We start from the raw sequence: 144,179 nt of genomic DNA, 5'->3' as shown, positions 1-144,179 counted from the left end.
GAAATGGCTTTACCTTGGGAACTTGAAGCATAAGAAACAAACAATTGTTCTGATTTTTTGATGTCCTTGGTTCTGTCCAGGTAAAAATGTAGTTGTCTGTGTACATCCAAGGAATGTAAGATCCTTTCCCCTTTATTTTGAGGAGAGGGGAAAAAGGTTGGCAAGTGGATAGTTTGATTTAAAGCCACTTTGGAAACCAACTTAGGCATGAAGGTAGGATTAGTCCTCAAAGATACCCTGTCTTGATGAAAAATAATATAAGGTTCCACAGCCATTGCCCTGAAAATGGGCTCCCCAAGCATAATCCGAGGCGTCCGTGGTTAGAATCTGAGTGGCAGGAGGCAGACGGAAGGGTTTCCCTTTGTTTAGAGCACATGCCTTGGACCACCAAAGAAATTCCTTTTGAAGGCAAGGAAGGACGGAGATCAGTATGTCTAAACTATGGCAATGCTGAGACCATACACTTTTTAGGTACCACTGTATTTTCCTCATGTGTAGTCTTGCATATGGAATGAGAAGGATGCAAGAGGCCATGTAACCCAAAGCCTGCAGGAATTCCCTTGCAGATAGTTGAGTTAAAGTTGCCAAGGTTTTGAAAGTTGAAGCCAGCTGTAATTGTTTTTCGGATGTCAGAAATGCCATCTGGGTTGTGGTGTTTAGAAGAGCACCCAGAAAAGTTATCTGTTGTGATGGTGTCAATTTTGACTTTTTTATGTTTACAGAGAATCCCAGGAACTTGAGGAGGTTCTGTACAAATTCTAGATGCTGGAGTAAGACATCCTTGCTGTCTGCCTGAATTAGACAATCGTCCAGATAAGGGTAAATTTGAATTCCCTTGAGTCTGCAGTAAGCTACTACTGGAGCCAGGCATTTGGTGAAGATCCTGGGCACAGTAGACAATCCAAAGGGCAGAGCAGAGAATTGAAAGTGCCTCGATCCGGCCTTGAACCTGAGGTATTTTCTGCGATCCTGCCTGATGGGAATGTGTAAATATGCCTCTTTTAAATCCAAAGTTACCATCCATGCATCTTTGGACAGCATTGGAAGTAGCTGCTGTAGAGTAAGCATCTTGAATTTTGGAATCTCTAGAAAGGTGTTCAAGACCGCCAGATCCAGAATGGGTCTCCATGAGTTTTGCTTCCTGGGGACTAGAAAGAGCCTTGAGTAAAAACCTTTTCCCATCTCTGAAAGTGGAACCTGTTCTATGGCATTCATAGCCAAAAGAGCTTCCACCTGGTTTAAGGCCTCTGTCCATTGATGTTTTGGAAGGTCTGGCCATCCGCTTGGCCTTGGCAAGGAATGAAAATGGAATTTGTAACCTCTTAAAACCACATCCAAAACCCACTTGTCTTGGGTTATTTGAGTCCAATTTTGATAAAAAAAGAGAGAGTTTTCCTCCGAGGGAGGATTCCAGGCAAGACATTCCTGTAGCCCAACAGAGGGAGTCATTGAGTTTGTTTCCTTTGAGTTTGTGACCTGTCCTCTCCTCCCCTAGGGGTGGAAGCAGTCCACTGTCTTGGTCTATAAGAAGCTTGTGTTTGAGGCCTTCCTCTGGAGCGTCTATATCTACCCCTCTGAGGCCTGTCTGAAGTGGGAAAGGACCAATTTTTTGAATGCCAGTTCCTATTAAATCTAGGTGGCTATACTTGTAAGAAATCTTTAACTGTTTGCATGGATTTCGCCTTATCCTCCATCTTCTTAATCACCTCTTCAGCTTTTGATCCAAACAAAACATTATGCTGAACAGGAGCATCCAATAATTTAGCCTTAATTTGTTCAGGCAAATTTTGTTCCTTTAGCCATGCATGCCTTCTAATGACTGTGCCGGAGGCAGCAGCCCTACAAGAAGCCTCCAAGGCATCAAATCCACAGTGTAAACCATGCTTTCCAACTTGTTCAGTGGCATGCAATAAGTCATGTAATTCCTTATCATCTGCACAAGCAGAAATGGAAGTAAGCTTTTGTTTTAAAACAGACAAGATAAATTTCTGGTATTTCACCATATGAAACTGACAGTTTAAAGCCCTAATGGACAAAGTAGCAGAAGTGTACACTTTTTTGCCCCATCTATCTAAGGCTCGAGAATCCTTTTCAGTAGGAATGGGATTTTTGGCAGAAGCGGCCTTAACTCCTTTAGGACCCTGAGAAATGGTTTCAGGGTCAGCAGAAGGGTTCTTGTATAAAAACTGGTGGGAATCAGGAACCCTGTAATATCTATCAGGCTTAACAGGAGCAGGAGGAAAAGAGTCAGGGGTTAAGTTAGCCTCCGAAAAGGCATCATCCACAATATACAAAACAGGAGGAATAGCCAGAGGTCTATGTTGGGGAAGAAGAAGAAAATCCCTCAGTCTTTTCTTAGATTTTGAATACTCCTGTCCTTCCCAGTGGACATGTTCCCTCATTTCATGCAAAGTTTCCCCAAAAGAGAAATCCTCAGGGGGAGAAGCTGAAGGAATGGATTCCTCAGCATCAGAATCCTCATAAGGAGGGAAAGAATATTCCTGGTCAGAAGAAGAAACTGAGGAAACAGATGCCTGATCAGAGGAATCATAATAAACATCCTGCCTTGGCCTTTTATCTGGAGGGGGGTGTGAACCCCTAATCATAGTAAGTAAATCCTCCGCCATCTTGAGTAACTGTTTCTGTGACTTGGAAGCCGGTTCAGAAGAGGCCTGTGTTACAGTCTTTGATTTAGAAGGAGTCTTTGCCTTTGTCTTTGGCTTTGCCTTTATTAGAAGCTGAATAGGCCTGAAAACCCCTTCGGAAGCTGGTACCTGCACAGCGGCTCCGGACCCATCTGAAGGAGTATTGTCCGAAGGTCCTGCAATAGAAATATTTAAAGGCCTGGTTGGCTCCTCATGAGAGTCCGTTTTAGCCATCGGTTCTGAAATGGCCGATGACAGGGGCTGCAAAAGCGCCTCACTGACGACGGCCGAACCTGAAGCTGGCTCCGCTTGTGCGTTATCATCAGATTTGGACCTCGGAGGCCTGTCTTTATCCTTGTGACGTTTGTGAACTCCGGTAGCCGGAACCGTATCCGACTACATTTTGTAGTTAAAGCGCCTACCGAAGTAATGAAAAGCAAAATTGTACCTTCGCTTAATTGTACGTTGATTGAATCTAGCACAAAACCGACAACTAGCTATGTCGTGGTCAGGGCCTAAGCAAGGAATACAGTAAGAATGAAAATCCTTATGAGGTATTTGCTTCCCACATGAAATACAATTATTAACTTTTTCTGACATCGGAGTGGAGCAAGAAAAAAGTTTCCCCAACGGGGTACTTAGCTTTGAGTGGAGAAGAAAATCTTCGGACTGAAGTTTATCAGAAAAAATCATCAGGAGTCAGCCGACCGGCACTTGCGAACTGCTATCACCGCACAGCAAGAAAGACTGGAGAAGATGGCGTCAGCTGTCAGCTTTGTACTCCTGGCGCTCTGACGTCAGGGAGCATGGTTGAACAGCCGACACCGGACCCAGACTTTGGGATTCTGGCCGACCGAGGGCTGCCTGCCAGCAGGGGAGAACCCTACAGTCATGACTGCAACAGTGAAACACGATGAACATCAGTTCATGCAGTAGCATGGGTTCCCTAAAGTGTATGGAGTTGGTAACCCAAATGTCTGTCAGCAGTTCCTCACATCAATCTATAATGATCTGCAACTGATGTACCAAGAAATCACAGTGCTATGTAAAATGTACCAGACATATTATGCAAAACTCTGTTCAGTCCAATACACTTTGTACACACCCTAGATATGGGTCAGATATTACAGACAGCACACAGCCAGGAAATCCCTCAGGCATTATATTAGGGAGGTGATGAACTTTTTAATCAGGTTCAGCAAACAATTGGCTGTAGCCCACAAAATCCTGGACTGGATTACAGGTAGGTCTGGCATGGAGTCCCATTCTAAGTATTGATGGTCATACTGGGCATGCTCCTAAACTTAGCTAATTTCAGCCAATGTCTGAACCCACATCTGACTATAGAACTGTTTTTTTTCTGGTGATATACTACTAAATGGAGCCCACTGAATTGTTGCAAGTTCTGACACAGTTAAGTGATGGCCTTTACATCCTGCTGCTAATCTGACCTGTTGCAACCTGATGTAATACTAGCCACCTACTAGGTGACCCACAGCATGTATAATGTCTGTAGGTTTGTCCCTCTGTCTCTCACTGTCTCTGGCTTTGTCCAGCTTTCTTGCAGTAACAGATTGTGGCATGTTGACAGTCTGTGGGACTCCTACAATAACAGTACCTCACCTCCAAAAGTTGTAGGTGTGGCCAGCTTCGAACCTTCAACACCATCAACCATGCTAATATACTTAGCCCAGTGAGCCACAATAGCCACCAGAAAGTGAGGTTTAATTCCTAACACTATCAACGTAGACAGACTTACACTGTGACCCCTGCATTTTGGGGAAAATAGAACATGTGGCCAGGTTCTTTGTGACAGCCCTGGGATTGTGTGATCTGCTGATACATCCTTGCAAACATACTGTTACTGCAGCTGTATGGGAACACTAATGTGTTGAGGTAGGGGAGTCTGGCACTGACAGTCGTGCATCTGTCCTATGACCTCGCTGTTTGGCATTTCCCTTGCATACTGCAGTGGGTTTTTCAGCCATGTGGCCTAATGCTTATTATGGGGCACTCAATATTGGACAGAGTACCTGTTGTCCCACGTAGCTGTTACTTCTCTACAAGTAGTCCAGCAGCCCACTCTATTTCTTGCATACAAGTAGCAGGTCCGTATATATGCTACCATAGTTTAATACACCGTACATTTGTTGTAAAGGAGAGTGACTTACCTTGTGAATACAGTGGTTGAGAGACCTGTATTTCATGGCTGACTCTGTCTGATGCATGTAGTACATAGCCAATACATGGTAAGGTACAGGTTGTATGGTGTGGCTAACATCCTTTTCACTACGTATGCATGTCAGAGTAAGGTTTCAGTCCCTAGGACCCTAGGTTGTCAGTGCATGTGCTATGTGTTGCCTCTTTGCCAAGGCCAGGGCATAATGGGCATGCCTACATCTGCCTACAGGGACAGCTTCAGGGGTTCCTCATTCTAGTGTCCCTGTGGGTGTGGCTGTGGGTCATAGGAACTGGTGGGGGGCTGTGTGTCCCTTCCCAGTGATGATCTTGTGCAGCTATTTCCGCAGGATCATATTGTGCAACATGGTGCATACTGTGAACATCTGTGCACATGTGGCTGGAGAGTGCTGCAGGGCTCTACCAGATATATTGAGGCACCAGAACTGTGACTTGAGCAGCCCAAACACACACTCTATGATGTCCCCAGTTTGTGTGTATCCCTCATTATGGCATTCTTCTGTGGGTGTGTGTGCATTTCTGATGGGTGTCATCATCCACAGTTCCAGTGCATAGCTAGCATCCCCAGTAGATGGCCATATGGGGTGACCCCCTAGCAAACATCTGGTACAGCTGTGATACATGCCAGATATGGGAGTCATGATAAATGCCAGAGCTGCCAGCACACACATTCATGATAACGCCCTGGGCATTGCACACGACCTGGCAGTTGATGGAGTGATACCCCTTGTGGTTGACATAGACTCTATCATCCTCACCGGGTGGTGCTTTGATTTGTATTTGAGTGCAGTCTATGGCACCCAGCACCTCAGGGTAGTATGCTACATGGTAGAAGAGATGCATACAGCTGGCCCTCTCCTCAGGGGGTATGGGTAAATAAATGTGCTCACTGGCATGTGGTAGCATGGCATCCAGGAACCTAGATGCTGATGCCTGTGAGACCCCCATCATGTCCCCTGTTGGTCTTTTGAAAATACCTGTAGCTAGTATCCTAAGGGCTACACATACATTTGTTTCCACTGGGATGGGTTCCCCTCTCTTTGCTCTGGGTCTGAGTTGAGGGTGGCAGATCTTGGTGAGCTCTTGTAATATGTCCCTGTCCACCCTGTAGCACTCTACAATCTCCAGCTCATGTAGCTCCTCAAAGGTTACCCTTGGCCTGAACTCTCTTCTTCTTCTTCTCAGTCTAGGCCTATTGTCAGCAGCAGCATCAGCACTGACCTCAGCATCTAGCACATACAGATGTAGCAGAGCTGCAGCAGCCCCTAACATTTTCTCAGTTAAAATTCCCATGTCTGTACTCCAATGGTTCAGAATATGGCAGAAAAATTAGATTGCAAGGTATATGCATACTTTATAGTGCTCTGCTACCAATGCAGCCTGTGTGATTGGCTAACTATGATTCATTCCACTTGCCAATTACATCACTGAGGGGGTTTTAATGGCCCATTTTAAGTGGAACAGGGGTCATCAGTAATTTATACATGATTGGCTTTCCCAGGCAATTTTCTTTTTTTTTTTAACTGCTTTCCCTGCTAAGCACTGCATCATGGTATAAACAATGCTCAGCAGTCTGGACACACCCCCATCAACAGACACATTCAGCACAGCGGTGGACCATGCAAACACGCTCAAAACGGCTAAAACAAATGCAGTGAAGCTAAACAAAACTTAGCAGCACTGGACTCCTCCCCCCACATAGCTGAGAGGTGTGCTGTGCAAACAGGAGCCACTGAGCTTCAATGTGATTAAACAGATAGTGACACACCACCTTTTGATGTCAGCTAGCTCCCCTGTGGACACCACTATGGTTCTGGAGCTACATGGATTTTATCTGCGTACACGGTGACCCATTTTTGCTATTTATTAACCCCAACTCACTTGCATACAGATCTGTGCACACAACCTGGATATTACACTATTCCAGGGCCTGCCTCTTTAGCAACCATAGAAATCTACCATTGTACATACTCCATGCAAGGCCCTATAATGCATTATTGTCACATATTTATTATTTTCCATTTTTACACTTTTCAATATTTTTTTGCATAACGACATGTTTGCGCACTGCTGTGTGCTGCACAAACGTAATATGAGAATTAAAAAATTTATATTAAATTATTTTTCATTACATTTTGGACACACATGGTATAGTTTTGCACATATCTGTGTATACTATGCTATTTCTGACCTTCTAACTGGGCTTTTACAGCTCCTATTCATTTTTTAAGTTCTTGTACATGGAAATTTTCCTTGTACAGTTTGGACATCAACACAAGGTCTGCAGGACTGCCTATCTGCTTGCCGTATCACTCCAGCACCCTCATTTGCATGCGATTCACCTGCTTATGAGGTGATTTGCATGCCACATACACTTCCATATTCGCACACTCGTGCACACCCCTCTGTTCTGTTTAATGGATCACACGGCTGCTTACTTCGATGTAAGCTCTGTGACACTATGCCTACACAGAAAATCACTCCATTGAATTCCCTCTCAGGTCTTGCCAAAAAAACAAACCACCCTGGTGGACTCCTAGTATAAACAGGCCATATAAAAAGAGAAAGACTCTAATGTCCAAAAACAAGAGGGAACTGGCTCAGCAGGGGAAGAAATACCTCTGTAACTTAAACAAACAAATTAGTGATCTTGTCAAGTCCTCCAAACCTAATTACAAAGCAAAAATAACCTCCCTAGCTAAGGATAATCACAAGGCATTCTTTAGCTACATCTGAAATCTAAAAGAGAATAAGCAGCTATGCACTCAACTGGTTGTGGATGGCAACACACATACTCAACCAGAGGTAATAGCTAATCTAGCTGACAGATATGGAGCAAACTTCACCCCCCCCCGTCACCTCCAGTCATCCCCCAAAGTATACCTGCCACCATTCCTCAGCCTATTATTTCAAGAGAGCAGGTCATCTCAGCACTCTCCAAGGCCGAAAACATGCATCAATGGGACCAGACAGCATCCCAGTTTGCCTTTTAAACAACTTAAAGCATCACCTAGCAGACCTACTTGGATCCCAGTTTAACCACGGCCTGCGAACTGGCTATGTTCAATCAGAATGAAGAACAGCAACAGTAATCCCTCTGCACAAAGGGAGACAATCAACCGACCCTGGGAATTATAGGTCCATAAGCTTGACTAGCCTCATCTGCAACTCCATGGAAAGAATCATTAGGGACCTTATTAACAAGGACCTAGGCAAGGTCCAAAATCTGAACACAACCCAGACTGACTTCATTAAAGGTAGATCATGCCTGTTAAACATGGTTGATTTCTTCGAGAAAGTCACCAAGGCCCTGGATGAGGGAAAGACAGTACATACCACCTATCTTGATCTAGCCAAGGCATTTGACACAATCCTCCACTCGGGTATTATAGAGACTCTCCCAGTTGGGAATTAACCCTTACATTACCAGATGGGTAGCCAACTGGCTCATCGACAGGACACATACTGTCAAACTGGATGACTTCACCTCAAGCAAAAGAACAGTCACCAGTGGCACACTAGAGGGTTCTGTGCTGGACACTTTACTGTTCAGAATTTATTTCTCAGAAGTCCGGGCAAACTTGGACAGCCCGTGGCTGACCAAGTTCACTAACTATTGAAAATTGAGAGCAATCATTGTGCCCCCCAATGATGTTACTATGATTAAAGCTAAATGCAAAAAAATAGCTGACATTCCTGCTAATTACATCACAGACAGTGCCCCACTAGGTGTAGGCCCAGTGGTACATGAGCTGGGTACTCAGGTTGATAACAACCTGAATGTTTATCACCACGTATCCACAGTAGTAAGGAAATCCTTCTGTGTGGCACATCGTATAAGTAAAGGCATCGGATCTAGAGTTAAGGATGCTATAATTCCATTATACTTGGCCCTTATCAGACTGATAATTGAGTACAATGCTCCCTTTTGCATGTACTTCACCAGAAACCTGCAACAACTGGAGAAACTACAGAGGTTTCTCACCAAGAAAGTACATGGTACACCAAACATGTCTGATGCAGAAAGACTGAAAGCCCTGTCACTGTATTTTGTCTCCTACAGGTTGCTAAGGGGTAACCTGTACCTGGCTTATAAGGCAGTTTCTGACCTAGCTTTGATGGAATTGCTACACATTCATAAATCAGTCTGCACGAGGCTCCCTCACGCCACATATCTTAACCTAGCCTCTGACATGCACAGGTCATGCTGGAGAGATAGATACATCTCCCAGAGCCTACCTCTTCTCTAAAATAAGCTTCCAATTTACATGAAACAGACCCCTTCCATGACCCTCTTCAAGTGTAACCTAGATCAATGGATGGGTGACAGCAAATTCACTTTTGGGGTGGCGCCCATGTTCCTGCTGGACAGAGGAAGTCACTATTAACTACCATAGACCCTTACCTCTTTGAATTTCACTCACCTAACCACTGATAAGTGGGGCAACTTGGGATAAATGTGGCTAGGCTTGTAAGGGCTCTAGGGAAGTTAGCCTAGTAACCTTCTATGAAGCTATATTCAAGTATAAAAACATATGAAGATTTCATTTTATTTCACATGCTTGCAGATATAATTTGTTGTATTTATTGGGGAAGAAAAAGACATAATCATTTAGATTGTTTACCAACCACTATTTTGTGATACCCAATTGTGATAAGAAAAATAGGATCATAAATAGACAAGGCAGTTTGACAAAAGGCCATGTGTGCCTTGTCAGTAACAGCACTTTGTTTTTATCACCCTTTCTAAGGAGAACAAGGCTTCTAAGTTTTAAAGTAAATTTAAGGGTATCCATCCAGTTGACTGTGCTATTTTTGAAGGACAACAGCATATTGTATTACTTGACTCACAGGGGAGCCTGTTCCAGAACAGAGGGAGGCACTGGGTAATGAACATATTCCTGCAGCTAGTTTTAATTATTTCCTAGTGTAAGTTGAGATTTCTTGTTCTAGTGCTGGCTGCACTATTTGACTTATGAAAAAGGACATCAAAGATAGAAGGATCTTGGAGGGCACAGTAAATGAGACACAGGTCCCCCTCTCAGTAATCTATATGATACTGAGAACAGAGACAGGGATTCCAGTCTCTTCTGGTAGCTAAGTGAGGGCAATCATTTTTTTGTTAAAAATCTCTCCTTTTTTGTTATGTTTGTTGATGTGTCTAGTAATAGTGCATTATTTATAATGGGTGTGACCAGGGCAGAGTATAAGGGAACAATGACTTCCTTAGCTTTAAAAGAGATGTATTTGAGAATTACTTGTGAGATACAGAAGGATTTCATAATCTCAGTTTCCACATGGTGATCAAAGGAAAGGGAGCTATCAATCCAGGTGTCCAGATCCCTGTTCACTGATTTGTTTGGCAGCATGGTGTTATCACTGCAGTAGGATGAAGTAATTTGCTATTTTCCAAAAGAGATGATATTGTATTTCTTGGTGACTAAGCCCTTGTTGGTGTACCAGGAGTTAAATCACATTTATTTATTTTAGAGGCTATAAGTACCTTGGATTGATTCGACAGTTACACCCAGCTTGCATCAACAACCCCATTTTCCCCATTTTCTACATGGGGTCAGGTGTTGCATCAGCTTTCACCACCTCTCTTGATTCAATGTCACTCTTCTACCTTCTTTGACAGTCATACCTGACTATTGCATGTCTTCCCTCATGTAATTCATCTATCGCTTTGTTGGACATTCTTATTTCCTCTTTCCTTATTTCAGTCTGTCCCATATCTTCTTCACCAACTCATCAAATTTCCTGTGCATGTGCCCAAACCACTGTAATCTGTTCTCTTTGTCCTTCTCTGCAACTGGGGCTACTTTGGCTTCTGCTCTGATGTCATCATTTCTTTGCCTGTCCCTATCAGCAATATTGGTTAACTAGAGATCAATGCTATCTGTTTTGAGGTCACGGAAATAAATACCAAACAGGAAGGTGCCCAAAAGAGATACCTGGAGGGCACCACAGGTCATCTTCTTTCTTTATTACTTTATTTTACATGCGTGCATATATCATTTGGCACCCTGTTTAGAAGCAACATCCATCAGTACAATTTTGATCTTTGATGACTGCTATTCTGTGACGCCGGCAGTGACAAATTATAGTCAGCTGTAAGCAGCAGTAAAATTTCACCTTATTTTACTGGCCTTCAGATATCATTTGGTTGACTGTTTAGGAGCACACAGTAGCAATATCGTCTTGATTTTTTGAGCTCTATTCCATGATTTACAATTTGGGGAAGGAGGCTGCAAATTACAGCATTTTCAGATTATACTAATTGCACCATGCAAATGCTCCTACCGCGATGAAATAAATAAATAAATAAATAAAACAAAAAGCTGTTTATGAAGAAGCCACTGATTGCAACATAATCTTGATTGTGCTAGCTTGTGATACTCAGTATAGCCAAATACAAGCAAAATGAATTCTAGCTAAAGTGTAACTCTAATTGTGACTGGAGGTGGCTAGGATGAATATTCTGTAAAGGTTTGCTACTGCTGAGGAAAAGGGATACATTGTAAATGTAGACCACCACTTTACAGTTTACTTGCCAAGCATGCACTGTGTCTGTGGCATAGCTCTCAACCTTCTATCTCCAAAATGAGGAACACTAACCCTCATAATGTGGAACAAATGGGCAAAATCCAAAATGTGGAACACGTACTACTGGCTTACTAACAACTTCAGTTAGGAAGGTCATAGGATGGTTAAAATATGCTGGTTTTACTTATAAAGAAGATATTTTAATGAATTAATATGATTTATTCCTATTTACCATGGATTTCACTTAAAAAATTCCCAAAACTGAATGTGTTACAGACCCTTTCAATGTAGAACTTATTGGAACTTCGAGGAACATGAACTTTTAAGACCCCAAATGAGGTACGTTTCTCGTAATGAGGTACACTTGACAGGCATGGTCTGTGGTGCACTTCAACTGGTTTATCCAGAACTATTTAATGTTTCACAGAACGGCTCCTTCCATTCAAGTTTTGCATGCATCTCCCTGCTGTGAGATGAAGTTGCCAAGCGTCTGTCCTATTCATACCTCTCAACCTGCAGACATTGAAAATGTATACAAAGGCTCTTAAAAATGTATGTATTTCGGAACAAACAGACAAACTGTATACTTAATTAACATAGAATCAGGGTTGCCACCTTTTCAAATGCCCAAAGTGGGACAGATGTGGTATAAACATCAGATTTTGCAGGCCAAAACATACCCATGGCCAGTACAAAGGACAGAACTTCACCTTTTTCCCTAAATAAAAGCTTATTCTTGTAGCATTTCAGTTGCTTATTCTGTTTCTTATAACATTTAGGTGTTTAAGATACAGAATTCACGTTGAATACCCAACTTTTTAATACCCACGTTGAATACACAATTTCCTAATTGTGTGTTTCTAAACAGTGTGCTGTTTGTCTCTCTGCAGTTAATTTGCTATAGAGGGGGTGTTGGTATCACTTCTTTGTTATCTGATATTGAATAGCCTAGAGGGATTCCTCTGTACTTTAAGTGCTAGCCAAAAAGTTTGAGAAATCATTTAATGCTCAGCTCCTGAGAGATTTGCTTAGCTACAAACATCTGCATTACCAACTGAAGCTAAATGAAACTTGCAGTAGTGAATTTTAGTATTTTGTTAAGTACAAACTTGCAGTTTTAAAAGTACTGTATTTTCATTTTTTTCTGTTTCCTAATTGTGTGTTTCTGAACAGTGTGCTATGTGTCTCTCTGCAGTTAGTTCCCCACCCACCCTCGCTGTTCTTGTGTTGGTATTAGTGTTCGTGGCTCTGGAATTTCCCACCCCTCCTGTAAGTCTGTATTAGAACACTCCTCCTGCGTCCATCTCATTTGCTCACTTAACTGAGTACAGTGAGATCATATTCTGAGTCTAGTGTTCACTCTACTTAATACAGAGAGAAGATTTGAGAAGGCCAGCCCACTTAGGTTCTTCCTTCCTCTCTTGTTGCACTTAAAAAAAAAAAATTTTTTGCACTTTATTCGTTTGCTTTTGTAGCGTTCGAAAGACATGTGTGCGTAAATGGGTGTGCCTTCGTTGAAGGTTGGGCGTCGAGCTGGCACCTTGACGTTTCGTAAAAATCTACTGCCAATCATTAGTGGACCGGAGTTCCACTGTGGCGACCCCTTACCGGGAAAAAGCCGAAAGACAAACAAACATTTGTTTGCTTTTGCTGTAGTTGTGTTTCCTCCTACTCTATTTTGCTTTTCTTAAAAGTGCTCAATTTTATTTATTCTGCTGCATTTATTACTGCTTGGTCGTAGCCTGATTAAATTGTAACTGTTATTTTAAGTATTTTGGTTTAAGCACTTGGGCTTCATACAGGCTGTTTTACATTAAGAAGGTTTGTGGTCTGCACTGTTGTGGCAGGACAGGTAACTTACATCCTTCTAAGCTGGGAATTGCTGATTGAAGGCCCAGTGTCTGCTATTCTAAAAGTGTATTACTTCTGGCTTAAGCACTTGGGCTTCAGGCCAGTTATTCTACATTAAGAAGGTTTGTGGTCTGCACTCTTGTGGGAGGAGAGGCTGGATTCTGCCCTTCTGAACTGGGAATTTCTGGTCACAGGCTTATTGTGACTGCTTATTTGACCTGTTTCTTTCTGAAATTGGTGTGTCTTGTTGCTGTAGCATAGACCAGATTCAGGCCTGCTGAATCTAGCTTTGTTAGTATAACGTGAGGCACTGATCCAGGCCATCTTTTTTTGGAGAAGGCTCCCCTGCACCCTAGAAAGCATAATCTGCTTTTACTGTATTTGTGTTTCTTCCTACTTTATTACTGGGGGCATTGACTACAACTCTGATCTGTGATATATAACTATAATTATCCCTTTTCTCTGCTTTTAAACTGTTTTTTGAGTGTATCTGCTTTATTTTCGGAAAAAATATATATATATACTTGTTTCCCGCCTCTCTAAGCTAGTATAGTCCAGTTTTCAGGTTAGTGCTGAATTCAGGGCTGTGTTACAAATCTCTGTGTTTGCCCATAGCTTACTTGGACAGAAGGAAGTTTCTCTGTTCACCTGTGAGAGAGGGGAGCTTTGAGGAGCCTATCTGTCCCTGGAGGAGTGTTTTCAGCCCAGAAATTAGTAGTTTATTGGCTATTTTGGACTAATTTCTATCTCTTTCATTTCCCTGCTATAAATACCATATTTGCCCAGTTTTGCTTGCTTTGCTAGGGTAAAATTATTCCTGGCTCCACAAAATCTCCTCTTCAATTTTTCCCTTGGAACTAGACAAACTTTCAACTTAAGCACTCAAGCCATTCATTTCTCAGCCCGGCACTTGCTCAAAACTTATAGCAAGCACTTATAAACCCTAGCACTAGACTCTCCTGTACTGTACAGAAGGACAAGGCTCTCTATTCGACCTTACCAGCCATCCAGTAAAACAGTTCCCTGTATCTATCCAGGCATGTCCAAAGGGCAGATGTTCATCATGTTTCACTGCTGCAGTCATTACACTTGGGTTATCCTGCCGTCCGGCGGTCCCGCAGTTGGCCAGATTTCCAAAGTCTTGGTCCGGCGTCGGTTGCTGTCGCCTCTTCCCTGACGTCAGTGCGTCAGGGGTATATAAGCTGCAGCCGACGCCATTTTCTTCAGTCTTTCTTGCCGTGTGGTGCCCGAAGCAAAAGCAGTTTCCAAGTGCCGGTCGGCCGACTCCTGAAGTACCCCGTTGGGGAAACTTTTTCTTGCCTCAGACTGATGTCAGTAAATGTTAATAATTGTATTTCTTGCGGGAAGCAAATACCTCATAAGGATTTTCATTCTTACTGTATTCCATGCCTAGGCCCAGATCATGACATCACTAGTTGTCGGTTTTGTGCTAGATTTAACAAACGCACTCTTAAATGTCGGTTTGATTTTGCTCGCCATTTCTTTGGACGAAGATTTAATTATACCATGCCGTTGGAACAACCAATGACCGCAATGCACAAAAAACGCAGAGACAAGGATAAGTACAGGCATCCGAGGTCCAAAACTAACGACGATGCCTCTTCTAGGCCAGTCGCTGGTTTGCCAGTTCTCAGTGAGGTGCTTTTGCAGCCCCTGACACCCGCTTCCTCAGAGCCACAGGCTGCTACCGACTCCCATGTGGAGGTGCCTAGGCCTCTGGATACTCAAGGTGTTGGGCCTATGGAGACTAACCCTTCAGATGGGTCCTGAGCTGCTGAGCAGGCATCGGCTTCTGAGGGTGTTTTCAGACCTTCACAACTTACCATTAAAACTACAGCCAAGTCTAAAACTCCACTAAAGACAAAGAAGCAAGTACAGCATTCACCTGGACAAGCCTCCATGCCTTAAAAACAGATGCTCAAAATGGCGGAAGACTTAATTACTCTGATCAGGGGTTCCCATCCCCCTCCTGATAAAAGGCCTAGGCAGGATACAGACTATGATTCCTCTGACCAGGTTTCCATATATTCTGATTCCTCTTCAGACTAGGGATACTCTTTACCCCCCTATGAGGACTCTGATGCTGAAGAATCAATTCCTTCAGCCTCTCCTTCTGAGGATTATTCTTTTGGGGGAAACTTTACATACCATGAGGGAGCATTTCCATTGGGAGGGCCAGGATTACTCATAATCCAAGGAAAGCCTCAGAGACTTTCTTTTATTGCCTCAGCACAGGCCCCTTGCTATTCCGCCAGTGTTGGATATTGTGGATGATGTGTTCTCTGAATCCAGTTTAAGTCCTGATTCTTTACCCCCTGCTCCAGTTAAGCCAGACAAGTACTACAGAGTCCTTGACTCTCACAAATTTCTTTATAAAAATCCTGCTGCTGACCCAGAAACTATTTCCCAGGGTACCAAAGGGGTAAAGGCTTCCACGGATAAAAATCCAGTTCCCTCTGACAGGGATTCTAGAGCATTAGACAGATGGGGGAAGAAAGTTTACACTTCTGCAACTTTAGCAGTGAGCGCTTTAAATTGCCCGTTTCACATGCTTAAATACCAACAATATTTAATGTCTCAGTTAAAACAGAAAATGAGTACATATGCAGAACATCCTGACTACAAGGAAATGCAGGATTTATTGCATGCAACTGAACAAGTGGGAAAACATACTTTACAATGTGGTTTTGATTCATTAGAGGCTTCTTGTAGAGCAGCAGTTACAGGATCTGTGATTTGAAGGCATGCTTGGTTAAAAGAACAAAGTTTACCAGATCATGTTAAGGTAAAATTATTGGATGCTCCTTTACAGCAAGATATTTTACTTGGTGTTAAGGCAGAGGAGGTATTAAGAAAATGGAAAATAAGTCAAAATCTATGCAAACAGTGAAGGATTTCTTACAGGTACAGCCACCTCGATTTAGCAGAAATTGGCCTACAAAAAATTGGTCCTTTCCAGTGTCAGACAGGCCACAAAGAGGCAGATACAGACGCCCAAGAGGCAGATCTCAGCCCCAAGGCTCTTACAGACCAAGACAGCGGGGTGCTTCAACCACAAAAGGAGGTGAAGATAAGTCACAGCCTTACAGGAAACAGTCCCAATGACTTCCCCCTTCCAATGCCAAGCTCTTCCCTTTTGTCAGCTCCCTTAGGGGGAAAACTAGCACTTTTTTCACAAAACTGGCAAACAATCATCCAAGACAAATGGGTTCTGAATATTGTGTCTCAAGGTTACAGGTTCCACTTTCGTACATTACCAAGGCTAAAAGGAATGCCAGACCTGCCACAAAATCAATAGGCAGAGGCACAAAAGCAAATTACAGCCCTCATGGATATGAGAGCTATTCAAAAAGTGCCACAGCAGGAACAAGGACAAGAATTTTACTCAATACGTTTCCTGGTCCCCAGAAAGGACAAAGCCTGGAGATCCATATTAGTCCTTTCTACTCTAAATACTTATCTGGATGTTCTGAAATTCAAAATGTTGACACTACAGCAGCTACTTCCCATGTTGGGCAAGAAGGCTTGGCTTGTTACTTTGGACCTCAAAGAAGCATACCTGCATGTCCCTATCAGACAAAATTGCAGAAGACACCTCAGATTCATAGCTAGTTCAATGCACTACCAATTCTCTGCACTGCCCTTTGGCTTATCTACTGCGCCCAGGGTCTTCACAAAGTGCCTGGCACCAGTAATTGCATTTTGCAGACAAAAAGGAATTCAAATATATCCATACCTGGACGACTGCCTGATTCAAGCGGAGAGCAAGAACATTCTTCTACAGCATCTAGCATTTGTAAAAAGGGTGCTAATTTGCCTAGGGTACACAGTAAACAAAAATAAGTCAAAACTAGTGCCCTCACAAGAGATAATATTCCTGGGTGCCAGCTTAAATACAATGGCCCAGATGGCTTATCTCACGCCAGACAAACAAGGACAACTGGCTCAGTATTTTCAATTGATGGCAACAAAGTCCCAACTCCCTGCAAGAAAAATTCTGCAGGCCTTGGAATTCATGGCATCCTGCATACTACTAATTCCATATGCCAGACTGCATATGAGGAAATTACAATGCTACCTAAAAAGTGTTTGGACTCAACACTCTCACAGCTTGGAAACAGTAATACCACTAATTCTCTGCCTACAACAGGAGTTTCAATGATGGGCACAGGCTTGTCACCTCATCAAGGGTCAGCCTTTCACTCTACCCATAGCCAGGCAGACTTTAACAACAGATGCTTCTGATTACGCCTGGGGAGCACACATGGCAGGAAAATGTATTCAGGGCAGGTGGACCACAGACCAAATGCATCTCCACATCAATCAAAAAGAGATGTTGGCTGTACAAAATGCCCTAACAGCTTTCAAGGACCTTCTGCATCCAGAACAATTATTATTAAAGACAGACAACACCACAGTAATGTGTTACATAAACAAGCAAGGGGGCACTCATTCTTACTCCCTATGTAGACAAGCCATGACCTTGTGGAACACAGCTCTAACTTATTAAGTTCATCTGCAAGCACAATTCCTGCCAGGAAAGAAAAATATTTTGGCAGACGACTTAAGCAGAAACATCATGGATCCTCAAGAGTGGAAATTAAATCCACAAGTCTTCAGGATGATAACACAAAAATGGGGGTGCCCGGACATAGATCTTTTTGCCTCCCCACTGAATTGTCAACTACAAAAATTCTGCACAAGGGCTTATCACACACAAGCATGGAAAGTGGATGCTCTTTCATTCAGCTGGAAAAGCCTAAACGTTTATGCCTTCCCACCACTGCCTCTCCTTTCAAAGGTACTCCTAAAAGCCAGACAAGAAAAACGACAGATGATCCTGATTGCTCCAGACTGGCCACGCCAACACTGGTACCCAATCTTAAAGAACTTAGCTCAAGGCCCACCTTGGATTTTGCCTCAAATTCCACACCTACTGACTCAACAAAACAATCAGATTCTGCACAGTCAGCTCAAAACCTTAAACCTGGCTGCATGGCAGATTCATTAGCCAAACAGACAACACATCTCTCTAAAGCTGTTACAGATGTCATTTTGGAGGCCAGGAGGCCTAGCACCAGGAAATCTTATTCAGAAAAGTGGAAGAGATTCTGTGCCTGGAACCAGGCTGAAAGCCTTGACCCTCTTGTCCCAAACATTCCTCAGATACTACAATACTTAACTGAGATGCTGAACAAAGGACTATCCTTCTCATCCATTAAGATCCACGCCTCTGCCATCTGGGCTCATTACAACACAGATCCTCCTATTTTCTCTCATCCATCGCTAAAGCAGTACCTCAGAGGGGCTAAAAACATAAGACTGCCCCGGAGAGCACCAACACCTACTTGGGACCTCAATTTTGTCTTAGAAAAACTCACTTTACCTCCTTTCGAGCCAGCCAATTCAGCAGAATTAAAATATGTATCATGGAAAACTGCTCTGCTTCTGGCAATAACCTCAGCACGAAGAGTCTCAGAACTACAGGCACTAATGGCAGTGGAGCCTTTCACCAAGACAGGGTTTCTTTAAGAACAAACCCTTCTTTTATGCCTAAGGTGGTATCCAGTGTGGCTCTTAACCAAACAATTCACTTGCCAACCTTTTATCCAAATCCCCAGAATAAAGGGGAGAGACTTCTACACTCCTTGGACATACACAGACAATTACGTTTCTACTTGGACAAAACAAAAACTTTCAGAAAAACTGAACAACTGTTTGTTTCATACACTGCAGGATCACAGGGAAAGGTTATTTCAAAGCAGACCATTTCAAAGTGGATAGGACAATGTATCCGGTCCTGCTACACACAGCATGGGAAACCTGTACCTAGTAACATAAGACCACATTCCACCAGGGCAACTGCCACTTCTACCGCCTACCTTAGAGGAGTACCTACCAAGGACATTTTGGAAGCTGCAACTTGGAGTTCAGTGCACACCTTTACCAAGCATTACCACTTGCCTCTTTATTCTAGATCCACAGCTGGTTTTGCCACTGCAGTGCTGCAGGGCCTCATAGCCACACCAAACCCTTTATAGAACCAGCCACCCAGACTCAGCTTTGGGATTCAACCCAAGTGTAATGACTGCAGCAGTGAAACACGATGAACATAGTACAGTTTTGTACCTACCACAAATGTAGATGTTCGAGTGTCTTCACTGCTGCAGTCCTGGTTACCCACCCGCCATCCCCTCTTTTTTACCTGGGTCATATCTATACCTTTCTACACTATACTACCTATTTGGTGTATTTGCTGGTTACTGAAGGTTTTGTTTTTACATTATTGTATGTTTTATTAGCAATATGTATTGCCTACCTTTTTGGGGGCACCTGACATCTGGGCCAAGAAAAACTGAAGAAAATGGCGTCGGCTGCATCTTATATACCCCTGACGCACTGACGTCAGGGAAGAGGCGATAGCAACCGACACCGGACCAAGACTTTGGAACTCTGGCCAACTGCGGGACCGCCTGATGGCAGGATAACCCAAGTGTAATGACTGCAGCAGTGAAGACACTCGAACATCTACATTTATGGTAGGTACAAAAATGTACTTTTCAGGTGTACTTTCCAATCCAACTGGTGAATCTGGGCATTTTGAGGCAATGTTACAACTGCCTCATGTACACAGACAACCCCATCCTCCTACCATCAAACACTAATACATGCGAGAGATGCAGTTATACAGCCAAACTAGAGGCTAAGCTCTCTCAACCCAAGACTGGATCAGACAATCAAGAGGAGAAGGGAAATACTTGCATCACACCACCAGTCTTACACAGACTCATTAAACAAGCACCAGCAAAAAACACACATAAATATAAGAAAACGTACTCGGAGGTTCTAAATAAAAATCTGCAAAACCAACAGAGACCTCCAAAGCAAACATCCAAGCAACCTCCACCCCCCAACACAAACCATAAAAGACATACTTCACAAAACCAGTGTGCCATGCAATCACAGCCCTTAAGGCAAAATAACATACCCAACATACTAGTAATAGGTGACTCTATAGTCAGACACACTGACGTCCCACTCACTAGGCTGAAAAAGGAGACGGTTACTGTTAGCTGCCTGTCAGGGTCCAGGATCTGCCACATAACACAAGCACTCAGGTCACTCCAGAACAAGTAAAAATATAACTCTGTCATTGTCCATGTTGGTGTGTATGACCTGAGCCATACCTCCCTGGACTACATGAAAAGAGACAAGGAAGAGCTCTCTGATCATGTAGCCCAGGCCGGTATGACAATGACCCTGAGCAGCATCCCGCCCTCACCAAAAATGATACCACGGTATAAAGAAAAAAATTCTTGATTTCAACAATTGGCTAAGTTTCTGGTGTCATTCAAAGGGGATCCAGTGTCTGTCCGCATGGGATGACATGCTCGGCAAGCCACTCTGCTTCGCAAGAGATGGCTTGCCCCTGTCACCCTTAGGCTTTCGAATACTTGCCATGGCTCTTGCCACCCCCCATGATGCCTTTTTTAGGCAAGGCTCAAAAGACAAACCCACCGCCGTAAATAGCACAAGTAACAAAATACTGAGGGTAATGCTACTCAATGCCAGAAGTCTAAACCTCAAAATGCATGCACGAGAGGCACTCCTCAGTATGGAGAAAATCGATATATGTGCAGTAACAGAAACCTGGTTTAAGGCTCCAGAGAGCACCCCAGAACTACAAGGCTACAACACATAACATATATTTCGGCCACAGAACCCAAACCGAAATACAAAAGGCGGGGGAGTATCCATATTCATCAAGGATACCCATACCGCCAGGTTAGTGGCACAGCACGATGCTTCAGAGATCATCCATGTGCAACTAACAATGAGCAAAACTGCAATTCAAATTGCAGCTTGCTACAGATCACACACCGTGTCCCAGGACCCCCATTCTGCATTTCTGAAAACACTGGGAAACATAAAGGTCCTACCAAACACTCTAATATTGGGTGATTTCAATTACCCAAACATTAACTGGGAAAACTACTGAAGTACTAACTCCCTTGCCCAACTTTTCCTAGAGTTTATAAACTCAAACGCCCTGGCTAAACTGGTCAACACTCCCACCAGAGGTGACAACATATTGGACCTGCTCATCACCAATATGGGCGACCGGTGTTCCACACCAGAGGTCAACCCCTCGCTGGTTAGATCTGACCATAAACAAATCACTTTGGATATCCATATTCCGCCCCCACCCCTGGACAAGAAAGCCACTATGAAAAACTTTTCAAAAGCAAACTTCACGTTACTTAAGACTGAGGTGGAAAGTTTCAAAACCCCATGCTGAAAGATAACACTGTCCAAGCTGCAAAATCCTTTACTAACGCATTCTAAGGGCAGCTAACAAAAATGCATGGATTGTGCCATCCCAAGCAAAACCAAGTCTCACTCCTCCAAGAAAAGGAAACCGGTCTGGTGGACTTCTGCCATAAACAAGCTATACAATAGAAGGAGGAAACTAGTACAGAGAAGAGTAAAATCCCAAGAAGGGAAGACATCCCTGATCAGTATCAGCAAGAAACTACGATCCCTCATAAAATCATCCAAGGTGAGTTTTGAAAGAAAAATTGCCAAGGACTCCAAAGATAACCACAAGGCATGTTTTAGCTATGTCGAGAATCTGCTCAGAGTTAGTGCAGAATGGCACAACATACACTGAACCGATATCGCCAACATCCTGGCAGACAGGTTCAGTGCAAACTTCACCCCCTCTCACCTCCAAAAGGGCCCATAACCATACCAAAAGAATGTAGAGTCCCTGAAATCACAGACACTCAGGTTAAAACAGCCCTCTCCAAAGCCAAAAACTCAGCATCAATGGGACCGGACAGTGTCCCAGGCACCATCCTACATGAGTTCAAAGACGAACTAACCCCTCACCTAAACACACTGTTCAAACTCAGCCTCTTCACAGGCTACATACCCATAGAGTGGTGCACAGCAACGGTTATTCCGCTCCACAAAGGTGGAGCCACAATAAAGCCTGGGAACGATTGCCCTATAAGCCTGACTAGCTTGGTCTGCAAGGTTATGGAGTGCATCATAATGGAACTCATTAACAGAGACATTGGGAACCTCCAAACACTGGGCCCTACCCAGTTTAGCTTTGTTAAGGGCAGATCATGCCTCCTAAACCTGGTGGACTTCTTTGAGACAGTTACCAAGGCTATAGACAAGGGAAAGGTGGTACACACAGCCTACCTAGACCTCGCTAAGGCCTTCAACACCATTCCCCATTCTGGTATTATAGACAAGCTCACCAGCCTGAACATAAACCCCTACATCACAAGATGGGTTGCCAACTGGCTCACAGACAGAACCCACATGGTGACAGTTGTGGGAGCTAGGTCCGTCTCTAAACCGGTTACAAGTGGTGTTCCCCAGGGCTCAGTCCCAGGACCCGGGCTATAACTGACTCTCCGGTTGACACAGACATCCTCCAAAAGGGTCTCACTGAGGCGGATACCTGGTGTCAAAATCATGGCCTCAAGCTAAATGCCAAAACGTTCATAGTCATCCCCTATGGAAAAAAACAAAGTACCCACAAATTTACCACATAGGTGGCAGTCCCCTACATATGGAAGACATAATAAGGGATCTGGGGACCCAAGTAGATAGTAATCTCTCCTTTGATAATCACATTGCCAAAGTGGTTAGAAAATCCTTCCAAGTGGCCCACCTAATCACAAAAGGGTTTGCATCCAAATCAAAAGAGGTCATTGTGCCCCTCTACTCATCACCATCTTAGAGTACAATGCCCCATTTGGGATGTACCTTACAACTTCAGTTGTACTCGGTTACATACCGCCTACTCAGAGGTGATGTCTGCCTGACATACAAGGTCATGTCCAACCCAGAATTGATGGACATGCTCCACCTAAAGAAAACCTTATCCCCTCGAGCCACACATTCTTGGGATCTAAACCTCACCACAACAATAAATAGGACGTGCTGGAGGGATAAATTCCTGTCCCAGAGACTTCCCATGCTTTGGAACAAGATCCCAATCTACATTAGGCAGAGCTCTTTGCTAACACTCTTCAAAAGAAACCTTGACGAGTGTATGGGAAACAGAAAGTTTACCTCAGGGATCACTTCAGTGGCTCTGCTGGACAGAGGCACAAGAAACTAATCTAAGGGGACAGCGAAAGCCAACACATTCTGGCTAGGCTTATAAATGTCTTCGGGCAGATAGCCTAGTACCCACCTATGAATAATTGTTTTATGCAATTATTACATAAAATATAGGAAATAATTATGCCCTAAAATCTCAGGACATTTGCCATTTTTACAATTGTTTTTGCAGGACACAACTGCACAAAGAGGGGCTGTCCCTGGCAAAGTGGGACAGGTGGCAACCCTACATACAATCTGAATAGAAACTAGCATATAACTCTTCCTACTTCACGCATAATTATGGAGTGGGAGTTACTAAAATATAAGCATATTACGAATAAAGGTGTAAAATCTGAAGATTTTATTAAAATATACTTTATAAATCTGCCTCACAAAGTTTTTGCTTCTGCAAAAAAAAAAAAGGATATGTAATATGCGGGTCCGGCTTTCTCTAAATTATTGGCACCATCATTAAGTGGTTAGTGTACTCTGTTTTCATGTGTATTAAATAGTTCTAAAATCGTATGTGATGGGTGGCAAGGTTAAAATTATGTGAAGGGCAAAATTAAGGCTGAAAATTGGTGCATACTTTTAAAAATAGGTACATCACGAATCACGCAAGGTGGGTAAGGTAACTCAAGCTCGTAAGGTAACTCAAGCTCGATAATAAGTACATACCTCCAAAAAAGTACTGCTTAGAGGTCTGATCCCATTGTCACCACTGTGTAAAACAGGAAAAACATTTGTAGCTTATTAGTGCGCTAATTTCAGTTCTATACCATTTCCCTTTAAAGTGAAACGTGATTTTTGGAGTCTAAGTACACAAGCTTTTAAAATTATTATTTTTTAATAACTGCCACTGTTACGTCATTGTTGCGGGTGTACGGCAAGTTCCAACGATAAGGAAGGCTGAGAAGTGTAACTGCCCCGTTCAGTTAGTAACTTAACTGTGTGTGGGGGGCATAACTTCATTGCTAGAATTAAGTTGTTCATTATTTCTCAATGTTGTAACTACTTAGTGGCACAAAAGTATTACGCGAACAAGCTAATACTAACTTAAAGCTGCAAAAAAACACCTTCTTATTTCACCACTGTTGGACTTTACGTCCTTCAGGACGTTTTTCAACAGGTCGGAATAACGAATATGGCGGCAAGAAGGCGTTGCCGGCTCAATAGACCAAGCTCTTATTGGCTGCTTTTTGTCTGTGCTTGCGTTGCGTCAAACAATAGTCTAGCGATCAGTTGGGTATTCAACGTACAGTGGTACAGTACAATGGCAGCTTTATTACATTACAGTATTTTTATGCCCGGGCGTTTGCTGAAGTATGCCCCATTGGGGTTTTTAGTAGTATCGCTGGTGGGGTCTGTAACTAAAGAACTAGTTACTCTACCTCCATTCTATTTCACCTCTAAACGCAACTTTTTAAACATGTAAGTAAATGAATGAAGTTATGTGGGTACTGTCATTGAGCATGTTTATTTATTTGCTGTCACTTCATTTTTATTTCTTTTACGTATAAACCAACTATAAGAGTGGTTTCCTTGTGGGGAAACATGTTTCATGAATTGTATAGTGTTGGTTGATTTTCAGAAGGTTAGACTGTAGCACTGTCAGTGTCACTATCACTCTCCATTTGCTTCTAGTGAGAACTTGAGTCAGTTTGAACTTTGCACTAGTGACTTATACAGTGGCTCAGTAAGAAAGTGATTGTGCTACATTTGACAGCAGTGTATAGTGTGTTGATTTTCATGCCTGTATCTCTTGTGACAGACGTGAGTACAGCCTGTTTTCAGAACATTGTACACTTCTGTAACAATTCGTTATCTCTGGATGCTAATTAAAAGAGTATAGCTTGGTGAGCTTGTCTCAGGTTAGTGGTGCTGCGGTAGCGTTGTCGCGTTTGATTCTCAACTAGAGTGTCTTCTGTGTGGAGGCATGCCTTCATTGAAGGTTGTGCGTCAGGGCTGGTAACTCGGCACGTAAAAATGCACTACCAAACATTAGCGGACCGGAGTTCCGCTGTGGCGACCCCTAACCGGATAAGCCGAAAGACACAACAACATTATAGGTTCATAGGTAGGCACTAGGCTCTCTGCCCGAGGGCATTTATAAGCCTAGCTAGAGTGTGTGGCTTTCTTCGCCCCATTGATTAATTGACTGATCCTCTGTCAAGCAGAGCCAATGAAGTGATCCCAGGGGTGTATTTTCTGTTACCCATCCACTCGTCAAGGTTCTTCTTGAAGAGTGTTAGTGAGGGGCTCTGCCTGATGTGATTTAGAATTTTGTTCCAAAGCATGGGGAGTCTCTGTGACAGGAATCTATCCTTCCAGCATGTTCTATTTATTGTGGCGCTACAGCACGTGGCTCGCAGTGACTTGGATTTCTTTAGGTGGAGCATGTCTATCAATTCTGAGTTGGGCATGGCTTTGTAAGTCAGGCAGAGATCACCTCTGAGTAAGCGATACGCCACTGAGTACAGCCAGAGTTTTTTCAGTCGGGCTGCATAGGACATATGTTTGAGGCCAGAAATCCTCTTGGTGAGGTACTTTTGTGGTCTTTCCAGCTGTTGGAAGTGTCTTGTGAGGTTCATCCCAAATGGGGCATTGTACTCTATGATGGGTCTAAATGAGTGACAAGTAGAGGGGCACTATAATCTCTTTATTTCTAGATGCGAACCCTAGTAATTAGATGGGCCACATAGGATTTCCTAGCTACTTTGGCAATATGATTGTCAAAGGAGAGATTACTATCTACCTGGGTCCCCAGATCTCTTATTACCTCTTCTGTATTAAGGGGGCTGCCACCTATGTGGTAATTCAAGGGTGTTTTGTTTTCCCCAAATGGGATGACTGTGCATTTTTTGGCATTTTGCTTGAGGCCATGACTTCGACACCAGGTGTCCATCTCAGTAAGGCCCTTTTGGATGATGTCCATGTCAGCCAGAGAGTCAATTATGGCTCCCAGTTTGCAGTCAGAGACGAACTTGGTTAGCCATAGGCCTCCTGTGTTTGCTTGTACTTCTGAGAAGTATATGCCGAACAGTAGGGGTCCCAGGACCGAGCCTTGCGGGACACCACTTGTGACTGGTTTAGAGTCGGACCTAGAGCCTGCTGTTCTTACCATGCAAGTTCCGTCTGTAAGCCAGTTGGCAACCCATCTTGTGACATAGGGGTTTATGTTCAGGCTGGTGAGTTTTTCTGTAATACCCGAGTGGTGAATGGTGTCGAAAGCCTTGGTGAGGTCAAGGTAGGCTGTGTGAACCACCTTTCCCTCATCTATGGCCTTGGTGACTGTCTCGAAGAAGTCAACCAGGTTTAGTAGGCATGATCTGCCCTTAAAGCCGAACTGGGTTGGGTCAAGTATTTGGAGGTTCCCAATGTCTTTGTTAAAGTTTCATGATGATGTACTCCATAGCCTTGCAGACCAGGCTAGTCAGGCTTATGAGGCGGTAGTTACCAGGGTCAGTTGTGACCCCTCCTTTGTGGAGAGGAATAACCATTGCTGTGCGCCATTCTATGGGCATGTAGCCTTTGGAAAGGCTGAGGTTGAACAGCGTGTTCAGGTGGGGGGTTAGTTCGTTCTGTAGTTTGTGCAAGACGCAGCCTGGGAACACCATCTGGTCCCATTGATACTGTGTTTTTGGCTTTTGAAAAGGCTATTTTCACCTGTGCGTCTGTGATTTCTGGGACACTACACTTTTCCGGTATTGTTGTGGGCCCTTTTGGAGGTGAGAGGGGAGTGAAGTTTGCACTGAATCTATCCGCCAGGAGGTTGGTGATATCAGAAGGTTCAGTATATTTTGTGCTATTTTGCACTAGTTAAGTGCATATCTGCGAGTTGCCACTTAGATTCTTAACAAAGCTAAAGAAGGCTTTGTGGTTATCTTTTGAATCCTTGGTATTTTTCTTTCAAAGTTGGCCTTGGATGATTTCATGAGAGACCTTAGTTTCTTACTGATACTGATCAGGGATGTCTTTCCTTCTTGGGATTCTGAACTAGTTTCCTCCTCCTATTGTATAGCCTGTTTATTGCAGAAGTCCACCAAACTGGTTTCCTTCTCTTAAAGGAGTGAGTCTTGATTTTGCTAGGGATGGCACGATTCATGCATCCTTGTAGGTGCTCATAGAGTGCATTTGTAAAGGTTTCTGCATCTTGGGCAGCGTTATCCTTTAGCGTGGGGACTGTGAAACGTACCACCTCTGTCTTAAGTAAGGCGAAGTTTGCTTTAGAAAAGCTTTTTACTGTGGTTTCCTTAGTTGGGGGTGGTGGTGGGGTGTGGACATCCAGAGTGATTAGTTTATGGTCTGATCTAACCAGTGACGGGTTGACCTCCGGTGTGGAACACCTGTCGCCCATGTTGGTGATGACCAGGTCCAATATGTTTTCACCTCTGGTAGGGGAGTTTACCAGCTGATCTAGGGCATTTGAGTTGATGAATTCCAGGAAGTGCTGGGCCTGGGAATTTGTACTCGAGTAGTTTTCCCATTGAATGGTAGGGTAATTGAAATTGCCCAATATCAGCGTGTTCGGTAGGACCTTCATGTTTTCCAATGTCTCCAGAAAGGTGGAGTGGTCCTGGGTCATGGAGGGTGATCTGTAGCAGGCCACAATTTGCATTGCAGATTTGTCCTATGTTAGTTGCACATGGATGATCTCAGAGGTATCATGCTACGCCACTAACCTGGAGGTGCATGTCTCCTCGATGAATATGGATACACCACCTCCTTTTGTGTTTCGGTCTATGTTCTATGGCCGAAACGTGTGGTATGAGTTGTAGCCCGGTAATGCTGGGGTGCTGTCTGCAGTCTTGAACCAGGTTTCAGTTACTGCACAGATGTCGACGTTCTCCATACTGAGGAGTGCTTCGAGCTCGTGCATTTTGAGATTTAAACTCCTGATATTGAGTAGCATAACCCTCAGTTTTTTGTTAATTGTGCTGTTTACGGAGGTTGGTTTGACTTTTGAGCCTTTCCTAAAAAAGGCACTATGGGGGCAGAAAGAGCCTTGGCCAGTATTCATAAGCCTAGGGATGACAGGTGCAAGCCATCTCTTGCGAAGCAACTCGGCTTGTCGAGCATGTCGGCCCAGGCTGAGACACTGGATCCCCTTTGAATGACACCAGAAGTTTAGCCAATTGTTGAAATTGATAATTTTTTTCTTTATACTGAGGTATCATTCTTGTTGAGGGCAGGATGCTACTCAGGGTCACGGTCATACCAGCCTGGGCTGCATAATCAGAGAGCTCTTCCATATCTCTTTTCATGTAGTCCAGGGAGGTACGTCTCAGGTCATTCACACCAACATGAACAATGACAGTCATATTTGTACTTGTTCTGGAGTGACCGGAGTGCTTGTGTTATGTGGCGGATTCGGCCTCCCGACAGACAGCTAACAGTAATCTTCTGCTTGTCCAGCCTAGTGAGTGGGACATCAGTGTGCCTGACTAGCAATAGGTGACTCTATAGTGTGTTAGGTATGTTATTTCGCCTTAAGGGCTGTGATTGTGCGGCGCACTGATTTTGTGTTTTTTGTGTTGTCTGGTTTGTGATGAAGTGTAGGTTGTTTGGAGGTCTCTGATGCTTTTGCAGGTTTTTATTTAGAGCCTCTTTGTGTATTTATGTGTATTTTTTGCCAGTGCTGTTTTAGTAGGTCTGTGTGCGGCTGGAGGTGTGGTGCAAGTGTTAACCTTCTCTTCTTGACTGTCTGTTCCAGTCTTGGGTGGAGACAGCTTAGCTTCCAGTTTGGCTGTATAATTGCATCTCTCGCATATGTTAGTGTTTTGGGGTAGGAGGTGAGGGTTGTCTGTGTACATGAGGCCGTTGTAACATTGCCTCAGGTTACCCAGATTCACCAGCTGGACTGGAGAGTGCACCTGAAGTTGCCCTTTGGTCATGCCTGAATAGTAGGGTGAGCTGCTTAGTCACTTGGTTGGTGAGGGATGAATAAAGAGCCTTGCCCTGCTGGGCAATCAGTGTCAGGGTATATTAGTGCTTGCTATTAGGTCTGAGCAAGCTGCTTAGTCACGTGTCAGGGTATATTAGTGCTTGCTATTGGGTCTGAGCAAGTGCTAGGCTGTATTTCAAATTATTAATTTGGATCATCAGAAAAACCTTAGTACAATCTTAACACTCTTAGTCCCACCTTTTTAATTTTCTGTATAAACTGGGCAGTAATAACCAGCCAGTGACCTATTTGCTCATTAAATTTATGTTATTTGAAGAATACAAATTTCATAACTTTTAGCAAGTGGTTCCTATAATTTTATTTTAGATGACGTGGTCTGACAGAAGTAATTATTGGCTGTCACAGGAACCTTTATAGCATATGACATAAAGGTAGTACTTTAAGTAGGTGCACATGTTCAGATACATCCATGATCTGTTACATTGTCATCAACTGTGTACAGTTCAGTATTCTTTGCAAACATCACTTTGTTTCAGTACAGCATTTTTGATCAAAACACACCCCGGGATACATGAAGCTTGCGCCAGGCGCAGGTGGTATAATGCCAAATATGGCCGCCGAGCGATTGAGGTACGATCCAATTTCATGTCCACTACCAGTGTACGCCAGATCTGCGCAGCCCTCTGCTCAGGTATGCTAATCACCCCATGCGCAGTACTGCACCATGCAAATGAAGGTACGTAGCGATTCATTAAGTGGTGCAGGCGTCGCGTAAGCCCACAGAAATGTAAACAAAAAAATGGTTTACATTTTTCCAAACAGAACATCGGAGCTATGAAAGCAGACCAGACTCATGTATTACAAAGTTAACATATGCCAATGGCTAAATATACAGCCAATGGCATAAGAAAAGATACACAACACCTAAAAAAACAACATTTAATGTCATGTCCACAGTAACGCAAAGTACAACCGCAGGGCATGTGTGCGCAAACGGGAACACAAGGAAAATATATGCAAATGTCATAAAATGGCAATGTAATACAAATCATGATTTCACCATAATACTCAATGGTATGCATGGTACACCACAACCAAGCTGCAAGGGTTGCTAAGAGTCTGTGACAGTGTTCGGCGCGGTAACTATGAATTAGTAGTCAGTGCTATGCAAATGAGGCAAGTAATAGTGAATCGCAAATGTCCCGCCAGACTAAGGATGTACCATACGGCACAGCGCTACAACACCAAGGAGTGATTTGGAGGTATACATGACAGCAGTGGGGTGTGCCACTGTAGCTGTAAGCACATTGGAGCAATGCAAATCCGGCCTGCCCATTGCTAAGCAAAGCCACAGGATAGGGGTGGGGATGTAGGTATAACATCGTTTAGCTGAGAGCACATATGGTGCTCGAAAGTGCATGTGTACGTGGATGAAAACGTGCCCGAAACCCGGTAAGCGGACGCACGCGCCACGCACTATAGCTCAAACAGGAAGGTTAGGGGAAGAAAATAAGGAAATGTTGCAGTAGGATAATTGGAGTACAACTGAGCAATTAACACCTATTAATTCACAGTGGGCAAACGACGGCAGCTAACAAGTCTGTGCTCGCAGCAACCTGCAGAACAGGATAGGGGAGGTGTTGGATTGCAAAGAAAAGAGAACTGTCATAGCAGAGCAAAGCAAACCTGCAGTAGATCGGCCATAGAACACATTTCGCAAGATAAGTAAGGTTTTGGAAAGTACAAATGAAAGCAGGCTGCTGGATGCATGCCAGAAAATGGGAGGGGAAATGTTAAGAAATGTTAAGGGAAGGGCAAGAGGTAATCCATGGCAGCTAAATGTAATTCAACACCAAAGGCACCACAATAGCAGTACCTGTGGTAAAACACATAAGATACCCTGTAGCTCCGATTGTACATACACACCCTATGACATCATCAGTGTTCACAGCACAATAGTATAAAGTGTGAAGGCACCTCACACACACCTGTGTATTCCCAAACACTGCACCATCGGTGTAAACAGACGGGGAACTTTTACAATGTACATGTTGGGAGCTGCCATAGCTGTGATTCATCACCATGTGTTCGAGACTGAAGGTGTTGTGGAGGATGATGCTGACAACCACCGCAGGCCCCGGAGGAGGAGAAGAGTGTTCTGACCAAGGGTAACCTACCCGGGGCTACATGATCTGGAGATAGTAGAGCATTACAGGGTGGACAGGGACATCTTACAGCAAATACTTGAGCTGTGCCGGCCACGCCTGAGATTCAGAAACAACAGTGGGGAACCCATCCCAGTGGACACGAAGGTATGTGTAAGCTTGCGAATACTAGCCACAGGTACCTTTCAAAGGCCAACTGGAGATATAATGGGGATCTCACAGGCATCAGCATCCAGGGTACTACACCTGTTCCTGGATGCCATGTTACCACACGCCAATGAGCATATATACTTCCCCTGAACACAGGAGGAGTTGGCCAGCAATATGCGTCTCTTCCACCATGTGGCACACTACCCGGAAGTACTGGGTGCGATAGACTGCACGCACATACATATCAAGTCACCACCCGGTGAGCATGGTAGGCGCTGCATAAACCGCAAGGGATACCACTCCATCAACTGCCAGGTCGTGTGCAGTGCCCAGGGCATTATCATGGATGTGTGTACTGGCAGCCCTGGAAACTACCATGACTCCCACATCTGGCGTGCCTCACAGCTGTATCACGTATTTGTCAGGGGGGACATCTCATATGGCCACCTTGTGGGGGATGCTGGCTATGCACTGGAGCTGTGGATGATGACTCCCATCAGAAATGCACACACACCAATGCAAGAACGCCATAATGAGGCACACGCACAAACCAGAATCATCATAGAGCATGTGTTTGGGATGCTGAAATCACGGTTCCGTTGCGTGGACATATCTGGTGGAACCTTGCAGTACTCTCCAGGCACGTGTGCCCACATCTTCATAGTATGTGCCATGCTACATAATATGATCCTGCGGAAACAGCTGCAGCAGGCACATAATGGTGAAGGCCCTCACAGCCCACCGCAATTGCCAAGGCCATCACAGGCACAGAGGGATTCAGACCACGAATACCCTTTGCCAGCCCCAGTAGGCAGACGGAGGTCTGCCCAATATGCCCACGCCTTGGCAAAGAGGGAACATATAGCACATACACTGACAGTGTAGGCCCCTACGGACTGACACACCTCTCCACCTGCACACACAGTAACCTGGATGGCACACGCACACGACCACCTGTAAATTGTAATGTATAGGTGGCCTACTGTGTGAATTCTACATAGGCAGCCCTCAACCATTGCACACACAACAGCTATTGGAACAAGGAATGTCAACACCTGAACAGTACATGCACCTAACATCATATGTTCATATGTTGATACTGTATGTATAGGTTCCTAGGTACATCGGTAGGTACATGCCCAATTGTCAGAGGCCATTTATCAACCGAGGCAAACAGTGTCTGCTGTCACCACCACATCGATTAACCAACTGTCCCTTAGTGGAGCAGAGCCAATTGCGGGATCCATGTGTGTAATCACTGTTTCCCACACCCTCTGCATGGATTCCCTGGTGTGTTAATGAGGAGCTCCATATAATGTAATCAGGGATGTAGTGGCAAAGCATGGGCAGGTATCTGTCACCCTAGCATGCTCCACCTATGGTTGTGAGAAGATGTAGCAATTATAGTGTGTGGCTCACTGTGACATATGCTGTTGCACATCCATTAAACCTCACTTGGACATACCATTAATAGGTCTCATCCATATGTAAACTAACTGAGTTACAAATTTGATTGCAGTATGGAGTAACAGCCGTAGTACAGTCCACATACAAAACACCATAACACGTGTACAAATCCCAGATGCCCAAGTGGTAAATGCACTGACTGTCGTGCATGTTCCTGGTTCCACGTCCTGCAAGGGACGTAATCCCGAAGGCACGAATAATGGATGTTGGATGCAGTTCATCAGATCAGGTTTAGCACATGTTAGCAGGATTATGGTTGGCAAGTGCTGGTAAGCGTTATTTAAGCATGACTATACGGATATGCGCAAAACAGGGCTAAGCTTTGCTAAATATCGTGCAGATCATGGTCAACGATGTCCAGAACAGGTGAAACTAGCATTATTCACCCCTGTACTAATAGTGCCTGCTCTGAAGGATAAAACGACCACTGCCAGGAGTAGAACACGCAATCATGTACACAATCACCTAACACTAAGCTACCCGAGATGTACCAACGGCAGGTGTGTATTGTGACAGGTTAAAACACAAACGTGCGGAGTCCAGGAAACAGTATACACCGCCGTGATATATGTTGATATATACGGATTCACCTATATCTGTAAATATATAGATAAGTCAACGACATGTACACAACCATGGAGGTACGAATAAATAGGATACTGCCAACTATCGAATGTGTCACATACTGACACACGTAATCACGAGGCTTAAAGACTGAAAGACCACAGTACCAGAACACTAGAAATGCGTGTTATATTATCACAATGTTAAGGGACATTTAGTTATCGCTGCCGGTGCTGTGGTCCAGGTAGATACTGTGTTCAACTGTGTTTGTGATTGCTGTAGTCTGTGTATGTGTGTGTTGAGGGTGCCGTGTGCATTTCCATGGGACTGTAATGTGTGTGTGTGTGTGTGTGTGTTTGCATCGTTTGTCTGTTAGTGCTAACTCGGAGGTAGATCATTACGGTAGGTGTGGTCATAGCTGGCCGTAGGCATACGGTTACCACCTGCCCCACTTTGAGGGACAGCCTCTCCCTGGCAGTTGTGTCGGGCAAATGTCTGAGATTGCAGGACATAATTATGTCCCATGTATTATGTAATAGTTGCATTAGTTATTCCTGTATCTAAAATACATAAATGTTGCATGAAACATAAGTAGCTAAAGTGCTACAAGAATAAGTATATATTTAGGATAAAAGTATGTTCTATCCTGTGTACTGACCGTGGATATGTGTCGGCCTGTAAACACTGATGTGTGTCCTGCAAATGTCCCACTATGGCCATTTGAAAAGGTGGCAACCCATGCCAAAGAGGTTCATTCACCAACACAACTGCAATGAGTGCAAATATCTGTGACAGAAATACACGAGACAGCTGTCATTTAGTAACATTCCCTTACATATCAATGTATTTCCAGCGGTATCGAAGTATCAGCCTCACCTGCATGCTATATAGGAACCAATTAACAATGGCTCAATGTATAAGCCCGTAACGACCATAGTTTCAGTCTACTAAATGATAGGTCTTCAATTAGAGAAGGAGCCCACACACATATATGAAATATGTAGAAATGCAGTCCCCACAAACCTGTATATGCTATGTACGCCCACCTACATCTCTCCCACACCCGAAACAATTGCAATACAGACTGTAATAACATCACAAACATCCACTCACTCAATTACATCTGCAGAAGCGTTAACATACCTTGTGAGAGACGCATTTGTAATGGCGCCATGTGAAATCGTAGCTGTTGTATAATGGAACAGACGGCGATGTTACAAGTTTTGTTTGCAATAGTCCCTTATCAGACGGTTGAGATGACAGGTACACTCACATGTGGAACCACATACTCTAGCTGTCACACACAATCCACGGGGGAGATGAATTCAAAATATCCATGTCTCTCCAAATAGCAGTTGCAGTTCCTCACAACAAAACACATACAGGCCATCTCCCCAAAGGTAGGGCAAAAGGGCAACGCCTAAGTGGAGAATTCAGTTATACCCCACTGTTGCCACGTAATTGGTGAATGGAGTAGCTGCACAGCTGATGTGCATGTAATAATTTATTCAGCAACACCAATTGGCGGCAGGATACCACATTACATGTATCAACGTATATAAGGATGCCTTGCCATACATTCAAACCGTATGCTCATACCATAGAACTGTTTAAACAGTAAAGGTGTAAGAGAGATATTTACGAAGACTCTGAACGCTAACAAGGTATGTAGAACACTCAGTATGTTAGTGTATGTAGAGCCTGTTTTGTATTAATTAAAGTGTACGCAATGCATAAAGTGGGAAAAGGTATTATGTAGTGGTGTCTTGTTGAGCATAGTAATGCTTGTAGAAATTGTGTGTCCTGCTGTGGGCCACAAGGTAAACATCTCATACACCACAAGGGATGCTACATGAGGGCTTTAAACACAACAATTCCACACCCCCCGCCGTCAGTGGTAAGGTTTGTCCAACAAGTACGTGCCATAGCAGGGGATAGTATATGTTGATTTACTGTCACAGTAGGCATGTGTATGGGCATATAACGAGAATAACATGCCTAAGGTGGTCCTGCTGTGCAAGTATGCTTTGCAGTATGGGATAATGTTTAAAATATGTGTAATGTACAGTATTGTAGGTAGATATGCCAGATATTTTACACAGCATAACTGTTATATCATGCAAACAAAAGGTATCGTCTATTGGCATGTACAATACACAATAACAGGATACATATGGCTTGTAGTCATGAGACACTTCGCATGATAGCTAATTGAAATGAAAGAGCTACTTAATTATCCATGCACAAAGGACATGTAATAGCTTCACAGGTTCATAGTGAGGTACTATGCTGTCTGGCCAAGTCCATGTGTAAGCCCAACTACAGTGTTTTCACCAGTGGCACCTCCCTAGGGTAGTGTCCTGTCTGTGAACAGCAGAGTCATGTGTTACCTGCACCTGTGTACAGTACAGCCACTGCAGTGATCCCTGGCGTACATGTGTGTCTCCCATCCACCCATCGAGGTATCTCATGAAGAGTGCTAGTGAGTGTCCCTGCTTGATGTACATAGGAATCATGTTCCAAAGCATGGTGAGTTTCTGGTTCAGGAATGTATCCCTCAAGCACGTCCCACTCATCGTTGCTTTTGTGCATATATCCATGAGCATGTTGCTCTCAGTGGCTTTTGCTTATGTTGCTTATGTAGAGTATATCCATAAATATTCTTGTGGACATGGGCCCTGTATGTTCAGCAGAGGTCACCCCTGAGTATGCAGTATGCAAATGTGTACAGTCGTGGTGTCCGTAGTTGTGCCGCATACGTCATCCTTGTCAATAATTCTCATGGTGTGTTAATGTTGTGGTGTGTAAAGCCATTGCTGTTCTGTAAGTTACACCCCAAAAGGGGTGTTGTACCCTTGAACGTGTGTCATACGTCAGGGAGTATAGAGGTACAATGAGTGCCTTTGTTCCAGCTACAAACCCATTACAGGTAAGGATGACCACGTAGAAGGATATCCACGCCACATTGGCAATATGGTTATCAAAGGAGTGGGTGCTATATACGTGTGTACTAAGATCCCGTATAATGTCACATGTATGTAGGGGACTACCACCTATGTGATAGTCAGTGGGTGATTGGTGTAATCCAAAGGAGATGTCTATGCACCTTGTGTCATGCAGCTTGAGGCCATGTTATCGACATCAGGTATCCGTCACAGTGACACCCTTATGGAGGGTGTCTGTATCAGCTGGTGGATCAATCATGGTTCCTTGTTTGCAGTCGTCTGGAAACCTATTCAGGGAAAGTCCATCTGTGCTAGCCTGTACCTCAGTGAAGCATATACCGAACATGAGGGGCCCTATGACCGAGGACTCTGGTACGCCAAATGTAACTGAATTACAGTAGGTTCTACGGTATGCTACCCTCATTGTGTGGGTCCTGTCCGTAAGCCACTTTGCATAACATCCCGAGACGTAGGGGTCGATGTGCAGGTGGATGTGTATGATGTCAATACCAGAATGGAGAATGGTGCTGAAAGCCAATGAGAGGACAATGTAGGCTGTGTGGACCCCCTTACCGTCATCAACTACCCTGGTAACTGTATCAAAGGAGTCCACCAGGTGTAGGAGCCATGGTCTGGCCCTAACAAATCCAACCTGGGTGGCAACAAAGGTCTGGAGGCCCCAATGTCTCTGTGAATGACTTCCATGATGATGTGCCCCATAGCCTTGCAAAACAGTCCAGTCAGGCGTATAGGGCAATAGTCCCTCTGGTTCATTGTGGCGCCACCTGTGTGGAGTTTGATAACTGTTGCTGTGCGCCATTCAGGGGCCACAATGTCTGATACAAGGCTATTAGTGAATCTGGTGGCCAAGTGGGGAGCCATGTCATTCTGAGGTTTGTGTAAATCGCAGCCTGGGTTGTTGGATGGTCACATGGAGTCTGTGTTCCAGGCCTTAGAGAGTGCAGGTTGGAACTGCATAGTTGTTACCGCAGGGACTCTGCATTGTTCCTGTATGGATTTTGGCCCTGTAGGGAGTAAGAGGGTGTAAAGTTAGCATTGAACCTATCTGCCAGGATGTTGCCAATATCAGTCAGTTCTGTAATGTTCCTGCCTAACCTTCATATGTCAGAGCAGATGTGGGTATTGCCATCGAGTACTGACATACCTCCATAATGCTTTGTGGTAGTCCTTGGAATGTGTCGCAGTAATGTTTACGTGGCTAGCTTTGGAGGATGTGATAAGGGATCCCGGATTCCTGCTGAGGCTGACCAGTGAGCTACCCCACCCATGGGATTGTACTCCACTTTGCAACAGCCTCCACCTTTTGTTGTACATTATGTCCATGGAACTGGACCCCCAGAGTGGCGTCCATTATCTGGTGGGTACCATCATGGCTCTGTTTGGGATAGCATGATCCATGCAGTCGTGTAAGTGCTAATGAAGTGCACTGGTGTATGTTTCAGCGTTTGTAAGTACATTGTCCATCTGCATGGGTGTCATGACGTTTACTACCACTGTCATAAGACGTCTGAAGTAGGCGTTGTAGAAATGTTGTACTGTGTATTCCGTGAAGGGTGTGGTGCCGGGATGTGGATAACAAGGGTGATTAGCATATGTTCAGAAACTACCAACGAGGGGATAACCCCAGGTGTGGAACACCAGTCACATGTTGGTAATGTCCATGTCTAGGATATTGTTGGTCTTGGTGGTGGTGTGTATGGGTTGATCCAGCCGAGTGGAGGTTATGAATCCCAGAAAGCGTTGGCCTAATGTGTCGGTACATGAGTAGGTATCCCAGTTAAGTGTAGGGTAGTGTCAGTCTCACATCAGTAGTACCTGTCTGAACCCTACTGTCCAGTACACCAAGAAATGAGGGTCGGTAACCGTGGGGTATGTTGTAGAATCCGTAGCAAGTTACAATGTGTATAGCAGTTCTGGCCACAGTTAGTTGCACATGGATCACCTCTGATGCATTGTGCTAAGTAACCAGCCTGGAGGTGTGTACATCCTTGTGAAATATGGACACACCTCCGCCATGGGTGTTCCGGTCCTGGTTACATGACTGAAAGGTGTGGTCTGGTTACATGACTGAAAGGTGTGGTCTGCGTATAACTGGTTACATGACTGAAAGGTGTGGTCTGCGTATAACCTATCAGTGCAGGTGTGCTCTCCAGAGCATAGAGGCAGGTCCCAGTCACTGCAGAGATATTGAAGTGGTCCATTATAAGGAGTGCCTCGCCTGAGTGCGTTAGAGATGAAGATGTCAAGCATTGAGTAACATTACCCCAGGTTTTATTTGCCTGTTCCTGTTCTGGTGGTGAATGTTATTGGAAACTGTCCAAGACAGGCAGTATAGGAGCAGCAAGAGCCTTACATGTTATCTGTAATGCCATGGATGACAGGTGCAGGTCATCTGTGCCAAAGCATCGTGTTTTGTTGACCATGTCATTCAAAGCAGACAGATACTGGATGCCTGTGGAATGACAGCAGAAGCATAGGCAACTGTTGAAGTGAAAAATTCAGTCGTTGTACAGTGGTATCAGTCTGGGTGAATGCAGAATTCTTCTCAGGGCTTGGGCGATACATTCTGGGCTACAAGACCGGAGAGCTATTGCATGTCCCTGTACATGTAGTCCAGGAAGTTACATCTCAGGGCAGACACACAAACATGGAGATTGACAGTCAAATTGTACCTGGTGAGGTGTGGCATGGGTGCATAGGTTATGTTGCGGATCCTGTTACCCGACAGCCAGATGTAAGCGACTATCGCCTTGTGTAGCCTGCTGAGTGGGACATCAGTGTGACCGCCTACAGAGTCACCTATGACTGGTGTGGTGGGTATGTTATAACACCCTATTGACTGTAGTTGATAGGCACACATGAGTCTGTGGGCTATAAGTAATTGGTGTTTTGTTTGGTGATGGGGGCTGCTTCTGTTGCCTACACAGAGAGTATGGATGCTTCTGTTGCCTACACAGAGAGTATGGAGAGGTTCTGCAAATGTCATAGTCATACTATGTGTGGCCTGTGGTGGTGGAGATCTAGTGAGACTGTGATGAGTGGGGTGTGTTGCAAATAGCGTCCCCACATGAATGTCAGGTTCAGTATGGGTTGGTGAGAGCATTACCCCCAGCATGGCTACATATGTGCATCTCCCACAAGCTGTAGTGTCATATGTTGGGAGGTGAGCATTGACTGTGTACATGAGACAATTGCTCTATTGCCTCATGTTTGCCATATTCATCATATAGACAGGCAATAACACTGGTAAATGACACTTGGACATGCCTGTATATTCAACCATATCTCACAAGATCTGTGAGGTACGTGTGTACAACAGCTGTTGTACTGTAAGCAAGCTGGAAATGTAAGGACAGACAGTGTACTTGTAAGAAATTAGTTGGAATGGGTGCTATAGTAATTAGTTGCTCATGAAGTGCTTACATGTTCCGAACAAGTGCTGAGCATGAATATGCAATACAGATAGGGTGTTGGATAATATAAACCCACTGCAACTCACAAGTGGAGACGCCAGTCCTAATTGGAGGCTCTGCACTATTACCCTGCTGAGTATGGTCTGCAAGTCTATGTCAACATAGATGTTAGCAGTACAGATGTAGATGACAGTACGGATGATTTCACACTGCATAGCATACCTGTGACAGGTCATAAGACATCATCACCCATACTGTGTTCCAGCTACACTGAGTATACTAGATGTACCTTTGTATGTCACAGGAGGTTTCTTCTAGTGGCCTGTTGTCAGAAGCAACACTACAAAAGGTGTCTGAGTGACATGTGCATATCCCACCAGTGGCAGCTACAGTAAAACAGGGTTAATGTTTTGTACCCCCCCTCATTGTAGCCCATACCACGCAGACAAATGGGAGGCATCTGCATATGTAAGGATGTGAATGGCCATGACCTAGGAGCAATAGCTGTCTCAGTGTTGTGGACAACGTACAAAATGGGCTTTGTGGGTGAGGTGCATGACAGATGTGCACAATCTGACAGCTGCTAATTGCATTGTCACCGCTAGGTGAATAACCCTGTACCCATTAACTACCACCTAGGCAGTGGTCAACATTATGGACACTGTGTGTAAGGGATGGTGCTGTGCATTTCACCTCCCTGAGCTGGTGACGTCTCCAGGCCTATTAGGTAGTCATACGAGGCACAGTGCCATCCATGAGCAATGGAGATCATTGGACAAGCATACTCAGCACTCAGGTGACCAATATCGGATCACATATCACCTTTAAGGGGTATTGGCCATGCGTGGATGGGCGATACCAGCCTTCACAATCCTCACCTTCACTATGCAGCATGCTGGCTACCTTGCATAAAGACGTGCTACACTGTGATGTTGGACATGCTACACGTACATATCCTGAACTGAAAGACATACTTCATGGACAGCCATCATCTGCACATATCATCTGTCATACATGGTGCGATGACAGCATGGTAGATGTATCATTAACTGTCTGGATCAGTAATGTGGCACTAATGCACCTGGCGGTGGCAAAATGGCTGTCGGATACAGCTAGAAAACCTTGCCTGTACATGCTATAGTTAGTAACAATCCCTGCGAATAACGTCCGGCTAGCCATTGTCCCATGTGTATCACATGTGCAACACAGGCGATACGTGGCAGGATGTTGAACTGCTGTGCCGTGTAGATGTATATGACAAAACACATGCATGTAAAGGTTTCCATGCGCACATGTCCGTTAAGTCAGTGTATGTGTTGATATGTGACATATACACAGCATCAAGGTCAACAGCATTACTGTGGACACATCCAGGCATGTGCTGATGGGTAAGAACACCAGTACAGGCAAACAGATATGCCCACATCAAGACAGCATTCACATGGAGTATGAGCAATGTAATGAGGTGACACACATATATGGTGATGATATCCAATGCACAACGGGTGTTACATGTGTGACAACATGTCAGTCGTGTCAGTGTCATGACAATTTGCAAATATAACTGCTCATATGTACTAGATTTAATACAAATGTATGTGCAGCTGTATCTCTGTACATCTCTGTGATACTGTGATCTGTCTCCATCATTATGTCTTCCAGATAATGCCTTGTTCACGCATGCCAGCATATAGCCGCCTGGAGGATGATACCCTCATACCGTACCTCCATGATAACTATGAGGTGTTGTTCAGCCATGTGCCACAGCATGCCCAGCAGCATGACGACCTGTGGCAGGAACTACGCAGGAAGGTTAATGATGTGGGTGGCCATAACCGCACCTACCAGCAGGTGCGCAGACACTGCACGGACTTGATACAACATGCGAAACAGCGTGCCAACGCAGTCGCCAGGGAACAAGGTGGAACAGGTGGTGGGCCACCTACCCAGCCCCCACTCACACCCACCAAGGAGCTACTGGCCAGCATGGGGACACCCTCAGAACAGCATCCACAAACACTAGTTGCCATCGTGGATGTCTCCCAACCACCGAGCCTGGAGTTGCCTGGTAAGTCACTACTCCACATATAACTATTATATCCCATTTAGTTGCATGTGTCACTGTACACTATGTAATGTAACATCATATGCAAGGTATGTTTACACACATGCTGCATACTATAGTATGCTACCCTGTGTATGCACACATGTGCATACTATATGCTATTGTACAGGCAAATGTGTTAACATGCACAGTGCACCCTGTAGCTGTCATACAGTCATGGATAATGTTCAGACTGCTGTGTCACCCCTATAAAGGTACCTCTGGCGTGCCACACAGACATCAGTCCATTGCAGGTGAGACAGTTATCAGTATCAGGCATGTTAATGCATAGATCTATTTGCCATGTGGTCAGTTAACACATGTACACATAATGTGTGGTCCAGTCACGATATACAGGTCGCATCTGTCATCATTCACATTGGCTACCCATGTGCAATATATACAAACTAAATGAAACACCGGCATGAAACCACAGTATCTGTCATTGCTAGATGTGTGGACAGCTGTGCATACAACAGTGGAGGTGTTGCTCAATGCAGGCATATGTACTATACATTGGAACAACACATGTGTGGTACGCAAACAGTACCACACAGTGAGCTGGGATATGGGCAGCCCACAGGTTTCATCATTGTGTAATATGCCCCTGCAATGGGTGCACACATTGTGATGTGCCATCTGACATGTCCGAGGCATGTAGTGTTCCGGCTGCAATATTGTCTCACTATCCCATAATACATACCCCACATACCAAACGTACATTGGACAGTGACGTATCTGACATTTATAGGTGTATGTCATATGGGACAACACAGACGTGAGATAGACAGCCATCACAAACATTTGGCCAACACATGTTCACACATGGCCATGGAGGATGGCCAGAGACATGTAGCAACACACAGTAGATGTGATGTGTATACACCCTGTTGCACATTGTCCACACATGGTCCAACTATAGCCTTTGTTGAATGGTTTATATAGTTGACGTGGAACACTGGACATCCTAAAAGCCTGTGCACAGCTTGTGGAGGTGTCATTTCATTCGACCATATAAGATGTGTTGAACATTATGACTGTGTCATAGGATGACAGTAGTCACCTGTACAGCTTCCACAGACATAAGACACCACATCAGGCCACAGATACTGTACATTTCCCTTGCTGCTGTTAGACATCACTGTCAGCCATGCACCTTGTGTGTGTGGTACATAAATGTCATGTGGGACATGGTATATTGACAAGTCTGCCATGTGTGGACACGGTTGCCAGGCAGCCAAGACATTTTAGTAGTTGTGCAGGGATGTCCTCCGTAGGTCTTCCAGTGACCTGTCACATAACACAGCATGGTTTAGTGTGTATACACCTCTGTGATGTGGGTCACAATTCACAGTAGTTATGTAATGTGTATGCACGCAGTCATGGCTATGCAGTGTGTGTATTCCACACTGTATAGCAATATAGACGCCTCGTGATGCCATGCAATGGCACAGTGTCTGTACCTCACACTGTATAGCAATGTAGACGCCTCATACTCCCCTTCAATGCTCATGCACATCTGCAAAAAGTGCATTCTATCTGTAGGGCATACAGACAACACTGCAATGTGATACCCATTACACCACTGTACATGTGTCAGGGCACCATTTTGTCAGACATGTATGCATGTCAGTGCACACGTCAGCAGATTACATGTCATACTACATGTTAATGTCAAGGTCACATCAGCCATGTGTACTGTTAACCTGTGCTGGTCCATATGGTGTATCACAGGGATGCATGCTTACTACCATGATTGTTTGAACTGCATGGCTTCTGATATGACACCTGCTTGCTGTTGTGTGCAACCCAGGGATGTATGCTAACTACCACTATTAATGTCTTTGCTGTATGCCATCTGCTGTATCACATGCATGCTGCATGCCGTCTGTCAAATCACATGCATGGTCTGTCTGTGTCTCTGTGTCTGTTGTAATGTAGAGTCTTTCTTTGCATTCACAGGTAGTGTAGGTGCGTTACCCTCCTGCGGTCCATCTGATGTTAGTATCCCCACAGATTCTAGCAGTGATGATCATATCCATGAGGTACAGGCAGGGTTGTCAGGGGCTGAATCTGTGCCAGTGGTTGCCATCACAGCTATGTTCCCCTCTTCCCCGCACACAGTTCTCATGCCAACACATACTCCATCACCAGTGGCCATAGAGGAAGGACAGTCAGCGTGTGTTAGCTTGGAACAGGAATGTGTGGTGGCTACAGAAGGTGTGTCTTCACACCATGGTGTCAGTGAAATGACTGCAGATGTGCCACACAGGCATGTGGCCTGTGCTGCTCGTAGGAGGACCTCTGGCAGACATGCACCTGCAGGACAGAGCACAGCAGCTGGTGTCACCAGACGCATGTTTCAGACTGTAATGGCGTCACAGGCACATGCTGAATGGCAGAGGCTTCAGAGGGCTGCTATCCATTCTTTAAATGACAACATCCAGGCATTGGCAAATGCTCAACAGCAGATTGCTGATGTTCTGGACAGGCGATTGGGTGACATGGTTGGAATCCTTGTCCGTGGCATGGCAATCCACGAGCGTGAGCTGTCTGTGCTGGAACATCTGGTAGGAGTGAGGCGTAGGCCACGTGGACGTAGGCAAGTTACACCACCTAGTGCAGGTCAACGTGAATGAGCTACCTAACATGCCCGGTCCCACAGTGCCGGTAGCAGTAGCAGTGCAGTTGGTGCTGCACTGTCCACACCAGGACACAGCAGGCCACATGGACATGGCCCTGGACGTTCCCAGCAGGGACACGGTTCCAGTGGACATGTCATCGGACATTAGCCAATCTGTCCTCTGCCTGGTAGTGCCTGTGCAAACCCTGGCAGACACAGGTCATGTGGCTGGACACAGTGAGCTGTACATCCTGGTCGTTCCCAGCAGGGACACGGTTCCAGTGGACATGTGTCATTGGACATTAGCCAATCTGTCCTCTGCCTGGTAGTGCCCGTGCAAACCCTGGCAGGCACAGGTCATGTGGCTGGACACAGTGAGCTGTACATCTTGGTCTGTACAATCTGGAGCTGTCAATAATACCCCTGTGTAGGCCAGACACATGGCAGAACTGTGTGCACACATACACGGCAGAAACATCTGTAGGGCACCGCAACACCCACATGCATAACAACCACACATGTCCAATCAGATCACCAGCCCTAACCCACACACACATGATGTCATCCACTGGTGTAGCCTACGCCCCTGGCAAACATTATCACCCTGTGCATATGATGATGCCTGTGTCACATCCCTGTCATCCACACCATCGGTGCAGGGACATGCTCATATGGTCTGATGCACAGGGTGAACAGAATAGTGAGATAAGTGTATATTACATTTGTTGTGTACTGTTGACACGCACCAGACATGCCATGTAGTACAGGTTTAGAATGCATTGTTATATGTTCACAGTGTGTGTCTTGGTAACAACAGTAACAGCATGTTGGTAATGATGCCCTGCTTCCCTCCTTAAGGTCTAATTGCATGTGCCAATAAGTAGCACTGTTTGCAGTTTCCCATGTGTAAATGTGGAGTACTCACAGGCATGTATGGCAATACCAGCATGCTATACGTAGCCTCAACGTCACTGTTAGACTACCATTTCACAGATGTCCACACTTCTACTGATCCAGAAGCATGTGAGCTGTTTAATAGGCTACATTGGCTAGAGACGTGACATCCATACCGGGTCACATCACAGGTGTAGTGACATGGTGGGGGGGGTTTACACAGCGGTCTGGCTGATGTCAACGTTAGAGGCCAGTTGATAGCATGAGGCCTCACTGTGTAGCAGTAATACACTGTCACATTACAGGATGAGAACACTCACAGAAATACACTGAAACACACAGTAACATGCCCACACTGACGGGGTCAACAACACTGTAACACACACTCGATATTGTTGAGGTGAGGACCCCTGCCTATGTGGTAATCACTTTCACAGTACTGTGCAGCCACATGATGCAACACAGAGAATGAACATGTACAGGTAGCCAGTAAGGCTGAGACCGATGGCATCAACAGGGTAGTAGACTGCATCACCATGAGGGGTTAGGGATCCTGTCTGTTCTGTATGGTAGCATACACCCTCACTCCATGCACCAGACAGCCATACATACACACACACACACACACACACACACTGTGGAGTCCACAAATGTCATTCACATACAGATAGCTGACGTGTGTGATACACACACCACCCCTGCCTACATCTTGCTTTCTACACTGCAGTATGTACAGATCTCTACAACAGTGTACAGGGGTGTGTAACAATTGGGATGCATTCCCCACCATACATGGCATATATGGTCACACAAGTAAACACACATGGCAGTACTGTGAATCATACACCTGCTATATGATACATCTGACAGACATGCAGCAGTATTGGCCGCATTATGTGTACCAATGCTACCTTCGGCAATTGTGCTGCTATATGCACATGGGAGGACGTAAGTGTTACAGGTGTCAAGTGATTTACAGTCATTAACACCCTGACTGCTGTGTAGGTTGTATGTCTTCACCTTCAAGTAACATAGCATACTGTTTGCACTTGTCATGGTAGGATGGCTTGTGACACACCTGTGAGCTGTCTTCAGCAAACATCCATCTGCAAAGGTAGACCACCCCTTTATGTACACACATCCATCCATACCTGATGTACATCCTACCGTACTGTCTGTATTTCACCATATACAGGTGTCAATGATGGGGCTGCATTGCAATTGCATGTTGTAGTTAGACACAGATGAACGACATACATCAGCTACTGCACATGCATGGTAGCTGAATGCACACCACTACATGTACATGTGTGTTGGTCCTACATTCCTGTCATGTAGCCATGTTTGTATGCATTGCAGTTGGACATGTGTGATGGCATACATGACACATGGACTGTTGTATGATATGATGGTTGTCATGGGTAACTAGTACAGAGGGAATGTTACCTCAGTCAACATTGCTACCTTATGTACTGTTAGCATTCAATAGCCGTAGACCTACCTTCCATGTGTGTGATTGTTGTAGCCACTTGTCTGCACGGAGCACAGCAAAAGCTATGCTATGTACATATGTGTTGTGCGTGTGTGTAGGCCATGTACATATCCACAACAATTACATGCATGTCATATCCAAACATGAGAGGTTTTTGGTGTACAGTGACGGTCATCTGTTACAGCTGTGTAAGACCCAGTGCCCCTGTTATGTGTAGAGCCGACCTGGTTATGAACAGTGGTATCATTGCATTGCATACCACATGATGGAACTCTGTCAGTACATGTGTAGTCTGGACAGTTGCTGTAGACCTATGTACAGTCCACTGGTCATGAGTAACATGGTGTTGTAGTAATGTATGGATGTGTGTTGCTGGTCCAAGACATGGTGATGTCTGAGGGCTACATAGTAGAATGCGGCATTTACCACTGTGATCTGCACCTGAGACATCTGTGATGGCTCTTGAGTGTGCACTGGTCAGTACATGTGAGTGGCCTTCATGTACGTGGGGACAGTAACACCTGGAGCGATCCGTCACGGTCTTATGGCCCATATGTCTGTATCTGAGGTATACGGTGGTAGTGCTATTGTGCACAACTGTGCCATATGCCAGGTGTTCCTCACTGCAGAGATGTCCATATTCCCCATTGTTGGATCTGGATTGTCAGCTGTGATTACGAACGCTACACATCTAGCACTGACGACCGGTGTCAGATATACATAGTGCAGAGTTCGTGCTAACAATGTCCACTATCGACACACTGTGCCCTTCCGTGTTTAGAATCCGTGTGCATACAAGACAGCCCTTCGCTACTACTAAGTGTGTGAGCATGCCTAGTGCGCCGTTGTGTAGATGGACACACAGTACATTCCAAACGGACATGTGCTACTAAGTGTGTGAGCATGCCCAGTGACACCTTGTGTCGGTTATGTGCCTCTGTGTATGGGCATGACGATTGAAATCCTGTATAACGATAGTGGTCATCTAGGCAACAGATGTCCATACCCCACTTCAGGATGGATTCCTACATTGAACACACTGGTTGACTGTCTTGAAGGGTGTACTGTCTGTGGCACATCTCATATCTTATGTAGTGTTGTAATAGTGTTCCGTAGATAGGCAGTTGCCCCGCTCACACCACTGCCGTGTGTTTGTCTGTCTACCTTGGGACAGTAATATGCTTTTAGACTGCTCACTGTCCATACATTCCCTATCGACTTCTTTGCCTTTGCTGATGATGTCATCCACCTAGAAGTATGCCTCTGGGAGTGCTGTGTTCCAGTAATCTTGGTAGTGCGTTCTGTAACTGCGTAATGCTGTAGTGTGATAAGGTAGTTAGGTGTATGTTAGAATCCCAGCCCTGCCAAGTGTGTGTGTGTGTGTGTGTGTGTGTGTGTCTGTGTGTTTCCAGCTGCCTGGGGACAGAGTAATGCTTTTAGACTACTTACTCTCCATACATTCCCTATCGGCGTCTTTGCTGATGATGTCATCCACCTAGAAGTATGCCTCTGGGAGTGTTGTGTTCCAGTAATCTCGGTGGCACGTTCTGTAACTGCGAAATGCTGTAGTGTGATAAGGTAGGTGTATGTTCGACTCCCAGCCCTGCCACGTGCGCGTGTGTGTTTCCAGCTGCCTGGGAACAGAATGATGTTTTTAGACAGCTCACTCTCTGTACACTCCCTATTGGTGTCTTTGCCTTTGCTAATGATGTCACCCACCCAGAAGTATGCCTCTGGGCGTGCAGTGATGCTGAAACTCGGTAGCGCGTTCTGTTACTGCGTATTGGTGTAGTATGGTAGATTAGACAGGTAGGTGTTCGATTCCAAGGCATGGCAGGTGTGTGTGTTTGACAGTTATATCCTATGTGTTGGTATCTGTGGGTGGCTAGCTGCGGGATGTGTTCAGTGTGTTTTGTTGCTGACCTATATAGTGTCCACAGCCCGCATATTCTGCCAAGACACTGGGTTGACAACACATACATTCGCCAATAGGTCTGGTGAGTAAATGTCAACAGCCCTACTCTTACCCTTAATACAGTCTGACCCATGTGACGCAACAAAACACACATGCCTTGATAGTAACAACACTACATGATGCAGGTGGCACATGTAGTTTCCTTTTCATTCCTGTCTAATACTTTGCTGTCATGTGGTCCGCTGTTGTGATGTAAATGCAATATCTACATATGTGTGTACATGTATATGTGTGAATGTATGTGTGTGTGTGTGTGTGTGTGTGTGTGTGTGTGTGTGTGTGTGTATATATATATATATATATATATATGTATATATATATATGTATATATATATACATATACATATATATATATATATATGTATACGTATAATCTATATGATATATGTAGATATAGAGAGATAGACATAGATATAAACATATATGTCTGGGGACATCAGCACTATTGAATATTTGTGCCGGATGATCTGTATGTGATAACCTGGGATGTATGTATATCTTCCATGGCGTAGTAATGCACATCATCTGTTGTGTGCAGGGTCCCGGGTTGTAGTCATGTAGACACCGGTTATTTTGTTGCTGGGAAGACCATGGGACATCGAATATGGTGATAATAAGGCACCTGTTACTAGTTGTGTACGGATCTGAGCGACACTAAGCAGTGGTTATTAATTTGGAGGTTCGGTATGGGTCATATAACTATTCATTAGAAGACTATACTATGCATATGAGGTTGACAATAGTGTATCCCATTTATCCCCAGGGTGTGATGCAGATCCCTGGAGTGTATGTGTGTAGTTAGCCGGGTGCAGGGCTCGAATATAGTTGACAGCATGGGAGGGGGGTCAGGCATACTGTACGTATATTGCAGAACTGTGCCTCGGGAGTGCTTCTGCCTTAGCGTGCTTAAGCTAGGGGTGTGTCTATACCTGCCTGGTGACATTGGGAGGGACAAAAGCAGTGGTGGGGTAGTCAGGGTGTACAGGCTGCATAAACTTGTGATGATCAGCACAATCAGCAGATGACATGGCCAGCCTGCACCTGAACAGTATGGTAATGTGAGCAAGAAGCATACACACAGGTTTCTTCCGCACTCTACACCACCGGTGTATACCTACGGGGACACTTCACAACACAGTCCAACCAAATGAGAAGGGCTGCAGCAGGCAACCTAGACCAACATGTGCAGGAGGCTGAGGGCAGTGAGGATGTGTATGTTGCCGAACAACCCTTACTGGGGTGACATAAGACTTTATAGACCCAGGGTGACTTACCAGGGGCTACATGAGCTGGGGATGGTGGAGCACTATGGGGTGGACAGAGACCTCCTACATCGGCTTGTTGACCTGTGCCTGCCACACCTGACACATCAAACAGGCCAAGGGAAACCCATCACAGTGGATACCATGGTATGTGTTGGCCTAGGTATACTAGCCACAGGTACCTCACACAGCACAACTGGGGATATCATGGGGATCTCACAGGCATCTGCATCCAGAGTATTGCACCAGTTCACAGACGCCATGTCAACACATGATAGTGAGCACGTACATGTCCTCAACACACGTGATTAGTAGACCAGCAATATGCATCTCTTCAACCACATGGATGACTACCCTGGGGTGCTGGGTGCTATAGCCTGCACACACATACACATCAAAGCACCACCCGGTGAGCGGGGTAGGGCCTACAGTCACTGCTGGGGCATACCCTCCAACAGCTAGGCCATATGTGATGGCCAGGGCATTAGATTGAATGTGTGTGCTGTCTGCCCTGGAAGCTATGATGATTCCGATATATGGCTTCTGACACAGCTGTACCACACCTTTGCCAATATGGACATCCCCTACAGTCTCCTAGTGGGGGATGCTGGGTAACCACTGGTGTCGTGGCTGATGACACCCATCAGCAATGCACACACACCTGAACACTACACCATAATAAGGCAGATGCACAGGCAAGACATATAATTGAGCATGTGTTTGGGATGCTCAGTTCACAGTTCTGGTATCTGGACACATCCGGTGGAGCCCTGCAGTATTCACTAGCTACATGCACACAATTTGTTATGCTATTTGCTATGCTACACAATCTGATCCTGCAGTAACAGTTGCAGTGGGAGCAGCATGGGGCAGGGCCACACGGCCCAGTACCACTGCCAAGGCCTGTACAGGCACAGTGTGACTTGGCAAAGGAACTACCTGAGCAGGGCCCAGTCGGCGAAAGGCCGTGCACAGCATGACCTGCCCTTGGCAAAGAGGCAACACAAGGCATATGCACTGACACAGTAGGTACCCACGGATTTCCCCTCTCTGACCCGCACACAGTACAATGGATGCCAAACATGACACTACCTGTGCTCGGCCCTGTATAGGAGGTGCACTGTGCATCTGACATAAGCAGCCCTCCAGCACCATCCTCAGGTTCAGAACACCCCCAGGGTATGTCTATCGACCTAACAATTGGCAGTTGTATTAGAATGTGTATTTACCCATTGCTATGGTATGTATGTGAGCATACAAGAGACTTTGGTGTCCAAATGTTAGGGCAGCAGACAGTACACGTCCATAGTGGCACCATGACATCTGTAGCACATATGGGGGTCACAATGGTAGCCAGTAGTACACAGGGTGTCCTAACCCACTGCAGATTATGGGCTGAACATCGTGTATGTCCATACAGCCCACACACGTTCCATGCAGCTGGACAGGTGTGGACCAGTACAGGCAGATGATATACAATGGCTTATGGATATGCCCAGTGAATGACCCCAACCCCCAAAGACACACACAGACTACAGCAGGCCAGGCAGTTTGTAGGTTGTGAAAGCTAGGACGTCCAACACCACTATGCTGGCATTTAAAGCTGGGATCTGACGTACACTGGTATCCCTCCAACCAGCAATTTAGGTAGGTCCACACACTGACATGGAGTACCTGGCATACCAGTACAGTAGCGGCAGATGTGTACAACTGTCAGCTGTGCCCCCCGTCCAACCTACACACGTGAGAGTCATGTGCGCCACCCACGGTGCTTTGTAGGACTGTGGATGCAGTTGAATGTCCCCCCACGCTGTGCAGACATGTAGCAACTGTCAATGCCACATGACCATTAGCTACCCTGCAGACACAGCATGACACCTGTCTGTGTAGAACGGAGGGGTCGGCAACACAGTACTGACTGTCTGGACATGTGACACATGCGATACAGTTGACCATACTTGGTATGCTCACACACATGATGGTATGACGGTAATGTCGGTCGATAACATGCGTAACAGTCATACTGGGCATGCTCACACACTGAAACACAGGACGGCCAGGCATGCATACACCAGTGGTCCGGACATATCTGCCAGTACATTGTTATACTGTTTGTTGACTGAGCTGTATGGTGTGTGTGTGATCTATTGTCTGTACATATGCCATGGTCTATTGTTAATTCACATGAGCTATGTGCGCAGGGTACTGCTACCAACACGTGAATAGGACGGTTCTTTGTTTGCGGATAGACCGACGCCTTTGGATACGGACTGGGTAAGGCACATTCCAGCAGGTAGGAGCAGTTGTGCGTGGGTTTGCACAGTGTTAAGCACTGCTGACCTCTGGTTACAGCGCCTTATACCCGTTTAGACCCCACATTTCTTTGACAGTGCACTACTGGCATACTGGTAGACAAACACGCTTACAGCTGCTCACTCACCGACATTTCTGCTTACATTTGTCACTCACGCTGGGTGTGTGCGATCCCTTGTGAGGCGTATTACATCGGACTACATGACTACAGTATCGGGTATGTCTAACCATTTGTCGACGGCAGGCGTTCAACTGTACGGACTCGGCGGCCTGTCCAGTGACTTAATCATATTATATGCGTGTTCCTCATACGATCTGCTCCCATCTGATCCCCTGATACATGGGAGCCGATACTCTGCAATGCTGACATGTGAATATGATTTTAACGCAGCTGTCTGCTGAGTCATGCTACCGCATACCTACTGTACGTTTTCCACCTTTCAGATTGCACGACAGGAGACTGTAGGAGTAGCACCTTTCCCAGTTTGCATGGGACAGTCCCTCATTAGGCATATGTCATGTAACAGTACTCTAGCCATTGCAATTGTCCTGATTAGGGGACATTCTCATATTCTATGTGTCTGTAGTGGTTGCTTGTTACAGGTTTTGTATACCTGACACGTTGATATGTTATATGTAGTAGCATAAGCAACTTTACTGCTGCTGGACTACGCTTTGATTTGTGCTGATATGTTTATTTCTGTACTATGCATGGTTGTAGATATGTTCTGCCCTGGTACGTCTGACATTTCTACAGAGCAGGTCCCACTTTGGCCATTCAGAAAGGTGGCGGCCCTATAGATCCTATATGTAGAGCTATCACATGTGTCAAGGCAACATACCCACAGCCAGTAGTAAACGGACTACTTCAACGGTTTGCATACATTAAGGTTATTCTTGTAGCATTATAATTGCTAATACGTTTTTTTATTACATGTAGCTGTTTCTGATATAACAAATTAATTTCTGACACCACTACACACAATATATGGCCTCCTTTCCCGAACTCACAGGCCATGTGTCATAACATTCATTTTGCAGGACACAACTGCCTAGACGGGTGTGTCCCTCAAAGGCGTATGGGTGGTGAACCTCATCTATTATGCTATCATCTACCTAAGGTGGTCAGCAAATTATGCACTTTCCGTCACTAGCAGACCTCACATACCAATGGGGGAGAATGAACACTGTATCAGGAACACTGCATAACACCCTGTGGGACACATTTAGACGATTGGTTCTATTAACCAGACACATTCACAGTCACAGAGCATATGTATTCATTCACGTTTGTCGAGGTACATGCTGTTTATGACTCATATATGTTATCATCTGTCATTACCTGTATTCTGCCACCTGTCCACCTAATATCACTAGTTCTGGAAGTGTTTAGTTGGACATTGTCACATTCTGATTCATAACTATGGACGTCCATGCTAATCAGGTACACAGCACTGATTTGGTCCCTATGTATTCCCCCAGTGGTTTACAGACTATCCGGTAGATGTGCTCTTCAGGTTTGGGAGGTATAGGCGTCTGCTATGCCCACATAGGAATATTAATGACTTCCACTGGGTGGGCCTACTACATCTCTGCCAACCAGCACCTGCACACTTAAGCCCATTATTGCATACCCATGGTTCACATACCTGGCACCCCTCTACAGCACTCATGACAAATACTTACTGTGAGCGCAGCTGGGGTATGAGCACACCCCTACACATTGCCCATTCTCCCCGTCTCGGGACACATGTCGTACGTTTTGTCAACCCATGTATTGTCACACGTGCACAGCCTACTGTTCCATGTACACCTACATCCTGCTCACATCGATGACAACGGGTTCACACGTACACTGAATTTTTGGGGTCCCGCAAGGGACACCGTTATCCATGTTTAAAGTGTATACCTTGCAGATCTCTCCCACTGGTACTTTCCTGCCGGTGTTTTGGACAGCAGCAGTGTATTAATCTTTATTGCCTGTCTGTATGTCTGACTGGCCTAGCTGGGCAGTGTGGGGGGTACAATGTTTATTTATTGGACCTCCCAGTCACATATGCCCGGGCTGTAAATATGTTACCCCTAATTGCTGTAAAGTAACCTAGTTATGTACATGTGTATATCTACAATGACATATATATTTGTTTTGTGTGTATGTGTATATATCAATATCTGTTGTATATGTGTGTATATATGTATATATATATATATATATATATATATATATATATTTATGTATGTAGTATATCTTTGTGTGTGTATATAGGTATATATATATATATATATATATATATATATATATATATATATATGTGTGTGTGTGCATATATATATATATATATATATATATATATATATATATATTTATATATATATATATATATATACGTTTTTATCTGTATATACATCTGTGTGTCCATTAACCTATACATTTCCCGGACATAGACACTTACACATGCGTATTGGGTTTTATCTCTGCTTCAACAGCATACTATTGCCTTAGTCATTATGACACCAACACTTCACTCCGGTGAACTTGTGATCAGTATACTGCACGTTATACAGCGGACAGATGTCGCACGTTTTTCATGTCTGGGGTGCCGCTGATAAGTGTGATGTGATACAGTGTCATTCGACCTATTACTCGTATGTGCAGCCTATTATTCCTGCTACTGTTTGTTTCTGTGCACATTCATATTATTAATGTTAATAGAATGAGTGATGTCCTTCATGGATGCATCTGCAGTCATAACAACTGGGTTGTCCTGTCGTCAGGCAGCCCTTCAGTCGGCCGGATTCCAAAGTCCGGGTCCGGCTTGACTGATGTCGCTTCACGCCGGCGTCATCTCTGTTGGTCTTCGGGTAAGGCATCAGCCGACGCCATTTTCCCAGTCTTTCTTGCCGCGTGGGCGCCGAAGCAGAGTTCGCCTGCCAGAAGTGCCGGTCGGTCGGATCCAGAGATTACTTCACCGAATATACTAGACTTCTAAAGCTCCCGTTGGGGACTCTTTTTGCCTCAGCCGATGTCAGAAAAGTTAATAATTGTTTAACCTGTGAAACAAATACCTCATAAGATTTCCACTCTTACTGTCTGCCTTGTTTAGGCCCAGCCCGTATGAGCAGCCTGTTCGGTCTGTGCTTCTTTCAACCGACGATGCGGCAGGCGCCGGTCGGAGTTTGCTGAACAGTTTTAGGTCTGTTTTTTTTTTATGATTATGCCGTCGGATCCTCCGACTACCCAAACTGCTAAAAACGCAAAGATAAAGACCGACACTTTTCTTCAGCGGTTTTTGCCAAACCACATGGTTAAAACAAGTTAAGCAAACAGTGTCTCGGTTTCGGCGAAACCGAGAAAGCTGATCAAAATACAGCAGAATCTATCACTACCACTGAGGCCCTGCTACTTTTCTTGAATCGGCCTCAGAATTTTATCCACTACGGTGGTTGCCCTGACTTATCAGACACCATTCCCTTGGATGTCTCTACCCCAGCACGTGGTTGCTGAGCCCTCCAGCAGCCATGTCCATTAAGGCCTTTGCCAGGGCCAAAGCAGCCAAAACTACTAAAACAGTGCCTGCTAAACCCCTACAACCAGGCCCTCTTCTAGTTCACAAATGCTTACTCTGGCAGAAGATTTAATTTCATTGATTAGGGGATCTCAATCTCACCCAGACAGGGCCTCTCAGCCCCAGAGAAGAGACCTAGGGCAGAGCCCCGAGCCTGTGTCCTCTGATGATTCTGCCGATGAATCAGACATAACAGACCAGCCAGAGGCTCCTTTCTCAAATTTTGAAGACTCAGATGCTGAAGAATCCATCCCAGCTGCCTCCCCACCAGAAGAATTCTCCTTTGGGAAACCTTACATGCCATCGCAGTTCCAATGGCAGCAGCAGGATTTCTCAGACTCCAGAAAAAGACTTAGAACCTTTCTGCACCTTCCACAGCACAGGCCCTTAGCTATACCTCCTGTGCTCTCTGTGGTGGATGATGCCTTCAATGATGTCTGCTCTGCACCAGACTCTTTACCTCCAGCCCCTGCCAAACCAGACAGATTTTACAGGGTTCCAGACACCCATCACTACCTTTACAAAGCCCCACTTGCAGACCCCGAAACTATATCCCAGGGCCCCAAGGCAGTAGCCGCGACCACTTCTGAAAGGGAAGCCAGGTCATTAGACAGATGGGGCAAAAAGGTCTACACTTCAGCTTCTCTCTCAGCTAGAGCTTTAAACTGTCAGTTTCACATGATACAATACCAAGAGTTTATGCTTGATCAGTTAACAAAAAAGCTATCCTCTGATGAATCAATTGATAAGAAATATGTATTAGAAATGGTAAATAACATACAACAGGTTAGTAACCATTCCTTAAAATGTGGCTATGATGCACTGGAGGCTTCATTTAGATCAGCCATGACTGGCACAGTGATAAGAAGGCATGCATGGCTAAAGGAACAAGCTTTACCGGATCATGTTAAAGCTAAGTTATTAGATGCTCCTATGGATAAGACCAGCTTGTTTGGTACACCTGCCCAGCAGGTAATGAAGAAAATGGAAGAAAAGGCAAAATCTGTTCAAACGGTTAAAGATTTCTTGCAGGTCCAACCCCAAGGTTTAGCAGGAACTGGCCTGCCAAAAATGGTCCTTTCCTGACTCCACAAGATCCCAAAGGGCAGGAATAGACGTTCCAGGGCAGAAACCAATCCAGAGGAGATGCCTACAGAGGACGACAGTGGCAAGGTAACAACAGAGGCACAGACGCAACCACGGCCACTACAACAACACAACCACAGTGACTTAACTCTAAAGCCTACCAGGGAACAAATAGCAGCTCCATTAGGCGGCAAATTAACCTTATTTTCAAAGAACTGGCACTATATCACAAAAGACAAGTGGATTTTACAAACCATAGATCAAGGTTACCGGTTCCACTTCCATACTCTACCAGTCAAAAGAGGAATGCCAAATCTACCTCCAAATCAAAAAACAGAGGCTCTACTACAGATAATGCAGTTAGCAAACATGAGAGCTGTGGAAAGAGTGCCAACAACAGAAGAAGGAAAGGGATTCTACTCCAGACTATTCCTAGTTCCAAGAAAGGAAAAAAGTTGGAGACCTATACTCGACCTGTCCACCTTAAATACATACATCATTGTCCCAAAATTCAAAATGCTGACCCTACAGCAACTTCTTCCCATGCTGGGCAAGGAGTGTTGGCTGGTAACTCTAGATCTCAAGAAGGCATACCTGCACGTCCCCATTCGACCAATCTGCAGAAGATACCTCAGATTTCTTGCAGGATCAGAGCATTATCAATTCTCAGCATTGCCCTTTGGCTTATCTACTGCACCCAGAGTATTCACAAAATGCCTGGCATCAGTAATCACTGCAGACTACAGGAATTCAAATTTACCCATACCTGGACGACTGCCTGCTACAAGGGACAACAAAAGCAAGCTGACAACAGATTTACAAAGGGTCATTTACTTGCTACAAGCACTGGGATACACAGTCAATTTACAAAATCAAGGCTGATACCATCCCAAACAAGGACATTCTTGGTAGCGGAGGACACAGTAAAACAAATGGCATTCCTAACTGCAGAAAAACAAAAGAACTCCTCTTTACTTCTTGGCACTAACAAAACAGAACAAGTTAACAGCAAGAAAAGTACTGCAGGCCTTGGGCTTCATGGCATCATGCATAATCTTGGTCCCACTTGCCAGACTACATATGAGAAAACTACAGTGGTACCTAAAGAATTTATGGTCCCAACACAGGCACAGCCTAGAAACAGAAATTCCACTAATTCCATGCTTAAAACAGGAGTTCCTATGGTGGGCTCACATGCCAGTCAAAACTATAGCTTTTCGCAGATGTCAAGCAAGCCAGACCATCACAACAGACGCTTCAGACCTAGGATGGGGGCCCACATGCTGGACAAATGCGTGCAAGGATTGTGGAATCAACTTCACCTGCACATCAACCTAAAAGAAATGCTGGCAGTAAAACTGGCAATCCAAAACTTCAGACCATTTCTCAAAGAGGGCCAGTTGATGATAAGGACAGACAACACCACAGTCATGTGGTACATCAACAAACAGGGAGGCACTCATTCATACCCCTATGCAGAATGTCTTTGGAACTGTGGAACCTGGCACTCAGCTACAACATCCAGTTACAGGCAATATTTGTACGAAAAGAAAATACTCTAGCAGACATATTAAGCAGAACCACATCGGATGCCCACGAATGGATGCTACACCACATCTTCAAGACCATCTCAAAGAAATGGGGAATGCCTCAGATAGATCTATTTGCTTCCCTCTCAATCACCAACTCAAAAGTTCTGCACAAGGACATTCCACCCACTAGCATGGAAAGTGGATTCGCTCTCCTTCAGCTGGAAAGGCTAACAGCATATGCATTCCCATCCCTTGATACACAAGGTATTACTAAAAATCAAGGAAGAACGTCCAAGGATAATCCTAATAGCTCCAAACTGGCCAAGACAACACTGGTACCCACTGCTGAGGAGCATGTCTCAGAACAATATGTGGCCAATACCCCTGATGCCTTTGATGTTAACTCAGAACAACTACAGCATCATGCATCCAAACCTAAAAAACGTTGCAACTGACTGCATGGAACATCACATAGCAGCAGCTAATCCAGAACTTTCCCAAAGAGTTAAAGACATTATTCTTGAAGCCAGACCTTCAACAAGAAGGAACTATGCAGGAAAATGGAAAAGGTTTGTCATTTGGAGTACTGAAAGAGGAAAAGATGTGTCAAACATAGATATGCCTAACATTCTGGAGTATCTGGCAGAACTTCTACATTCAGGCCTGTCCTACTCCTCCATCAAGATACATGCATCAGCTATATCAGCAGAATACAGCTTTGATCCACCTGTTTTTTCACACCCATTACTCAGGCAGTTCCTCAGAGGAATCAAGAATGTAAAACCTCCAAGGAAACCACCCTTGCCAGCTTGGGACTTGAACTTTGTGCTAGAAAAGTTGACACTATCACCTTGAACCAGCAGCAACAGCAGACCTACAGCATCTATCGTGGAAAACCGCCTTTCTACTGGCAATAACCTCAGCCAGGAGGGTTTCTGAACTCCAGGCCCTAATGGCAGTACAACCCTTCCTGATCTTCCATCAAGATAGAGTGTCCATGAGGACTAATCCTACATTTATGCCTAGGGTGGTATCCAGTGTCTTTAAACCAGGCAATCCACCTACCTACCTTCTTTCCCAACCCACAAAACGGAGGAAAGAATACCTTACTACTTGGACAGAACAAAAGTAGCAGAAAAACTGACCAGCTCTTTGTAGCCTATGCAACAGGAAGGGAAGGAAAAGCTATTTCCAAACAGACAATCTCTAAATGGATAGGAAATTGCATACTTTCTGTTACTCCTTCCATGGAAAACCAATTCCACAGAACATAAGACCTCATTCTACAAGGCCAGCAGCCACTACCAGACTTCTTCTTTACGCAGGAGGAGTATGGCTACTTGGACCCATAATTTGCCTCTATATTCCTAATGGTTTCTATATTCCACTCTACAAGGGCAAGCAGCTACCACCAGCCTTCTTTGGCGAGGAGTGGAAAGAAAGACATTTGAACGATACCCGGACCCGGCCTTTACTCTTATCTATCATCCGGAGGGTTTTGCCACTGCTGGCTGCAAGGGATCCTATCTAAACAACACATTTTCCTCTCCCCCTAGTTGGCTATGGTATTCTACCTTATGACTGCAGATGCATCCATGAAGGACATAGTACAGTTTGTACCTACCATAAATAATGTAGATGTCCGAACTGGATAGCATCTGCAGTCAGGATTACCCTCCCTTCCCCTCTGTGGTACTCCTAGGGTGTTTACCCTCCTATAGCTAGCTGGTGGGGGGGAGTCTCTTATGGTGTTGTTTGTATATATGTACATACATACATTTTTTTTTTGTGTTTACCTTCTTTTTTTTGAACATTGGCATTTATCCAAATTTTAGCCTTCCAAGAGGGCAACTGGCATCTGGGGCAACACTGAGGAAATGGCGCCGGCTGATGCGCTTTATACAAGACCAACAGAGAGATTCGGGTGAAGTACGACATCAGCCGAAGCGGACCCGGACTTTTGGACTGCCGACTGAAGGCTGCCTGCCTGCAGCAGCAACCCAGTTATTAATGTTCCAGATGCTATCCAGTTCGGACATCTACATTTATGGTAGGTACAAAACTGTACTTTTGTGTTACTGAGATTGTACATCAACATATTGATGTCTGCATGTAGTTATGTCTTTCTGCTTTTCCCGGTTTGGGGTTGTCACAGCAGAACTCCGTTCCGCTCATGGTTGGCAGATAGGTTTTACGTGCCGGGCTGCCAGCCCTGACGCACAACGTCCGACAACGATACGCCCATTCACGCATGTCTCCACGCAGACAACGCTCTATCTGGGAATCGCACCTACGTACTAGCTGACCTCCACGGGCCACTCCATTGCAACCGGCGCAACATACCCTAGCACTCCTGTGTCCATAATCGCATATCCATAGTTTCTCCAGCACACCCGTGTTGAGTTTCCACGCATAACAGCCATTATCCACCTGATAGCAAAGCCATAACACACCTTTACACATTGCCCTCTCCAGAGCATTGGGGCCCTACACACATTTTGTACCACCTCATGTATTCACAGGGTCCCCATCCATTCATATTTGCACATACGTGCCTTTCCTGGTGTTATGGATTACGAACGATTTGCGGGTTACAAGTGTAGGTGGTAGCAACATGTCCTACATTCCATCTGTGTTTAATGTTGACGTAGCACTTCAACGATGTTATGGCCACTGGTATACCCCTGCCTCTGGTGTGAAATAGCGGTAATCTACTCACTCTTGTGCAGCTTTATCTGCGAGCACTTTATAATACCTTACTTGCTCTAGATTCCCTTCACAACCCTTATGTTTGCTTTCGTCTTTCGGCGTTCATTATATATATGTATGTATGTATGTATATATATATATATATATATATATATATATATATATATATATATATATATATATATATATATATATTGCATATTTCTGTTATGTCTGTGGATATTTATCTATACGCACATCTATATATATATATATATATATATATATATATATATATATATATATATATATCTGTATATATAAAAGTTACAGCTGTACAAGAACAACATACATTTGCTATGCTACAAGCTGTGTACACCCGCGCAGGCGCACTTGCATCTACTTATTCTGAGTTACATATGTTTACTGCCACTTCTTTGTGATTACATGTGCCTTATTCCTTATGAAAGTACCACTTTGATTGATGGAATCCGGTTAACGGCCACATGTGAGACACGCGGTCACCTTTACATGTATAAATGTTAGCTTTACAGACCAGAGGCATTCATTACACAATAAATTAATATGTGCTATAGTCGTACTTGAACCGGGAATGCCTTTACGTTAGGCGGATGCTCTAACCACTACACTATTGTTGTTCTGCCTCATTTATATGTATACCCATGGTTCATAGCTACTCTGACATACGCCTCACCGCTTCATGTACACAGCAGGCATCCATTCTCCTGCTGGGAAAACCACAGTACTACACTTCTGACATTCCTTGTTTCCTACTGCTCTGGACCCATGCTGCATGTCTACTTACTTCAAGGGTATTCAGAACTCCTACGCTTATAGTCCTCGCACATACGTGTGTTTGATTGTCAGGGTGTTCTTGTGCTGGTCTGGGTTTAGGCTTGTCCGACTGGTGACTAGTACTGCCCTGTAGCTGTTCAAATATCAGATGTAGCACATGGACAGAGTTAATCCAGATTTTAACATTCTACCTGTGTTTACAGACACAGGTGTTTGGGCACCTCTTACCACATTATTAGGTCGGCGCTACATAATATAGGTCGGGGAGTAATTCCACTACATAATACAGGGTGGGGGGAGGGGTTCCACGTGTTTCCATTCACATTTGACTATTTCATTCATTTATAGATACAATGAATATTATTCTGGACATCATTTATAAATTCACTACAGGTATGCAATAGTCCTGTCAACAAATGCGACAGTTGGTTGGTGTACATATGTGTACGGACCTCTGTGATACTCTGGGGCTAATTTCTACAGTGACAGGGACATGGCTATGACAAATCAGGGACAATCACGGACACTTCTACTATATTAGTACTATTAACTTGGAACGTGTTGACCGATTTGTATTACTACTAATTTTCTGCAGTTAAATGCATCTATTACTCTTAATTGTTGTAATTAGTCATTCTCATTCAACACCTTACCTCCAAAGGTCAATAGCTTTGTGAGTGATTAAGAGGCTGGCCAGTTATTGTGTGAATGCTCTGACCATTGGTAGGGTTGACACATTGTCATATGTACAGGTTGGGATACATTCTGGGGACACCAGATTGTTTAGGCCAATACATACCCACGGTCAGTGCAGGTTTAGAACATTCATTATTTTCCTAGCTGTGAGCCTATACCTTTAGCACTTTAGTTGTTAGTCTGTTTCTTGTACGAATTACGTATTTTCTATCCTGACATGACTGCTTTAGGCAACTGTTACATGCAGTATGGTACATAGTTATTTCCTACAATCACAGGACATTTGGCATTGTATCATTGTTGGTCAGGACACACCTACCCACACAGTGGATCAGGGGGTATCCTGTTTACGTCAGTGCCTTCATCACCCTATTTCCAAGTGCTACTATGCGAATGTGTACAATATATTCTCTCGATTATTCATGTCGGGACACGTGCATCACGGGCAGGTGTTTGATCCTGGGTAGTAGGTTCTGCATGACCATCTAGGGCTGGACAGTCTCGTGCACCACTACTGCACATTCCAACTTGTGTCCAGATGTCTACAGGACTGGACATCATGTCTTGATACCCATTCTGATGTTTACAAGTTACTTATCCCATGAGGGATATCCAAAAATTTAACAAGACCAATACCGACCATTCTTTTGGCTTTATGAAAATGTGCTGGGGGTTTTATATGCAAGGGATACATAGTTTGCAATCCTGAAACTGCCTAGGGTGACACTGCCTACTACATATGAGTAGTGGTCACTATGTGTAGATGTGGCTGCACCAAGCTACTAGGCCAAGCATGGCTGGATTTGGTGGACGTTCAGGTATGGGGTTGGGTTGTCTGCTGTGGAGAGGATGATGGGAATTCCATTATGCATCCAGGTGTGTTGCATCTGAATTGGCCGGTTCCATCAGGACCAATCTGCGGGTATGTGCCGGTGACATTTCTGTACATTTGTATCGCACATTTTAATATTCATAAGTTTGTGGGATTGTGTTCTACAGTATGGCCTGACAGGTTGTATTGCAGATGTGTATACATGTTCTTTGTGTTTCTTTCTGATTCACCCACTGCTCCCTCATACACCTCTAGTTCACCTATTCTGCATACGACACAGTCTCGCCTTTGAGGATTATACCATTACCGATCCCCCACACACACATATTCCTGACACTCCATCCATCACTGCTTTGGTTGATGGCCCATGACACGGTCAAGGTAACACATTGCATACACTACATATGTCAGGTACCTGTATGGTTGTGTGGACTACGCTGGCATGTTTCGCCTTCCACATGCTATACATCACGCACATAGGTACACGCCCATGCTTGACTTTCATGACATGGTTGGTACACCCGGTTAATACCCATTCAACTGTGACACATCCTGACAAGTACAGCTTGGACCGCATATGTGCGGATTTTGGCCGACTCCTCTGGTCATTGGTAGGATGCCACCTTTTCCTATGTCCAGGATGGGATATATTCTGGACACATATCCGATTGTACTGGACAACACATACCACATCAACGCTATTTACAATACTGTTTCTTTAAGCCTACATGTTGCCTTATTGTTGTAGCAGTTTATATACTCCTTCTGTTTCGTTTTCATGCTTATTCTATTTCCTGTCGCATATGGTATGTTAAATACGGACATACCTATTGTATGTGACTATTACATGCATTGTGGGATATAATTCTGTCATACGGTCGCTAGATATTTACATTTATTGTGGTTTTGTTATGGACACATCTGCCCAGCTGTGTACTCTCCCTCACAATGTGGGACAGCTGGTGACCCTGACCATTGGGCTGGACGTAGCTATTGGTGGCACGCTAACATGATGCATTTTACTTCCACTTGGTATAACTATCTACACTGCATTGGACTATGGGCACACGGTTTTCAATGTCATTTGTTCAAGGGATGGGGACCCGTTATTCCCTACCGTACATTTGTGTTTGCTTCTTCATTTTGTGTTCGCAGGAACTGTCTTGCATGCTTTGCATACATTTCAGTATCCACGGACACTGACAGATGTGATTACTGCTGCATGCAAATTGTTATATGCAAGCATTTTAGGTTGCACATTGACAGCTGACATTTCCATGCCTCCGTGCGGGACTTCGACACACCATATGCACTCGCGCTCGTTTCCTGTGCACGTGGCTGTGGCGGCAGCGTGCCGTCATTAATATGCATTTGGCGCTACTGCACCATCTTCACACCACACTGTCGGCGCAAGCCTAATGCCGGCCTTGCGCCTAGCTTTATGAATCCCGGGGACAGTTTAGTAGTGTTCAGTCCTTGCAACCAAGTATTCGGCTGGTATTTTACCCTACATCTGATTAGCGTGTAATTCATTATGTTTGTTCAAACATGTTTGGTATAGTAATGCGTTGTTGTAGATTGTAGGTGGTTTATTTTTAGTGTGTGAATTCAGTGAACTATTCTTTTTAGTATTTTATTTATTTATTCTGTAGTGCAGTTTTTTAAACTTTGATACAGAGTTTTCCACCTGTTGAAGATTACTAAGAACTAGTTGCATAGCATTGATGGTGTCAGGATAAGAAAAACCAGTGCATGAATGGTGAAGTGGAAATCTTAATCCAGGTGGATAAGGTGTTTCATACACGAGATAGTCATGAGGTGAAAGTATGAAAACTTCACATCGTATGACACCTGGCCTCTGAATGCCAGTGTCATCAAGAATAACTCTGAGATTTCATAACTTAGAGAGACAAAATCAATTTGAAACCTCCATAGAAAATTTAAGAGGATAGTTAAAGAGCTTAAGAGAATATTACACAAGCATATTTTAGCATCAGCTCCGTCTTTGTAGACTACATTGAATTAGCCCTGTGCCATCCAGTCCAGTATGTAATTGTTGCAGGCAGTACATTACAGTATTTGCTGAATATAAAAGGAAAATTATAGCTAACTATCATAATCACAGCAATAATGTTCTGTATCTCTCTTGGCAGTAATCTGCTTAAGTCTTAGCATGCATGCAGTGAAAAATAATGGTCCTAGCATCAAGCCCTTTAGAACCCCAGAGACTACAAGTTGGGAATGCCACAGGATCTAGAAGATAGACGAGTTGAGACTGTAGGAAGTAGGTACATCGGGCATCTGCAGAACCCCCATCAGAATTCTATGACCCACCATGCTGAATCCTGCTAAGAGATCAAGGAGAATGACAGTAGAGCAGAACTGTTAATCTCTCAGCACCATAAGATCTGTAACAACCTTGAACTTGGCATTCTCAGAGGCTTCATGAGTGGTTAAGTAAGACTGCAGCTGTACATAAATTATTTAATATTCCTTATTTTAGTCCCATTAGCTTCACTAGTACTATCAGTAAAGTCATGGAGTAGATCTTAGTCTCATTAATAGTGAAATGGATGACATACAGGCGCTCAACCCCAGTCAGTATAGTTTTGTGAATGGTATGTCTTGCTTATTTAATTAGGTTTACTTTTTTGAGGATGTGACTGAAGCCATTGATGGGTGTCATTCAATCCCTGCCACTTATTTCTACCTTACAAAGCCATTCAATACCATTTCCCATGTGAGCATTCTTGATGAGCTTACCAGGTTAAATATTAATCCTTATATTATTCAGTGGATTACTAACTGGCTCTCTGAACATACACACAGAGTGAGAGATGGTGGTGCATTGATGAGAAGACAGATGTTCAAGTTTTGAATTGACCACATTTGCACATGACTGGAAACTGGGATCCAGTATTGATTCTGTCATAGACTGTTAATAGTCTCAAAGAAGGACTAAGAGTCAGCACCTGGTGGTCCGATCATGGCCTTACATTTAACAAAAAAAAAAAAGATTAAGAAAAAGAAAGAAATGTAGTATAGTCATGTTGGAAACAAGTTTTTTCCCCACTGATTATTACATAAATGAAATGGATTCCTGCATATGGTTAATATAGTCATTGGACATTTAGACACTTTTGTCGACAGTGAACTATATTTTATCATCAAGTATCAGTTAATGTAAGGGCACCTTTTTTTCAGTGTTGAATTAATTATCAGAAATTACCATTAGAATCCCAAGAGGTCTTAGCTCCTCTCCCCGTAGTCTTTCATTATTAGTCCAATCATTGAATGTAAAACTTGTATCTGTCAAACATGTATCTCATCTTCAATGTTCTGAATGTTTCCTAAGAAAATCAAGGGGATAGCTTTCTTAGTTATCTGGATAGATTATTCATATAGATTAAAAAAAACTTCACCTTTTTCCATCTCGGAGAGTGTCTTACCTGGAGATCTTTTTCTTATCTTTTGGGCTGGGAAAAACCCTATTTTTACTAGATCTTCATATCAGAAACTCTGGTAATGTTGGAACAGTTGCTCCAAAAGTCCCAACTTGTATTGTAACATAAACAGAAACTCTTGGAGAGGGAGATGCATTACCCTCAAGATTCCCAATGTGTGAAACAAACTTCCCTTACATGTTAAATGTGTAACACCTTAGCCTCCATCCTGTTAGTGTTGATGATTGGATGGGTTCTCATAAATTTATCCCTGGCAATTAGCAGTGTTTATACTACAGGAATTAGCTGTATGTCCTTTATCAAGAGAGGAGATAAACCTACTTGGCTATATTTTCTATAGTGCATGGCTGTGTTGCATATGATTGCTGAGACCACTTACTTGGTACTAACCTTTGATCCAGTTAACTTTCTCAGTATTTTTGGTAAGAGGAGGAAGATCTGAGATTGGATGGTTAATTACAGAGACTGTTAGAATCTAAGGGATGTTTTTTGGGGTGGGGGCAATTAGTACTGCTTTCATAATCTGGAAATAACTTGCCTTGTGGATTGCAAACAAGATGTTACAAGGGTGGGAGTCAAAAAGTGTAGCCTGGAGTAGAACGGGTACAAACTTAAAATTAAAGTAAAAGTCCTGTCGTAGTCCATATTACAGAAATTACATCTACAAAGGTTTAAGGATTCCTCAACCAAAACATTGTCTTTGCTTGCTGGTAGCCACCTTCATCTGAGGTAAGCCTATCCTCGGGTAGGTGGTCGTCTGCAATTTGCAGTCCAACCTGCTCTACAGAAATTGAAGGATAGATGATCATGGCTGTACCATTTTTGCAACCAATTAAGCCAGTTAAGAGTTCTAGTGATAGCCTGATTGTAGGTGGGCACAAGTGACTTCATAATAGCTTGACAACTACACTCTGAAATTGATCCAGTAAGGGTAGTAGGACAATCAGCATAATATTTGTCAAATCTTATATTGGGTTAATTCATTACTGGCTGAAGAGGGGAAACTTTAACCTTATCCATCTCCCTTTATCCCTATTTAGCACAAACACTATTTGGAAAACATGGCCCTTCTTCATACCTTAACTTTGCTTCCAAAATGCAATTCATAGAAATCAATTAAATCTTAATGAAAACTCAAATGAGTTTTCATTATATTTTTTAAAGCTACAGTCTCCTGTTCCAGTGGTTACTTAAGGTTATTCCACACATACAGTAGATGCCATCATCCCTACCATTTAGCTCATCCATCCACATTTGATGCCTTTATTTAGAGTTGCCAAGCATAAACATAGTAGATCAGTGGTAAGATTGCTGCCTCGCAGTACAGGTCAGGGGTTCAGTCCTAGCCTTTGGTTGTTGTTTTATGTGTTTGTTTTGCGTGTTCTCCCTATGCCTGCATGTGTTTTCACCAGGTGCTTTGAGTTCATCACACCTCCCAGAAACATGCTGGTTGATTAACTGCACTATATTTTTCACATATATGTTGCATTTACCCTTGCTGTTGTCTATTTTTGTGGTTGAGAAGGGTCTATAAGGGCCAGTTTACTTATGTAGAACTTTGCTATGCTTTTCTGTGTCTTAAAAATTTATTTTTTGTAAAATTAGCAGTGTTTCAGGTATCGCCCTATTTTGGTGGACACAGATGTCTGTTGTAAACTGTGCTGTAAGTCATTTATCATAGATTTCTTGCCCAAAACATTTTCATTTCATTATACACTTATTTTATGTCCTACAATGTCCTATGTGACCCTTGACAGATTTCCATCCTTTTTATAAATTTTATAGTCTAACATAACTGCATAGCTGTTAAGTTATGCATATTGCCTTCCTCCTTTCTGTTTTCATTCTTACATTTTGCATCTTTACTCTTTCCCAGAGTGGTGCCTGTTGCTTATTAATAAAAGAAATGCATGCTCAACATGACTACTTAGATGGACTGAATTTAGAAAAAAATACTTAGCAGATACTGGTAATCCTCCGAAGTGAAAAATAAACAACTTTTATCGTAGTACTGTCAGCAAGCCATTTAGTCCGTTAAAATACTTTCATCATCAATCTAAAAAATTAAGACCAATGCGTTGTCTCATAACCTGTGTTATCCATTACAGGCATATGAGAATGCTGGAAGCTATCCTGGCAGACATTTGGGTTAATGACTTTGAAGTTCATTCTAGGCAAGATGTCACCTACTCGCTGAACAGACATATTCACCGACCCACACTGCATGCTTACCTTGTTGTGATGCTGCAGTTCGCTGCACCCTATGCAACCTTAAAAACATAGTATACAAAATTAAAATATACAATGCAGCAAATAAAACAGTAATTAAAGTGAGTAAAAGCATGAAAAAGCCAAACATCATAAGAGTTTAGGGGCATTTAGAAACATTTGCTTTGCCATGGTGCAGCAACATATATTAAGGATCCTGTAGTGTAAATTGGGCAAAGGCTGCATAGGTACATATTAGGACCAGCATATACTGCTGATATTCAAGGAAAAGTCTACATATTAAATTAGAGCAGCCATATGACTGGTAGCAGTCATGCTGCTGAACAGTAATAAAGGGACTTAATTTCAAGCAGTCATGTGACAAGATCAGAAAGCTGGCTTAACTAAGGCTCATGTGGTCCATCTGTTGGCTGTCAAAATGTGGTACCTGTGCAAATTCTCAAGTGGTACACAATCCCTAGCACAGAAAAACACTGAAACTGCAGGGCAGCACAATACTCATGGCCAACATTCACGGTGTGGCAGCTTCACCCTAACCAGTGGTGGATGCAATCCCCGTTTCCCCTAACCTGCTTACCTGCCTGGGTGGCTTCTTTTTCCACCTTCCTTGGCCCTTACCGTATGGCAGCTGTGTTTTTACCTGTCACTATGTCTCGGTCCACCTGTAAAATTGATGATGACAGTACCCTGCCTCTGGCTTGTGTTGGTAAAGTGGTAAGATCATGTGTGATGCACAGCATAGTCATTCAGTGCACTGTACCATGCAGCCCGGTTGTTGCAATGTATGCACCAGTTTTATTCTGTGTTGTCAGTGTCATAGCCCATAGTTATAGACCAGATGCCACCTCTTTGCTAGTTCTGCAAGGTATTACACCCCCTCCCCCACCTCCCACTTGTATGTGGTGTTGCTGCTGTTGCTACATCCAGTTCCACTGACAACTTTTCTTCGGAATGCTCGTCCTCTGCTACAACAGGTCTCTTAGACAGTGCTTCAATGTTCCAATTTTGTATTTCCTTGTAAAATACAATATTATATGATATGGCACACACCACAAATAACTGACTGCATGTTTTTTTTTAATTTCTCCAAGTATTTTGGGTTTCCTAATACCATGAAGGGAATGGACCCCATTCCTAAGCCAAGTATGGTTAAAGTTCATGAAAGTAGTATCGTTTCAGTCTTTGATGTCAGCCAGTAGTGCTCTTTGCAGCACCCGCAATGTGCCCAGTAATGACTCCTCCTGCAGTTCATATGGAGTTACATGTATTGGTAACATATCTAAATACAATTGTAAATTCCTTTTTATAAGACCCATTGCTCCTACTACTATTGGGATGTCTGGGTATCTTTCTTCCACATTGGTCTTGCTTGTGCCTGCAGATCCTGATATTTTATGACTTTGTCTCTCTCTCTCTCTCTCTCTCACTCTACGCAAGACACTTTAGTCACTGGGTGTGGCAATTTCAATGATCAATGCTACTCTTGTCTTCTTTTCTTGGACCACTATATCCGGTTTTCTAGCATCTGTCTTTTGAACTGTTGGTAATGGATGATCCCAAGTGATGTAGACTTCCTCATTTTGTATGATGCTTTGTGGCTTATGTTTCCAGTGTGTTTCGGCCACTTCAGTACCATAATGTTTGCACAATCCCCAGTGCAACAGTCTTGCCACATTATTATGCCTTTCAGTATACAATCATTCTGATATTAGTATGTCGCAACCAGCAATGAGGTGTGCAACTGTTTCCAATTCGGTTTTACAAAACCTACATTTGTCTATTTTTCCCACATGTTCATGCACAAGCCAGTGCATTGATTTGTGCCGGTCCCAAGCCTGGATAAATGGGGGGGGGTTGTGTCAGGAAGGGCATCCAGCGTAAAAATTCTGCTACAACACTTATGGCGCAAAAATTTAATATTTCCATACCGGATCAGTCGAGGCCGGGGTTAACAACGACCGCCACCAGTACTGTTAGCCAACAGGGTGCTGGCGGAAATTGGGCTACTGTTGGCCGAAGGAGAACAGGAGGGCGAAGGCATGCCCGAAGGCAGGAAGAGAGGAGGAAGGTTAGGAGTGTAGCAGTGAGGGTAGGAACTTTGAATGTTGGCAGTATGACTGGTATAAGAAGAGAGCTAGCTGATATGATGGAGAGAAGGAAGGTTGATATATTATGCGTGCAAGAGACCAGATGGAAGGGAAGTAAGGCCAGGTGTTTAGGAAACGGGTTCAAATTGTTCTATCATGGTGTGGATGGCAGGAGAAATGGGGTAGGGTTTATACTAAAGGAACAATATGCCAAGAGTGTTTTAGACATGAAGAGAGTGTCTGAAAGAGTGATGCTTATGAAGCTCAAAATTGATGGTGTAATGATGAATGTTGTTAGTGCATATGCTCCACAAGTTGGGTGTGCGATGGATGAGAAAGAGAAATTTTGGAGTGAGCTGGATGAAGTTCTGGTGAGTGTACCCAAGGGTGAGAGACTAGTGATTGGAGCAGACTTTAATGGGCATGTTGGTGAAGTGAACAGAGGGGATGAGGAAGTGATGGGTAGGTATGATGTTAAGGAGAGGAATGCAGAAAGTCAGATGATTGTGGATTTTGCGAAAAGGATGGACATGGCTGTGGTGAATATGTATTTTAAGAAGAGGGAGGAGCATAGGGTGATGTACAGGAGTGGAGGAAGATGCACCTAGGTGGATTATATCCTATGTAGGAGGGCCAGTCTGAAGGAGATTGGAGACTGTAAAGTGGTGGCAGGGGAAAGTGTAGTTAAGCAGCATAGAATGGTGGTCTTTAGGATGACATTGGTGATCAAGAAGAGGATGAGGAGTGTGAAAGCAGTGCCAAGGATTAAATGGTAGAAGTTAAAAATGGGTGATTGTGAAGTGGAGTTCAGGGAAGAGGTAAGACAGGCACTGGGAGGCAGTGGAGAGTTACCGAATAGCTGGGTAACTACAGCAGAACTAGTAAGGGAGACTGCTTGAAAGGTGCTTGGTGTGACATCTGGACAGAGGAAGGAGGACAGGGAGACCTGGTGGTGGAATGAGGAAGTACAGGAGAGTATACAGAGGAAGAGGCTGGTGAAGAAGAAGTGGGATTGTCAAAGAGATGAAGAAAGTAGACATGAGTATAAGGAGATGAGGCACATGGCAAAGAGAGAGGTGGTGAAAGCTAAGGATAAGGCGTATGGAGAGTTGTATGAGAGATTGGACAATAAAGAGGGAGAAAAGGACCTGTACCAATTGGCTAGACAGAGGGACAGAGCTGGGAAAGATGTGCAGCAAGTAAGGGTGATAAAGGATAATGAGGGAAAGGTACTCACAAGAGAGGAGAGTGTGTTGAGTAGATGGAAAGAGTGTTTTGAGAGGCTGATGAATGAAGCGAATGAGCGAGAGAGAAGGTTGGATGATGTGGGGATAGTGAATCAGGAAGTGAGACAGATTAGCAAGGAGGAAGTAAGGACAGCTATGAAGAGGATGAAGAATAGAAAGGCTGTTGGCCCAGATGACATACCAATGGAAGCACAATGGAAGCATGGAGGTGCTTAGGAGAAATGGCAGTGGAATTTTTAACTAGATTGTTTAATGAAATTTTGGAAAGTCAGAGGATGCCTGAGGAGTGGAGAGAAAGTGTTTTGGTACCTATCTTTAAGAATAAGGGTGATGTGCAGAGCTGCAGTAACTACAGAGGGATACAATTGATCATTCACAGCTTGAAGTTATGAGAGAGTAGTAGAAGCTAGGTTAAGAAGGGAGGTGATGATTAGTGATCAGCAGCATGGTTTCATGCCAGGAAAGAGCACTACAGGTGCAATGTTTGCTCTGAGAGTGTTATTGGAGAAATACAGAGAAGGTCAGAAGGAGTTGCATTGTGTCTTTGTAGACTTGGAGAAAGCATATGACAGGGTGCCTAGAGAAGAGTTGCGATATTGTATGAGGAAGTCGGGAGTGGCAGAGAAGTATGCAAGAGTGGTACAGGATATGTACTAGGGTAGTGTGACAGTGGTGAGGACTGCAGTGGGAGTGACAAATCCGTTTAAGGTGGAGGTGGGATTACATCAAGGATCAGCTCTGAGTCCTGGGTTGACAGATGAGAACAGACAGGGAGGGCCCCGTGGACTATGATGTTTGCAGATTACATTGTGATCTGTAGTGAGAGTAGGAATCAGGTTGAGGAGACTCTGGAGAGGTGGAGATATGCTCTAGAGAGCAGAGGAATGAAGGTCAGCAGGGCTAAGACAGAATATATATGTGTGTAAATGAGAAGGAGGTTAGAGGAATTGTGAGGATGCATGGAGTAGAGTTGGTAAAGGTGGACGAGTTTAAGTATTTGGGATTAACAGTTCAGAGTAATGGTGACTGTGGAAGAGAGGTGAAGAAGAGTGTACAGGGTGGGTGGAATGGGTGGAGAAGAGTGTCAGGAGTGATTTGTGAAAGACTGGTACCAGTAAGACTGAAAGGGAAGGTCTACAAGAGGGTAGTGAGACCAGCTGTGTTATATGGGTTGGATACAGTGGCATTGACAAAAAGGCAGGAGTCAGAGCTGGATGTGGCAGAGTTAAAGATGTTAAGATTTGCACTCGGTGTGACTAGGATGGATAGGATTAGGAATCCGTATATTAGAGGGTCAGCTCATGTTGGACAGTTTGGAGACAAAGCAAGAGAGACAAGATTGCGTTGGTTTAGACATGTGCTGAGGAGGGATGGTGGGTATATTGGGAAAAAGATGCCAAGGATGGAGCTGCCAGGTAAGAGGAAAAGAGGAAGGCCTAAGATAAGGTTTATGGACGTGGTGAGAGAGGACATGCAGGCGGTTGGTGTGACAGAGCAAGATGCAGAGGATAGGAAGAAATGGAAAGAGATGAACCGCTGTGGTGACCCCTAATGGGGAAAAGCCGAAAGATTATGATGATGATGATCAATGGAATTTGTAAACCAATGTGTACACATCCCACTATCTTGGGCCGCCAATATTAACCTTTCATGTCTTGGTTTGAATTCACCTCTTCTTAACCATTCCTGTGTTTGCTCCTGATCAACATGAGCTTCTTCCAGAAGTTTTCTATACTTGCAACTGTATTCATGCTTTTTCCTCATTTCTTGCCTTCTCATCTGATCCTTCACCTTATGTTCTTTCTTTTGTTTTTTGGCACATTCAGTTGCTGCCTGATTTTTATCTACTTCTGGTTTGATTTCCATTCCTGCTTGATGCCGATAAACTTCTGCTAGATTAAGCAGAGAAGTCATCTTAGATTTATTATCCTCATGTTTCAAAACTTTCACTGCGTTTAGGTGTTGTGAGGTCAGCAGATATCTGTGGAGTCCCACAATTGCAGATCTGTACATATAATCAATTTCAAGGAGACCCATCTCTCCTTCGGAACAGAGAATATATAAACTTGTTATGCACTGATATTTATAAATCATTTAGTGAGTGATGAACAGGTTGACAGATGAGATCAGACAGGAGTCCTCTTGGACTATGATGTTTGCAGATGACATTCTGATATGTAGTGAGAGTAGGGAACAGGTTGAGGAGACCTTGGAGAGATGGAGATATGCTCTAGAGAGGAGAGGAATGAAGGTCAGCAGGACTAGGACGGAATATATGTGTGTGAATGAAAGGGAGGATAGAGGAATGGTGAGGATGCAGGAAGTACAGTTGGTGAAGGTGGACAAGTTTAAATATTTGGGATCAACAGTTCAGAGTAATGGCAAGTGTGGAAGAGAGGTGAAGAAGAGAGTACAGACAGGGTGGAGTGGGTGGAGAAGAGTGTCAGGAGTGATTTGTGACAGACAAGTACCAGTAAGAGTGAAAGGGAAGGCCTACAAGAGGGTAGTGAAACCAGCTATGTTATATGGGTTGGAGACGGTGGCATTGGCAAAAAGGCAGGAGTCAGAGCTGGATCTGGCAGAGTTAAAGATGTTAAGATTTGCATTGGGTGTGACAAGGGTAGACAGGATTAGGAATATAATTATATTAGAGGGTCAGCCCAGGTTGGACAGTTTGGAGACAAAGCCAGAGAGGCAAAATTGCATTGGTTTGGACATGTGCTGAGGAGGGATGCTGGGTATATTGGGACAAGGATGCTAAGGATGAAGCTGCCAGGTAAGAGGAAAGAGGAAGGCCTAAGATAAGGTTTATGGATGTGGTGAGAGAGGACATGCAGGTGGATGGTGTGACAGAGCAAGATGCAGAGGACAGGAAGAAATGGAAACAGGTGATCCGCTGTGGTGACCCCTAATGGGAACAGCCAAAAGAAAATGAAGATTTGGTGAGCATGAAGCATCCTACTTGTTTTCCTATCTAATCTATCCAACACGTTTTGGGGCCAGTCACTCCAAAAATAGAAGTTATGTCCTTACCATAACGTTCCATGTGGAGTGTTCATCTCGCCTTTGTTCTTACACCTGGGATCGGAGCCGATCCTCGGCTCCGTGTCAGCCGCTTGGCAAAGCTCTGCATCGAGAAGAAGCTCGAGGCCAACCTAACTCCCACAATCCCCCTCTGCCTTTACCTCAGATCTAGTTTGCAAGCAAACCAGAAGTCAACAGAAAGAATATAATACATTCAAGCCAACAAGGAAACACATAGCTGAAAAATATATCCACAACAACTGCTAAAGGCAGAAGTAGGAGAACCAAACCAGACACCTAAACTGGACGTTCTTCCTGAGGGTGGGAGGGTGGGAATGTAAGAACAAAGGTGAGATGAACACTCCACATGGAACGTTATGGTAAGGACATAACTTCTAGATGTGAGAGTGTTCAATCTCGCCGTTTGTTCTTACACCTGGGTAGCGTCCCTAGCTCCATGTTCCTGAGGAACTCACGGGAGAACGTTCCTGAGCACAGTGGAACCAAAAGTTGCCCTGTCCCTAGAAATCCTGTCTACTTTGTAATGAGTAATGAATGTATGTGGTTTAGACCAAGTGGCAGCCGCACAAATCGGTAGGCGGGCTGCATGAGCCAGGGATGTAGATACTGATCTTGTAGAGTGCCCTTTGGGCTTGCCAGGTAAAGTTTGCTCCGAGGCAGTATAAACAAAAATAATACAATCGGAAAGCCATTTGGAAAGGGTTCGTTTCGTAACTGCCATACCCTTCTTGCTGTCTGCAAAGGCTATAAAGAGTTGGTCTGTTTTTCTGTGATCCTTTGTTCTATCCAAGTAAAATCTGAGTTGTCTATGAACATCTAACTTGTGTAACATATATTCCAACTTATTGGAATGGTTTTTGAAAAAGGTGGGAAGCTCAATGGACTGATTAATATTATTAACGGAGCAAACTTTGGGAAGAAAGGATGGATTAGTGCGAAGAGATACTCTATCAGGTTGAAAGATCAAATAAGGGTGTTTAACAGAAAGAGCTTGAAGCTCCGATACCCGTCTGGCCGATGTGATAGCCACCAAAAAGAGGGTCTTCCATGACAAAAATTTCAAAGGACAGGAAGAGGCTGGTTCAAAAGGTGGTAGCATCAGCTGTGATAAAAGAAGGTTCAAGTTCCAAGGTGATGTAGGACTTCTAACTGGTGGTCTAATATGGAAAGATCCTTTTAGAAAGGCCTTGCAAAGTCTGTGAGCCATAATAGGATCCCCACTTTCTCCCACATGAAAATTTGAAATGGCAGCCAATTGCACTCTCAAAGTGGCAGGAGAAGCTCCTTGGTGGAACAGTTCGGTTAAAAACTCCAAGACCCTATTTAGAGGAGCTATTACGGGGTCCAATTGTTGTGTAGTTGCCCAGTGCACAAAACGCTTCCATTTACTAGTGTAAATCTTTCTAGTGGAAGCTTTGTGAGAAGCTACCAGGATATTTTGAACTGCAGGGGAGAGAAGATCAGACCTGGCTATGAAGGGAAGCGGAGCAGCCAAGCTGCTAGTCTGAGGGAGTGTAGCGATGGGTGGGGAGCCCCTGATGAGTGGGTCAGCAGATCCGGCTCCGGGTCCAGGATCCAGGGTTCCCGAATTCGGTGTGCCATAAGAAAGGGAAACCAGATTTGACGAGGCCAGAATGGGGCAATGAGGATAATTGTCCTTTGCAGGTTGTTGGCTTTCTGTAGAAATTTTGCAATCAGGGGAACAGGAGGAAAAGCGTACAGGAGACCCGGGGGCCAATCGTGAACCAGAGCGTCCCTGGGGACTTCCCCTGGAGGGAGTAATAGGGCAAAATAGCTTCTGCATTTGGCGTTCATTGGAGACGCAAACAGATCACAGGAAGGCTGGCCCCACTTGCGAAAAATTTCCTTTGCAATTGATTGTTTGAGGGACCACTCGTGAGGTAACAGGATGGCTCTGCTCAACCTGTCCGCTATGACATTGGATAACCCCGGGATGTGCGTTGCTATCAGAAAGCGACCCGTGGACTCCGCCCATTGCCAGATTCTCATGGCCTCTCTGCATAGTTGATAACACTTGGTTCCCCCCTGTTTGTTTATGTACCAGACTGCGGACATGTTGTCCGACTGAACTGCAATGGTCCCTAGAGGAAGAAGGGGAGAAAAGTGTTGCAACGCTAGAAACACTGCCCTCAACTCTAGAACATTGATGTGCAGATTGTACTCCAAATTGGACCATTCGCCTTGGACTGTCTGTCCCTGAAAGATGCCCCCCCACCCTATCAGGGAAGCGTCCGTGGTCACCGTAGCTGTCGGCATAGGTAGCACAAATGGTCTTCAGCTGGAAAGATTGCAAGTCTGAAGCCACCAAGCCAGGTGCGATTTGCATATGTTCGTGATGTGAATTTCTTGCGTCAGAGGTAACTGCTGGAACGACCATTGTGCAAACAGTAGCCAGTGAAGAACTCTCATGTGCAGTCTTCCCAAGGGTATCGCAATGAGAGAAGCTGCCATGAGACCCAAAACCTTCAGAACCAGTTTTGCTGGGGATTTTTTGGATAATAGGAGAAGAGATATATGGTTTTGTAGGGAGGCTATCCTTTCTGGAGGAAGCCTTAGGATTAAGCAACGTGTATCCAATTCTGCTCCTATGAATGAGATATGCTGTGATGGCTGTAGTAAAGATTTTTCGAAATTTACGGAAATTCCGAGATGAACACAGAGTTGTAGTGTGTAATCCCTGGCCTGAATCAGTCGACGCTCGGTGGTGGCAGAAAGGAGCCAGTCATCCAGATACGGAAACACCCGGAATCCCAGGCGTCTCAAGTGAGACGCTACCACTGCCATACATTTGGTGAAAACCCTGGGGGCTGAGGTCAGACCAAAGGACAGGGCTCATAACTGAAAGTGACTGGCTCCCAGCCGGAAGCGCAAATGATCCCTGGACGCCCTGGCCATTTTGATGTGGTAGTATGCATCCTTTAGATCTATTGAGCACATCCAGTCGTCCTTCTGCAAGAATGGAAGGATCGATTGAAGCGTGACCATCCAGAACTTTTCTTTCTTGATGAAGGTATTGAGTTTGCTTAGGTCCAGAATTGGCCTCCAGTCCCCTGTCTTTTTTGGAACTAAAAAGAACCTTGAGTAAGTTCCGAATCCTCTTTGGTCCGCTGGGACTGGTTGGATGACTCTTTTTCTAGCAGCTTTGAAATTTCTATAGCTGCAGGGCCTCGCAGATGGGGCGGAACATCTGGGAGTCTTTTCTGCGGAATTGGGGGCAATAGGAAGGGAATTCTGTATCCTCTGGTAACAATGCTTTTTACCCAATTGTCTGATGTAAGACTTTGCCAGGCCTGAGGGTATAAAGCTAAGCGACCCCCGACTGCCTCCAGAGCAGGACAGTCGGGCCTCCTTTCAGGAGTGCTGGAAAGGTTTCCCGGGGAGTGTATCCCTGTCACCTTGGTTTTGCGGACCCCCTCTGCCGCCAGGGCGACGTCTTCCACCTCTGCCCCCTCCTCTGCCTCTAGAGGGGGCATCACCCTGTGTGCCTGGGAAAGAGCCTTGGGGTTTTTGAAACCACATTTTTCCACCACGTTGCCCTTTGGGGTACGGTCTGGATGGGGTGGAAAAACGGACTCCGACAGCAGACAGAGTCTTTCCCTCTTGCTCACACTGGGTAAGGGTCTCCTTTACTTTGGGGCCAAAGAGAGTGGCACCATCAAATGGGGCGTTAGTAAAGGAAGACTTGAAGGCTTCCGCAAAGGAACATAATCGCATCTAGGATTGTCTACGAAGAGCAATCGCTGAAGCCGCTGCCCTACTCGACCCTTCGGCTGCGTATGAGATCAGCCTCATGGACGAGTTTGCAATAGATGTAAGGGTATTGAGATGTGCTGTAACTTTCTCCGAGACAGCAGCATCTGTAGTATCCTGGAGGGTATCTCCCAACTCTTTGATTAGATCCCTCTGTAGCCGTGTGAAATGGGTCAAATAGTTCAGGGATCGCATGGAAAAAGCCGCTGAACTAAAAATGCGCTTCCCATACCTGTCCATAGTTCTAGAATCTCTGTTAGGCGGATGGACAGATGAGGAAGATTCAGACATCTCCTTTTTCGTGGCTGCTGCCACCACCATAGCGTCCACTGGAACTCCCTTTGTTAGATAAGCCTTGTCTTGGGGGGCTGTAATATATTTATTAGGCTTTCTAGGGACTGGCTCCACCGTGTCAGGTGTCTCCCATGCCCTCCGAGCAATCAATTCCATCAATTCATCGAAGGACGGAGTGACCCAGGAGGAGGAAGGGCGAGCACCGAATGCCTTCAGCAAGACTGACTCATCCTGAGAAGGGGGTAGGGATTGCCAATCACCTCTCTGTTTTAGGATCTCCAGGATGTCAGAAAAGGAGACATCCTCTGAGGGTGATTTTGGGGACCCTTCTGACTCATCCAAGTCAGTGTCCGATGTCAAGGATTCCTGTGGAGAATCCAAGTGTCTCCTCTTACACAATCTTTTCCTCGGAACTTCTTCGGGGGGGGCATCCAATGAAGCCTCCGAGGAAGAGGGGGCACCCTCTAGGGGTGGCTGAGACACTGGTGCTCGACGCTTAGATGTAGCCGTGGGTGCAGAGGAGGATAATGGACCTTTATGGGAAGGAGAAGCTGTTTCTGCTGAAGTGATTGTCTGAGTAGACAACACCTTCCTCATGAGATCGAAGGCCCCCGGGTCCCGAGTCGAGGTATCCCCAGGTTCTGAAGAAATCGGAGGAACCCCCGAGACAGGCACCGATGGCATCGACCCCAAGGACGGAGCCGAGTCGATCCGAGCCGAGGCTCCGAGAGGGAGAGTCGGAACCGAAACATCGGTCCGACTCTCAGTCCCGGATCCAAGGATGGATCTTCGGCTCCGAGACTCTGGTACTGGGTCCGACGGAGTCGAGGTGAACGGTGCCGACCGAGAAAAGGACGGTTCCGGCACCGAGGGCTCCACAATCAACAGATCAGCCTCTCCCAGCTCCGAAGAATGGATAGGCCTCGGAGGAGGAACAGGTGGAGATAAGGGAAGGCCTTCGAGTCTCGACACCAACTGGGAGGAGACAGAGATGAGCTTGGACAAGGCCGTATTCTCCATCAATTTCTGCACCACGCGGTCTACATCGGTGTCAGAGAGGGGCCTGGAAGAACGCGTCGAAGGAATCGAAGACGGAGCTGACCTCAAAAGTACAGGAGGAGGAAGCTCCGTCACCGGTTCCAAGACTCGAGGCTCGGTAACTGACAAAAGTTCAACACTCGGCCCCGAAGCCTGTGGAACCGGTGATCGAACTTTAAATGAAGAGCTCGGAGCCGATGACATGGGCTCCGACGTCTTCGATTCCTTTGAGGATTTAGATGTCTGGTCTGATGCATCCAGAGCCTCTTGGAATGCAGGCTTTAAAAGGCCCCTATCCATACGTTTCCTGCGCCTATCTGTCATGACCCTTCCACTGAAAGAATGGCAGATGGAACAGTCTTCCTGTAGATGGAGAGGGCCAAGAAAGTAGACGCAGGAACTATGATTATCTGTGACAGACATTTTCTGTCCACATTGGCACCGTTTGAAGCCCGATTTAGCTTTTTCAGACATGTTACAAAAGTCAAATCCAAGTAAATAGTGAAATAGCCAGTACAAAATGTCAAATCCAGTAATAAATGTCAAATCCTGTAAGGTAAGTCAAATCCTATAGTCAATCCTGTAGATAAAGTTAAAGGGTGGGGTAGGCCCTGAGGGAAGTAAGAAAGTATATAAATATTTATATACGAAACCGAGAAACCCTCGATACACTACTCACACACACACGGTCAACTTTAAAAGAGAAAAGGAGAAGTTTTTATCCAAAAATATATGAAATAAATTAATCTTAGCTTTGAGGTGGTCCGAGCTCATCAAAAAATGATGTGAACGTTGCAGCGGCAAACTAGATCTGAGGTAAAGGCAGAGGGGGATTGTGGGAGTTAGGTTGGTCTCGAGCTTCTTCTCGATGCAGAGCTTTGCCAAGCGGCCGACACGGAGCCGAGGATCGGCTCCGATCCCAGGTGTAAGAACAAACGGCGAGATTGAACACTCTCACATCTGTAAGTTAGGACAGGAAGAGCAAATTGGTTTATAGCTTAGATTTTGTTTCTAGATGTCAGTGCTGTTTTCAGGATTAATTTAAGTCTTCTGAAGTATTTCTTACTAAGTTTTATTTGCATTTGTTTGTGGTTGTTGATCCTTCATCAGTTCCCAAAATGTATGCACTCCTCCTTGCTCAAGTTCTTTTATATCGCATTCTTGTCCTAAACTAATATTTTCTTGACATTGCAGTTTTCCTGCTTTAAAGGTTGCTTTTGCACATTTATCAAGACCAAATGACATTCTTACATCATGTCTGTATTGTGCCTGTGGTGCACCTTCAGATTTGTGCCAGAGGAAGGGTCCCTTTAGAAGTCAACACTTTTGAGAAAATTCCACATCTGGGAATACATGGTGTTGTACTTCATTTCTCCTTGGGGTTTCAGATGAGGGACATCATCCACAGTTCCAAGACATATCCATCATCATCTGTAGCCATACCTTTCAGCTGTCCCTTTTTTCAGAGATGTCCCTGATTTTGACTCAGAGCTGTCTCCATAATCCCTCCTAAAACTGGTGATTTTTTTGAAAAAAGGTGGTGAATTGCATTAACAATATAATGACAATAATTAGAATTATAGACTTCCTGTACTTCAGACAATGTATATTAATTCACATTCCGTTATGTTAGTGTTTGAGATTAATACTGTTAATATTTTAAGTGTCCCTGATTATTTCTGAATTTGTCCCTTATTGTGTTGAGATTTGTCCCTGATTAGTTGAGAGCTTTGCCTGTAGCCCACAGCAGTGGATAATATTATACATGGTCTACTTAAATTGGAATCATACATTCTGGCCTGTCTACCAATTAGGCGACCCTGTAGGAAGTACCCTAACATGAAATGCTGGTAGATATCACATGTGTGCCGGATAATGGAAATTACATTGGTGGTTCACAGGCACATTTTACATTAACCGATGCATTGCAGACCACCTGACAGTTGAGAGAAGCCCCTTTCAAGTTGATACGACACCATGTGAAGCAGTGGAGCACTGATCACAGAACTGATGCATTCAGTGGTTCCCAGAATATCAGGGAAATGTCCTACATTATAAAATGCCCCTTTAGTATTGAGTTCTTCTCTGCAGTCTTTGGAAACCATACCTGCTCCTCCATGCTGTAGTATCATGTGAAAGAACTTTTGTAGGATTTACAAGGCTGATGGCTATGAAATTCCTAATGTGTGTCTATTGGACCCTGAAAAGTCCCTGTGTCAAGGATGTTTAATACTACATAAACTTTTGTGTTCACAAAGGCTGGTAGACCACATATTCCCCTAATTAATTTTGTGGATGACTAATGTACGAACTCCCATGTGGTATTTCTGTTCACATGTTAGCAGTTGAGAGTATCCTGGTTATAGAAGCAATGCTTTTTGAACCAATAGTAGATCCATCTGAGATGTAGAGGTTGGCAACTTCTAACAACGAAGACACTAGCTGCGAGAGCAACCGCTAAAACATTCTCAGCTATGTCTGCTGCTATTCTTGGCATGTTAGTGTGTGTGTGTGGCACTTCTGTACAATGAGAACTCCTTGAAGTCAGAGTAGAAGAGCACAGTGGCTCATAGCACATTATTTATACATCTCCGAATCATTCTACAAAGTTTGATTTTTTTTTCCCCATTTGCTATACGCAGTGAATCTCGATTGCATGACATTTTGCAGTCTTTGACTTACCATGAATGCTGCTGTGTCTCCTGCAGTACAATCATGATGTATTTCTAAATAGTCCCCTCCCATGCATTGCTATTTATAGGGCCATTTCAGGTCATGCTATGTGACACATGTTTCTGAATGCAACACAAGATTTCAAGGGACTACCATTTTAAAACGTAGTGTTATCAATAAGACCGGGAACCTGACAGGCATATAATTACACTTGTCAGTTATACTGTCGTCTTTACAAAGCAATTTCTAAATTGCCTCCCATATTGCTTTAATTATTTTTTTTTTTAAATTAGAACATATAGTAAAATATATAAAGAATGCATTGTTGTTGCATTTCGCTTTAATTGCATACATGTTGACATCCTATTGTAGTTCTGAGTCTCATGTGAACGCTGGAATGATAAAAAAAATAACTAAGAAAATACAGAACAGAAAGAGGTTGAACATCGCTGTTCTCCTACAAGTTTTTTTTTTTTTGGGGGGGGGGGCAAGCCCTCCCACCCCATAAGCTTATGTGTGTCAACTCCGAGATCACAATGACTCTGAGAAAAGGGAATATGCCAAGAAACAGCAGTCTTGGACTTGCATATATTTTCAGTCTCACTATTCTGGGACTCGGACTATTAAGTCCTGGAACAGCAAACAGTTACCTGTGTAGTCACATCCTGTCATACTCAAATTTCTCCACATCCTGATGTAAAATGCATCACAGAAAATACAGCTAGCAGTCTATAAAATGTTATTGGAGTTGCAGGTTAAACGGCCAGGATGCCCTTATGCAGTGTCTTGCATACAGTAAAAGTGTGGGCTATTTCTAACAAGGCTGCAGTGTCCAAAAGCAAATATACTGTGTTTTCTGTTGGTATGAAGTATGCTGTCTTTTCAATTAGTGTTTTTTTTTTTTGTTTGAAAAGATTGAGAAAGTGCCAAGAGCTAAATATACTTTCCAACTAAATATACTTCTCAAATATATTTAAATATATAATTATATTAAAATATATTTAAATATGTAATTGTATTATAAATATATAAATACAAATATATATATATATATATATATATATATATATATATATACACACACACACACACACACACAACTATATTTAAATATATAATTATATTAAATTTAATTATATGTAAATATATTAAACTAAATATACTTCCCAAATATAAAATATACTTCCCATATATAAACTCCCATTGAACATTAGAAATATTCCCCATATTCAAAAAGGTTTGAAAAGGAAATGTACAAAAGTCATGGATCTGCTCATGCCAAAACCCATCATAACTTCTTTCGGCTACTAACTACTTTTTGTCTACTAACCTATTATTCTTACACTGCGCAGTTTCTCTACTCTGCTTCTTTCTTTTTCCCTTCCTTCAGACTTATAACTTCTCTATAACTTGATTTCTCTTTCCTTCAGACTTATAACTTCTCTATAACTTGATTTCTCTTTCCTTCAGACTTATAACTTCTCTATAACTTGATTTCTCTTTCCTTCAGACTTATAACTGCTCTATAACTTGATTTCTTTTTCTTCTGTGCCTATCTTATAATTTCCCTAGTACTGCCATTTACTTCTTCTGCCCAACCTTCTGACTCCTACCTCTTGCTGTACTTTTTGCTCTAATTATTTCTATTTTTTTAATGTAAACTTAAGCTGCACTCTATGTATAATATACCATATATGAACTTATGTTAGCAACCATTTTTTATTGTAATTATGTTTCTGTTTTGGGCCCCCCCCCAGACCTGTGCTGAAAAGGGGCTATTGCTCAGTTGGACATACCTGGTTAACAAATGTCAAAATAAATGCAATAGAATAAAATGAACTTGCGTATTATCGCAACAAGATTTTTCACGGCAATACCAGTTGGTTCCCGATCATGAAATATGCTTGCTAAAGAGCCCTTTTAAATCACTCTTAAAAGAAATTATCCCAGCACAAGAATTACTATAAAAATATTATTTCCGAATTGCAGGAAGAAAAATCGCTGAAACCTCAGATTTCCCTGGCTGCTGTGCGTTCTGGAGTATCATACGAGTCTCTATTACTTACTGACCACCTGTAGGTCTGGGATCATGTACCCTATTTAAGACTCCTGCCTCCTACCCTACCTAGGGAACAAAGCTGTACAATTTTGGATAGCCTCCTCCTGAAAAGATACGGGAAACTCTATTACTTACTGACCACCTGTAGGTCTGGGATCGTGTACCCTATTTAAGACTCCTGCCTCCTACCCTACCTAGGGAACAAAGCTATACAATTTTGGATAGCCTCCTCCTGAAAAGATACGGGAAACTCTATTACTTACTGACCACCTGTAGGTCTGGGATCGTGTACCCTATTTAAGACTCCTGCCTTCTACCCTACCTAGGGAACAAAGCTATACAATTTTGGATAGCCTCCTCCTGAAAAGATACGGGAAACTCTATTACTTACTGACCACCTGTAGGTCTGGGATCGTGTACCCTATTTAAGACTCCTGCCTCCTACCCTGCCTAGGGAACAAAGCTATACAATTTTGGATAGCCTCCTCCTGAAAACATACGGGAAAGTACGTCCTACAGCTCTTCCAGGTTTTAATAATTTGTAAGCTTCTCTCACCCAGTGTAATTGTTAATCCCAAAGCAAGATCAGCCAGCAGCCAACCTTAGCTTCTCCCATCCACTTGACCACTTACACCCTTTAGTATCTCCAGCTACCTGCCCCATTCCATAACCACAAGCCCTGTAAGTAGTCCTGGTAGCAATACCTGCTGAGTCCACTAGGTGGCTCCCTTCTCCTAGAATTGCTTATCCCTGCAAACTTTTTCTACCTAAAACTTCCTATGTATCTTATTATCTGTTAGCCTTTTGTGCTGTTTTCCTCCTATCTCCTTTCTCTGATATTTCCAGCTTTACCTCACTCAGACCTCATACACCAAACATTCTTGCATCCCCTTGGATTACTTACCTTTACTATAAGCACTTCACTGATTGTTTTCTCCTCAACCTCTCTTCTCTGGCTCTTTCTCTGTTCTCCTAACCATCCTACAATAGATCATCCTCCCTCCTTACTTATCACTATCTCCCTACTTCTCTCCTTGTTTGTTCCCTACCCTTACTTTTCTTAACTCTTTACACCCTTTGATTATCTCACCTACTACTCCTTCTGGCTTATTTCTTTTGCCTTCCTCAAAACTGTTACCACTACCTTGTTTCTGTTTTTTCCGCCTATCCCCGCCCCTCCCCTTTCCCCTCTCCTATCCCACTTCCTTTCTAAAGCTATAAATACACCTGTCTGGACTCGCGCCAACTCTTTTCCCTCAGATTTCCCTGGCTGCTGTGCGTTCCTGCCTTTGGAGTATCATACGAGTGTAAGTAGTGTGTTTTTACCAACACTCGATGTTGTATTAAGTTCTACGCAATTCTTGTGTGGCTGAAACTCCGATCATTGAACCGCCATTTACTTTTATACCTGCTGTATTATTAACTTTTGTTGGTAGTCTATTATCTCGCTATTACTGAATGGATGGCCTAATTTAACGCTAAGGCCGGTACGCATGTACAGTTTCATATGCTTATTACATTCTGTTGATAGTCTCAGGTTTCGCTATTGTAGTATAGCTGGTAAACCTTGTGTTAAAGCCTGTATGCTCTCATTGTTTTTGTTGAAACAACAATAGAACTGAACTTTGCCTAGGTAGTAAGTCCGACTTGTTGGACAGGGAATTTTTTGGCTTTTTTTCCTTCCCTTTTACGCCATACTAGTGCCGTAAAAGTCCTTGGGCTTCAGTCTATGCTCTCATATCAATCAGCTCTCCCCGCAGCCCGACTAGTCCCTGTGCTGCACGGAGCTTGCAGTGTGTTTGTATCTAGGCTACCATATGTGCTCCTTACCTACATCTAACAGGAACTCCTACTAATTTCATCTGCTGGCAATAAGCTTCCCTTTGATGGGATTATTAGCCTAACTACTTTTTTGTTTCTATGCTAATATTGTCGCGCATTCCCTCGCAAACTCTCCCTGTTACATATTGGGTTAGTTGCGTGTTCTTTCTAAGCTATCCTATACGCGCCCGCCACTCTCACAGATATCCTTGTTGAAGAGTGTCTGTCGCATGTTCTCTCCTGACTATCCTCTTCGCGCGCATCAATTCCTCCCTGAACCCATGCTGTCCCGACTCACTAATCTTTACTAATTGACTGTCTACACAGTGTGTTTTCTCTTTTTTTACTTAATCAAGCCTTTCCAGAATTGTTACTATCTGTAGCACGTGGAGAGAGCAGTGTGCTATCTGTTTACTAGCTGACTTACTATCTTTGGCCCATTAAAGTGCAGAACATACAGAATATGCGCCCATCCATTTTTCTCTGACCCCATGCCTCCCCTCATCATTTACTCTAGTTAACTCTGTATACAGTGCGTTTTTCCCCTTTTAGCGCTAATACTTAACCCTCCCCAGCCTATCTACACTCGGTGGTGCGTGGTACCTGTGGTATGATATTTCCAAGGCACCTTACATGCGCCTTATCAGCGCTTCATTATTAAGCCCAGAGATTTCATCCTGCACTCATTACACATTATCCATTCAGCCCATTTTAGAGTGTTTCCTATGTCTAATCCACTACGTTATCTCCATTTTAAGTGTTTGATATCCCTTACCTAAGCTGCTGCAGTACACTGCGTTACTCTGAACAGCTCCTTTCCCTCCCTTATTTATCTAACTCGAGCTACCCCTTAATTAATTTTAATTGGGTTTTGCAAAACGCAATGTTTTTACTTGAATATATGCTTGAGGTTAACATGCCTATGAGGTTTTATTCCTAACCTCCCCTACTCAATTGCTCCTACATCCATTCCTCTAGCTTATGTAGTTATTTAGCATGAGTCTGTCTGCTTCCAACTGAGATTCTTATTATAGTACCTGGTTTACCTTTACTGATTACTTGGCTGGAGTATCTAGTATTTCTAGTTGACTGGGTTTAAGTACTCTTGCCTCTGTGTATCATATAGTGTTTAGCTGAAACTCACCACTTTAGCTCATGTATATGTATCTACTGATTTCACTGTATAAATGTATTTTTATCTGCTTTTTGCCTGCACTATTACCTTAAGAATAATGGTTGACTTCTGAATGTTTTACAAGAGAATTGTTATTTGTTTTTATTTCAACTGCTTTCACAAAGTTTTGTTGCCCTATATCTTAATCCTCTCCTTCTCCCTTCTTTTCCCAGCTCTATTACTTACTGACCACCTGTAGGTCTGGGATCGTGTACCCTATTTAAGACTCCTGCCTCCTACCCTACCTAGGGAACAAAGCTATACAATTTTGGATAGCCTCCTCCTGAAAACATACGGGAAAGTACGTCCTACAGCTCTTCCAGGTTTTAATAACAATTTGTAAGCTTCTCTCACCCAGTGTAATTGTTAATCCCAAAGCAAGATCAGCCAGCAGCCAACCTTAGCTTCTCCCATCCACTTGACCACTTACACCCTTTAGTATCTCCAGCTACCTGCCCCATTCCATAACCACAAGCCCTGTAAGTAGTCCTGGTAGCAATACCTGCTGAGTCCACTAGGTGGCTCCCTTCTCCTAGAATTGCTTATCCCTGCAAACTTTTTCTACCTAAAACTTCCTATGTATCTTATTATCTGTTAGCCTTTTGTGCTGTTTTCCTCCTATCTCCTTTCTCTGATATTTCCAGCTTTACCTCACTCAGACCTCATACACCAAACATTCTTGCATCCCCTTGGATTACTTACCTTTACTATAAGCACTTCACTGATTGTTTTCTCCTCAACCTCTCTTCTTTGGCTCTTTCTCTGTTCTCCTAACCATCCTACAATAGATCATCCTCCCTCCTTACTTATCACTATCTCCCTACTTCTCTCCTTGTTTGTTCCCTACCCTTACTTTTCTTAACTCTTTACACCCTTTGATTATCTCACCTACTACTCCTTCTGGCTTATTTCTTTTGCCTTCCTCAAAACTGTTACCACTACCTTGTTTCCGTTTTTTCCGCCTACCCCCGCCCCTCCCCTTTCCCCTCTCCTATCCCACTTCCTTTCTAAAGCTATAAATACACCTGTCTGGACTCGCGCCAACTCTTTTCCCTCAGATTTCCCTGGCTGCTGTGCGTTCCTGCCTTTGGAGTATCATACGAGTGTAAGTAGTGTGTTTTTACCAACACTCGATGTTGTATTAAGTTCTACGCAATTCTTGTGTGGCTGAAACTCCGATCATTGAACCGCCATTTACTTTTATACCTGCTGTATTATTAACTTTTGTTGGTAGTCTATTATCTCGCTATTACTGAATGGATGGCCTAATTTAACGCTAAGGCCGGTACGCATGTACAGTTTCATATGCTTATTACATTCTGTTGATAGTCTCAGGTTTCGCTATTGTAGTATAGCTGGTAAACCTTGTGTTAAAGCCTGTATGCTCTCATTGTTTTTGTTGAAACAACAATAGAACTGAACTTTGCCTAGGTAGTAAGTCCGACTTGTTGGACAGGGACTTTTTTGGCTTTTTTTCCTTCCCTTTTACGCCATACTAGTGCCGTAAAAGTCCTTGGGCTTCAGTCTATGCTCTCATACCAATCAGCTCTCCCCGCAGCCCGACTAGTCCCTGTGCTGCACGGAGCTTGCAGTGTGTTTGTATCTAGGCTACCATATGTGCTCCTTACCTACATCTAACAGGAACTCCTACTAATTTCATCTGCTGGCAATAAGCTTCCCTTTGATGGGATTATTAGCCTAACTACTTTTTTGTTTCTATGCTAATATTGTCGCGTGTTCCCTCGCAAACTCTCCCCGTTACATATTGGGTTAGTTGCGTGTTCTTTCTAAGCTATCCTATACGCGCCCGCCACTCTCACAGATATCCTTGAAGAGTGTCTGTCGCATGTTCTCTCCTGACTATCCTCTTCGCGCGCATCAATTCCTCCCTGAACCCATGCTGTCCCGACTCACTAATCTTTACTAATTGACTGTCTACACAGTGTGTTTTCTCTTTTTTTACTTAATCAAGCCTTTCCAGAATTGTTAATATCTGTAGCACGTGGAGAGAGCAGTGTGCTATCTGTTTACTAGCTGACTTACTATCTTTGGCCCATTAAAGTGCAGAACATACAGACAACATACAGAATATGCGCCCATCCATTTTTCTCTGACCCCATGCCTCCCCTCATCATTTACTCTAGTTAACTCTGTATACAGTGCGTTTTTTCCCTTTTAGCGCTAATACTTAACCCTCCCCAGCCTATCTACACTCGGTGGTGCGTGGTACCTGTGGTATGATATTTCCAAGGCACCTTACATGCGCCTTATCAGCGCTTCATTATTAAGCCTAGAGATTTCATCCTGCACTCATTACACATTATCCATTCAGCCCATTTTAGAGTGTTTCCTATGTCTAATCCACTACGTTATCTCCATTTTAAGTGTTTGATATCCCTTACCTAAGCTGCTGCAGTACACTGCATTACTCTGAACAGCTCCTTTCCCTCCCTTATTTATCTAACTCGAGCTACCCCTTAATTAATTTTAATTGGGTTTTGCAAAACGCAATGTTTTTACTTGAATATATGCTTGAGGTTAACATGCCTATGAGGTTTTATTCCTAACCTCCCCTACTCAATTGCTCCTACATCCATTCCTCTAGCTTATGCAGTTATTTAGCATGAGTCTGTCTGCTTCCAACTGAGATTCTTATTATAGTACCTGGTTTACCTTTACTGATTACTTGGCTGGAGTATCTAGTATTTCTAGTTGATTGGGTTTAAGTACTCTTGCCTCTGTATATCATATAGTGTTTAGCTGAAACTCACCACTTTAGCTCATGTATATGTATCTACTGATTTCACTGTATAAATGTATTTTTATCTGCTTTTTGCCTGCACTATTACCTTAAGAATAATGGTTGACTTCTGAATGTTTTACAAGAGAATTGTTATTTGTTTTTATTTCAACTGTTTTCACAAAGTTTTGTTGCCCTATATCTTAATCCTCTCCTTCTCCCTTCTTTTTCCAGCTCTATTACTTACTGACCACCTGTAGGTCTGGGATCGTGTACCCTATTTAAGACTCCTGCCTCCTACCCTACCTAGGGAACAAAGCTATACAATTTTGGACAGCCTCCTCCTGAAAACATACGGGAAAGTACATCCTACAGCTCTTCCAGGTTTTAATAACAATTTGTAAGCTTCTCTCACCCAGTGTAATTGTTAATCCCAAAGCAAGATCAGCAAGCAGCCATCCTTAGCTTCTCCCATCCACTTGACCACTTACACCCTTTAGTATCTCCAGCTACCTGCCCCATTCCATAACCACAAGCCCTGTAAGTAGTCCTGGTAGCAATACCTGCTGAGTCCACTAGGTGGCTCCATTCTCCTAAAATTGCTTATCCCTGCAAACTTTTTCTACCTAAAACTTCCTATGTATCTTATTATCTGTTAGCCTTTTGTGCTGTTTTCCTCCTATCTCCTTTCTCTGATATTTCCAGCTTTACCTCACTCAGACCTCATACACCAAACATTCTTGCATCCCCTTGGATTACTTACCTTTACTATAAGCACTTCACTGATTGTTTTCTCCTCAACCTCTCTTCTTTGGCTCTTCCCGCTCCGTTCGCCCTGCGGGCTCACTCCGCTCCCCCACCCCCAATTCCCACCCACCCCCAGGGGTCCTACATTTAACTTGCTTCTGGACACACCCCTTGATTTTCCTCCCCAATCATATTCAAATCTTCCCAAACTGTGCAACCCTCCAGAACTTAGATACACCCGCTTACCTAACATGACCAGCCCCTCCCCTCTCTTATTAGCACACCTAAAACATCACAGCCCTTACCATTTGCCCTACCCTCCCAGGGTACTCTCACCTTACAATACACCATTACACTACATCTATCTTCTCTGCAAACCTACATCTACATTACTATGCCTACAACTATCTTCCATTCACAACTGAAAATACCTATCTCCTTTTTACTATTTTCCTCTCCTATTACTACTTACTTCCTAACCTCCTATGAACATTCCCTGACTGTTTCTCTCTCACTTCCCTCAAAACACACCTGTACACCTGCAACATCCCTATCCCCATCCTTCTTACACACTTCCTCACAATCCATCTACCTTCTTGCCAAATACCACAGGCTACTACACTGCAAACTACTAAAATCTAAAACAAAGAAAATATTTGACACTTTCCAAAAACTTAGACAAGAAAAATATTTTACACTACTCCATCTACTACAAGATGGTGACATACACCCCAACCCAGGCCCACAAGATAATAAAACCAACACACATCAAAACCATACCAAACCCTTCTCTCTCTCATCCTCTAAACCCTCTAACCTACTATCCATTGCCCATCTCAATATACGTAGCATCTGTAACAAAATTAGTCAACTCCATGCCCTGCTAGAAACACACAACTTTGATATTTTATGCTTATCAGAAACTTGGCTAAAGCCTTCAATTAAGGACATTGAAATTACCCCACCTGGTTATAACATTGTTAGACTTGATTGCACCACCAGAAAGGGAGGGGGAGTAGCAATTCTATATAAAACAAACCTAAAGCTTACTCCTCTAGACCTTACCCTTACCCAAAACAACAATGCCGAAGTAATTTGCTCCAAAATACAAATCAACGATACTAAAGCAATAAACATCATTTGTGCATATCTCCCCCCTGGAAATAACATCCCCACCTTAGAACAAATTCTTGACCAACTCTCTAATAAACTCCCTCAAGAAACACTATTCCTTGGGGACTTTAACATAGATTGGAAATCCTGTAACAATATTAACCCTACTTCCCATATAAACCTTTATGGTTTCAAACAACTCATTAATAGTCCCACTAGAATCAATAAAACAAGCAAAAAAGAAACCACCTTAGACTGGATCCTTACTAACTTCCCCCTGAAAACCTACCAAACTGGCATCCTTCCTGATGACCTTAGTGATCACTCCCTCACCTACGTCATTAGAGCTAAAACTAACCTAAACTTACCTACCACTTACAGAACACTACACTCCAAAAAACAATTTAATCCCGAACAGTTTCAAACAGAACTTTCACAATACAACTGGACCCCTCTAAAACATCTCATGCTTAACAAGGCTGTTGAACACTTCAATTCAAAATTCCTTGCAATCCTAAATCAACATGCCCCAAGTCGCACCATTAGAACAAAAACTAAAACAGCACCCTGGCTAACCTCTAATACTAAGCATAAAATCATCCTCAGAAATAAATCTTGGAATAAATGGCGTGCCTCTAAAAACCCAACAGATCATCAAACCTTTAGAGAGCTCAGAAACAGTACCAAAAAAGCCATCCTCTCAGATAAAAATAATTATTACTTTGAACTTCAGCAATCCACCAGAAAAGAACCAAAAAAGTTCTGGTCCAGTATTTACAATCTACTAACCCCAGGCAAAATAGTTACACCCAACCCACAGAATTCAGACCCTGATGATCCCTCTTTAATAGCCAATAACTTCAATACTTTCTTCACTACTTCCATACAAAGTCTAGCTAACCACCTATCTCCTGACACTTCTCAACTGCTCTTAAGTAGCTTCAATGACTCTCTTCCTCCCCTTCAACTACAACCCATATCTACCTCCTATATACAATCTCTTTTACAAAAACTTAAACCCACTACCCCTTCAGCAGATAAGCTTCCTGCTGAATTCCTGCAAGTAGCAGCTAAAGCTATTGCCTATCCTGTCTCTATCCTAATAAACAGATCCATAAAAGAAAGTACTTTCCCGGCAATCTGGAAGATATCATACATCATACCCTTACACAAAGGAGGTAAATCTACTGACCTCTCTAACTTTCGCCCTATAGCACTATTATCTCCTCTAGCTAAAATCATGGAAAAATGTATACACAAACAACTACTTAACCATCTCCTCCATAACAACCTACTAGCTAACACTCAACATGGATTCAGACCTTCACATAGTACCACCACTGCACTACTTTCTTTTACCAACACTATCAACTGTAACCGTAACAACAACAAACTAACCTCTTCTCTTTTCCTAGACTTATCAAAAGCCTTCGATATGGTAAACCATACACTTCTTTTACACATACTTAAATCCCTTGCCTTGGATTACTCTTCCTTAACCTGGTTTTCATCCTATCTTGAAAACCGTCAACAAGCAGTACTCTGGAAAAATTCTCTATCTGCTCTACTTCCTATCTCTTTAGGTGTACCTCAAGGATCTATACTAGGCCCACTTTTATTTTCTATCTTTATTAATGATCTCCAATCATCTATCCAAAACACTACCTGTATACAATATGCAGATGATTCTACCATAATTTGTACGGCTTCCTCTCAAACAGAACTCCAGTCTCTCACACAAACAACCTTTTCAACCGTTGAACAGTGGTTCTCAAAAAGATGTCTTCTCCTTAACCCCAAGAAAACTAAACTATTACTATTCTCACCTACCCACAAATCTACTCAACTAAACTTCACTATTACTGCAAGTGATAATTCCCACATTTCCCCCGATGCTACAACAAAACTGCTTGGTGTTACTATTGATAATAATCTTAACTATGATTATCACATCAATAACACAATAAAAGCAGTTAACAAAAAGATTGGTTCGCTGTACAGAATCAAATCCTTCCTTACACCTGAAGCATGGACCACCTTAGCACAATCACATCTTATCTCTACCCTTCTGTATGCTTCCTCTATTTACACTAATCTCTCTAAAAGTAACCTTAGGAAACTGACTACATCTTACCATAATATTGCTCGATTTGCCACAGCATCTCAGTCTAGAACTCACCACTGTCTAAACTTAAAACAATTACACTGGTTGGAACTTCCTAACAAGCTTATCTATCAACTCTTAATAGCACATAGAATTCTATATCAACCATCAAAAACACCAGCTCTTAGCAACCTCTTGACTCCCTATAATAACCTGAAATAACTACGTTCCTCTGAAAAGCTACAAGTTAACACTACTAGAATTACAAATTCTGCAGGTAACTGCCTTTTCTCCAACTCAGTTGGCAAAATATGGAATAACCTTCCCTCACACATCTCCTCTCTAGCCACTCTTCCTCTCTTTAAGAAACAACTTCTATTACATCTGAACAAATTCTGGCTCTGCTCTTGTACCAATCCTGACTAACCTACTTTCATCTTTCTCCTATCATATTTCTTTAGTCACCACTGTAATATTCTCTCTGATCACAAATGACTTAATGACTCTATAGTTACTACTGTTCTCATATATGAAAGAAAAAAAAAAAAAAAAACTTTTTTTTATAATTAATTTTTTTACAATTCTGTATTACATTTTGAACTACGTAATACTTCCACCCTTCCTTATTTTGAACTGAAAGTAGTTAATGCCTTACGTATTACTTAGTTGGTTTTATTTGTTTTTTTAGATATGTATTACCTGACCTGGACTTATATCTCTGTATTTTTGCTCATTGCCTTTGTCATAAGTGTTTATTGTTTAAGTTTATGTTTATTTCTATTACCTTGCTTTAATCTGTGGAGCTTTTCTCCCCGGGCCTCCACTGAAAATGGACATTGATCCAGCTGGACTAGCCCGGTCAACAAATGTAAAATAAAATAAAATAAAATAAATAAATAAATACAACCCTGAGCCTATTGGGTAAAAAAAATACTCATCATAACTAGAAACTAACTGATAACTTGAAGACCATAAACAAATTCGCAAATGCTTCTTTCTTCCCTTTAAACCCCGTGACCATAACCCTGGCACTATCATGTAGAAAAAGACCATAACCCTGGCACTATCATGTAGAAAAAGAACTAGGTCTTCTGAATACATTACCCTCAGTACACTGAGCTGCGTGCGTAAAACATTGACATCAACACAGACACTATGCATTTACTAGTATTAGTGCGGAACTAGGAGGCTGAAAGGTTTTGAGAACAAATATAGCAGTAAAACAGATGCAAGCTAAATTAAAACACTGCAGTGAACCTTACAGAAATGGAAATCAGGCCAATTACTCAGATGTTCTGTCTTTAATCTGACTGCAGTTGTTAAGGAAGAATAAAGACAGAATTATTTTTTTTTACTCAACAGACTTTTATTTTTTTTATGTTTATGAGTAAATTGTGATACAGTCACTATTAATTACAGATCAAGTTAACAGAAGTAGTTAATAATCATAACAATATGTACAATATTTACAAATGGTCCAATGAAAGGAAGCAGAGAGAAAAAAAAACCACATATGACATTTATAATTATATATTCCTTAAGTTCACATTATTCCATGTCCCTTTTAAATTCATGAAGAGAAAGTTGTGTCTTTTTGTAGTGTGTCTATGAGTATCAAGACTCTATTCCAACGTCTGGGAAAAATTCTTTCTTCTTTAACTTTTATTTCTTTTAGTGCAGATTCCCTTAAAAGAGAAATGAAGTCTTCATAACTTGGAGAGATTGTGGATTTCCATCTTCTTGTTATACATTTTCTGGCCACAGCCAGAATAGTCCATAAAAGAAGTTGATCTCTTGTATTAACAGTTATTAAGGCATCAACATTCAAAAAAATTAATGATTTTGTTAAAACAAATGTATCATTATAAATGGCTTGAAGAAATTTATTAATGTCATCCCAGAACTTTTTAATACAATCGTAAAATATATGTAACCAATCTGCTTCACAATTTAGAGTACATCTCCAATAAGTAGCTTTCTGATTAGGATTAAATGAAGCAATTTTGTTTGGGGTATAAAACTATGTAAAAATTTCCATGTGAAGATTTTCCATATCTGGAAGTTAGAGGTTAATTTAACTGATTGCAGAAGATCATTTTTACTTTCAGGAGATAGGCTCGTAGTCAGATCTTTTGTTATAGTATTCCATGTGTTTTGAGTTATTTTGGTTTTATACACTATTAATATTTTATATATTTTAGATATAGAAATTAACTTGTTATGCTTATCATAAATTATTTCTTGTATATAATTTGAGTTTTGGCTTAGAATTAAAACTTGAATTATTAATAACCTCCCACAAACTTTTTGCATGATGCAATACTTTTTGGAGATCTTCTCTATCTTTATCAAGTATTTTAAATTCATCTATTACTTGTTGGATGTTTAATGTGCTAGAATTGTTTAAGCATTGGAACCAACAAATAAAATTATTAGTTTCCCATTTAATACATTTTTTTTCTTGAATTTTTTCTTTAAAATTCTTTGTTGTATTAAAAGGTATCAAAAGTTCAAACCGTAGTTTTATATCAGAATTTGTTTTTAAGAAATTTCTAAATAGATTATATATGTTATTTACGTATGATAAATTGGTAGGTTTTGTTGTATTGTTTTGTAGATTATTACTTAATAAGTGCCAAAATATGTTGTTATGATTCTTCAAGCCTATATTTTTTAATGTTTTATTTTCATTTAAGAAAAACGTTGTATGTAAAGTTTTCCACCTAGACGAGTAGTTTGGGTTTATCCATTGTAGTACAAGTTTAAAGATGGAAGCTTTAATGTATGTCTCTATATCTGGAAATTTAATTCCTCCCAAATCCCAGGGTCTAATATGGTGTGTGAAAGCAATTCTGTTTTTTTTGGATACCATAGAAAGCCCATCAAGAGTTTCTGAATTTTTTTTATAATTTTTTTGTTTGGTAAGATAGGAATTGCTAATGCTATATAGTTTATTTGGGGTAATAATATCATTTTTATTATCTGTAATCTATCTTCAAATTTTAACATTAATTTATTCCAGGTATCAATTTGTTTTTGAATTAAGTTTTGAATTTTATTATAATTTAAAGTTATAGTAGTATTTATGTTGTCAGCTATAAGAATTTCTAGGTATTCGAGTGATGAAACTCGTTCTCCAATAATTTGATACTCACTCAGATGATAAACATCATCTCTATTCAAGAGTATATGTTTTGATTTTGCTTTGTTGAAATAAAGACCTGAAATGGAGGAAAACTCTCTTATTTTTTCCTCTAATGCTTGTATGGTCTCTTCTTTTGGTTTTGAAGTCAACAAGATGTCGTCAGCAAATAACATGATTTTGGAATTATATTGATTATAAAAATTAATTCCTTCTATTTTTAGTTCACTTCGTATTGTAGAAGCAAATAGTTCTATCACTAAGGCAAATAGTATGGGAGACATAGGACCGCCTTTCTTAGAGCCTTTAGTTATTTTAAAAGCCTCTGAAGTAAATGGACCTAATTTTACATAAGCTAGATTATCTTTATATATGTTCTTTATTAAATTTATAAAGTTTAATGGAAAATCAAAAAATACCAGAATTTTAAATAAGTAATCCCAATTTACTGAATCAAATGCTTTCTCTATATCCAGTGTAATTATAAGGGCTTCTAAGTTATCTCTATTCAAAGCTTCAATAATAGTTAATATTCTCTGAATGTTATCATACGTGTGTCTACCAAATATAAAGCCTGTTTGGTCTTGATTTATAACGTCAGTCAAGGATTTTTTAATTCTATTCACTAAGCTAGACATAAAAATTTTATAATCATTGTTAAGCAGAAAGATTGGTCTATATGAGCTACACTGGGATAAATCTTTTTTATCTTTTTTTATAGGAGTAACTAGTGAGTATTTCCAGGATGGTGGGATTATATTTTGTGTTTGAATTTCATTTAGCATATTATGGAACAAAGAAATTGCTGCATTTGGGAGAATTTTATACAATTCCATTATGATTCCATCCATTCCTGGTGATTTGTTATTCTTACTTACTTTGATTATATCTCTTATTTCCTTTATGGAGATATGTTTATCCAGGTCTATTTTTAGTTGTGCAGGTAATGTATTTAATAAAGGACAGTTAAATTCCAGCTCTAAAGAAGTAGTATTGCTAGCCTTATTTCCATAATGATGAGCATAATAATACTTAAAGGCTTCAAGAATATCATTTACTTCAGATACCTTCTTTTTCCCTTTCCCTTCGTGTATTATATTTATGATATTGTTTTCAGAATTCTGCCTCTTAATTCTCATAGCTATGTTATGGAGGTGTTTTGGGGATGTTGATATTGAGGCAAATTTTAGATCTGAAGTAGGAGAATTCATTTGTCAGCAACCTGTGGGTATGGATCCGATATCGGATCCGAACCGGCATGGTTTATCCAGCTATGGATCCGAGCTCCTAGCTCCTCCCCTCACCCATAATGCCCTGCTCTCCCTACATGACCTCAGATCTAATTTGCCGCGTTCATGGTGACAGCTGGATTTTGAGCTCCTGTCAGCTAAGTGCTATTTTTGGTGTTATTCTAGGGAATTTCTGTCAAAAATACTTTTTTTGTGTGAATGTTTTAGGTTTTCCCTCTCTTAAGCTAATTTTTTGTTAAATTGGTTAACTTTGTAGTACCCTCCCCTCGCTGGTAAGTAGCTTGTGTGCGTGTGGATTCTTTGGGGCCTTCTGTGTGAGTGGTTAGCTTAACTTTCTTTTTTTGTTAAAAAAAAAAAAAAAAAAGTAGATTAGTGAAAATGTCTGAGGCCCCAAAGGCAATCTTTTCAAAATGCTCCGAGTGTGGCCATAAGCTATCCCCTGCTGATGGCCACACTCAGTGCGTTCGATGCCTTGAGGTTGAACACCTCACCTCTGGGTGTTCAATCTGTGCAGGGTTCAACCCCAGGGCATTGAAGGAGCGGAGGTTGAAGCTGGTCTTGGCGGGACTCTTGCCCCCGGACTCGGACTCGACTTCGGCCTCCGCCCCGTTGGTAGCTACCGCTCCGGCGGTTCCTGCCTTACCTGCTCCCCCTCCTCCTCCCTGGATTCAAACTCCCTCTACGGGTTCGGAGGAGAGGGAAGCCAGGAAGAAGGACCGGAGAGAGAAGCACCACAAGCGGCAGCCCGAGACCTCCGTCTCGGCCCCACCGGCTAAGCGGGCTTCTCCGGCCTCTCTGGCTGCTGTCTCTCCTCCTCCTCGTCTCCAGTCTCTATTCTTTTCACCGGGGCCTGAGGAAGAGGAGACCCGATCTCCTTCGAGGCTATCGAGACGGTACTCAAGGCCTACCTCAGTAGCCTCATCGAGGTCTACCTATAGCCTCTCCGACGCTGACCTGGACCGGATGATGCAAAGGTTCATCCAGGCCCAGATGCAGATGGGAGTGCTCCTGCCTCCCCCCCCCGGGGGGGAGCTCGACCCCATTTTTCAAGCCCATAGCTCCTTCTCCGACCCGCTACCCGGGCTCGGAGCCGGGCAGCTTCGGAGCCGGGGGTGGGTCGGCGCCAACAGTACTAGGTACTTCGGATCCGACCCTGCCCTCGAGTGTGTCAGATCCGACCTCTCGGAGCCTTGGTCCGAGCTTCGGTTCTGAGGGACTCAGTGTGCCTTCGGCGCCGTCCGTGTCGGAGCACACTGGTCCCTCGGATCCGAGGGGCTCGGCGCTGGCTTCGATCCACTCCTCGGATCCGAGGGGGAGCCGACTGTCGGATCCTTTGGTCGAGACCGGCTCCCCTTCAGCTTTTGATGTAGTGGAGAGGGCTCTGTTGAGGGCATCTGGACCCCTGGCACTTGCTTCGGCTCTGTCACGCACTCCATCTGCTCTGGGTCAGGCTTCCATCACCCGGCCACTGGGACAGCCCGTTTCACTGCCCCAGGCAGTTCCTTTGGAACTAGACACCGCTTGCGAGGGCTCCTCGGACAGGCCCCCCCCGAGGAAGCACCTCGCAAGCACACGTGTAAGAGGAGGCACATAGACTCCCCCGAGTCTTTAACTGAAGACACGGACTTGGAGGAAGGGGAAGGCTCCCCAAGATCACCCCCCGAGGATGTCTCCTTTGGAGACATCATGGAAATGCTTCGTATAAGAGGTGGGTGGTCTGCCCCAAAGTCTTCCTCGGACGAGTCCGTGTTCTTGGAGGCATTTGAAGCGGGCCCATCTACCTCTTGGGTGTCCCCTCCTGCCGACCCCCTGGTGGATCTCATTACCACCAGGGTGTGGAAGGAACCGGACACCGTGGAGCCAATCCCCAAGAGGCCGGACAGGATTCTTAGCCCCCCTGCTGACCGTGCCCACTGGAGCAAGGGACCCCGGTAGATGCCATGTTGACGGCAGCAGCCACTAAGAGGGAACTCGCTCGAGAGTCCCTCAGTTCATCCTCCGAGCAAGGAGTCTCGGATGATGGACCGCTTGGGGAAGCGAATGTTTAGTTCAGCGACCTTCTCAGTGAGGGCGCTCAACTATCTGGCACATGTCATTAGGATGCAGCGCGATCTTATCAAAGAATACGCTGCATCCCCCCCAGAGTCCACGTCGGAGGAGGACAAACTTTTGCACTCCACCCGTATGGCCACTCTTCGTTCCGTGACCATTACCTCTATGCGGTTACTTTCCCATGCTACCGAGGGAGCCGCTAGAGCTGCAGGAGTAGGCCTAGTCACGAGACGCCAGGCCTGGCTCCGTCATTGCGATTTCACGGAGCCCTTCAAGGCGTCCTTCGCGAACGCCCCCTTTGACGGTTCTGCCCTTTTTGGCAAGACTGTTCACGACACCTTGGTCCAGAGCGAGAAGGACGGGAAGATGCTGTCTGCCGTCGGAGTCCGCTTCTCTGTGCCCCAGAGGTCCTACTCTAGGAACCAAAAGGGCCAGAAAAAGATGTGGTTCCGGAAGTCGCAGCAATCCCAACCCGCTCTGGACAACCAGTCCTTCCGTGGCAGAGGAGGACAGGGAGGACGCCGCCCCAGGGGCAGAGGGGCTCCCAGGAATTTTGTGTCCAGAGAACCTTTCTCTGAACGGCCCAGGCAGCAACCCTGAGGGGTTGCCTGACTGCTCCACTCTGGAGGCAGTCGGGGGACGTTTTTCGGAGCACCTAGCGGCATGGGAGTCCATAACATCAGACCGCTGTGTCCTCCGGATTATATCCAGAGGATACAAAATCCCATTTCTTCATGTCCCAAAACTAAAATCCCTCCCCGACGTTCCACCCGATCAGAGGGAGGCCGCTTCAGCAGAAATTGGCTATCTGCTGAGGAAAAGAGACATCCAGCCCGTCCCCCCAGACCAGATCGGATCAGGGTTTTACTCCAAGTTCTTTTTAGTGCCAAAAAAGACGGGGGACCTAAGACCCATTCTGGACCTGTCCCTATTAAACCTGGCAGTTCCCAAGGAGAAGTTCAGGATGGTCACTTTACAATCCATCCTCCCCCTTCTGGGAGAGAATCACTGGATGTGCTCTATAGACCTCAAGGATGCGTACTACCACATACTAATGGACAGACGGTCTAGGAGGTTTCTTCGCTTCCGGCTGGGAGCCAGTCACTACCAGTTCAGGGTCCTTCCCTTTGGTCTCACCACAGCCCCCAGGGTGTTCACCAAAGTGTTAGCAGTGGTTGCGGCCCACCTGAGGCTTCAGGGGGTGCAGGTCTTTCCGTACCTGGACGACTGGCTTCTCACCGCCCCAACAAGGCATCTACTATCCTTGGCAAGAGACTCCTTTCTTCACCTAGCTCCCTGGCTAGGCATAACGGTAAACGTAGGAAAGTCCATCCTGGCCCCTACTCAGTTGATAGAATTCATAGGAGCCAGGTTAGACACGAGGAAGTTAAGGGCCTTTCTCACAACCGACAGAGTTCGGAATCTGCGACTCCAGGTGCGGGCCATCCTCCACTCCAGCTCGGTTACGGCGGAATTGGTCCTGAGGGCACTAGGGTCTATGGCGGCAGCGATTTCTCTTCTCCCACTCGCCCGCTTGAACATGGAGGTACTTCAGTGGACGCTTCAAGTACAATGGTCATATCTTTCTCTCCCCCTGCATCACCCCATTGCAATCAGCAAGGCTTGCAAGCGGTCTCTCTTGTGGTGGCTCCATTCCACGGATCTCCACGGAGGCCGCCCCTTTTGTGCATCTCCCCCTCTTGCCACAGTGACCACGGACACTTCCCGCCTCGGGTGGGGGGTTGGCATTTTGCGGGCCGGACGGTCCAAGGCATGTGGAACGACTCAGAGACCTCCCTGTATATCAGTGTTCTGGAGATGAGGGCGGTGCTCTTGGCGTTGCAAGCACTTCAAGCCTTTCTTCCCCTGGGAACAATTGCGATTCAGTCAGACAACATGTCGGTGGTCTGGTACATCAACAAACAGGGGGGAACCAGGTCTTACCCTTTATGTCAAGAAGCCATGAGAGTGTGGGAATGGGCGATCTCCACCATCCGCTTACTCATCGCAACGCATATTCCGGGTCGGTCCAACATCCTTGCAGACAAGCTCAGTCGCACCATTCTCTCCCCGTACGAGTGGTCTCTCAATGCTCAAGTAGCGAAACGTATCTTCGCACAGTGGGGGACTCCTTGTTGCAATCTTTGCTTCTCCCTTAAACACCAAGTGCAACGTTTTTTTCGCTCTAATCCCTCCTCCAGGGGATTCCCCGAGAGACGTTCTGGTGCATGCTTGGCCTTCCGGTCTTCTTTACGCTTACCCCCCTCTGCCTCTGATGCTCCAGGTGCTTCAGAAAGCCTCTCGGTTGGGGTGCAGAATGATCCTCATAGCCCTTCTGGCCTCGACAGATCTGGTTCCCTTACCTAAGGTCTCATTCAGTGAATCCACCTTGGATTCTAGATCCCATTCCGGATCTGATATCACACCCATCGAACCTACCAACTCCGAACCTGGACAACTTGAAGCTGACTGCTTGGCTGCTCCAGTTCCACTCCTAATCAGGACTCCTGGTATCTCGTCCCCAGTTAAGGCCATTCTGGTAGTGGCTCATAAACCCTCTACCAGAAAAATTTACCGCAGTAAATGGAAGCGCTTCACCATTTGGGCGGAGCGGCAAGGTCTAGATCCCTTCACGGTTCCCCTTCCTTTGGTTCTAGACTTCCTTACTACTCTCTTTAATGATGGTGCCAGTAGTTCCACGGTCAAAGTTCAGCTAGCGGCCATTTCTCATTGCCATGTTGTCATGACTCTGGGCCTCTTATGTCTGCCAAGTTATGTAAAATTTTCCTAAAAGGCACCTTTCTGCTTAGACCCCCTGTCAAGGAGACGGTTCCACCGTGGGATCTTTCTTTGGTTCTTCAGGCCTTGACCGCTCCCCCCCTTCGAGCCTGCGGCCACAGTAGATCAAAATTCTTGTCTCTTAAGACTGCATTTTTAGTAGCCATTACTTCAGCTAAGAGAGTTTCTGAACTTCAAGCCCTGTCCATGAAACCGCCTTACTTGGTCTTCCATCCGGACCGGGTGTGCCTCAGGATCAATCTCTCCTTTCTTCCTAAGGTGGCTTCTGAAGCGAACATTAATCAGTCCATCAACCTCCCTGTTTTCTTTCCTAAATATCAGAACAAAGGTGAATACAAGCTGCATTCCTTGGATGTTCACAGGCAGCTTCGTTTTTATCTTAACAGGACAGCTGGTCATAGGCAATCCGACCAATTGTTCATTTCCTTTGCCAAATTCAATCTGGGTAAACCAATTTCCAAAGTCTCCTTGTCACGCTGGATTTCCCAGTGCATTCTTTTAGCTTACCAAGCTTCTGGGAGGTCCGCACCGGAGGGAGTCCATGCTCATTCGACCCGGTCTGTTTCTACCTCAGCAGCCTTTAAGGCTAGGGTTCCTCTGGATGACATTTGTTCAGCAGCCACTTGGGCTTCATCTCATACCTTTATTTCTCATTACAAGGTGGATATCATGTCTAGAGGTAGAGTATCCTTTGGCTCCGCGGTGCTCCGGAATATCCTTCCATGACGGCCGCCCAAGACTCAGGTAGCTGGGGACTCTGTCCCACAGGTTGCTGACAAATGAATTCTCCTACTTCAGATTTAGAAGTTATGTGCTTACCATAACTTTCCATCTGAGTAGGTGGATTCATTTGTCTGCAACCTTCCCGCCCTCCTATCCCCCTGGCCTTGTCAGTTTCCTGCATAGGATGTGTTACCCTTTGGTTAGGGTATTTGGTACAGGGCAAACTCGATCTGAGGTCATGTAGGGAGAGCAGGGCATTATGGGTGAGGGGAGGAGCTAGGAACTTGGATCCATAGCTGGATAAACCATGCAGGTTCGGATCCGATATCGGATCCATACCCACAGGTTGCAGACAAATGAATCCACCTACTCAGATGGAACGTTATGGTAAGTACATAACTTCTAATTTTTCCAAAGCTAGATTTGTCTTATGGGTAAGAATTTCATTTCATTACATTTCTTGTTTAAATCTTTAACTTCTTCTCCTTTTTTTTTATGATCTTCTGATGCATCGTAATAGCTTATATTTAATTCTATTATTCGTTTTTGAATATTATGTAGTTCAGATTCCCATTCTTTTGTTTTATTTTTAAACCATGTAACAATTTTGCCATATAAAAAGACCTTTAATGTGTCCCATGTTATTGTATTGTTTGTATCTTTAATCAGGTTTGTTTCTAAAAATATTTAATTTCTGTATCTAGCCAAGGTTTAAATTCCTTTAATTTAAAAATGTAGGCTGGTATTCTTGTTACTAGATTTAATCTTTTAAAATCCATTTGTACTTTAATGATTAAGGCGTTATGATCTGAAAGAGGACATGGAATAATAGAAAATTTTACTATTCTGTTGTTTAAGTCAGAAGATATAAGTATTTTATCTATTCTTGTTTGAGTATTAAAGCGATAATCACTGTGTGAATAGTTTAGTGAGTTAGATTCTTTAAACTTAAATGCATCTATCAAATTTAAGTTTTCTATCCATCTCTTGAAATATTTACCTATGGGTGAAAGACGTAAATTTCTTTTATTAGTTGTTTCAGAGCTATCCAGAATACAATTAAAATCTCCCCCCAATATTATCATACCTTTATATACTTTGTTAATCAATTCTATGTGTTTTTTAACAGTGGATAGTCCAACTCCAGGAATCCAATAAATATTTATTAAAGTCCAAATTCTATTTTGATATTTTATTATTACAATTGATAATAACCCTTCTTTATCTTCATGTTTGTAAATGATCTGTGGAATAATGGTACTTCTTTCCATAAGATTATAACTCCTCTTGTTTTTTTTTTGTACTGGGAATGAGAGAGGATTAGATAGTCATTGGGTTTCCATATGAAATCTTCCTCTAATTTTAGATGGGATTCTTGTATAAATATAATTTGTACTTTTTGTAATTTCAGATATTTTAGAAAGTTTGACCTTTTTATAGGGTTATTTAAACCATTAATGTTTATAGATAACAAAGTTGTGTCAGTCATTTTTATAAATATTTATCATGTGCTTACAGGTTGATTGTTTTATTAGACGTTTGCTTTGTCTTAGGACCTATGGTATTTAGTATATTAGTTATATCCTCTTTTCTTTTAGAAGTTATTACAAAACAAGTATAACTATTTCTATATGTGTTTAAAAAAAATCTTCCATTTGGACCACTGAGAAACAAAAAAATTGAAAAACATTGTATTAACATATTTTAAACAAACAAATAGTGTTTCAACCACACCAAGTCTCAAACATGAAGTGTCTAACACCTCATATCTGTTTGAACTTAAAAGTTCAAACAGATTTACCTTCAAGATCAACATTAGCATTAAAGAAGAAATATTACTCTAGCTTGAGCTCTTCAATAAGGAAAACAAAACTAAAATCAGAGAACATCAAATACTTTCATGCATGTATATATTTAAATCTTGACTGTAAAATCTTGTTACTACATGAATGCATTCCATCAACATAGTATAGATTAATTAATAAACAGCTAGTCATTTTGTTATTATTTCATGCCTTGGTATAGGTAATATTGTACCCATAGAGTGCAATGCTTCAATTAATTAGTCATTTATATAGTTATTTTCCATACATTGTAGTAATGGTATTAATTTACAAACAACAATATTAAACTATGTATAAGGGATTATAACTGTGCTATTAGAAATATAATTAATACTTGTGCTATGAATTTGCATTATTAGAATTGGTACATTGTTACTAAAACTCTTATAATTTCTTTCCAAAACTGTATGAGACATAGCATATTATTTGATTATTATTACAATCTTCTCAAATAAATTGCTATATTAATAATTAACAATAAGAATTATTACATATTAGATTACGTCTACTTGAACAATATAACTTATCAAACCCGGTCAAGATGTCATGACTTTTATAATTCTGTTGTCTATATAATAAAGTAAAGAAAAATTATTAATTTGTGTGAAAAGTTAAACTCTTGCATTATTTATATGTGACCTTTTATAACTCTGTGACTAATTAGCTATTATTCAGAAGATTTTCTCTATTTAGTTCCAGGTAAAAGCCACACATAACAGAGTTAATCATCTGTAAACACAAATGTAATGAGTATTTAATAACTGATAAAAGTCTCATATTTAAAGTAGGCTGTAAACAATAAACTAGCATTATGTCTATGAATGTAAGTTACAATGATAATGCTAAGAAGTCACAGTTGTATCATATACAACTATTTATAATGATTGTTTTTTTTCCTTTCTTTTTCTCCTTTTATAAAGCTTCTTTTTGTATGTTAACTTGTTTAATAGAACAAGTTATTAAATAAATAAGCATCTGAAATACCTTTTAAACTAGTAGTTGGAAGTTTCTTTCATGTCACTTTAAGTCAACAAATGAAACTAATCCATCTAACACATTAACAATTACATGAGTTTGGAGAGCATGTACATCGTATAATATACAAGACATTAATCACCAGATCACAGCAGTATTTAAATGGTTCATTCTATCCCAGTCAGTTTATGTAGAACCTTCTTCAAAGTGCAGGTATCACTATATTTGGATATATCACTGGTAAAATTTAACAGCAACTGGCAACACTATTACTTTCTTTTTCCCTTCCTCTCCTTCTTCTTCTTTTTTTTTATTATTTCCTTCTTTTTTCTTTCCCCTTTTCCTCCCTTCTCTTTTTAAATAATGGGAAATATTGAAAGCACTTGGGAAATTAAAAATAATTTAAAAGTAAACATGTCACATTCAAAGTATTGAATAATAATGTGCAGAGAGAAAAAAAAACTTTACAATGTTGTGTTTGAGCACCATCTTCTGGGAAGTAGCTGTAATTACAGCTGTATGCATTTCAGCATTTCACTTGTTAAATGTGTAAAGACAAGCTACTTTCCTTAACAGAAAGCTAAAGAAATCTAAAACAGAAAGTTCATGACTGCTGCTCATACTTAAATAATTTATTAAAATGATGATGACATCCAATTTAATTTAAGAAATACTATCATTAGACTTTTCCAATTCTATTCTCCACTAGTAGCAATGATAATTTAATGTGTTTGTAAGCATATATATAGCGCTTTATTCAAAGTTATTTTAGCACTATTCTTAAGTATACTTTTATCCGAAGTTAGCAATAGGAAATAATGCTGTAGCAGGGGATAAAAGGAGAATATATGATGTGTAAAATTAACTGAAAGCTAAACGCTTTAATTTCAAGCAAACAGAACAGCCGAGTTTAGAAAAGGGATATTGTGATAGTGTGTACTTGCGCACCATCTTCTGGTCAATAATTGTAACTACAAGTATGCATGCTTCAGTATATCTGGTGCTGTGAAAGCGATGGTGAACAACTTTCTGTGTAAAAATCTAAAAATAGCCAAGCAGTAGGTTTGTGAATGCTATTTACTTTTAAATGGTTCAATGATGTTCTAAGAACAACTGATGCATTTAGAAACATTTCTATTTTTAACATATTTATCTCTAAATTTTGGTTGATAAGTATAAAATGTGCACTTTAATAACATAACATATTATTATAAAATATAAAGGAATTTATTCAGACAGTTGCTAGTAACTTATTTTAGCTATGAAATGCTTTTCTAGGAGAAATAGTATAAACTATTGTAAGGACTTCTAGAATAATGTTAATAAGCATCTAATAAACTGTCTTGATTTTATATTCATGCGACAACATAAAAAAAAGCAATTATGCATTTCAATTCCTTAGTGAATCAATTTTTAAGTACTAAATAAAATATTATTATAATAGGCTAAATAACTAATAAAGGGCAGAAAAACTGCTTTGAGTCATATATTAAGGGAATTAACTTTTAGATAATGTAGTCATACTTTGGTTGATACTTTGAGAGAAGTAGTATCTTCCGAATTCTTCATGTCAGTCTTCTGCTTCTTTTTTTCCCTCACCTCCGACCAGATATTTTTCCTGAAGCTCTTTTAGGAAGATGAATTTGCCCAGTCCATTTCACCGGGAAGTGGAATTATGTTGTTGTTTTTTATGAAGGTTGTGGCTTCCTCTATGTTATTAAAAGATCTCATGTCATTATTGTATTGAATTCTTATTTTGACAGGATAAGAGAGCTGTGTCTTGATTTTATGCTGCTTTAGAAGTTTTACTAATGGCCATGCTTTCTTCCTTAAATCCAGAACTCTTGTGGAATAATCATTATCAAATCTTAATAATGACAGTTTATACATAACAGGATTTTTCCTCCATGCTGATCTCAATATTAGTTCTTTGTCCATAAAAGATAAAAATTTAATCACTATGGATCTTGGAGCAGACTTAGAAGAAATAGAAAGTGGCTTACCAATAGCTCTGTGTGCTCTTTCTATTCCATAAGATAATCCTTCTTTTAATCCTAGAACTTCAGGTAGCCAGGAGTTCAAAAATGAGATAATGTCATCCCCTTCAGTTTTCTCTGGAAGACCAAAAATCCTTATGTTTGTTCTTCTCTCTCTATTTTCAATATCATCCATTTTATTTATTAACCATGTATTTTGTTGTAACAAAAATTGGGTTTGTAGTTCTTCTTCTTTTAATCTCCCATCAACATCACTTAAGGAAGTCTCAATGTCTGAAATTTTTGTTTGTTGCTGTTGTAATATTTCTTTAAAAATTTCAGTTTGTTTTTGACAGTTATCTTTAAGACTTTCTAAGTTCTCAGAAAATCTTTCCATCTTTAACGACAAGTCCAGTAAAGTAGCAGATATCTGTTGCATCTCTTTTTTCAGTATAGAATCTGAGTGTGAGTTCTTTGAGTTACTCATTTTCAACAGCTTGTGGTGTCCTCTGAAGTATTTGACAGGAAAATTTCAGAATTTGTTCTTCAAAGTTGGTATTTTTATTGTATGTTACTTTTTCTTCAATAATTACCCAAAATTTTTTAAATATTTTTAGTTTTTCCTGTATTTTCTAGTAAGAGTTTGAAGAGCTCAAATTTAAGCTGCTTTCAGTTAGCCATTAGGCTCCGCCCCCCATAAAGACAAAATTATAATCGTTATTTGACAGCATTTGTTGCCACGAAAAAAGGAAGTTCAGTGGGTGGACTTGCAATAAGCAACATGCTGGCAGTAAAGTGCATAAAGAAACAACTCCAGAAAACACAGTGTATAACTTTTTAAAAACATTAACAAACATATTTCATAATCGGGAACCAACCAGTATTGCCATGAAAAATCTGGTTGTGATAATGCTTCTTAATTGCCTGCTAGAATCTGCCAGCTATCTGTTATAATTCTTGGTATAACTGAAGTTAACATTGTGGCTACATCTCTGTCTTTTTACAAAATAACCTGTTGTCCTTGATAAGAGGAAGGTGTTTCTTAATCCTCACAACCTTAGTGTTGTATTAATTAATCTGCAGTGCTTCCCCTGGCAGTAGGTTTCATGCCTAGTAGATGGTGCTTCCAAACCTGATTTATTTCATGAGGTGCTAGTTGTAAAGATCTGGTGCCCAGTCCTTTAAATAACGTTATTTGTCAGTAAACTAAAATGTGTGCCCCTGTAGTGGTGGCAAAGTCACACATTGGTAGCAGGATGTGGAGAATCTGTGCCCCCCCTTGTGTTTACAAGAATTTCCGCCCACATTCCATAGACATATGGGTAGGTCATCAGTCAACTACTGAAGTGTGTGTGTATGTTTGCGCCTGTGTGTGCGTGGTACTAAAGACAAGATTGGCAATCCACTTCCCTTTCCCCCTTTTCGACATAAACTTCATAAACATGGATGTAAGGATACACTTTTTATAAAGTAAAACAATATTGCTAGTATTCTTTTTGCAGATTCTAGTAGGTAAATGTTTGAATTTTTAGGTCTTATCATTTGTTGTGACGTCTTTGAGCATATTTATACCACCATTCTGGTCAATATATGCCACCCATAAGATGAACAATTTTATATATTCTTCAAAAGAAATAATGGTATGTGTATTCTTGCTCCCAGTGAACAAGAGCCAGATTTGGTAGAGCTGTAGGATGTAGCAGCTTCCTTCACAACTCCATTAACCTGAAAAAAAAAATATGTTGCCAAACACAGATAATTTGTTCTTGTGTACTAACTCTAAGCATTGAAAAAAGAACTTGTTTGTCCAGGGATCACTGTGTATAACAGGTTGTCACCATAACCAAGACATCTTCTTCACAAATCTCCATAACCAATATATCTTGTTCACACATCTCAACATATTTAATCTGTAGCTAAATTCAGAGTCCAGAATAAAGAAAGGAATGTTTCTTACTATGTTTTTCACTTTGCATTCAAGAAAAATTTAGGCTGTGTGTGAGGGCTTAAGCATTTTGGGAATTCCATGCATTACTGCATTGTATGGTAGCCTTGTAGAAAAGGGGGAATCCACCCATGACGCAATTCCTCTGCCTGTGTTTATTGAGTGTGATAAACTTTCAAGACTTTTTCATATTTATTTTTCTTTCAGTAATTCTAGTGCTTGTCTTGTATTCTTCATTTAAATTAAAAAAAATGGTAGGCTTTGACAGTAATAGTTTTCATTTCTTTTTTGCAAGTGGACTTTAATAGTGCTGTAGCAGGGTGATGGGGAGGGTTGAATTAAGGACTTTTGAAAATGGTTGTGAAATTAAGATTTGCCTTATTCAAGTATGTTTGAAATTTTAATTTGTAGGTGAAAGCAGTTATAGATGAAATAGAATTCACAAACTTCACTTTCTTTGTAGGGAACTTGGACATTATTTGACGATTTCAGATTTTACTAATGATAAACTTCTTGAAGAAAGATTTTGTTTTCATTCCACATATCTCTTTACAATCATTCTATTTTACATTTAATACCAGTTTTGGATGTGGAAATGCTGACCCTGCTGTCTTTGGGATGGTGGTTGTTTCTTATTCTCGTTCTATTCCTGGTCCAGGCCTCTGTAGATAATGTGAAATGCTAATTCTGTTTTGATTGGATGCTTCTGCAAACTGTGTTTCTTTGGTTAAGAGTGGGACCTTGTTGTCTTAACCTGCTTGGTATGGTGACCTCCTCAGAGCCTAGCTAATTGTAGTTGCAGCAAAAAAATATTTGTGACCTGTAATGGGTATAGACTGAGACTCTGTGTTTACGACTAGTTGGCTGTATCATCCTCTTGCTTCAGTGTTAGAATTACCATAAAGTCTATTAAAATTATAGTCATTGTAGTCATAGATATTTCATTTATGCTCTTCTAATTCATTTTTTACTTTTTGGTATTTGGCTTGCCATTAAATACATTTACTTATTTCTAATAATTTTATTGTGTAAGAGCTGTTTTTATTTACCTTCTTTTCTTTCGACTTCATCATTTTTGATCTTTGGCATGCTTTTACATTTGTTTATTCGTATTTGTTAACTAGGTTAGAAAACTGATCCATGTTAACCAGTATCAGACTAGGACCAACGTAAATTCCTCAGAGTAAAATAGTAGGCAAATGAGGGATGGGAGTATCAAACTCTTGATTATGCAAAGCAACTCTTTCTGCCAGATTTAGTTAAAATAGTGTCAGAAACAATTAGCCATACAGACAATTGTTTTAAGTATAACAAAACTGAAAACATATCTAATCAGAAATTCAAAATAATCAAATTCAGTCTTCTTCTTTAGCACTTTCCATTCTTTTAACACTTCAGGTTTAATATTATGAACAGTAAAGTTTCTTTCAGTTAATAATCAGTGGAGAATATTTGTTGCTTTGCCCCATCTCAACTTTCTTGGTTTAAATTTCTTTCCCAGATCAGCATACTATTTATGATCTCTTTCAACTTTCTGGTTTAAAAGCCGCACTTGCGCTTGTTTCCCACCTTTCCTGTAACTAACCTATTCCAGATACAGAGTTGCTGTATCCAAGACTGTTAGTAAGCTTCTGAGCCCCGCAAGCCCTTCTGTGTTGCAGGGAAGCCTTCTAGCTTATCAGTGGGAGTGGTAAGCACTAGGTAGCCTATCTACCACAAGAGGAGTGGTTCTGGCCCAGAAATTGTAGTTTATTGGCCGTTTGGGCAGTTTTTCCATCTCTCTCAACTTTCGGGTTTTAAAGCCCGTGTTTGCGCTTGATCCCCACCTTTCCCATAACTAATCTATTCCAGGTACAGATTTGCTGTATCCAGGACAGTTTGTAAGCTTCTGAGCCCCCCAAGCCTTTGTGTTGGAGTGGAGCCTTCTAGCTTATCAGTGGGAGTGGTAAGTACTAGGTAGCCTGTCTACCACAAGAGGAGTGGTTCTTGGCCCAGGAATTGTAGTTTATTGATCATTTGGGAAGCTGTCCATCTCGTTCATCTTTCTGGTTTAAAAGACCACATCTGCGCTTGTTTCCCATTGTTCCTGTAACTAACCTACTGGAAAGCACTAGAAAGCCTTAAACTGATACAAGCCTTCTAGCTTAAAAGTGAGTCTTTGGAGTGATTAAGTATCAGTTTTCTGTATTTTTTTGCTGTAGTTAACTGTTTTCCGCCTGAACGCTGATTTTCCAGCATTTTATTGTGATTTAAAAGCTTGTTTTTTTCACATATTGTACTTATTTGACTGCCTGCACTTTTTAAAAGTTTTTTGTTTAAATAATTTAACTGTTGTAGGTTACACAATAAAGTACAATAGCCTTTTCTGATCGCTTGTAGTCGTTTAAAGCTGTTTTAAGTGTACTTTTTATTGTTTTTGCCTTATCTTTTCAAAAAAAAAAAAAAAAAAAACATTCCTTGCTTCCCACCCTTCTAAGCTAGTATAGTCCAGTTTTCAGGCTAGTGCTGAATTCAGGGCTGTGTTACAGGTTTCTGAGTTGCCCATACCTTACTTGGATAGAGGGAAGTTTTTCTGTTCACCTGTGAGAGAGGGGAACTTTGAGCAGCCATCTGTCCCTGGAGGAGTGGTTCCAGCCCAAAAGTTAGTAGTTTAAAAACTACGTTTGCACGGTTTTGCACGCGGGGCAGCACCGGTTAGCTAAAGTTAAATTATTCCCAGCTCCACTAAGTCTCCTCATCAGTTTTTCCCTTGAAACTAGCCTAACTCTCATCCACTAAGTCTCCTCATCAGTTTTTCCCTTAAAACTAGCCTAACTCTCAACCTAAGCACTCAAAAAGCATCCTACAGTCCAGCACTTACTCAGACCTAATAGCAAGCACTAATATACCCTGACACTTGATTGCCCAGCAGGGCAAGGCTCTTTATCCACCCTTCACCAACCAAGCGACTAAGCAGCTCACCCTACTATTCAGGCATGACCAAAGGGCAACTTCAGGTGTACTCTCCAGTCCAGCTGGTAAAACTGGGTATCCTGAGGCAATGTTACAACTGCCTCATGTACACAGACAACCCTCTCCTCCTACCACAAAACACTAACATATGTGAGAGATGCAATTATACAGCCAAACTGGAGGCTAAGGTCTCTCCACCCAAGACTGGAACAGACAGTCACGAGGAGAAGGTTAACACTTGCACCACACCTCCAGCCTCACATAGACCTACTAAACCAGCACTGGCAAAAAATACACATAAATACACTAAATCATATTCGGAAGCTCTAAATAAAAACCTGCAAAAGCATCAGAGAGCTCCAAAGCAGACACCCAACAAACCCGCACCTCCTGTCACAAACCAGACAACACATAAAACACAAAATCAATGTGCCGCACAATCACAGCCCTTAAAACGAAATAACATACCTAACACACTAGTAATAGGTGACTCTATAGTCAGGCACACAGACGTCCCACTCACTAGGCTGGACAAGGAGAAGGTTACTGTTAGCTGCCTGTCAGGAGCCCGAATCCGCCACATAACACAAGCACTCGGGTCACTCCAGAACAAGTACAGATATGACTCTGTCATTCTTCATGTTGGTGTAAATGACCTGAGATGTACCTCCCTGGACTACATGAAAACAGACCTGGAAGAGCTCTCTGATCATGTAGCCCAGGCAGGTATGACTCTGACCCTGAGTCGCATCCTGACCTCACCAAGAATGATACCTCACTATAAAGAAAAAATGATCAATTTCAACAATTGGCTAAGCTTCTGGTGTCATTCAAAGGGGATCCAGTGTCTGTCAACTTGGGACGACATGTACGACAAGCTGCTTTGCTTCGCAAGAGATGGCTTGCACCTGTCACCCCTAGGCTTTCAAATACTGGCCAAGGCTCTTGCTGCCCCCATAGTGCCTTTTTTAGGCAAGGCTCAAAAGTCAAACCCACTTCCATAAACAGCACAAATAAAAAAAATGAGGGTTATGCTACTCAACGCCAGGAGTTTAAATCTCAAAATGCATGCGCTCGAAGCACCCCTCAGTATGGAGAACGCCAACATCTGTGCAGTAACTGAAATCTGGTTCAAGGCTCCAGAGAGCACTCCAGCACTACCGGGCTACAACTTATACCACACATTTCGGCCACAGAACATGGACCAAAACACAAAAGGAGGGGGTGTATCCATATTCATCAAGGATACCTACACCTCCAGGTTAGTGACGCAGCATGATACCTCTGAGATCATCCATGTGCAACTAACATCGGGCAAATCTGGAGTGCAAATTGTGGCCTGCTACAGATCACCCTCCATGACCCAGGACCACCACTCTGCCTTTCTGGAGACACTGGAAAACATGAAGGTCCTACTGAACACCCTGATATTGGGCTATTTCAATTACCCTACCATTAACTGGGAAAACTACTTGAGTTCAAATTCCCAGGCTCATCGCTTCCTGGAATTTATCAACTCAAAATGCCCTGGATCAGCTGGTAAACTTCCCTACCAGAGGTGAAAACATATTGGACCTGGTCATTATCAACATGGGTGACAGGTGTTCTGCACCGGAGGTCAACCTGTCACTGGTTAGATCTGACCATAAACTAATCACTCTGGATGTCCACACCTCACCACCACCCCCAAGCAAGGAAACCACAGTGAAAAACTTTTCTAAAGCAAACTTCACATTACTTAAGACAGAGGTGGTAAGTTTCACAGCCCCCACGCTAAAGGATAACACTGCCGAAGATGCAGACTCCATTACAAATGCACTCTGAGCACCTATAAGGATACATGGATCGTGCCATCCCTAGCAAAACCAAGACTCACTACCCTAAGAGAAGGAAACCAGCCTGGTGGACCCCTGCCATAAACAGGTTATACAATAAAAGGAGGAAACTAGTTCAGAAAAAAGGCAAATTCCAAGAAGGCAAGACATCCCTGATCAGTATCAGTAAGAAACTAAGGTCCCTCATAAAATCATCCAAGGCTACCTTCGAAAGAAAAATAGCCAAGGATTCAAAAGGTAACCACAAAAGCCTTCTTTAGCTATGTCAAGAATCTAAGTGGCAACTCACAGATATGCTCTGAGCTAGTGCAAAATTACACAAAACATCCTGGCAGATAGATTCAGTGCAAACTTTACCCCCCTCTCACCTCCAAAAGGGCCCACAACAATTCCGGAAAAGAGTAGTGTCCCGGAAATCACAAATGCACTGGTAAAAACAGCCCTTTCAAAAGCCAAAACACAGCGTCAATGGGGCCCGATGGTGTCCCAGGATGCGTCTTACACAAAGTACAGAACAAACTACCCCCCCACCTAAACACGCTGTTCAACCTCAGCCACTCCACAGGCTACGTGCCCGAATGGCACACAGCAACGGTTATTACTCTCCACAAAGGAGGGGCCACAATTGACCCTGGTAACTATTGCCCCATAAGCCTGACTAGCCTGGTCTGCAAGGCTATGGAACGCATCATCATGGAACTCATTAACAAAGACATTGGGAACCTCCAAACACTTGACCTGACCCAGTTCAGCTTTATGGGCAGATCATGCTTACTAAACCTGGTTGACTTCTTTGAGACAGTCACCAAGGCTATAGATGAGGGAAAGGTGGTTCACACAGCCTACCTTGACCTCGCCAAGGCGTTCAACACCATTCCTCACTCAGGTATATCAGCCTGAACATAAACCCCTTCATCACAAGATGGGTTGCCAACTGGCTTACAGACAGAACTCACGCAGTAAGAATAGCAGGCTCCAGGTCCGACTCTAAACCAGTCACAAGTGATGTGCCGCAAGGCTCGGTCCTGGGACCCGTACTGTTCGGCAAACACTTCTCAGAAGTACAGGCAAACACAGGAGGACTATGGCTAACCAAGTTCGCCGATGACTGCAAACTGGGATCCATAATTGACTCTCCAGCTGACACGGACATCCTCCAAAAAGGCCTTACTGAGACGGACACCTGGTGTCAAAGTCATGGCCTCAAGCTAAATGCCAAAAAACGCATAGTCATCCCATTTGGGAAAAACAAAACACCTATGAATTACCACATAGGTGGCAGCCCCCTTAATACAGAAGAGGTAATAAGAGATCTGGGTACCCAGGTAGATAGTAATCTCTCCTTTGACATTCATATTGCCAAAGTAGTTAGGAAATCCTTCTATGTGGCCCATCATATTACTAAAGGGTTCGCATCTAGAAATAAAGAGGTTATAGTGCCCCTCTACTTGTCACTCATCAGACCCATCATAGAGTACAATGCCCCATTTGGGATGTACTTCACAAGACACTTTCAACAGCTGGAAAGACCACAAAAGTACCTCACTAAGAGGATTACTGGCCTCAAACATATGTCCTATGCAGACCGATTGAAAAAACTCCGGCTGTACTCAGTGGCATATCGCTTACTCAGAGGTGATCTCTGCCTGACTTGCAAAGCCATGTCCAACTCAGAATTGATGGACATGCTCCATCTAAAGAAATCCAAGTCACAGCGAGCTACGTGTTCTATTGAGCTAAACCTCGCCACAACAATAAATAGAACATGCTGGAAGGATAGATTCCTTTCACAGAGACTCCTCATGCTTTGGAACAAAATTCCTAACTACATTAGGCAGAGCCCCTCACTAACACTCTTCAAGAGAAGCCTTGACGAGTGGATGGGTAACAGAAAATACACCCCTGGGATCACTTCATTGGCTGTGCTTGACAGAGGCTCAGTTAATTAATCAATGGGGTGGCAAAAGCCGACACACTCTAGGCTTATAAATGCCCTCGGGCAGATAGCCTAGTACCTACCAATGAACAAAGTTATTATTACTGTCAGATGAAGCGGCTCTTAAAAACTGTATAAAAGGTTTGGGGTAATATTTGTTTTAAAGCAACATCCATGTGTATGTCCTTGACTGCAGTATCAACCAAAGTGTTGGCATTACAGTCTGTAACTGCTACTTGTAATGTAAATCATGAAGGGGTATCTGTGGAATCCTCAACAGGATGAGTTGGAATGGACTGAAATGCAAGCTTAGTGTGGCCAACTGAGCAGAAAAATTGTAGAAGAAAATAACTAAGAGATGATGATAAACTCTAAAACTGTATAGATAACTAAAATGTGACGGCTATTGTAATTAGTGTTTTATATATATATATATATATATATATATATATATATATATATATATAGTGTTAGTTATAGTGTTAAAAGAAGTGACAAATTCCTCTGTGAACCCTTTATGGGGATTGAATCTGTGTTTTGCCTGCCAGTAGTAATAATTTGGACACCATCAAACTGAGGTCTTCTAGCAGTTGCTAGAAAAGTTATTACTAGAAATTGGAAATCTGATGCAAGCCCTTTATTTAAATATTTCTTAGAGTTAGCCAGTATTTTATGTAGTAATGGAAAAAGAAACAAAGAAGTTATGATCTGAATGGAATTGTAAAGCTATGGTGGGGCAAATCAGAGCTGTTGATTAATAAACATAATGAAAACCAATACTAAAGATAAAAATTTAATGTATTGAAATATGTATTGTCTGATATGAGAACAAATATTTTTCCTTTTTATGTACATTTGTTAAAATTAATAAAGATATTTAAAGATGAAACTAGAATTACTGATAAATATAACCACTTTGAAAGTGAAGCTATACTAAACAGTTTCATCAAATAGCATGTTTCTGACATTTTGGTTTGATTCTTGGCTGGGGTGCCTTCTGTGCAGAGTCTGCACGTTCTGTATGTGTTTGCTTGAGTTTCCTCCAGGTGATCTGGTTTTCTCCCACATTCCAAAGACATGCAGTAGATCAGATTGGATATTCTAAATTGGCAATAGGTGTGAGAGTGTGCGCAAATGTGTGGTGTGAAAGAACTACTGCAACAGGGCTAGCCACCTGGTGGTATAAACCTTGACTGTAGATGATTGCCACTGTTGAAGTGACACCTTGACACCATGTGCACAAATGGGGGAAAAAGGGATTGTGGATGGATGGATGTCAAAGATCAAAAAGGAAGAAGCTGAATTGAAGGGCCATAAATGGAAGGCAGTTATTGTACAGTTGCAGTAACTATTACAGTAGTGATATAGTCATAGGTTCGTACTAGGCTATCTGCCCTAGGGCATTTATAAGCCTAGCCAGAGTGTGTGTGGCATTCGCCACCCCGTGGGATGAGAAATACTACGCCCATTTAGGGTTTAGTTTACTGTGCCTCTCTCTAGTAGTGACACAGAGATGACCCCCAGGGTAAACCTGCGATCTCCCATCCACTCGTCAAGATTTCTCTTGAAGAGAGTTAGTGAGGGGCTCTGCCTAACATGGACTGGGATTCTGTTCCAGAGTGTAGGGAGCCTCTGGGTTATGAATCTGTCCCTCCAGCACGTCCTATTTATTTCTGTGTTGATGTTCAAATCTCTTGCTCCTGTGGCTCTGATGGATTTGGATTTTCTGAGGTGGAGCATGTCCATTAATTACAGATTGGACATGGCCTTGTACGTCAGGCATAGATCACCTCTGAGTAGGCGGTATACGACTGGATAGAGCTGGAGTTTCTTCAGCTGGGCAGCATATGACATATGTTTGAGACCCTTTATCCTCTTGGTGAGGAACTTTTGGGGTCTTTCCAACTGCTGCAGGTGTCGGGTAAGATACATCCCAAATGGGACATTGTACTCAATCATGGGCCTGATAAGAGAAGAGTATAGGGGCACAATGACCTCTCTTGATCTAGATGTGAATCTCTTCATGATAAGGTGGGCAATATAGAAGGTCTTCCTAACCACCTTGGCAATGTGAGTGTCAAATGAGAGGTTACTGTCAACTTGGGTCCCTAGGTCCCTGATTACCTCTTCCGTACTTAATGGATTACCACCTATGTGGTAATTTGTGGGTACCTTGTTTTTCCCAAAGGGTATGACTATACATTTTTTGGCGTTCAGTTTAAGGCCATGGTTCTGGCACCAATTATCCGTTTCTATGAGGCCTCTCTGAAGGATGCTTGTGTCCGCTGGAGTATCAATTATGATGCCCAGTTTGCAGTCATCTGCGAACTTTGTCAGCCACAATCCTCCTATGTTTTGCTTGCACCTCGGAAAAATAAATGCTGAACAAGAGGAGTCCCTGGACTGAGCCCTGTGGGACACCGCTTGTGACTGGCTTAGAGTCTGACATGGCTCCAGCAATTCTGACCTTGTGGGTTCTGTCCTTGAGCCAGTTTGCAACCCATCTTGTGACATATGGGTTTACATTTAAGCTGGTGAGTTTGTCTATGATGCCCGAGTGGGGTATTATGTCAAAGGCTTTTGCAAGGTCAAGGTAGGCTGTGTGAACTGCCTTACCCTCATCAATGGCCTTAGTGACTGTTTCAAAAAAGTCGGCCAAGTTTAAAAGGCAGGATCTGCCCTTGACAAAGCCAAATTGGGTAGGATCCAATGTCTGTAGGTCCCCAATGTCTTTGTTTGAGTTCCATAATAATCCTTTCCATAGCTTTGCAGACCAGGCTTGTCAAGCTTATGGGGCGGTAATTTCCAGGGTCCGTAGAAGCACCGCCTTTGTGGAGTGGGACCACTGTTGCTGTACGCCACTCTTTGGGTACATATCCTGTAGTAAGGCTAAGATTAAACAGCAGCCTTATGTGTGGGTTTAGTTCCTCTTGGAGTTCATGTAGCACGCAGCCCGGGACACCGTCCGGTCCCATTGATGCTGTGTTTTTAGCTTTAGAGAGGGCGGCTCTCTCCTGGGCATCTGAGATGTTAGGGAGGCTACACTCCGCTGGGATAGATATTTCTCCTTTGGGGGGGGGGGGCGGAGAAATTTGCACTGAACCTGTCTGCCAGAATGTTGCAATGTCTGTGGGTTCAGTGTATTTTGTGTCATTTTGGACTAACTCTGAGCATATCTGGTAGTTTCCACCCAGGTTTATAACATAGCTAAAGAAGGCCTTGTGATTGTCTTTTGTGATTTTTCTCTCAAAGTTGGTCTTGGATGATCTTATGAGTGATCGTAGTTTTTGCTAGTACTGATCAGAGATGCCTTCCCTTTTAGGGATTTTGCTCTGTCATGTAGTAGCTTCCTCCTCCTGTTGTAAAAGTTTGTTCATGGCTGGGGTCCACCAGACAGGGCGCCTGCCTTTGGGGGAATGGGTCTTGGTTTTATTAGAGATTGCATGATCCATGTCGCACAGTCATATTACAAAAGCCCCAGATCACAGCCAGTCAAGAGGCAAAAAACCAGTTTTGTTATGACCAATCACAGTGAACCAGTTTGTAAGAAGGTTTCTATGCCTAGCTGCAAAAGATTTCTCTATAAGGTCTACTGTTGAGCAATGCATTTCTTGTAAATATCGATTAAGCCCATTTCACACAAGCGTCCAATCAATTGCGAATCACTGTTTTCCAACATTTAAGCTACAGAGGCTAGAACCAGAATGGGAAGCAGAACAAGAATCAACTGTACTACCAATGCCCACTACAAGGATGTCAGAGTTTTCATAGCTTCAGCTTTAGTGTGTAACGGATTAATTGTAATGATAATTGTGATTTCAAACTACACAATCATTCTTCAAGAAGTTTATGAAGTTGAATTTCATGCTGTTATTTTGAGCAAGGTAAATAGGGATATTCATAAACAAATGGCACAATGCATTACACAAAATAAGGTGGTAAGTGACAATGTGCAGGGAGAGGTCTATTTAGAGGTGCATGTAGTATGACCAGTCTACAGGAGTAGTGCATCATGTGTTAATAAGCATGTTATGATGTCCAGATAGTGTCAGCATGCTAATAACTAATAAAAGCCATCTGAGATGCAAATGATAAAATGAAACTTGATGGCATGATTCAGAAACCAAATTAGCTCAATGAGCTACGGCAGTCTGAATGCCATGATTTTATGTTCTATCGCAGTTTTGTCTGTTCTTTGATGCTAGAAGAGCATGTTTTGGCTGCTTTTGAGTCTCCACAGTGTTGTGTGCTTGTCACTCAGTGTGTCACAGGTGGGTCCACCACTGGCATACATACCATCACCTATATGACCATGCCATGATCATCTGCTGCTGTATGACCAGAGACACCATGTAGGAGTTAGTACATGTGCCGTTGCTGCATGGAATTAAGGGAGGTTTATGGAAATCCTTTCGTAGTGGACACAAAGGTTTGTGTAGCACTTAACCATTCTTGCTACAGGGACCTTTCGCACCTGAGAGAAAGTTTCTTAGGTGTCAACAACACATATCCTACAGCAGTTCTTAAGATGATGCTGCAGCCTGTGTGTAATACTCAAAGTATTACATAGTGTGTGTTTGTGTGTAAGAGTGCGTCATCCAGACGTGAACGGAAGAGTAGAGAACCACCAGTGTGCAGGTATTTTATTGCATAGTCCATTTTCCTTGAAGTTCTGGGGATAATTAGCTGCATTCACATTTCTGCAATGGCCCCATCTGACCAAGATGTCTGGTATATCTGCCACAAGGGCTTATTTTCCATCAGCTGCTAGGTGATGTGCAATGCACAGAGTAGTACATACTGTGGGTATGTGTATGAGCACGCTCAAGCCATCCAGGCATTCCTTTAATTCCCTCATATGGCACATGTGTGATCTATACTGGCATTTTGTGCAAGGTGGTTTTCCACAGGGTCATCCACCTGATGCAGATCTCCACTCCAGTGGCCATAATATGCTGATCCCGTGAGCACAGGTTGCAAGCAACTCATAATGGTGTCCACGTTTATGTGTTGCAAGTGATATAGGATACGCCTTGGAACCATAAATGATCACCCCCATCCACTGCCCCCAGACCATTGTTGAGAGGGCATATAACACGTTACTGTCACAGATGCGAAACATCTTAAAACTGTTGTTTGGAGTTCTGAAATTTCACTGCCTGTATACATCAGTTGGCATGCTGCTGCACTCTGATGCCTGCAGCAAAAATGTTGTGGTCTCCAATATGCTACATAATATGAAACTCCGAAAGCAGTAAAAACGGGACACTGTAACATTGTGAGACACCCATGGCAGCAGAGGAGTAGGATGTGGTAAGAAGTCAGAGGAACCAACTGCAGCAGTACCCTGAATGAGGCAGAGGTGGGTGCAGTATTTCAGGGCACTGGCAAAGAAATAGGGGTAATCTGATCTACAGGTGCGAGCCACAAGCACAAAACAGCATAAAACAGATGCATGGAAGAATGTTCTCTGCTATATAGTACAGTGCATTAACTGGCCATGCTGTACATCAGACATTACATTACTCACATAGGCCATAGGGGTAGGCAGGGTATAGTAATCCTAATTTGTGCAGGTTGGTTGGACACGTAACACTAACGTAGGTGCACAAGGAGGAGGATGTAGTAGTCACACAACTAGGAAATTAGGGCAGCCAGAAAACATCCTTCAGAGATAACATTGAGCTTCCATCAGTGGAATGCTGGCTAGGGTATATCATATGGCCTCAAGGTGTCTGGATTGAAGGCTTCCTGTGTAGGAGATGATGTACCACATTTGGAGGTATGTATGGGAACCCTGCTGTTGTTTCCCAATTTACCACATTACAAGATTTCTTTAAGATAACCTGAGGAATTAATATAAAGTCTCTTGCTTTATTTCACTGCCTACAATTAACTTTGGATGTGCAGTCTATAATTTACTGCCTCAAATATCTGTCATTGGTTTTGACTTTATTACTTCATTTGCAGGTATTCATCTTTTGACATAATGGTGTCTTTTTTCTAAGCTGTATTTACACTTGGAATGATTTATGCTTTACTTTTTCTTAACTGTATTTACTATACCTGTTGTAAAATTTTGTACGTGTGTTGTTGCCTATAGCCCAAATGTTGTTGTGTCTTTCGGCTTATCCCGGTTAGGGGTCACCACAGAGGAACTCCGGTCCGCTAATGTTTGGTAGTGGATTTTTACGTGCCGAGTTACCAGCCCTGACGCACAACCTTCAACGAAGGCACACCCATTCACGAATGCCTCCACACAGAAGACACTCTAGCTGAGAATCGAACGTGACAACATCTTGCTGTGAGGCGACAATGCTACCGCAGCAGCACTACCACGGGTTGCCTATAGCCCAAATAGCAGCTGAAAAAGGTGTTGTAAATAAGTCCTCCTCCTCAGCGGTTGTTTGCTCTGTCTTAATTGTTGCCCCCCTCCTGTGTTATCTCCCTTGTGAGTTTTTGTGTTGTATGCTTGTTTGCCACCTATTTCCTTCCCTATATCTGCCATCCTACCTGCACTTTTCCTTTGTTACCTTCCCCTGTACCTTTCTTAATAAAATAAAAAAGGCACCTGTCTCAACAGTATACCTTCCCCCAAATCTTTCTTCCCTTACTGAAGTCCGAAATTATTTATTGTGGTCTCATTGTTTTATGTCACCAAAAACCTGGCATTTTAACAGGGTTATGTACACTTTCTATATCCACTGTATGTTCCATAGTTAATTGTGTAAACATTAATTATTTTTTTCCTCTGTTTGACCGGAAGTAGACAATAGTGGAGAACATAGGAGAAACTGCATGAATCAGAACATCACAGCACCAAATGTTATCAAAAGTTACTGTCATAATGTTTTGAGAGCTGCACAGAAGCACTGATGCAATTCAGTGTTCCCCGTTATCACGCACTGCTGCACATCGGTTATAAGAGAAGCATGGCTAAAGTTTTGAATTTCTGACTGCTGCTACCAGTGTGTGAGGTGTAGAAGGTGTGGGTCTTAAATTCCACACAGCTGCTACCAAGTTGTGAGATGCAGGGGTATGGGTCTTAAATCCTTCACTGCTGACACTAGCATATAAAGTAGTAGCAACTGTCCTTGACAGCATGTGGCAAATATGCACAATTGCCACACCCAAATAAACTTTATATTTTGCATCTGTGAAACAGCGTTATAATCACTGGTTCACCAAGATTTCACCCACTTTATTCTGAATCCATTCATTTTTGCAGCTGGAACTTAGTCAGTGTTATTTCCTCATACAGACACCCGCTTTCCATGGAGAGACTACTGATATTATTCCAGTGCCAGCAACACTGTTCCACTTTCTCAGTACATGTTGTCACCAGCCAGTCTCCCTTCAAAAAGTCCAACAGTCACACAGATGCTTTGAGGGTACCCTTATAAACTAGCAATTGAATAAGCAAAGCAATTAATGAAATGCATGTCAAGCAAAATAATAGAACTGAACTGTTAAACCCAAGTATGGGCTCAGGCACCTAGGCAGTGAGACATTTTCCTGTGGTACATTCGACTGGGAACACATGGCTGAAATGACATTCAGCTGCAGAGAAATATGTCTGTTTGCAAATTCCCTGTGGGTAAAGAGAAGAATGTGTTGTCATGTCCACATCTTCAGTACTCAAATGCACAGGGGGAAAACAATGTCCATGGTCCCCAAGGGAACAAGAGACGGTAGGCAATATGGCAGACAGCAGCAGGCTGTCAAGAGGGCAGGTCAGTGGCAGTAAAAATGCAGTGCACAATGGGCAATGCCTTTATAATCAGTGTGTGTATACTACCCCCTTCAGTGTCTAGGGAACATTACTTAAAACACATACTGCAGCATAAATGTGACTACAGTACCCTGCAGGATTTCCTCCATGCTGTAGCACACTGCTACATGTTGTAGTTAAATAAGTATGTACTGTACACTGAGCACAACACTCCACTTCTTCTGCCTCCATGCATTTGGTTATTAAAGCATGGCAGCGTGTGCTTCTCTTTGCCCACAGGGAATTTGCAAGCAGACATATTTCTCTGCAGCTGAATGTCACTTCAGCCATGTGTCCCCAGCCAAATGCACCACAGGGAAATGTCTCACTGCCTAGGTGCCTGAACCCTTTAAATATACTAGCCAGCAGTTGACTGGACAGCGAAGGATAATAAACAGATTGACATATGCAAAAATGGTAAGAATAAGACTAACAACAACACATTTTCTAAAAAGCATTCAGTGGAGGTGACACATGGGTAGATAAGCCTGAGCTTGCTGACACTGGAAATTCAGATTGTATTTTCTGTACTCTGCAGTCCCTATTAAACTTCCAGGCTGGATGAGAGTTCAAGACCATAACTGAATAGAAAAATGAAAAATAAAGTAATGCCCTTTTTTTTTTTTTTTTTTTTTTACAAGTTTCTCAAATCCAAGCTGCAGGTTTTTCAAATCCAAGCAGCAGTGCAATCAAAGAGTGAAAGTGTAATATTCCTGCTTCAGCAGTTCTTGGTGCTTACTTTTTTTTTTTTTTTTTTTTTTTTTTAATAATTATAACAGAAGTTTTCTCTTTTCAAACCAAATGGCTTGGAACAATTCCATTCCAAAATGAGGTAATTTCAGCATTTGAAGAGAAGAAACAAATCTGGAAACAGTTCCATTCTGTTGTACACAGTTGCATCATTATTAAAAAGAGAAGGTATGAATTTCACATACCTAATAAAATGAGAAACTCTGGCCAAGTGTACACCCAAAGATAAGTACAGCTTGTTAGTAGCAAAGATAACAGTTGAAGTAAACAAAAGTAGGTCCCATCTGTTATGTTTCTTTATATATGTTAATGAATGGAAATCAGGTTGAGTTGTTGGGTTACAAAAATTATGTATGGTCTATAATCAAATAACATTGGCTCGTGAAGAGACCTTCCAGTTTTAAGCATGCTGATGTATTGTTAAACCTTTCCTGCAGTTGAAAATTTGCATTCCAAGTTAGTAATACAGTTATTTAGATCTTTAACTGTGCACAGTACCAAAGTAACAGTAACATATGTTTTTATTTTTTGCATCTTTGCATTACATTTTATATGATAACATGCTGTTTATATATGCATTTGTTTTTTGCTTTATCTTGGAATGGTTTTCTGATGTATTTTCCATTGATCACAATTTCATGATGGGTGTTTTTGTGCATTAGCATTGGCTGCAGTGTATATTTAATACTACATTTTTTAGTTCATTTCTTTTTTTTTTCAAATCTGATATATCAGTTTTGAAACTGAATTGTTTATAGTGTGCAGTCATCTTTCCTTTTTATGCAAATGAGCATATGTTTGAGAGAGGTAATGAAGATTTTTATGCAAGCAGTAGGCTTTGTTGAAAGCAGTTCATATTCAGATGGGAGGCCTTTCTGAGGCAGATCTGAGTCTTTTATTCTTGATGTTAAGAAGTACATTGAATTAATCCATTTAACTTATGTGATACATTTTATATACTTTGTCTTGCAGGCTTTTTGTCAAATTTGCTTGGGGATGGACACTGGTACTGCTTTTGCCTTTTATCAGCATCGTTTGCTACCACGTCCATAGGAGCGTTACAGTCATACTGCAGCGGTTAAGTGCTCTTTTAGTTGGAACTGCCGTTTGGTATTTCTTCACATGGCTGTTCATGTTTATTGAAGAAAGCACAGGAGATTGCTATGTATCAGAGGTGAACACAACACTTTCTGGGTACAGCAGTAGGAGCGACTGTAAAAAAAATGGACTGTTTTGGAGTGGATTTGACATTTCTGGACATTCTTTCCTATTGCCTTACTGTGCACTTATGATTTGGGAAGAGACTGCTGTCATAGAAAAAATAAATGAATCCTTCAAGTCCCAGTCTTTAAGGCACATAGTAATAATTTTATTTAGTCTGCTTAATCTGTTGGCTTTGATTTGGTGTTTGATGTTCTTATGCACATCTTTCTACTACCATGATATACCCCAGAAAATAATTGGGACTGTATTTGGAATGTTATCTTGGTATGGAACGTATTTGTATTGGTACCAGAAACCAGTATCTCCTGGACATCCTCAGATAATTTTTACCAGACGACACAAAGTCAAGTAGAAATATGGAGTTGTACTGTAAATATATACAAAGTATTTATATTAATATTGACAAATGACATAAATCGGTGGCAGTAATGTATAAGCATTTACTACAAAAAATGCATGAATATACTCTTTGGATTGGAAAGTCCACTTATTTGAGTTTTATTTTAAAATACTGGATTAAATTAACAACTTTTTTTACTGTCTGTTAAAAAAGTACACTACAAATTTCCTATCTCAAACATCCAGTATATTAAAATAAAAATGTGCATCTGTTTGTTTGTAGTTGGATGAAACCATGTTCAGGCTCTCTTGTGTTCAACAGTCGAATCACATTCTCATTGAGTGTTGTGATTACTCTTGGATATTATTTGATTTACAGAGCTAGACTGAGAATAATGGCTGATCACAGCTATCGGATGTATTGTGCCTTTAATGTGTATCATTTACATTACAAAATGTATGAGGCAGCACATGATAGGAGGGAATTGCCAATCTTTTGGCAATTAGCGATCCACATTTCTTATTGTCTAGTCTTTTCTTAATTTTCATAGAATTTCATGGACAACTAGCCAGAAAATATGTAGAACTATCTTTGGAGACAGTTCTGTGTGCTTTTGTCATTGAAATCATGTTGTGGACTATAGCCACTGTTTTGTTGACAGGGTGCCAACAGTTTTGAAAATCACCACTTCTTTTTACCTAATGTATTGACCCATGAAATCCACTTTTATAAAAAAATGAAGTTCACTTTAAAATGTGTCCAAGAAGAAGACTGGAAGGCAATCTTTATTTTGATACTGGTGTAAATCACAGGATGTTCAATTACATGGCAGACAAATTGCAGGAATAATAGTCCAACAGATTTTAGTAGATTGACATTAAAACCATTGACCACAAAAGGAAGTATGGACACCCTAATGTGCATGCTCTGAGGCAAAACTTCAGACAATGCGAAAGAAGTCTGCTTTTTTTGAGGGGTGCAAATCCCCCTATGCTCCCCCTGTTAATTATATATGCTGATTCACAGATTGCATAGTCCCCAGGGAAGAGGCATATTCCCCACCCAAGGGATTGTGCAGATATCGACATTTGGGAGTTTTATTAATAAAAGTACTCCAATTTTAAATATATTAAGTGCATCTGCCATTATAGACAAGGTTCTGTACCAGTTGGTAAGAAATCTTTCAAAAAAGTAAAATAAAAAAAAGATGCTGTAATGTCAGTGATGTAGATACTCCCTTTTATTTACTTTCAGTGAATTGACAAGTAAAATGTGCTCAAGTTATGCTTTTAGACGCTGATGCCATTGATTGCCTTGTACTGTAAAACATATGTTGCAAGTGTCTGCAAGAGAGTCTCACCTTACATTGCCAGACTAACAGTCTCTGGACAAGTCCGACACTGACTGGAAGGGAATTAACTTAATATTTTGTATTTTTTTTACCTTCAGTGTATCATGCATAGTAGTAGCCTTATTACATTATTTAATATGTATGCATATGTATGTAATACAAACCTATAAATAACACTGTTTTCTTTGTGCATTTTAAGACTGATCTCCCTATTTTTTTTCCTTTTTGTGGGTGTGTGATACATATTTTTCCTTGCAGGATGAGGAAATGCAGATTGCATCAAATTGCAGTCGCACCCTTTCTCATAGGATCAAAATAAACACACTTGAGGGACTGGGTTATCCATCCCATTTTGAGTCAAAAGCATTGTACCCATTTGAGACGCCACAAGTTATACTTCTGCCCCTGTCAGAGCAAGAACAAGAATTCTCTTTGGAGTCCATTACCACAACCCAGCAGTGGTTCTGTAGAAATGTTTGAAATATTTTCTCTAATTATTTCTGGTCGTACATTGTGTTTGTGAGTGCCTACCTAAGCTTCTTGTTAGAACATGCTAATGGTATTTTCACATGACTAGTAAAAGCATGGTTTAGATTCTTATTAAAAACTGATTTACTGTGGTCAAAGATTTTAGGTTTACAGCCTCTTTATATAGTTTTTCGATTTTAGACAACATCTTGGAAGCATTGTATTAGTAGAGAACACACAGAAAACAGATTACAGTAAGCTGCACTTTGAGTGAAAACTAAGCATGTCTTTTATCCTCAGGTTAATGTTTGCATTATCCTCATATTATTTTTGTGTTAACTATTTGTTCCTTAAGAAGCACTTCCTAATTACAGACTTTGATGCCTGAAAATTTTTAATGAGATTGCCTTGTCGATCCTTGGCAGAATCCATTTTCTAGACCATTTATTTTAAGAAGTGTTAATAGCTGCTCGCAAGTCATAAATGCTACAGTGAAATATAAACATGCCAAGGTGTTTAGAAGGAACTCCTCTTTACACTGGGAATGATTTAATAACTCTAGTGTTATTTCAAATTTTCTGTCTCATTTTTGAAGAAATACACATGTATGCATTCATTAAATGAAGCACACTGTTACCTTAGGATGCAACTACAGTAGTTTGTTTTGATGAGCTGCTGCCTCCTTAATTAACCCTGTGCCCAGCAAGACTTATCTGCGAAGTGCAAAAGGTGTAACCATTGCTACCTATGAAGCATGCTCTAAAACCTGTTGCAAGTGTGAAGAGTGAAATGATTTTGTTGCATTGCTGTTAAAGTAGAAATCCTAATCCAGAAGTGTTAATGGATTGCTTAGGGATTATGATACTTTTTTACAGTCCATTTGGTGTATAGTCTTTTGAATGAGTCCTTTTGTTTGAATGACATTTTTTTCAACATTAAAGTTAATAAGAGTTTGTTTTTGCAAATGTTACATTGAAAAAAATGTCATTAGGTTGAATGTCATTGTTTTAATTCTTTTACATTTCAGTGACTTTATTCCTGCAGTGGGGTTAGGATTGAATTTTTAGTTTTGGTTACTATTCTGGGATAGAAATGGGATCATTCTTATAGACTGCGTTTGGTATTCTCTTCTGCATGATATTGTCTAGTGTTTTGCTTCCCATAAGAAGTGCACTAGGTAGTTATAACACTTGTAGTTTTTGTTCTGGAAGCTTTGATTATTTTTTGTTTATCCTGTGTGTCAGATCCAGTTGCCAGTATGGATTAGTTATAAGTAGTGAAATGACTCATTGTGGGGTTCATAGGTAGGTACTAGGCTATTGGCCCTAGGGCCTATATAAGCCTAGCCAAATGGTAACCTGGCTTTTGCCACCAAAGAAAATGATTTTCTTGTGCCCCTGTCAAGCAGAGCCACAAAAGTGATCTCCGGGGTGAATTTTCTATCTCCCATCCAGTCATCAAGATGTTTCTTGAAGTGTGCTAATGAGCTTTGTTTGATATAGATAGGTAGCTTGTCCCAGAGTATGGGAAGTCTCTGAGATAGGAATCTATCCCTCCAGCATGTTCTGTTTATTGTGGTGACAAGGTTTAGGTCCCTAGAGTGTGTAGCTCGGAGGGATTGGGATTTCTTTACGTGGAGCATGTCCAACAGCTCTGGGTTTGACATAGCTTTGTATGTTAGGCAGAGATCGCCTCTGAGTAGGCGATATGTGACAGAGTAAAGCTGGAGTTTTTTGAGACGGTCTGCGTAGGGCATCTGTTTGAGGCCAGTAATCGTCTTTGTGAGGTATTTCTGTGGCCTTTCCAGTTGTTGTAGATGTCTTGTGAGGTACATACCAAAAGGAGCGTTGTACTCTATAATGGGTCTAATGAGTGATGAGTAGAGGGGAACAATGACCTCTTTTTTTTTTTCCTGGATGAGAAACCTTTTGTGATGAGGTGTGCCACATAGAAGGATTTCCTGACTACTGTGACGATGTGATTATCAAAGGAGAGACTACTGTCCACCTGTGTCCCAAGGTCTCTTATCACACTTTTGGTGTTAAGTAGACTACTGCGTATGTGGTAGTTCATGGTACAGAGTTTTTACCAAAAGGGATGACAATGCACTTTTTGGCATTGAGCTTGAGGCCATGACAAACCAGGCATCTGTCTCAGTGAGGCCCTTTTGTAGGATGTCCACATCGTTAGGAGATTTGATTATGGCTCCTAGTTTGCAGTCATCTGCAAACTTAGTTAGCCAAAGACCTTCTGTGTTAGCCTGTACTTCAGAGAAGTAGATATCAAACAGGAGCGGACCTAGGACTGAACCCTGTGGTACTCCACTTGTCACTGGTCTGAAGTTGGATTTAGAGTCTGCTACTTTCACAATGTGGGTTCGGTCAGTGAGCCAGTTGGCAACCCATCTTTTGACTCAGGGATTTATAATTAGTTTAGTGAGTTTGTCTATAATTCCAGAGTGGGGGATGGTGTCAAAAACCTTGGTGAGATCTAGATAGGCTGTGTGTACCACCTTACCCTCATCTACAGCTTTGGTGACCGCTTCAAAGAAGTCTATCAGGTTTAGGAGACATGATCTGCCTTTTACAAACCCGAACTAGATCATACCGGCCTTACTTTGACAGGTGAGGAGTGTAAGGCAAGAGTAAGGACTCTGCCCCTCTCTGTAGGAACCTGATATGTAGTTTATTGGACAGTTATGTGTTTTTTTTTTTTTTTTTTTGCTGCTGCCTGTACAGGCATCATGTTTATTCCCTGCTTTTGAGGAGTTTAACGTCCCCTTTGACCTTGGTAAATATTTTTCTTACAGTGTTGCTGTTAACATATCTTATTAATTTTCAAAATAAGCATAGTAACACATTTGCATTATCCGCTTTAAGTTGGTGTGATTCAACAACCTACTAAATTAACTGAGGTACAAAATAAAGCAGACCTCATAAATGTCAAAACTAAGAAGAACAGTGATTGACCAAATGGGCAGGATCTAAAACTGTATAACTCGTATAGTTTAACGTATAAACAGTACCTGATTTTAGCATGCAGTTGTGAAGCATGAAAGCAGTTACACTGACATAATAATATGTAAAAAAAAAAAAAAAAAAGTTAAAAGTCAGACCATAAAGTAGTAGCCATCCCATTTTAACACTTATTTCTGCATTTAACTTCCCACCATCTTAAATTGAGATTTTCTGCTTTACTAATAATAAACAAAAGTCAAATCAAGGTGTGTTAACAGATATACTTAATCAGCAGGGTAATTCTATTGGTTAATTATAATTATTATATGTTTTTATTTCAGTTATTACAAATATAGGAATCCTCTCAAACCCTTTTCCTCTTGTGTTTCTTTGGTTTGCCTCTGATAGAAAACTGCTGCTTCCTTTGTTTAATTTTTGTATGAATATTTACTCCCTTCTGTATTCATTTTCAGCTGTTCCACCACTTTCTGGAATGTCTCAAGATCCTTTCTTTGTCAGCTGTCATTCTTTCTGTCCTTTGAGTTTCTTGGATAAAGTCCTCCAGATCCTTCCTGGTTGGTACCAACATTGTTTTCTGTCTTCTAATAATTTGTTATATTATTACTATTATCCCAAACAGAGTCTTCTCTTCTCCATTTGCTATCACTTATGTGGTGTTCCTCTCAGTCCCTGACCAAATTAACTCTAACAAAGATTACAGTCCCTTATTTTTTTTTTTTTGGCTTGGAACATGATCAGAATATGTTCATCCAATTTCCTTGCTATTCCAAGCTCTACATTTCCAGCATAATTCTGATGTCTGCTGTACAAAAATATGTATGTAGGCATTTGCATGCAAATGATTGGAACTTTCTAATTCTGATTGTCTTCCAGTCTCCGTAGGTTTTGTCTCATTGCTCCTTCTTTAAGTCAGAATTTAACAGTTTCTCCCAAACCACCACTATCTTTGACCAGTCTCATCCTAATCTCCTCTTTATAAAACTTTATCCTTTCCCCATAATGTGCATACATTTTGCTTCCTGCATCCTCATCCCTGTTAATGTCATCTCTGACTTGGTCCTTTGTTCCCTTTCAATACTGATTTATATCTGCTTGAGTCCTCTGTATCTTATATAATCTCCTGTCTCCAGATTATTCTGTTTTCTAAAATGTTCCCATGTTATGAAACACTCTGCCTCCTACAACTGCTCCCAGCTTGTGACACTTACCCTTGCTTTTATCCATCATGTTGGCTCTTTACCTCCTTTCTTAGTTTTTACCCATATCAAAAAGGGATGGCAGCCAAATCCTCATTTGAAACGCTTCCCTTCTTCAATCTAGTATCTCTGTTACACTTTCAAGTATACCAAAACGAAGATTGCAGGTAGCTTGGAGAGATAAAAAATGAACTTGCCGAACACTGTTTCTTTGTCAACTGTTGGTTTGAATAAAATATTAATTTTTAAAGTTCGGCAAGTTCGTTTTTTATCTCTCCAAGCTACCTGCACTCTTGGTTTTGGTTTGTTTGTTTTTGTGAGTGCTTCCAACAACTTGTTTTCTCAGTAACACTTTCAAGTATGGCTGACTCAATGTCCTGTAGGTCCTCCCAATCTATAGTTTCGGGGTCTTTATATTGCTCTGCAAGTAATTGTGTAAGTATTGTTATATTGGTATAGCAGGCGATTATATCGCCATTCAAGAAATACTCTTAATTGGGAAGCTCTCCAATATTTTGATAGAGTAGGTATTGAAATTCTTCAGTATATTTTCTATATTTTTAAAGAAAGCCAGTGCTGGGGAAAAGGGGTAGGGCCTGAAGAAATATAGTGCCAGAAAGGGGAGAAAGATTTCTATCTGTTGTGTCTTCTAAAGCCAGATCTAACATCTTCCATTTCTTGAGCCACCTCTTAGTTATCCAAAATTTGTCCACAACCACAATTCACCATAACGGTGTACTCTACTGTCTCTAGCAAAGAGTTCTTAGATATTTTATCTGTTTATGTCACTGTATTTTTAGATATTTTGTTTTAAATAAATATGTTTGAGATTTAGTGAAATTGCATGCATTTTATGTCTGTTGCCTCCAATTTTTCTAGCATGTCAAACAATATGGGTAATTGATTTTTCTGGTCTCCTAGCTGATTATCTGCATATAGAACCTTATTGACCTACCCGTTATCCCTTTAAAATCTGATGCTGTTGGTTTTAAGGCCAGTAGTTTCAAGTATAGAGCAAACAAGAGGAACAGTAAGGAGAGTCCTTGTCTTGCAACTACTAAGCTGGAATTTTGATGATTCTATGTTTAGTTTTATACATGCATTTGCACCTTTGTAAGTGTTTGCAATAAGATCAATAAGCCCTGTAGAAAAGCCATATATTATCAAATGTCTACCTTCCCATAATAAACCCACACTGGTCTCCATGTGTTAATTTTGGTATTTCTTCAGCCAACCTTGTAGCTAAAATTCACATTGTTTTATAATCTTGGTTTAAAACTGAAATTAGCCTATAAAATCCCAGTTTCAGTGGATCTTTACCTGGCTTCACAATTGCTGAAATGATTGCCTCATTCCATGTTGCCCTGACTCCTCCTGTACAGAGGACGTTGCTCAGTAAGTGTAGTAATTGCTGTTTCAGATTAGGTCCCCACAGTTTAGAAAGCTGTGATGGGATCCCATCCAGTCCTGAGCCTTTACCATTCTGGAGTCCCTTTAATAGTATTCTGGTTCAGCCTTAGTAATGGAAGAAATCAGTTTTTCCACTGACAGTAAAGTCAATTTAGGTAATTGGAAGTCCTGTAAGAAGCTAGAATTTCAGTTTCCATTAGAAGTTCTGTAAGAAAATTGGAGACATGGCCAAGATGGCAATCTGGTAACAGCACAAAGTCTTTATGCTTTATTTTCTTTTTTTCTGACAGGATTTTATTATACAGACTTAACAAAAATGTATTTTCTTATACATTTTGAGTCTTGTAAACAAACTCTGACAACTATTTGAAAGAAAAATACATGTTTTATGTTTTTTTTTATTTGATTGATTTTCTTGTCATAAGTTTTATTTAGTGTTGTAAAAGAATAATACACTCAAAAGTGAAGTCTCAGAACAACTCTGTGAAAAAAGAACTATAGTCTATTAATGGGGCAGTATCCAGGAGTTTTCTTTTAAATTTGATAAACCTGAGATGCAAATGGGCAATATAAAAGAAGATTCCAAGAAACAAACAGAATGTTAAAACAGATCATTAAACAACAATTTGCTCAGATCTTGGCAATCGAAGACACATTAAATGACCTGGATAGCAGAATGGAAGAGAGAGAATCACACAGAATTCCTGTTAAAACAAAATACTTAGCTTATGGAAAAACTAGAAGACCTGGAAGGTAGATGTAGGAGAAATAATATTAGGATATATGGAATGCCAAAAAGGAAGAAGGAGACAATATGTTGCAGGTTTAAACTAACTGGATGCCTAAAATTCTAACTCTACCAGATGCTCTCTCTTTTGGTATTGAGAGAGTCCATAAATCTCTTTTGACTACTACGTTGAAGAAAAATCCTCTGGTCCCCAGATCTGTTGTTGTAAAATTTCTCTCCGGCCAAGGCAAGGACCTGGTACTGAACACTGCTTGGGCTTATTCTCCGATAAAAATAAAGAATGCTATCAGCTTTGACAGTGACTATACTGCATCTGTTATGACCAAATGAAAAGCATGTATTCTAGTCAGAAAAGACTTAAAGAAGTTAAACATTAAAGATCAACTAATTTTTCCAGCCAGGAATATGATCTTTTTACCAGAAGGTCAGAACATTTTTAATTTTCTAGAAGATGCAGTGGACTTTCCTCAGAAAAAGAAACTTTTTGATCAGTCAAAATATGGATTGGCTCTTGTCATCTTAAAAGAGACAAGCAACAAGAAATGGTTGGTCTTTGAAGGACAAAAATAGTAAAAACATTAAAGAAAATTAATGTTATTCTCATTTTCTATTTTGCCTAAATAGCTTTCTTACAGGTATTCAGTTTTGTCATCTATTACAGTTCATGAAATACAAGGTAAAACAATCAACAACAAAAATATACTTTATCAAAATACCTTTCTTATAGTATCTGAAATAGTGTATATACATTATTACTATTAAGATTACTTAGCTCTTTATTATTTTATTTCAATTCTCTTTAACATTATTTTCAAACATAGAGAGTAGTGGGCATGTGGGGGTTGTATATTAACATGTTTAATCCGTTTAATTTTTGTATACTTTCAAGTAATCTTTTTTATTTTTGGTTATTCTGTCAGGTGAATGTGGTTGTATGTGATAAGTTTTATCCATGTTTAGTGGGTGGTGTGTTAAGTGGTTTTGTCTGCATGAAAATAATTTATATACATTAGAAGCTGCTGTGGTACAGCGGTAGCATTGTTGCCTCACAGCAAGAGGTTCTCCTGTTTGATTCATGGCTGGAGTGCCTTCTGTGTGGAGTTTGCCTGTCCTCTCCACGATTGAGTGGCCTCCAAAAGACATGCGTGAATGGGCGTGCCTTCGCTGAAGGTTGGGTGTCAGGCTAGCAACTCAGCACCATAAAAAAAAATTACTGCCAATCATTAGCAGACCAGAGTTTTGCTGTGGCGACCCCTAACGGGGAAAAAACAAACTTCACTTTCTTTTAATACGTTTAAATTGTATGGTGTTTGTTCATTACTTTGGTTCTTATTTGAAGAATTGAGATGCTATTGACTGTTTTTTTTTTTGTTTGTTTACAGTAACTGCTTCTTTTCAGTCCTTTTTCCTGCCTAGTGTTAGTTAAATTGCTTTAGACATAGACCTTGGGTGACACAGATAATTGAAGACCTGAGATATAATATAAAGATGTAGTTAAGCATCAAGACTGCTGATGGAATACAGAATACTTACAAATGCATAGCATTAATGAAGCTGATGTACCATACATAACAGCTGGCAGTGTATTAAAATATTGTTATAGAGAGCTATTAATCATCTGAAAGTTGGTAAGATACAGATTAAGTATCGGTACTTAAGTAAATGATGCTGCACTGAAATTCTATATTGATAAGGACATCCACATGCAAAAACTCACTCAAATTGAAATACATATTTACACAGAACACACTTGCCCATCCATAAGTAAGGGGTCTACAGATGTATTTACACAAGGTGTAACCAACTGCCTACAAAAACTAAATGCCCCCATAATCTTTTGGTATTACTTCTGTGTGCAGCTGTCCCAATGCTTTCCTTGAAATGCAATTGTGAAATTTAACACCTAATGCAATGCTCAAAAGAGCTGCGCAATGCAACAAAACTGTAAGGTTAAACGCAGGGAACACTTCATTACTAAAATTCAAATGAAAACAAACATGCAGCAAGCTAAGTTTTTTTTTTTTTGTACAAAATGATTTTTACAGACATTTGACTGGAAACTATTAACAGTGATTATAAACTTCCTCTGAGAAAAATAGCTGACATCCATATAGATATTCATTACATATAAAAGCATTTATATACATTCCTGTACTTTAATATAAGCTGTTGTCTGCTGTGCTATATGAAACAGTTTAGAGGAAAATATGCTTAAAACACAATTCTGCTCAACATCTGTTGCCTTAATTATTGAGAGTTACTTCGCTATTTATTGGAAATAATATTAGTGAGCAGATTTAACTCTTCAAAATGTTCTGCATTTGTTAGTGAAATGTGTAATTTTATTTCATACTAAACTGACAAATAATTTCAAGCATTTTTCATCTCACATTGGTATGAGGAATACAAAAACTTGATGTGCACATTTCAGAATATGGCAATGAAAACTACTATTATCGACTTTGTAAATACATGATATTTAAAATATAATCATAAAAGAATGCTTCCTGTACAGAAGTTAATGTTAAATGTATATTCCAAGTACTAGAGGTATTTATAGTAACATAAATACATTCACAATTTCAACAAACATTCACTTAAAAACACTCACTTATTTGTATATTTACTCTCATGCATAGATACATAGAACATATCCACTCTCTTAACTGTAAATATACATATCATGCATCTACTCATAATTTACAAACACATACAGTTATGTCTGCTCATCCATGTAAGTATATTATGCATTTATAAGCATGTATAATATACACAAATATGCAATATTAAATTAAGACCTTTTAATTATATTTCATATTATATTACTTTTACCTTTTCATCCATGTTATTAAATGAGTTTTAAAAGTTTTATAATATGTGATTTTGATATGTATTGGTGTTATGGTGTCCATAGGTTAATGTGTTATAGATGTCAGTTTTATTTATTTCCTCCATATAAATGCTTAATACTAGGCTATTTATAGTATTTTCTATAGTAGAATTAATTAGAAGAAATAACTGTATAAAACGTCTTGATCAGGTAAAGAAATTTAAAAAGCATTATTTCTGGTATATTTTTGATATAGTCAGAAACATTTCCAACTTTATTTCTATGATCTTAAAATAATAATTCTCAAATTAACATTTTATATTGTTTTTCCTTTTAATACAACTTGAGTGTGCTCTTAATAGTTAGAATTAATATTGTTTTAAATTAAGAAGCAGTAGCAACTGTTGAGCTTGGTGACATTGGGATGGGTTAGTTGGTGTGTGATTTTTTTATGATTATATCATCAATCAGGGAATTTTCATTTCATGATGGGAGGTTAGAATGTATACAAATTTGAAATTTTGCTTTTTGTCCATTGGTTATTTTATAAGGTAAAACATCTTAAATCAGTGCATTTACATGTTCTTAGGAATATTGACATATAATTGTCTCATTAAATATTAATGGATTTAATCCACTGAAGAGGAGTAGCTTAAACAAATATTTAAAACTGCATTAGCTCACAGAATTTTCTTACAGTAAACACATTTGTTATCTGAAGATGTAGATGAATTGATGTTAACAGATTATTCAACTATTGTGAGCTCTCGTTTTAAATCAAAAATCTGATTATTTGGAGAAATTCACTACCTATGCCTAAAATATTAAATATCTGTTCAGATAAAAATGGCATGTTGGGTTTTAGCAGTAGTAGAAATTGACAAAAACTTATACTGTTGTGAATTCTTACTGGATACTTGGAATTGGAGCCAAAGTTGCTAAGAAATATTTGGATATTATAACTTATACAAAAGGTGAATCGATTATTGCAGGAGATTTTAACTGTATTCTTTCTAGTAAAGACAGAACTACTGATAAAGTTCCTAAGCTATCCTCAGTAGTTAAACACTTATCTCTCAAATGTTGAGAATTAATAGAATAATCTGCCTATGATATTAAATCAGCTCTCAACTTTCCACATTATTCTTATAGATTTGGCAGCCAAACATTGATAACGTTTTTACTAGTATTTTATTTTCTAAAATTGAAGATGTATTGATAACTTCATATCCTTTATCTAACCACATTTACATTGACTTTAAAGCCAAGTCATTTGATTTACTATCAAAGAATCCCTGCTTGTATAGTAAAATGAAAAGACTAGATCAATACACTGAAATTAATGATAATGGAGAAGTTTCATGAAGTAATTCTCTGGGATTATTTAAAAGCTTATCTAAATGGAAAAACTAAAAATTGATGCATATGTAAAAAAGGTGGGATAAGGAGTTGACGTCTTTGCAGTTTACAATAAATAAACTGAAATACAATTTAAAACCTTATGACAAAATCAACAAACACTGAGTTGAAAATATTAAATCTGAAGTAGGCAGACTTCATTTGTCTGCAACCTGTAGGTATCGGATCCGACCTCGGATCCGAGCCGGCATTTCAAAAGCTTAGGCTCCGAGCTCCTAGCTCCTCCCTCTACCCATAATCCCCTGCCAAGCCCTGACTGATCTCAGATTTCGTTTGCCGCTTTTCAAGTTGCAATGGACTCCTCGAGCTCCTGGTGAAAGATAAGAGTTTTGACTAAAAAATTTTGAAAACTTTAAACTTTTAAAATTTAGTTAGTTAGAGTGTATGTGTTAGGCTTTCCTCTCTCTATCTTGTTAATTTTTTTCACGGGTTTTGCGTAGTTTGTGTGTTTGTTTGTTCTGTGTGTTTTAGGCCTGTTAGGGCTTAGGATGTCAGAAGCCCATAAGGCAGTGTTTTCTAAATGTACCGAGTGTGGCCATAAGCTGTCCCCAGCGGATGGCCACACTCGGTGCGTTAAATGCTTGGGGGTTGAGTTGAACACCTGTCATCTGGTTGTACCATTTGTGCAGGGTTCAACCCCTGAGCTTTAAGGTAGCGGAGGTCGAAGCTTGTTCTGGCGGGACTTCTCCCTCCAGATGCGGGTCCGGCCTCTGCCCCTACTAGCCAGCAGCCTTCAGTGGGTGCTGCGGTCTCCCCTCCCCCGGCAGGGACTCAACCTCCCTCCAAAAAGCCGGAGGAGAGGGAGACTTCAAGGGAGAAAGAGAAGAAGGAGAGACACAAGGAGAGGCACCACAAACGGAGAGCCGAGACCTCAAGTTCGGCTCCTCTGTCTAAACGGGCCTCCCCTGTGTCTTCTAGATCTCCTCCTCCTCGGCTCCACTCCCCTCGGTTCTCTTCTGGGCCCAAGGAGGAGGAGGCTAGCCCTTCAGTGAGGTCCCCGAGGCGGCTCTCTAGGTCCGCTTCGGTGGCCTCATCTAGATCCACCTTTTCCATGAGCGAAGCAGACATGGACCGGATGTTGAGGCGTTTCATCCGGGCCCAAATGCAAATGGGAGTGCTCTTAGCCCCCCCATCTGGGAGGGGCTTCGACCCCTTTTTTCGCCTCCTTGGCTCCTTCTCCGACCCACACCCTGGATTCGGAGTTGTCGGTGCTGGGCAGAGTTGGATCTGGAGGTGGGTCGGATCCGATAGGTCGGCGCACCTCAGATCCGACCCATCCCTTGAGTGCTTCGGGTACTTCGGACCCGACCTCTCGTAGCCAAGGGCCGAGCCTCGGATCCAGGGGAGCTGGTGTGTCTTCGGCTCCGTCTAAGTCGGAGCACACCGGTCTCTCGGATCCGACAGTTTCGGCTCCGACTCCTGTCCGTGCGTCGGACCCGAGTGGGGGTCGGCTCTCGGGGCTTAGAGAAGCTGGCTCCCCCTCGGCCTTCGACGTAGTGGAAAGGGCGCTGTTGAGGACTACCGGACCCCTGGTCCCTGCCACGGCTCCACCCCGCACTCCCTTGCAGTTGGGCCAGGCTCCCATCAGCCAGTCCCAGGGACAGCCCGCCTCGATGTCCCAAGTAGTTCCCTTGTAACATCTAGCTGCTGAAGAGGACTCCTCGGACAGTCCCCCCGAGGAAGTGCCTCGGAAGCGTAAGTGCAAAAGGAGGCACATGGACTCCCCAGAGTCCATTACCGAAGACACAGACTTGGATGAAGGGGAGGGCTCCCCAAGATCACCCCCAGAAGACATCTCCTTTGGAGACATTATGGAGATGTTAAGGATCAGGGGGGGTGGTCTGCCCCCAAGGCCTCCTCAGACGAGTCTGTGTTCTTGGAGGCATTCGAGGTGGGTCCATCTACCTCTTGGGTGTCCCCTCCTGCCGATCCTCTGGTAGACCTTATATCCACCAGAGCATGGAAGGATCCGGACACCGTTGAGCCTGTACCCAAGCGTCCGGACCGTATCCTGAGCCCCCCGGCGGACCGCACTCACTGGAGCAAGGCCCCCCCGGTAGATGCCATGATGATGGCTGCAGCCACGAAGAGGGAGTTAGCACAGGAGAGTCCCTCTATGCATCCTCCGGGCAAGGAGTCCCGCTCGATGGATCGCATTGGGAAGCGAGTTTTTAGTTCAGCAACCTTCTCTTTGAGAGCGCTGAACTACATGGCACATGTTATCAGGATGCAACGAAACCTGATTAAAGAGTACGCTGCATCCCCCCCAGAGTCCATGTCGGGTGAGGACAAACAAGTGTACTCCACCCGTATGGCCACTCTTAGAGCAGTTTCCAATACTTCTATGCGGCTACTTTCTCACGCTACTGAGGGAGCCGCTAGAGCTAGCGGAGTGGGCCTAGTCATGAGGCGTCAGGCTTGGCTCCGCCACTGTGATTTCGCAGAGCCCTTCAAGGTGACTTTCGCGAATGCCCCCTTTGATGGTTCTGCCCTGTTTGGCAAAACTGTTCGCGAAACGTTAGTCCAGAGCGAGAAGGACGGGAAGACGCTGTCTGCCGTCTTGAGTCCGCTTCTCAGCTCCCCAGAGGTCCTTCTCGAAGAACCAAAAGGGACAGAAGAAGATGTGGTTCCGGAAGTCGCAGCAGTCCCAGCCTGCTCCGGATAACCAGTCCTTCCGTGGCAGAGGAGGACAGGGAGGTCGCCGTCCTAGAGGCAGAGGGGCTCCTAGGAACTTTGGGTCCAGAGAACCTTTCTCTGACA

The 144,179-nt window shown here is 42.4% G+C and overlaps 1 protein-coding gene across 1 annotated transcript; it reads left to right on the top strand.

Annotated features, from left to right (window-relative positions):
• The first annotated feature begins 24,519 nt into the window (after positions 1–24,519).
• Positions 24,520–130,998, top strand: FITM2 (fat storage inducing transmembrane protein 2). Its single transcript, XM_044089995.1, has 2 exons — positions 24,520–24,821; positions 128,428–130,998. Exons 1-2 carry the CDS (start codon positions 24,535–24,537, stop codon positions 129,029–129,031), a joined length of 891 nt encoding a protein of 296 aa, XP_043945930.1. The 5' UTR covers positions 24,520–24,534; the 3' UTR covers positions 129,032–130,998.
• Positions 130,999–144,179: the final 13,181 nt, after the last annotated feature.

Source organism: Protopterus annectens, chromosome 12.part0 (assembly GCF_019279795.1).
Source record: "Protopterus annectens isolate FY-2018-M chromosome 12.part0, PAN1.0, whole genome shotgun sequence".
In the NCBI taxonomy this organism is placed as follows: Eukaryota; Metazoa; Chordata; order Ceratodontiformes; family Protopteridae; genus Protopterus; species Protopterus annectens.
This window is presented reverse-complemented; position numbering and strand designations above follow the sequence as displayed.

Excerpts from the sequence above, each read along its gene's own strand:
- FITM2 (XM_044089995.1), top strand. The coding sequence starts at position 24,535 with ATGGCGGCAAGAAGGCGTTGCCGGCTCAATAGACCAAGCTCTTATTGG. Across the intron at positions 24,822-128,427 it reads AAACGCAACTTTTTAAACAT|GCTTTTTGTCAAATTTGCTT; the intron begins GTAAGTAAATGA and ends TTTGTCTTGCAG.